General features: G+C 45.9%; 2 protein-coding genes and 1 pseudogene across 3 annotated transcripts; 2 read left to right on the top strand and 1 right to left on the bottom strand.

The window, feature by feature from the left end:
• Positions 1-22,917: 22,917 nt before the first annotated feature.
• LOC149324406 (protein roadkill pseudogene) lies at positions 22,918-24,045 on the top strand (annotated as a pseudogene).
• An 18,604-nt stretch (positions 24,046-42,649) lies between these two features.
• Positions 42,650-71,080, top strand: LOC149324405 (epoxide hydrolase 4-like). 2 transcript variants are annotated; one of them, XM_089565553.1, is made up of 7 exons: positions 42,650-42,874; positions 53,699-54,366; positions 58,900-59,024; positions 61,277-61,389; positions 66,512-66,680; positions 69,419-69,555; positions 70,675-71,080. In XM_089565553.1, exons 2-7 carry the CDS (start codon positions 54,160-54,162, stop codon positions 70,941-70,943), a joined length of 1,020 nt encoding a protein of 339 aa, XP_089421679.1. In that variant the 5' UTR covers positions 42,650-42,874; positions 53,699-54,159; the 3' UTR covers positions 70,944-71,080. The 2 variants fall into 2 exon arrangements, with proteins under 2 accessions (XP_089421679.1, XP_089421680.1); XM_089565554.1 differs by lacking the exon at positions 42,650-42,874 and adding an exon at positions 53,542-53,635.
• Positions 71,081-91,090: 20,010 nt separating this feature from the next.
• On the bottom strand, positions 91,091-107,142 carry LOC149324404 (epoxide hydrolase 4-like). The gene is made up of 6 exons (XM_089565551.1): positions 106,936-107,142; positions 100,970-101,094; positions 99,935-100,047; positions 99,160-99,328; positions 94,627-94,763; positions 91,091-91,419 (listed from the first exon to the last, which is right to left on the bottom strand). Exons 1-6 carry the CDS (start codon positions 107,140-107,142, stop codon positions 91,091-91,093), a joined length of 1,080 nt encoding a protein of 359 aa, XP_089421677.1.
• Positions 107,143-144,179: the final 37,037 nt, after the last annotated feature.

Below are 144,179 nucleotides of genomic sequence, written 5' to 3'. Positions count from 1 at the left end.
CAATATTTAAACTGCTGTAGCAAGTAGTTTTTGAGGTGTCCGGTATAAGAGGCACTACCAATATATTTTATAGGGAGTAGGCCAGGCGCCATAGCCAAGGGTAGCCTTCGTTAACCTCTCTTTAAACTTACGGCTTCTGTCTTTATGCCTCTATGCTGCCTTTAAGCCAACAATCCTCCGGCTGTTCCTCGGTAACGTTAGCGGGGTAAGTTGGTCTACTAGCGCAGTTTGTATATATAAAAACCGTCAGCCACTACGCCTTTCAGCCCCTTTAGTCGGTGCGTTACGTGCAGATATAAATCGAACTGATATCGATATATATTTCGTCCACTCGTTTAGCGATTCGTGGCGTCAATCGCGTCCCATGTGCACATTATCGAAGATGTGCTGGTTGGCTCCATTGGACTGACAAGTCGAGGAAGGCGGCAAAAAACAGCCAAGGCGACGTCTTAAAATTCGCAGTTATTTTTAGCAAGGAGACAAGTAATGGCGTTATTCGAATGAACCACTTTTTTGTTTGTGAGTTGGCGCTTGGAAATGCCGCTGTCAGTCGTAAACATTGCTGACCGTGGGCTGTTCGATAGCACTGTGGCCTGCTGACTAGGTTTTAGTGGTTTAACCCTACCCGTGGCGAGGCCGAAACGCTCATCGTCTAGAACCTCGGAGACGTCAGATGATTCTCTACCGCCACTTTACTCCACTTACAAGGGTTAGGTGCCAAATGCGCATAACTAGGAGTATGTACTGTGCTCGCTAGAATAAAAGTGCTATATTTTGCAAGGTTATAAATTAAGTTGCATTTCAGGTTTGTGATTTACGTTATAATTTAAGCTTAGTTCCCTTAGTCTTGATCCGCATCATCCTGAAAAGGTGTATTTTTCGTTTTACCTTGTATTAATATTTGTGATTATGTTCTTGTAGAATTGAATTGCGACCTGTTTGCGCAGTGCGTTTGTATTTGTGGTGCAAGCCATCGCTGAATGAATATCTGCGATTCCCGTTTTATTCAGCTGTTTTCAACCTTGCGTTCTGGAAATATTCCATAGATTGAAAGCCATTGTTTTTCTTTGGACATATACTAGCGTGCAGAGCCCCCTGGTTCTCCTACGGTGGAAATTTTGCGACGCCTAATAGGATAACAACACCGTGCATCTTTTACCGCCGTTGTGCCCTCAGCGGGAAGATGCCCCTTAACTCCTTCCCTACATTTGATATGAAACTGACGCACCTGGGAGAGAGACCTTGAGGGTGACCTTGGACAAACCTAGCATAGCAACCACCTCTGCAGAAATAAAATAAATATTGCCTCGACTGGGTTTCGAAACCGGGGCGGCGTGAACAGAACAGCTTCGCTGGCCATTCCACGAGATTACTATTCTACCGCCGCAGCCGATCACAACTGGGGTTAAACTGCAACGTAACACTGTCTCGCGCTTTGCACCAACGTTGCTGTGCGCTGCACATTGTCGTCTTCTTCAACTTCCATCTGCAGCGCGAACAAACGAGATCAGATGAGCTTAAACCAGATCAAAGCTTAACCTGAGTGTAATATCGCTGCCAGACGTGTTGACGACCCAGCAAAGCAAAGCCATTAGCCAATCAAGCTAAAAACATGCCTTCGCACGTATACTCGTTTATCTAGGTGAAAGCTCTAGTACTTTTTTTTTCTGTTAAGCTTTTTTTTAAGCCTTTTCCACTCCCTCTTTGCCCTCCCTGGATGGGTGCCGAGGCATTTCCTCTGAACAATGAACGAGCGAGAGACGCTATCAGCTGTACGACCGCAACATGCATGTGAGTGGGTGCACCCTTTCATACATGTATATCTGTTTGCTTCCGCCACTTTGATCCCTAGTCAGCTAGCGTCCTTTTTGTGCCTATATTATTGTTTCCGTGCCGCCTCACCACGGACAGCCGCCGCGGTGGCTCAGTGGTTATGGTGCTCGGCTGCTGACCCGAAAGACGCGGGTTCGATCCCGGCCGCGGCGTTCGAATTTCTATGGAGGCGAAATTCCAGAGGCCCGTGTACTGTGCGATGTCAGTGCACGTTAAAGAACCCCAGGTGGTCGAAATTTCCGGAGCCCTCCACTACGGCGTCTCTCATAGCCTTAGTCGCTTTGGGACGTTGAACCCCATAAACCAAACCAAACCAAACCAAACCAAGCCTCACCACCGTTTTACGTGTAGGGGTGCGTTTATTAGGCGTCCTCAAGAGACCGAACCGCCGTGCAGGATCTGGCAGCGTAGACGGGCGTAACCAGCACCAAGAGAGCGGGGCAACTTCGTCGTCGTCAGGCGCAGCGTAGTGTCGGCGCATAACTTCGTCGTCGTCAGGCGCAGCGCAGTGTCGGCGCATGGCGGTAGCGGAACCTGTCACAGTTGGCACACTACATACGATAGGAAAGGCGGGAGTTCCTTTTGTTCGAAACGCACTGCGAAACGCGGACCCTGGAACCATGCGGAATTTATCGGAGTGCAAGCCTCTGCTTTTTCTTCTCTCTGTGTGTTTCTTGTGCGATATTTTCTTTTCTCTCTTTCAAAGTTTGCGACTTTCAACAGAGCCGAGAAAAGAAGGACTGTGGCAGCGCAGACGAAATGGCCGACCAAGAAGCAGCCTTTGTTAGAGCGGGAAGGTTGTACGGCAACGCACTGCACGCAGAACACGCTGAAGCACACATGAACTGGGACAGGAAATTAAAAGCCTTGTTTTTATTGGCTTGTATGCGTGTGCGAAAACGAAAGGCGCAAAGGAAAAGAGGGCACCCAAAGAAGCAGACGACGCGACGCTTCGGCTGCCCTCGCCCTTCATCCGTCAGTCAGAATGACGGATCAATAGAATGCTTTCCGCAGATATTTGGAATATGACATTACTTTCAAGGCTCGGAATGCCAGCGTAGAGAATGAAAAGGTTGGCTTGCCGAAAAGGAGAGTGAAAGGGCTTTGATTTGTATTTTTACTGCCTTTCGGGCGCGCGTGGCTCTGGTAATTTGCAGAAGTTATCTTCGACGCCACATCTGTGCACTGCACTTCTTGGTTTAAAATGCACAGAGCGTAATCATCGGCCCTTTAATGAAACATGCGTGCGCAATGGGAAGGCACGCAGAATCCGATGGGGCAGGCTGTAATTAAAAGTAATGAACTGGGTTACTTAAAAAATTCTTCAACACGAATGAGGTTCACCAGCCCCCCGGGGCTGTACACGCCACGCTTGGTTGCAGAGAAAAACCCAGAAACAAATTTCTATTACGAAGCGTTTTCCCGCTTTTCTTGCTCGTGCCGTGCTTCAGCAGAGAATTCCTATTGCAATGTGACGACTTGCTGAGAAGCCCGTGATTTTATAATCAGACTTTGGCGCGCCATGAAAACCGTGCTTTGTCTTCGCTATCAACCATTCCTTAGCGCTGCAATTTTATTAGGGTATGGTATATTTTTATTGTTGTCATTTAAACGTGTCTTTCCCTGCTGAGCTATTCACCTGGATAAGAAGAAAATACAAGACGTTTATCGCCGGGCTAACGTTCGTTGAATCGAGAGTTTGGGCGGTGGTAAATGCTGACGCTAGTCGGAGTGTTTTTAATACCCGTGCCACACGGACAGATTTAATGCCGTTAAGGGCTTACTGCCTTAAGTTTTAATGGCATTCGGGCGCTGCCACACGCATAAATTTAATTGCATTAGCCTTACTGCCAATCGAGATCTACTGAGTTCGCCACAACTCATTCGCCCGTGCAATTGCTTACTCTCGTTCCCATTCCACACGCTGAAAAACATACAGTTTTGTTAGTTTGTTAGTATGTTAGTAACAACTTCCTAGCCAGTAGGAAATGGTTAATTATTAACTTTCAGTCACGTGAGGCATCTATACCGCATTTTCGATGCGAAGAGCGCCATTTTAACCAGCCTTATTGACAGGCACTCTCAACTTATGTGCTGAAATGCGAGTTTATGGCTGCTTTTTCGACTTCTAAAGCAGGAACAGCCGTATTTTCTGGAAAATCGTATTTACATTACATTTGAACAACATTCCCCATATATTGTGCTCATTAGGAATGTTTATATTCAGACGAAACTTTTGACTACCTTGCAAGCGTTATCGTCGTCGTCACTTTCGATAATGGCATTAAATGTGGACGTGTAGCACCAACTCCGAAAATAATGGCATTAACAAACTTAATGCCTTAAGCATTTACTGCCATTTGTTGTGCGCGTGTGGCACGGGTATAACTCGCTGTAGGGGTTGGCGGGGGGGGGTATAGGAGTGTCGGATAGGCATGCGCACCGCATGCGCACCGCATGTGGCAGTTCGTCAGGCACGGTCACGCCGGATAGTATATAAATCAGGCGTCCGGTGTCACAACACATGTAACAAGTGAAGACGGGCTAGTTGGTGGTTGACAATGGAGTGCATATTGCAACCGCGCAAAACTTTAATTGAAGTTCCGCGTCTTGTCCTGTGCTTTCCTCTCATCGTCCTGCGTCGTTTTTGCGCGGTTGCAATATGCACTCCATTGTCACAACCACAGTGGGGGGAAATGACCGAAGGGGAAATGGAAGGAAGAGGGCGAAAAGGGTCGTGTGGGGATGAGTTATTGGGAGATGCCAAGAGTACGGACGACGCTCCGACGTCGACATGATACCCCAGCACGTGCGCACGTAACTGTCAGTGTAAAAAAATGGATAAAAATAAATCCAGTCTGTCTTTGCTAAGAGAGTGGCAGTTCGGTCGCAGAATGCTTCATGCGGCAACAGAAAACAACAGGACATACCTAGCGGTCAGAACTCCCCATGTTTATTTTAACCAGCGAGCAGCTGTGAACAAGGGTCTGGTGAAGGTCTTGAAAAGAATATATTTAAGTCGGTTATTTTTTTCGCAGATTTCTACAGATTGTTGTTTTAAAAAGTGCGAGCGATACGTCAGTGCAGTCGGAATGCACAGTGGGGCGCACTTTATGCAGCTAATATGAATTAATAGTTAGAGGATTCATTAAATTAACGAATCAAATTTTTATTTTCCAAATTAACGAGTCAAGGGGAATCCCTGCCATTAACGACGAAGGTGAGCCCTATTTTTAAATTTTCTTAATCGGGAATATTAAGGTGCCAAGCAGCCGCACAAATCCCAACCACGATAATTAATGTAAAACAGCGACCACACAGTGCTGTAGCGCACGTCAATCGTGTCATTTTTTTATACGCCTCAGATAACTTGAACTTGTCGGCAACCTTATGGGCACCTTCGAAGGGTGAGGGTTCGGGATAGTGTGCAGTTCACATGAGGTTGCATAGCATGAAACAACGAGGCGAAAAACATTGGTGTCTTGTTTTTTCTTTGCTTTGCGGTTTGGAAACTCCTGTGGACACGTTTGTCGGTTGAAAGAGAAACAGGGATATTCTAAAGAAAAAACTGAATTCATTTAATTAACAGGCGAACGTGAATTACACGATGTGTTCTATGCTTACCAAAATGTTACCAGGCACCAGTTTGCTGGTTTGCTCCGTCATAGGGAGCTCTTCAACGAAAGGTCGACTCTGGTGCGATATTCTAAGAAAAAAAAATAGCAAGGCGAATTATTTCACTGCTTTCAGTTTGTGGCAGAAGAAAAGTTAGACACAAGACAAAAGCTAGCAAAAGATTAGAAGGAAGGAGGACAAAAAGGCGCAGAAGGAAATAAATAAAATTGAGGGAACATACAGTGCGAAATGATGTGGACAAGCGCAGGTCCCGTCTGGTGTGTTCCTTCTTGTCCGTGCTCTTTCGCTGTGTGCGTTCCGTCAGTTAGCAATGCATCAACTAGCCGAGACAAAAGTTCTGATTCGAAATAAAGGAAAATGGCAAAACCGAGGACCTTTGACAAAAGAAGCGGTTCTCGGCAGAGAAGCACTCAAATTCATACTGCTGTGGCACCACGAGCACAGGGACGGAGACAGAGTGGCGACAACATAAGTGCTCACTAAGAAGTGACAAAATTTATTAACAGCTCAAAATATATAGGTTGATTATCTTCAAAGAGCGCTAAACTGTGATAACAGGTAGATTCGTCGTGATGTAACGTGTGTTATTGCCTGGCACCTTTGTGACTGTCTTATGACTATTCATGCAACCATTGGTTTTGTCTATATATATTGTGCTGTTACTAAATTTTGTCAGTTGCTAGTGAGCACTTGTGTTGTCGTCACTCTGTCTCCGTCCCTGTCATCGTGGTGCCACAGCAGTATGAATTCGTACCAACTCGCCCAATTCTCAACCCTTTTGAACCGCTCAAAGCTTTACATCGCAAATTCTGAGAACAGTTAAGCACACGTCTTCGTTGTTGACCTCCGGCACTTTGCTCACTGGATTCGATTTACACAGTGCCTAGGGAGGTCACATCATTCTTATGGTAAGTAGTGACTTTAGTGCGTAGTCTTCGCTTACTGAAATGGACTTTGTATGCGTATTCGGGAGTAGGTTTTTGTGTTTTTGTTCCGCAGACTTTCTGTTGAATGTTCAGATTTACTCTGTGTACAATATATTTCGTGCTCTTAGTTTTGGAAACAGGAAATGAGGGGCGCCATAATTGAATAACTCAGGTGTGGTTTATTGAATCAAGTTGTGAATGCAGGTTGAGAGCGTTGTGAACGCTATGCAGAACAGGTCTGATGTAGGTCGCCAAAAGCGGCCACGGTTTTTGTCGGCGTGTACTTAGCGGAGTGGCAGAGGTTCATGTAGGAATAGGACACGCCGAGTAGATGGTGGGAGGTTAATGGAGAAGTCGAGCAGTCACTCCGTTCTGCTGACCCGGGACAAATATGCAGGCTCATTTCCGGGTGCACACTACTTCGCTAGAAGCGTGGGTTTCTCGTACGGTTTTGTTTTTGGTTTCTGAGTGTTTAACGTCCCGAAGCGACTTAGGCTATGAGGTAGGCATTAGTGAAAGGCCCCGTAAATTTCGACCACCGAAGGTTCTTTAACGTGCACTGACATCGCACAGCACACGGGCCTCTAGAATTTTGCCTCCATAGAAATTCCACCGCTTCGGCCGGGATCGAACCCGCGTCTTCCAGGTCAGCAGCCGATAGCCATAGCCACTCAACCACCGCAGCGGCGCGTACGGTTTTGTATACTGGCGCTGTATATGATTACAGAAACTCACGAACGGCTAGAATGTGCTTGCCGACAATTAGGGGCTCATCTAGATTTCTTTTATTGTTGATTTTTCAGCCTTCGACCTTATCTGCTGACTATAGCTTAGAAAACGAGAAATATACCCGGCTTAATCACACTTAATAACTACGACAGCTCTGTTCTGGATTCCTGCCATGAAAAGCAACTGATCTTACCACAAACCGTATAGTGTAGTGTGACAAAAAGCTGTTTTTTTTTCTGCATTATGATAACTGGCCTAGACAAAGCGCACTGTGTGCGGTTATGAGCAAGGTGATAACTTAAGCTTCATCAACGTGGCCTCTTTATTGGCTTACGATTGGCGTGTCCTGCTCGTACGGCGACACCATTAGGAGCCACTATTGGTCTTTGCATTTGTTTTATATATCTAGGCCGTTTCCTCAAAGTTAATTTTATAAATAGTATTTTTCATTGCCTGACTACCCTCCTGCACACATTTGTGGAGCTCTGGTCCTTACTTTTGTGTTCTGTAATTCTATTTTTAAGCTTTTGTTGCGGCCTTGTAACGTCGTGCAGCCGGTGCAAAGAATTTTACACTACCTTGGGTTCAAAGCGCCACCTACATCATTTCCAGTAGCCTATAAATGTTTTCGAGTTGCCCACAATCGTACGTAATATTTTACGCATTCCCTACTTCTACTCATAGTGTCTAATCAAACAAAAATATACCACATGGCTTCTTCTACAAAGTTTATCGTGCCAGTTGCAAGATGACTTAAACTGGCAAGACGTAAGACCTCAGAAATTAAGGAAACAGCGATAACATTTCGGCGATAACAGCTATAACATGAAGAAATAATACGTCTTTTCGGCGAGCCTTCGCACGGAGAGCTAGCGCTTTGAAATAAAAGGTTGGCGCCTGAGTATGAGCGGCAACAGATGATATTAGAAGCGCCAACAAAGTTGGCGAGCTGCTCATACTCGTCATGCCAGGACAATGGACGTAGGCGCGCGAGCACCCAAGAACGAACACAGTGTTACGCCACCTGTGCACTCTTAAATGAGTTTCCGCGCTGTTCGCCTTTCAGCTGCTTTCTTTCCAGTGCTTCAGAATACTGTGCGGGCCATAACACTTTGGCATTTTCGCGCTTGGCTTGCTGAGCTCTCAGTCATGTAAATTTTTATTTCGCGCCTACGCTAGTGAAAGAATCATGCTTTCATCCTCGATATAGGTGTCGGTTTATCTTTCCTTCTTTTTTAGCTACTCGTCGACGTTCTTCAAAAAAGGAGAAAGTAATTGGATTAGGTTTGCAATTTGTTCACTGCACATGGTTGGATGGCCGGCACAGGGGAAACGTTACCGCTTTTTCAAAGCGTGATGTAAAACTGAGAACGTAATTGTATTCTGTTCAGCTTAAACGCTTCAGAGTTGCATCACTGGCTTCTTGGACGCCCGAGGAAAAAGAGGCAGGTTTACTAAAAAACAAAAGCAGAAAGGTCATGACCTGAAGGACGATCCACTGGCCTGTTACTTTGCTCTGGAGAGGGGGAGAGGGAAGAAAGCGGGGATGAAGAGGGGAATGAATGATTCACTGGGCACTGTGACAACCCCATGATCCGAGGAAAGCCAGAGGGGTCCTCACGGAGATGATTGCTTGTGCAGTGGTGTGCGTTCCTACCGCACGGTGGGGGATTCAGTGCGTTGATCGGCTGGAGTGTTGACCGGGAATCGTGCGGTAGCGTTTTATTCAAAGTATCGATTCACTGGCGAGCCGCGTCTGTTCGTTGTTTTGTCCAGTTGAGCTGCCGGGTTATTGCACAGGGGCTCATCGCGTGAGCACACCGAAGCCGGTAGCCGTATTTTTCTTGTTTTCTGCATGTTTGCTTTTTTTTCGGGGCTCCGCCATTGCACCTTGCCGAAATGAGTTCGTTGTAAACAAAATTGCGAGGACACTTTGGCAACTAAAGTGTTGAGGGGCGAAAACCGAGGACACTATGCCGTGACGACTTCCGGTGGATGTGGCGTCCCAGCGTTCCCGAGGCTATATGTACCGTCGTTGTCAAAAGTAACCAGGCTGCACGGTTTACTTCTAGCTTGTATAGTGGAGCCCTTCTGACTTTCCTAAACATCAAAAGTTGTTGGAAGGTAAGAAGACCCCCAGTCCTTACCTTTAACAACGATTTCAGCTTCAGGAAAGCTGTAAGAGCTCCACTGTACGAGCTAGAAGCAAAACATGCAGCCTGGTTACTTTTGACAAAGACTGTACGTCCGCGTTATTTTGACGCAATTTCGACATTATTGCTCATAATTAATTAATCAATCTACAGTCATCAAACATGGCTTATATGTTCATTTTTTCCTGCTCTGTCTGAAGCAACCATTGGTTTTCTTCTATCGTTTTTAGTTCCCGAGTTGAAAGCGTGTGACACGCTTTCTTAACGGACGACAGTGTGAGCCGTTAAAAGCTTTCGCCTTAAAACGCAGCAGATAGCAACGAGGGTTGACAGGCAGCGAAAGGGCCAGGCCTTGCAAGGTCGCCTTTTGCCCACAAGACGCAGCCGACTCGCGGAACCATAGGGATTCGAGGGGTGGACGGCTTATAAATTTATTGGTTTTTACGGCACACCACACGACGGACGAGCAGCGAAGGGTGGGAGCGCGACTAGGGCAGTGCGTGTGGTTCGGACAGTGTGTTCGCCTCCCCTGTGTTTTCGCGTGCGTTTTTGCGCGTTTGTGCCTCTGCGCCGTAACTTCAAACAAAAATACGCAACGTCTTCACAATATTCACGCGGTGCTCGCGAGTCAACAGTCCCAAGAGCACCGGCGTGCCATTGGCTCCGTGAGTTTGAACAAAATTCTTATTGGCTCTGACAAGCGGATTTTCTTTTGGTTACAAAAAGGGTCCCCAGATTGCGGGGAAAGAAATTAAGGGCAGCTTTTAGCGCGAAGGAGGGATTGGAGGACAGACCGCTGATGAGCAGCCGCGCAATAAACTACACTGTATGCCGTAAAACTCGTCCAGCCTGTTCCGCCACGTGTCGCCGGATTAACTAACCACCAGGCGGCGTCAAGATCAACACCATCGACCTTCGATCACCAACATCGATCGCAAACCTTTAAATTAACTAGTCCTATGCTTGTGCATACACAAACACATCCTTGATCATGTACACGTTCTCGCATCCTGCGGCCGCTGAGCGGGCCGTGACTGGTAACGGGAGAGGGACAGTTTGAAAAATCAATGAGAACTTGCTTCAACTCAGACTGCTCGTGCGGGGGCGAGTTACCCTTCGCAGGTCCGCCTTCTCCTGTAACCTTTGTGTACCAGTTTCGTGAGAGCTGTAAAGTGTTTAGGCCCATCTTGAAAGCCATGAACCTGACCTATATAAAATAGATGCAATGGACGTGAATTTTTTCAAGAATGTTCTTCCAGCTTCTCGACAAGCTTATAGTTTTCTGGCATAAAATTCAATTCTCTGTGGCACTTCTGTGCATGGTATGATAAGAGATGACGCTCATTCAAAAATTAATTTGCGTTTATTTCAGTTTTGAAATAGTCACTTTTTTTTAGGCAGCTCACATTAAACTACCTATGCCACGCACGTGAGCTCCAGCTTTTGCGTCTACTTGCAGGCTGTTGGCAGATTAACTAGAATAAAGGTTATGACCGAACATTTAGCATCCCTTCAAACCCGGAAGTCAAAAGGCATGAAGTCAGTTGTCACTGAAACTGTGAGAGGCGCCCTACAAGGGTCCAGGGTGGTCATCGCACCCCGTAAGCGTATAGCTTCTTTTGAGACCCTGTGAAAGCACCTAGAGGGATTATTTTAAGACCATGGAGCATATGGTGGCAGCCGCGTCAGCTGGATGAGTTTGAGCAGATTTCGCGGGATATAATTCTGATGAGTACGAAAGCCAAAATGAAATGAAGCTACAGCACAAGCTCATGAGGCTGAAAATTTAGTTCGCTCTGGCCACTATCTGCAGAACTCTGAAACACTGAATTTATAAATGAACATGCGCGAATTCGATGTAAGGAGCACTTCTTGAGAAAACCAAACAGGCCTGGTAAAGCAACCGATGTTAGTAGCTTTGAGAGTTTTTCGCTATCGAAGTTTCTACATGAATTATATTTCTAGACACTCCAAAGGGTTCCGTCTTGAGTTACAGAGCAACGTTTCTAAGCAAAGAATCATTTTCGAGCGAGAGAGTTCAGAGTGAAAGTCTTTGTTCAGTGTTAGGAGTCTTCTGCTGAAACGTGCCCTGTGAGCAGCTGAAGATCGGAAAAAAGCTCTGTGCAGCGCAGGGAGAGGGCCTGCGGGCGCTTTCCGAGAGGAGTGCCTGATAATAATGACTGACTGGGCCTTAAGGCCATTACACGCATCGGTCCGTCAGGAGCCGTCTTCGACAGCGGACAGCCCGCCGTTGTTTTGAGTTAGGCCCCGCGGCGTAACACCTGCCCCTGGCGCTTTTGGGGAGAGCAATCTGCGTGCACCAGTGTGGCCTGCACTACAGTAGTGAGAAGCGGAGTTCTGATGGCTGCTCGACGTTCCCACGGTGGTACACTAGGCAAAAAGCGACGCGGCATACTGGAAAGTTGCTGTCAGTCCTTTTGCAATACTCCTACTTTGTTTGATTGGACAAAGTAATAGAGGGCGCTGAGCTGTGTTTGTTTGTATAGTGTGCTAAGGGAATATTTACACTTTGGCTGTTTCAAATGAGGTGCTGGCGAGAAAGGTCGCTTTGGGCCTTGGGAAAACGGCTCATCTAGTCGCTCATTGCATATGAACTCCTTGCAAGAGTTGTTGTCGGGTGTGTTAATTACTGTTTTTTAAAGCCATAAGCAATTGCTCTAAAACACGACATAAAGAAAGGCACATAGACAGGACGAGAGCAGGTTCTTTGCTTTCGCTCTTGAAATTATTCATCATTTAAAGAAGTTTTCTTGGCAGTGCAATCCAGCTTTGTTGTTTTCGTCGTTTTCCCAGTTTAAAAGCTTCAGTATTTTCTGAACCAGTAGATTCTCAATCAGAAGCAGCTAACATCCTGCTCGCAGTAGATTTTAAGTGAATGTTGTGCGCTCTATTCTGTCTTTAGTACAAGTTAGTGCAGGGGCCTAACAACTTTATTTGTCAAAATGCATGAAATTTAGGGAAAGCAGTTTTGCAGTTCCTCCGAGCAACCACAGCTGCGTACTTTTTACATGCTATGAATATACATCGCAGTATTTTTAATGTACTTCAGTCCGTGCAGAGAACCTCCTTTTTTGTCTTGTGTTCATCTGTACCCTCGGACGCTCCTTGGATCGAAATTTTGTTAAAAATCTGAATAAGTTTTTATAATGACAAGTTTCATTCAAAATTTTAACCAATTGTCTACTTTCTGCGTAAGGTGCGCTACATTTGCTAAAATACAGTTCCCCTGAAAAACAAAGTGACCTGGAAATAAACAGCCGAGAAGGCAACTACTCGTTCTTTTGGAGCTGCGATCTCTCATCGCTTGTATAAAGCTACTTAAATTCAAGAACAGTTTTCGTGCAAGCCAAAAGACGAAAACAATGAACACAACCACCCCATTTGCGATTCAAGATGTGTAATGCTATGGACATGAGCTTTGATAAAGAAAAATTCAGCGTACAGAAATGTATTGAAGTCAAGAACAGCTTTGAGATTCTTGCGCATATTTATCTATTTGTTTCTTCACTTATTTATTTGTATCCTCAAAGGTGTTAATCTGTGACAATAAATGAAGGGTCGCTATTCTGTGGTGTCCAGAGGGCGACCTATATTAGGGGAGAATATTATGAATGACACTTTGTTTTCGTTTGAAAGAGGAGTTGCCTTTCATATTTACTGCTTGGTTCTCTGCTGCCTATGTATCATTCCTTTAAAGATATGAGCAACTTTTTGTTCTAAATTCTAAACTCTCTGGTGCTTATACTTTTAGAAAATGCCCACACACTAAAACCCGATCCGTTCGTAATGTTGTTACCTGCAAAACAGAGGCTCTTACCTACAGCGCGTGGCCTTTCAGTTCCTAAATTAGTTTTCCCAAAATCGAAAGCGAAGTATTTTTGTTGAAGGCTTTTGTAGACAAGAGGAAATTGAAAAATCCTTTTTCTTTGTTTGTTGCAATACCACCAACAACAATGCAGGCTTCTTGAGTGCAGCTTCTGTCCGCAAAGCCCTGATGCAGAACTAATGTAAATTCACAAAATTACTTTGCAAGAGGCAGCTGGAAAGTTTGGTGAGAAATTGGGCTTAAGCGATAGTCTCTGACAAATAATTTAACTGAAACCCTTTGGATGGCTGACGTTTCTAGTAGGTATTGCGTCATTAGTTGGCTCTGTTTTAAGAACCAGTTCACAAAAGAACAATGTTTCTTACACGAAAGATGGAACCGCATCCGGAGCATATAAGAAAAATACGTATGTCGACAGCACACCCGTAGAAAAATACCTGAACTTTCTGCCCTTTTCAGGGGAATTATAAAACGAATGCAGTATTCGAAAAGTGTCTCAAAGGTAAATTTCATATTGAAGCATTACTGTCGATATATCCTGCGTAAGCTGGCCTGCAAATATTACATGCAGTGCATCCTTTTACACTATGTTTGGCGTGTGGCCTTGCGCTGTTTGAGTGCAATAAAATGACAATAATTCCTTTCTGATTGATCGGTAAATTTTTCCACTCGAGTGTTTTTAGAGGAAGCCAACGCCTGATTGCTTGCGCTATAAACCGTTTACAGAGACCAGTTCGCGCTGTGCACAACAAGTGACACCCCAAGGACCAACGTCATTTCTGGCCTTCGGAGACACCGTTGACAGCATTGATGCGTTGTGCGAACCGCTGCCCCGAAGGTTGTGTACGAATGTGGAGCTAGAATCGAGTGTATTTTTGAAGATTTTGAAATCGCTACTTTGATGCGGACATCGACTCTATTTTGTTAGTTATGTACAGGGAGGTAGAGGTTATGTTATTGAGCCAGCTGCTTCCCCGAAAAATATATACACCAAGGTTATCACGAATCTCGCGGGACTGTTTATTTCAGCGCCAGCACTCGGTAAATACAGGCATGTGAGAAAGAGCTAGCCGGTGATCCACGCACGCAGTAAGAGGCTATTGCCGCTATGTATTAAAAAAAATCATGTTGCTATTAGCGCAAACACGTTTATAGTGGAGTCACCAGGAAAGACAGGTCCCGACATGCATGCCTGTAGCGTTGCTGAGTTACCACGACACCGGTGCAATAGACTGAATAATTGAAGCCTTTCAATTATTCAGTCTAAGAACTAAGAAGATGCACAGTGCAGACGAAATATCTCATGATATAATTTTTTTATATTGTAGCAGCATACAGCCGGCCACATCTCCGAGACCTGACCTCAGGCATAGTATTCAGCCTAACTTTCTCCACACCAGACTCCAATGCGAGTGAGCGCTTGATCCGGGCTCTGAGTGCTTAGTCTTCCTTTGTCGCGAAAACCTGAACAAATGTAAAATAAAATATATTCAAATTAGAGACCATCAAACCAGCGTGTACGACTGGTTTTACATTCTCTACCGGGCTCAGTGGTGAATATTTCATAAGCGCGTACTGATGTATTCCTCCTGCCGGCAGAAATGGCATTCCCTAGAATGGAAGCCATCCGATAATGCTGTTTCTAACCTGCGTAGTTGACAATGAAGGGCCTAGCGCACAAAGAACATTACACGCTGAAATGAATAAAAAAATTAAACCAGGCTGCAGTGTTTGCAGCGACATTAGGGCCGATGCCCTCGTTCACAAGAATAAATCCTGTGGCTCAAACATTTTGCACATCTATTATATACTATATGTATTGACACAATGTTATACTATATGCATTCACACAACGCAGTGGAGAGCATGGTAGCTAGAGTGCAGATATACCGATTACGACTTTAAGAACCTATAAGCATTCCACGGTTTCATCTAAGGATTTGGCTTTAAGCTGCCCTTCCCGAGCTATGAATATCTGCGGCAGTATTATGACCCTTTTGGTTGTGCTTATCCTAATGTTGTTCTATGCTATCGGTGCATTTGCAATTACTTTGTGAAGTGTGCAAATGCTATGTAAGTACAGGTGCCTGCAGGCACTCTAGAGGAGCAGGACTGCTTTGACTCTCTGTTGGAACGATGTTAATATTGTGCAGAGTTAAGAGGAACTATGGCGCTTTTTGTTTTAATTGCGAGAGTTGCTAGCTAATCACCTCCCACGACCGGGGTCTCGTCGTCACTAGCCTATATAATACGGGCCGTCGAAAAAATTCAGTAAAGCAAAAAAAGGAGGGAAGAGACGCACGTCTGCCTTGCATGTGTCTCTTTCCTACGTGCTCTGTAATTTTGAGCTGAAAAAATGCGTTCGAATTACTAAGACTGACCAGCTCGTCTTGTGTATTTAAACAAGCTGGAAGCGTCCCGAGTCGATATTCACATCACCTGTAAATAGTATTATAATATTGTGTGACTCTGCATGTGTCATCATCCTTTTCACCTGTGCATACTCATCATTATTGTTTCGCGCTGTTCTCTTCGGCACGCTACTCGCGCTTCGGGTCGCAATAAGCCTGCTCGGTTGAGTCATACTTTGCAGTTTTATTAACATCCTTTTGAAGAATATGATAGTTACCAGTGCATTTAACTTCAGCGGAAATGAGGCGATCAGGGACAAACAAACGCACACAGATTGTTGTTGCTAGTGGATTTTATTTCAGCGAAAATCATACGATCATCGACAAACAAAGACATACAGATTGATATTTTAGTTTGGCGATCATTAATACGCGTAAGGGACAATAAAGGACCGACAACACTGCCTTGTTGAACGCTTGATATGAAGAAAGGATGGCGATGTGTAATTACCGAATGTCAACTGTTCACGGAGTGAAAGAGAGTTTAGAAAACTTTTTTAATGTTAGGCTCAAGACGAAAGGATGACAATTCGGAGATCTGAAAGCAATTGGGTATTAAATTAAACTCCCTAAAAAAAATTTAATTGCAGTCACACTTCCTGAATTTTCTGCATGTTAATATTCTGATCAGATGTTACCTCGAGCAGTTGGGCTTCAAAGGAATAAACTTTCCTGTAGCCGTGCTGGTTACGAGCGAACAAGTTAGCAAGCTAGAGATTACCGCGAATTTTAGGCGAAATAACGCGATTAAGTAATTTATAACATATTGTTACGCGTTGGCTTTAAGCAGCAGAGGTAATCTGCTGGGCAGAGGATTGACAGCTTGGTGCAGTCGCTCTGCACAGAAGCGCGAACCACCACGTCGTCTTCGTTCCAAACATTTCGTCGTCCTCCCAGCGTACGTAGCGGGGACGGTAGACGTAGCGAGGGGATTTCGTACGTGACCGCGGTCGCTGGACGTACGACACGGTGACGGCCGGTATATCACGGCAGCAGTTTTTCGTACAGGCCCACACTGAGGCACGGAACCCAGAGCAACGCAAGGGAGTCAGGAGAGTAGGTGACCTCGCGACTGCGACAGTCATGACGGCGTTTCTGAGTTGTGATGTCGTCAACCGCTGGTGGGTGACAAGACGGGAAGCTTCGGCGCGGGTGATGGCGTACTGAGCATAAGTACTCGTGGAGGCGGTGGCGAGGAATACACTGTCGAAAGACAGCAATGGATCGCGGTCAAACAGAAGATAAAAAAGAGAAGACCAGCTGTATCGTGAAGCGTTGAATTGTAGGCGAATGTCACAAATGGCAGGCTAATATCCAAGTCCCATTGATGGTCTGAGACGTACATGGAAATTATGGCGGTGAGGGTATGGTTCAGACGTTCGGTGAGGCCGTTCGTCGGTGCATGGGTGGCATGCCGTGGCGAATTGATGAAAGACGGAGCAGGAGCAGAGAAGTTAGGTGACCCCTTAAGAAAGAAAGCAGCGGCCGCGATCGGTGAGCAGGTGACGAGCAGCATCGTGGTGGAGTATGACGTCGTGCAGGAGAAAGTCAGCTACATCAGTGGTAGAGCTGGTTGGGATGGCTCATGTGATAGCGTAGCGCGTCGAGTAGTCCATCGCGATAGCGATCCATTTTTTTCCCATGGCAGACACCGGAAAAGGGCCGAGCAGGTCGAGGCCGACTCGGGAAAACAGGTCTACCGGGGTGGGAATCGACTGACAGTGTCCGGAAGGGAAAAAGGACGTCTTCCAGCGTCGGACAGAACGCTAGAGACCTGGCCAAAAGAAGCGGCAGCGCACGCTGTCGTGTGTGCGGGATACGCCAAGATGACCTGCCGTCGGAACATCATGGAGCTTTTCAAGGACGCTGCAGCGCTGGTGTTGAGGGCTCACGAGCAAGAGCTTAGAGCCACCAGGCCGCATACTGTATTGCGCCTGTAGAGGATGTTCTCGTGGAGCGCGATCGGGGCGAGGGAAGCATCAGAATGGTTGGCGGTGAGGCGGTCGGTGAGGGAGCGTAGCGAGAAATCCAAGCGCTGTTCTTGCGCAATATTTCGGGTGTCCTAGATGGATAAAAGGCAGGCGTCAGCCTCGCATCCGTTGGAGGAAGGCGGATCGATAGGGTGACGGGCCAAGCAATCCGAGTCCTGGTGCAAGCGGCCGGACATACAACGACAGAAAATGCATATTCCTGAAGGCGAAGACCCAGCGCCCCAGCTGGCCAGTAGGGTCTTTGAGCGAAGAAAGTCAGCATAATCGTGATAATCTGTTATAACATATAGAAAGGGTGCCCATAAAAGTAAAGGGCGGAATTTGGCAATTCATTCCCGCTCGGGGATAAAATAGTTGCGCTCTGACACAGAAAGGAGACAGCTGGCGTGCGCAATGACGTGAGGCTGGTGGCGTTCCCGCTGAGCAGGTAGGGCATCAGTAACATGGCCGCTCACGTCGGTACGAAGTTTCGTAGGGGCTGAAGTATCCAAGTGAGCCACGACAGGTAGAGCGGTGAGGGCACTGATAAGGGCTCTGAAGGCGGCAGCTTTCAGCGGGCCCCCTAGAGAACGGGACGTCCTTCTTGAGAAGCGTGGTAAAAGGGCGGGCTCCTTCCGCAATGTTCTCGATGAATCGGTGGAAATATGAGCACAGCCCGAGGAAGCTGTGCACATCACAAGGGGAACGCGGAGTAGGAAAGGAACGCACGGCGCAGACTTTATCGTGGTCGGGTTGGTTCCAGCAGAATAGATCAAGTGGCCAAGAACCTTGAGCTGACGGCGGCCGAAGGTATATTTCTTCGAGCTCAGCTGAAGACTGCCGCGGCGGAAGACGGCAAGGATGACTGAAAGGCGGTGTGGGTGACTTTGGAATATGAACGAAAAGCCTATCATGTGATCCAAGTAGCAGAGAGACGTCGTCCATTTGAAGCCTCGCAATCATGCTCCATCATGCCATCATGCGCTCCAAGGTCGCAGGGTCATTGCAGAGGCTGAAAGGCATGACTTTAAATTGATACAGGCCGTCCAGGATGACAGCACACCTCCACAAATTGTTACGTGATGGCTATAAGTAGGAAAGGCAATATGCTAGGCATAGGATTGACGGCTTGGGACGGTTCGTTGGCCTCAAATAAAATGGCACATACCCACTACGGGGGAGTGGGCAAGACACAGGCGGAGAACTGCTGGAAAAGGAAGCATTTTTAGTGCAAAAGGAGTAGTAATAGGATATAGGCTGACAGACTGGACGACGCAACGAAAGGGGTCCTGTTAGCTGGGACATCGAAGACTGGACGATATATCTGCATGTGCGAATTAGAATGCAACACATGGAACGGTTCAATTTTGCACTGACTGAAAGAGAGAAAAATAAAATAATAGAAAATAAATGTTTGAAAATCAGAAAAATGCACAGCCCACAAGCTCGCACCACAGCGTCGTCTTCGTTCAAAACACTTCGTCGTCCTCCCAGTGTACGAAGCAATATTGACGGGAGCTAGATGAGTCTAACTTTCCCAAGAGCTTCGGCACCACGTTTAGAAACTGAATTTTTTTTTGTCAGTGCCCACTCTGCAGGAATTACAGCGGTCTGTAATAATTGCCGTAATGTACCACACAGTATTTTGAAAGATATGACCTTAGTATTCTTAAGTACTAGAAAAGGGATGGTAAAAGCAGCTTCTGAAGAAGTCCATTTTAAAGTATTTAAAAGGCAGTTCTTTTCCTTTAGACGCAGCTCTGCTCATTGCAGTTCCTAATGAAAAAAACGAAAAGCTATCTGATACCCTCTGCAGCAGGGTCCTGTACCTCCGTATTTATCTCTCGAGATTCTAAAAATTTTGCTGGCTCATTTGGGCTCGACAAACCACCACAAGGTGGCTTACGGTAGTGTGCGCTTTCCGATTTAATAATTTGAAATAAGAATATCCCTAGATTGTTCGGAATCCGCCAAAAACTGCAGTCCACTGCAACGGAACTTTCTTCGCTTCGAACCTAGCGGTCGATTTGAGAGGCTGCACGATCTGGGGTACCGTGAGACCCACCCCAGCTCCGAGCTTGGCTCCGAGCAGGGACACTGGTCTTCGCATTTCGCCACATGGCGTAGCCTCTCAAATCGACTGCTCAGCTCACTGCGACGACAATGTTCTGCTGTAGCCGACTGCAGTTTGTCTGATTCCAAACAATCCAAGGAAGTTACGGTATTAAATTATTTATAAAAAAAAAACGCCTACCACCATAAGCCAATTCGAGGTAGATGGTTGAGGCGAAATAGCCAGTGGTTCGCGGAGCAGAATTTTTAACCCAGACACTTAAACAGGCTGTTTAATACGGAGAGGAACATTTTTCGAGAGCAGGGGCAAAACGCTATGTCAGCGCCCCAGTATGTGAGGACACAACGCATAAAAAATAGGTGAAGTCTTTGCTTTGTTGTCTGTTTATTTTGAGTCAGCTTCAGTCCTTTTGTTTGCCGGAGGTGTCCTACATAATCATTTCCTGCCTGAGTTCACGCACGCAGTTACCGACTTTTGCTCCCGCCACATAGAATTGCAGTTTGATCGCAAATAGCAGCACCGGCAGCTAGAAGCTTCAAGGAAGGCATGCAGGCATGGCTGTCTTGAAGTATACGTACAGCCTTTGTGAAAACTTTGGAGCCCGGGGGGTTTGGTTCTGAGCCGCACTGTATGGTTTGTAATGCATCTCCACGGCTCCAAATTTCCTGAAGGTAAAAAGATTTCTGGTCCTGTCTTCTCCAATGGGTAGGGCTGCCACGAATGCTTCAGGAGTCCCACTAGAAGGCTTAGAAGCAAAGCCCCTGGGCCCTAAACTTCTGACAAAGACTGTACATGCCATAGCCATGCTTCTTCATGACACGCTGTTATGTGATAGCACACAAGCCTCGCCAGAGGAAAAAGGCGGCGGCGACCGCCAGGCGTCGCCTCGAAACATCCTGCTTGTCTGGCTGGCAGTGACATAATCAACGACGTCTCCAGAGCGGAGAATGCCCACCGGCTGGTGAGAAATGACGTGTCCAGTGCCTTCACCAGGCCCACAGTAACGTCACTAGACCGGATTCGTCTGTGAGCACCCTCCACCTGCCGACCGCGGCATGTGGCAAGTAATGGACGGGAAGAAGTTCGGAAGAGCAATGTGGGTCTCACAAGCTGACAACAGTCACTTCCAGCCTCAAAAGCTTAGAATGTTATCGCAATGCCGAAACATAAAAAATTGGATTTCCCTTTCTTTTTTATACCCTAACGAACTCTAAATATGAGCTTTATTTAGCTAATTGAACTAGCTGGTTGATAACTGCGAACATACTCCTGTGATGGTGAAAAGCACGTATCCGAGGAAGTTAGTCTCTGCAGCAAAACTCACACCCTGAGCTCTACAGCACGACGGCCGTTGTCTTCCATTGCACCTGGTGTTCGCGGATGGTTTGGTTTGGTTTGGTTTATTGGGGTTTAACGTCCCAAAGCGACTAAGGCTATGAGAGACGCCGTAGTGGAGGGGTCCGGAAATTTCGACCACCTGGTGTTCTTTAACGTGCACTGACATCGCACAGTACACGGGCCTCTAGAATTTCTCCTCCAAAGAAATTCTAGCCGCCGCGGCCGGGATCGAACCCGCGTCTTTCGGGTCAGCAGCCGAGCGCTATAACCACTTAGTCACCGCGGCTAAGCTCTGCACAGGGCCAATTTGTGCAAGAATTTCAGATGTTTTCAAATCAGATGTTGTTGGTGCACCCACGGAAAATGGCGCATACCCATGGCCGTGATAATAATCACTTAGAGGCGGATTCTTCACAGTATCCGCAGTTTTCCTATTCACAGTCTTCACCCAACTGACCTTATTCGACCGCTCGCTTCTTTGACGGAAGTTTTGAATGGAATTATTGCTTTGGTGTGGGACAGTTTTATCATTCTTTAAAATACATACTTGTACAGATAAGGCAGGACGAACGAAGAACTCATCCGTGTGCAGTGTGCAGCTACGGATTGCTTTATTTCTCACAGAGGATCCAGAATTTGCGCAGGAGAGAGTGTGGAGTTTAGCCTAAAGAACAACAGATTATGTGTACTTGCAAGCTGTATTCCTGGTTCTTAACCACTTTGGGGCCAAATTTGACGCTTCCGCATGTGTATATTTTGATTGCTGTCTGAAGAAATTGGAGGACACAATTAAGGTCCGCCTTAATGGTATGACGTGATACCGTTAATTGGTCAAGGGCTACACATGAGGAATTGGTAATTCTCTACTTTACACTCACATTTGCCTGCGAGTCCTCATACCACTGCTGCTGCAGTGGTGCAGCGCTTAAGCGTTGCGCCACTGCCCTGCGACAACAGGTGGTGCCGTCGGTCGGAAACATATGCTGCTCTGCCAGAACTCTCTTTACGACCAGTCATTAACTGGACATGCCCCTGCTCCAGGAATGGCATGAAGACTTCCAGGCATCTAAGAAATTAAAGGTGAGAATGACCGATCCCACATATATGGGCGTTAACCCATGATGCGTCAGGCATTATTATACATGATTTACCAGTTCGTGTGTTCGTACGATGCCTAAATAACTTAGAATCGGATTCCTTTTTCGTGCTGTTTCGGTTTCGGTTTCATTAGCCGACCTAGGACTGCGGCGTCCCACTGTGCTTATAACTCACACAAGACATGTAAAAAGAGCGATATAATCGCTGCTTCGTCGTTTTAATTCACTAGAGTTCTGAAGCCAGCCTGCCTCGAGGGCTGGAATTGCAACGAATGCAGAAGCAGGGATTATACAGCATTTTTTTCCCGCCTGACGTGGCCCTTAAGCACACTTTGAGATGATGGTCATATTTCGGTTTTTGAACCGAGCCTTAAACAGCGTCACAGAAAAAATTTATTATACATAATTTAGCGGTCGTAGGCGGTTTCCACATGGTGACTGATGCATATTGGTGCCTTCCGCAATATTGTAGAGGAGAAAACATGCCACCAGAATTAGATATGGAGAAAGAGTGACTTCAAAATAAAACGGGGTCGTGGAATAAGGGTCTTCCCAGCCATTCTATGCATTTAACTTGTTTCTTTCTCTCTCTATACTCTGTGAAAATCAACAAGATGGAAGTCGCGCATTATATATGCATCTTTCACTTGCCTGTTCTTGTTTTTTTTTTGCGTACGTACGTGTTTAAGTGAAGCATGGGTTTTAAACTCAGTGTGGTTTTCTTGAAAATTTCCCAACACCACCAATCGCACTTAGAGTGAAGGAAGAAGAGGCTAGCACGATGGCCACCATGGTTCCGTGAAGAAGGGCGCCGGCTCCGAGCTGCTATTGCGGGTGGTCACACCGATGAGAGCCGCCATTTGTTTGTAGGCTGCACACCATCTAGGCCTCGTTCCAGCGGACATGGAGCCGGGCGACGAAGCGCAACCACTGCCGATCCGGGAAGGCGTTGTAGCCGCACCAGCTGAAGAGGGCGCCTGTTTCACGGACCAGAGGACCGTCAAGATATCTTTCCTGTGGACCATCACGAATTTCAGCCTCTGCCGTGAGAACACCTCGCAAGCACTGCTGAGCTCCACGTTCGCCGCAGGGGAGAGGAAACGTGTCGCCTGGCGCCTCAAGTTGTTTCCTCGAGGCGGCAACGAAAGCTGCAAGGACTTCGTTTCAATCTTTCTTATGTCCTGCAACTGCAGGCGGGTGTGCGCGGAAGCGACGTTTTCCATTATCGACGGCCAAAAGGAGGCGGTAAACTCGAAACAGACCAGGACACGCATTTTCTCCAGGAAGAACGCCGGATGGGGCTTTCCAAAATTCATTAGCAGAAGATCCCTCCAGCTGGACACCGGCAGGCTAATGCCTGGCGACACCCTGACCCTCAAGTGTGAACTGACCGCCTTGGAGAGTTCCACCATCGTACCTGTGCAGAAGAACGGCGCGGCAGCGATTCCAGAAAGCCGCCTCTCGGAAGACCTGGGCTGGCTTCTGGACAGCAAATGCAACAGTGACGTCACTCTGCGGGTGGACGGAGGCAGCTTCAGCGCACACAGAAACATTCTGGCCGCCCGGTCGCCCGTGTTTCGGGCCATGTTCGAGCACCCGATGCAAGAGCGAGCCCTCGGAGAGGTGTTCGTGGCGGACGTCGAGTACGACGTGTTCGCAGCTCTGCTCCGGTTCATCTACACAGGACACGTGCCTGAGAGCATCGATAAGCCTTGGCCGCTCCTGGCGGCTGCCGACAAGTACCAACTGGAGCGGCTTAAGGTCGCCTGCGAGATGGCGCTCCTTTCTCGCCTCACGGTCGACACAGCCGCGGAAACGCTGCTGCTGGCCGACTCGCACAGCGTCCTCGAGCTACGGAGGCACGCCCTCGAGTTTGTCGGCGCGCACATCGGCCACGTGTTGGAGACGGACGGTTGGAAGATCATCCGCCAGCATCGCTCGGACCTTGTGGAAGAGGCGCTCCGGACACAGGCCAGCGAGCACGCCGAACCACCGGCCAAGCGAAGCAGGGACTCCTTAGAGCATCTGTGACTGACGACCCGCAAGCCACGAACACTACCTGGGCGCGTGCGCTCTCCTTCGAAGGGGTAAATAATTCGGTCGCTTGGGAAAATTTCAATACTATGACGGAGCCCGTCGGATCAATACAGAGACTGTGAGCCCAGTGGTCGGCCATGTAAGGATTCTGGTAACCGAGATTAGGTTAAGGGCTAAATCACGCTTCACATATTCTGTTTCTTTGAGGAGCTTTATATAGTTCGTTGAACTAGTGCACAATAAGTCTCAAAAATAAAAGTGCACGTGCTCTTTATGACGCGTTGGGTAAGCTGCTTCCCGCCTCCATATACCTGCTCTCAAGAGATTTGTCATACGAGCCTATCATCTTGGGCAATATTCATTTCAATTCTTTTTGAGCGATCGCCCTAATTTACTTCCTTTCTCTTTTTGTGAATCGTGTTTTGTGCTCAAAATGATGGTTCCCTGCCAACTTTCCCAAATATACGCTGTAATCTCCGTTTGCCTTTGGCGCGTTGTTTCTGACCATGAATTGCTTTTTACCACCCTTTCTTAGCTATCTGACATTAACATCGTCCTTAAGTCGCGGCAAAACGTAACGCCGAATTGAACGTCGGAAGTGAGCCCGAGCCGAAATCTGAACTGGAAGTGAACTTCTGTTTGAAACGTATTCGTATAAGTGAAAAAAAAAAATAAAACGTAACTATATTTATGAAAACCTCTTCAGCTGCGCCGGAAATTATCGTCGGAAGTAATAGTAAATGACTTCTTACGCCGATAGCACCTTCTGGAACGCGTTCTTCAGGCCGGATGTTCGCAACTCCACAAAACGTTACGAGCCTGACAACTGAACAACAAAAAGAATGGAAGTCCTATATGGGTTCTCGGCTGCAATTTCGCTTAGTGCCGGGCTTCGATTTCAAGGTTGCGGTGCGCAACCACGGTGCCTTGTTGAATGGTAGCAGACTATAGCAGCCGACCAGGTCATCCTATTAGAAGCGAACTACACCTATGACCACGCCGGAATCGCCTCCATGTTCCTGAAAACAGTTGTGTGAAGCAAATATTCACCGAAGCAGCCAAGCAACCTAGCGGATTTCACCAAACTCATCATTGCACAGTATATGTTCACTCCGGCTTTCGACAGCTGGTTGGTTGGTGAAACGCTGCATTTTTCTGTAGCGGGCTGAGATTAACTTATCAGACTGGCATGAAGTTATGCCCATTTTCTTGCTTTAAAGCTTTATCAGGTTTTTCCGCCGATATTTCCAATATGCCTTCTGAGGCTGCGCAGCCGCGGCAGAACTGAACCACACGATATTCCGTGAAACAAATAGTACTTCTTTTAGAGAGGACAGCTTTTTGAGAGGAGTCTGTGACAGCATTCCGAAGCCACCTTTTGATGCCTCCTGTGAGTTCCCAGCCGAGTCAGCACTGAATGGCACGGAAATTCGTGGAACAGTTCTTGTTGGACGAGGTGGTAGCCTTCATTGTAAATAATTAAAAGTGCCAAGAACACGCGCACACACCCACGAACGCGCAGACGCACGCAACCACAGACGCACGCACGCACACACACACACTAGAGAAGACAACGACACAGAGCGCCGTGGAACAAGTGGTCCTCATATAACGGCGTTTTTTAGCAGAACCAGTGCCATGCTCGATACGTCAAAACAGGGTTAAAAACTGCTTATCGAAGGGAACGTATGCAGTTGTTTGGACTATTGCAGATCAGCGGGAAGAGCTTTTTTCCTTCAGTGGAGGCCGTTACAGAGATTACAATATGGACGTACCGAATAAAAGGGTAAATAGTTGGAGTGCAACGCACCTGCGTCTTCTTGCACGCAGCGTTTTGGTTGAAACATCTCGAAGTCGAAGTCGAAACATCTTGTTTTTGCTTTGTTCTTGGTCGCCGTATAGAATTTCACGTGACGATAGTTTAAGTCGACCAGGCGAGTTTTCGTCCAAATCTCGCGACTTCACTAGCGTACTCTATGGCTCCAAAGATGAGTGCCCTATTTGATCATACTCAGTATCCTGGAATGACCAGATGTTGGCGCCCGATGGCTGAGGTACCGGACCTTTAGTCGCGCAGCAGACTAACTGCTCCCTCTCTAATAGGCGCGCAGAAAAGTGGTGACTCAAAACTCAGAAGTGCGCGTATTGTAAGGAGCCAGGCATGCTGACAATTTTTTTTCGCGTACTGTCTGCTTTTTTTTTTTGGGGGGGGGGGGGGGGGGGGTGGTCAGGGAGGTGGGAGGGGGGGTTAGAAATGTTTCTTTCCACCCAACTGCTATCGAAGCAACATAGGGGTTGGGGGCTTCGTCAAGCCGCAATAGCTGTTTTTTTTTCTCTCCTGGACCATGTATTCGACTGAAAAAATAAACCGTGTACAGTGAAAATCATGACTGCCACCTTCCCACCCCCTCACACTAACGTGTGGGAGAAGGGAAGTCCTCTCGGCTGCAGATTCTCCAATGTTCCCAATAACAGCTTTCCGCAAGTTCTGATGCTGCAGACATGTAACGCAGCGCCTCTAAAAATTGTAATGTTCTTTCTTTGATACGCAAGTAGAGAACTGCGATGCGGGGGCCTCTAACACGGTATCACTAGGAGTGTTCATATGGCCAGTTGTAAATAACTTCCGTATTCGTAACATGGTTTGCCAGGGGCGCTGCAGGAAACCGGCTCCATCTTGAAAACTGCATACATGGGACATAAAAGATGGGCACGAATACAATCTGCGAGTTGGCACCAAAACAATAAGAGAAAAAAGACCGGCTGGCGTCTCATGCGCACACTGCTTTGTAAGAAGGATCTTGTTCATAAAACCAGCACGAATGCTTCAAAGAGCCGGCCCGTCATAGCCAATATGATGCCATTTGAGATTAAAATGGCGGGATCCATTGAATTGTGAATATATTAATGATGTTTGGGACTTTGGCCAGCATTGGATGAAGAAAAAAATAATTTGAGGAGAGTATTTCGTACCGTGGCACAAAGATGATCGGGAAAAGGGTCTGCAGTGGCTGCAAGCATTGGCACATCCTTTTGTTGCAAGGATTTATTATACTCCACAAGTGCTTGCTGTTTCTTCCAAATGGTTCCATGTGGTTTATTTTTATAGGTTTTGTGGCGATTAACATCTAAAAGTAGCGCATTCAGGCTATGAGGGACTCTGTACTGGAGGTCTCCGAATAATCTCAACCACCTAGAGTTCTTGCATGCACTGACATTGCAAAATATATGGACCTGTAGCATGCTGCCTCCATTGAAATGCAATTGCAGTTGCAGGGGTCGAACCTGCGTCTTTCGGGTCAGTAGCCGAGCGCCACAACCACTGAGCCACCACAGTGTATAGTCTACAAAATCAGCGAGAGGGTTCCAGTGAAAAATAGAGGCTGCTGTAGACTTCAGTGCAGATGAACATGCGGAAGCAACTGTTCTGCATACAGCCTAGGCTTGTTTGAATTGCGTGATTGATTGATAGCCCGCTTAAATATCCCTTAAACCATAGAGTGAGATTACTAGAGTAGACGCGCCGAAGATGAATATGATGGGTAAAAAAAACTGCAGAGAATGTTTACTATATTCTAATCAGTCCAAAAGCACGGATTATTGCTGTGTAGAAGACGGCGGTGAGCGGGCAGTGCCGCGGAACGAAGCGCTCGCGCGAAGCCAGCGGCGTACACACAAAATACGACTTTGCTCGAGTCAGAACCACCGGATTAGTGTCAGGTAGAGCATGACGAAGAGCGGGCAGTGCCACAGGACGGAGCGCTCGCGCTAGGCAAAAATACAACGCAACAAAGGACGATTTTCCTCTCCCGGTTGGTACCCATTGATAAGTGCTTGCGCCCTAATAAATCCGGGCACCTTATTTTCCTTAAGAAGACGTCTGGAAAGGTGGTGTCATTTATTAATAGCTAGAAAATTACCGGTATTATAATCTATAATGCTCTAAAGCGTCTTGATGGCGGTGCATGCGACATTCCCACGTGAAACCTCAGACATCCACGTCATTCAGGTCTGGCATGTATATAAAGGTATAAAAAGGGATGTAGTATCTTAACATTAAAGAAACAAAAATAACGCGCTTCACTAGCATTCATGTTGTGGCACATATCTTCTCAATCAGCAGCATTGAAATGAACCGTGTAGAATCTTGGAAGTACTTACGAGTGTATGTAACGCCTAATTTTTCCTTAAGGGCACATACAAGTACCGTCTGAGTTGGTTCGTCTGAGGTTCCAAAGTTAACAATGATATATGACCAATTGCTTATGCTACACTGGTGAGGCCAAAGCTTGAATACGGCCGCATTGGTGGCTGAGTGGTTAAGAGCTCGGCTGCTGACCCGAAAGACGCGGTTTTAACCACAGCCGCGGCGATCGCATTTCGATGGAGTTGTAATGATAGAGACTCGTGTACTGTGCAGTGTCAGTGCGCGTTAAAGAGTCCTAGGTGGTAGAAATTACCGAAGCCCTCCACTACGGTGTTCCCCATAGCCTGAGACGCTTTGGGACGCTAAGTCTTGAAACGAAACTAAAAGTAAACCGAAGCTTGGATATGGGCAGTTAATTTGGAACACTCGTCAAATGCATCGTATTAACAGATCAGAGAGCTTGCGAAGCATAGCCAGTCAGTTCATCGCACAACATAATTCCCATCGCTGAAATTCCTGTGCTGTAAACCAGACGTAAGCTATCACATCCTGCCTTTTTTACATAAATTAGAGTCCAAACTCACATCCTATTCCGCTTTGATTATTAGGCCTTACATTTACTCGTCGTGACTTCAATAAGAACGCTGAACACCCATTTGCGCGCACTAATGCCGTGGTTTTCTGCTCTTCAGACATGATAACAAAATAAATCCATGTCATCCTTGGCCATGTTAATAACACAATCTATCCAGGTAAATTTCCCTCTGCAATGAAAGTCCTAACAGTCTATGTGTGCAAATTTCTTGTTTTATTTTCAATCCTTTATATTTTCTTAGGTTTTCACTTAACCTTTGCACGTGATTCCTTGCTTGTTTCAATGCAGTTATACTATTGTGTTCATAATGGTCGAAATGTTAATTGTTTAAACTAGTTTTTATGATGCGTTCGTATCAAGCTCATTTAAAGGCCGTTATACTACTGCTGTATTTTGTTCATAATTTACTCACGTGATGTTTCCCTTCTGTTTAATGCTCACATAGGTTTATTGTAGAGAAATGAGAAAAAAATTTAAAATACAAAACTGCGATTGCGATCAAGTAGCGCTGTTTTTCCTCGCTTATCCCTATTGGTTTTTAGCCAGGAGTACGCGACCGGAACGTATTGCCAGATGGAGGGTACGTGTGAATTCACGATGGTATCCGAGCATCCGATCTCAAAACCAACATCATCACCTTTATTAAAACCGTATGATTTGCTATCAATATGAATTTTTTGTGTGGAAGCTACGGCTTATGCAGGTGTTTAGTGTATTCTTAGCTTTTTTCGAATGTTTTTCGTGGTGGAAGTCCTCGCAGAGAGGAAAGTCCTGTTTTTTAACAAGGAAGACTCAAAAAAAAAGATTCTTTGTGCTTATGTGTAATAAATTTGATAACAACAGGCCCACATTTTCTCTTCGATAAAGTGAAGGACCCTCTGTGCGTGTAAAATGGTGTCATTAGTTGAGTCTTAATTTATTGGCTGTCGCGTATAATGTTTCGCTTCAAAACCGGAATACGCTTACCCTTCTCCATCATTTAATCTATAGAAAACTACACTGTCGCATCGAGAACGGACCTCTGCACAATCTAGACGATGAAGCAGTGCGCAGATTTCAGCTCAAGGCGGCTAACTTTATTAATCATCCCTCTGAAAGCGGCCTGCATTTGCGGAAGTAATAAGGAGCGGAACGGTACGGATTCGAGCTGTGCCTTTATATGCGAGAGAACTTGAAAAAGCGGTTTTTGCTAGCGTTTGCGTTCTAGGAACCGTTCCAGGAACTGATTTTTACACTGTTCTCATCGTTCCTTATTGTTTGTTTACATATTTTAGTGTCTTAAGAAATATCGAAGATGTTTCACCCGATGATTCTTTAGGAGTGGGTATACACTTAACATCTCACTCTTTTAAGTAGCAGCGGAGCACAAAAATGCTCAAAACAAGGCGCCCGGAACTGGAATCCTTGCAGCTTCGTCGCAGGTTCATAATAATAGTAAATTAACTTCGGCTGGTAACTGGCTGGCATGATGAAGAAGACTGTGCATGAGTGTCTCACTCTGCGTGCTTCCATTCCAACTAAAAAGCAGCTGCGAAATACTCTTTTTTAAATATTACGCTGTTGGAGCTGTCGATGTTCCCGCAGTTTCGACATGATTGGGCAGGCACTAATGAGGGACAAGCGCTAAGCTAGTTATAACGGTAGGTTATTGACCGTGCGCATGCAGTTGGATAGGCGTGACCAGATACCCCGAGAACTTTATACTTGGATGGCGAGCATGCTGACAGGATACTATTGCACTGAGTGCTCCCATATGGTAGCTGGAAAGAAGAAGAGACGAACTGCACGACGAAGAACGAGTCTGCGTGGGCCTTTCATTATTTCGGTGCTTGTTTTGGGCTCAAAACCATGCCATAAAAAGAGTGCGATCGACCGAGGCTCAAGCCCAACGTACTGCAACGTCGATAAAAAATTCAGTTGCAGGAATTGACGTAGTTATTCTGCCACTTTCTGATATCTTGTGCCCAGAAGGGAAATCGCCACCTCTACCGTTTTTGACTCAAAGCAAAGGGCGCATAACATCTTGGAAGGTATCCACTGTTGGAGCCCCCCCCCCCCCCCCCCCCCCCCTGCTGAGAAAAAAACAATATAACGGCGAAATAACGAAGCGAATGCTCTAACGGACGCCATGTTCTCGGGCACGTGTCTGTCGGAATTATATTAAACGAATAAATAACAAGAAAACAATGCCTTCACTCTAAATCGGGTCGGCACGTGCTCACACGGGATAGTTGTGTTTTTGACAGCCCGTGAGTAAATAGTTTCCAATCTTCAATTATGAAGGAGCACTGGGATCTTAGGTCGGTATACTCAAACCCGCATCTGCATATTTACCCTGGAGCTGACCCCTCTCAGCGTAATATTTGTTCGGCGCGCGTAATTCGCGGAGCGCATGTTTGTTTTTCTTAAAGCAGCCCAAGCATTGCATAAGCACTCTGGGCGTCTTGATTTAACGAGATAACGGATGATATCAAGCTGGTAAAAGCAGTAGAGAGCGGAGACTCGCAAGGAGAAAGCACTGGTCTCATCAGCGTCAGCTTAATGTTTTTCTGCGTACAGATATATGCAAACGTTGGGTGAAAAGTTTTAAGCTCACTGCCACGTGGCTGTCCTAGAGTGGTGAAAGTCAAAGATCACCTTCAAACGAAATTCTTTAGTGAGATCTGTGTTTGTTAAATCTTATAAGAGTAATGCTCTTTGAAAGCAATCATTTAGCTACAGCAGCCATGCCTTTCCAGTTTATCTGGAAACTGCTGCTTTTATTATTTCGGCTGCTGTACTTGTTAGCGATGAAGTGCACTTTCTTTTTAACCTGTTATATTTTTGAGCCTCATAACATTCTATCCTATAAACGTCTGCGAGTTTAGGAAGGAAATTACAACAAGCACACAGTCTCTGTTCCGACTTGACCTCAAATGTTTCATATTTTCTTAAGAAATTCCAAAATTTGTCTGAAGAAAAAACGACTACAAAGTTTATATTTTTTAAAACCTTCCTTTGTTTCAAAAACGCATAAGTTAGAAGCATGTCATAATTCTGCATGAAATATTTATAGCAGGTAGGCAAAGTAGACGTTCAGCGGGCGAAAATTTCGCAGCCGTAGATATTACACAGCAAGCACAGCCTTCGTCAAAAGTTTAGAGCCCAGGTGGTTTGCTTCTGACTAGTGTGGTTTCTATGGCATTCGTAGATGTCTTACCTGTTGGAAGGCTAGTGCCAGGTATCTTCTTACCTTCAAGAGATTTCGCGTTGTCATGTTGTGAAACAAAGTCGTTAAATTGATTTATTGACTCACTAACTGAATGACTGAATTTAATGATAGGCATGGCAGGCAAGCGTAGCATGGGGCGGCAGAAAGTTAGGTGGCGGATGAGATGAAGAAATTTGCGGGAATACGGTGGCCACAACTGGTGAAGCAGAGGGTTAATTGGAGAGACATGGGAGAGGCCTTTGCCCCGCAGTGGGTGTAGTCAGGCTGATGATGATGCTGACGATGATGATGAAGGCAGGCAAGGCAGGCAAGGCAGGCAAGGCAGGCAAGGCAGGCAAGGCAGGCAAGGCAGGCAAGGCAGGCAAGACAGGGCAAGGCAGGCAGGGCAGGGCAGGGCAGGGCAGGGCAGGGCAGGGCAGGCCAGTTTGTGTATCAGATAAAGAAGAGCAAAAAATTTAATAAATTTCAAATAAAAGGGAAAGCAAATTAAAATCTGGTTTTGATTTCAAAGGACGTAAGTTTATATTATTTGTTGAATTTGTCGCTTACAGCCCAGGAGGTGCAGGCAAAATCACTGCAAAAAAAAAAATAACATTTCAAGCGTCTTAAGAGGCAAGTGGTCTTAAGTGCCCTTTGTAACTTTTCTATGTAGGCAACCTAGGTATTTACGCGCCTTCTTAGGACCAGATTGGGCACAGTACACGCAGGCGGCAAATCTAGTGCAGGTGCTTGCTTTCAAATTAATTCAAATGAATTACTGGTTTCGAGAGGCTGCTCGGGAAGAGCAACTTAGGTAGCACAAGCACCACCCATGCCAGCAACTACCATCGCAGGGCAGTGGCGCATCGCTTGGCCGCTGCACCACTGTGTCAGCAGTGGTAAGAAGACTTCCAGCGATCTATGGATGTGAAGTAGAGAAGTGCCTATTCCGCATTTATCGACATTAACCCATTGACGCTATGGCGTCATACCGCTAAGGCAGAGCTTAAGTTTCAGTGCACTCGCATTAGGGCCCCCACTCAATCATTTCGCCGAACTCTGTTGAGGCCCGCCTTGAACTGGAAAACAGAGGCTCAAACCAGAACTGAAAGCGCTAGCCCGCAGAATTTCACATTTTGCCCGGCCGCAGTAAACCATCCATCACTTTTTACTTGTAGGGTTTTGATCATTCATAAACTCTCATCGCGGCTTCGTTCACACACTAAGTGCATTTTTAATATATCAGAATGTGAAAGAACCTAACCGACGGCTAGCTGATCTTAGCACTGCAGTTTGCATCTACGCAGTCTTCGTGCGAATTTGGCTGGTAACACAATCAATCGTGACACATTTTTATTGTTAACTTCGCAATCACTTTTTCAAAAAAAGCAATATCAAATAATTTCGTATCACCTGGAAACGAACCTACTGGCTATCACTCATTTTATAACGGTTCACAATCGGTTCAGGAGCTTTCAGGAGCTTTCAGGTGAGAAGACACAAAACAAGCTGTCATTCCCAGCATTCAATAGCGCTTTTCTAGATTTGAAGGAGGCTAATTTCCAAATCTTTGGAAAAATTGCCTTGTTGAAATTTAGCAGCCCACTATAGTGAACGCCGCGGGTGTGAGCTCTTTCTTGACCAAACCACAATTTTGTTTCCGCATCCTAACCAATTTACTAGGCAGGTGTCAGAGGCCTATAATATCTGTAACAACAAGCTCACATATGTTAGTTTCCCATCAGTGGTCCTTTATAAAAGGGAGTTCTCATATCTGGCCAGGCCTCATTGATTTATTCTGTTATGTTGTTTTATGTATGCCATTTTTTCCAGAGTATGTACATACCCTGCGTTTTTTCAAACATTGGAGGCGACACTTAAGCTCCGCTTTTAGGGCATGATGCCATAGCGTAATCGATTAATGCGAATACATGTATAGATGGTCATTCTCTACTTGACATTCATAGATCCCAGGGAGCCCTCGCGCCACATCTGGAGGAGTGGTGCACTGGTTAAGCGATAATCCACTGCCATGAAATTGCAGGTGTTCCCACCGGTGGACCTTGTGCGGCCCAGATTGCTCTTCCCAAGAGACCAATCATAATATAAATGCCACCTGCCATGGTGGGAAGATTGCTCACTATCCAATGGTCAAGTTGTGATGACGCTGCCAGGTCAGCTGGCCCATCTGCCTCCTGGTCGTGTCTGTGGTGTTTTTTAGTGGACTTATCGCTCACGACCAACGACTACGACGATGGCGACGGCGACGCCGGATTTTCTGCGACATGACCTTTTCAACGCTATCGCTTTAATAAGCTCTAAGTTTTGAGTCAGCTCTTGCAATGTCTGATCTTTCTAAACTCTTCGTCTTTCCGCTCTCGGTTTCAAAGAAGGCATACTCGAAATGTTCTACGCCGCTGTTTGAGTAGCTTAGCCTTCGGTGAACACACCGTGCGCTTTTGTCGGCAAGCCAACCGAACTGCAGTAGATCGGAAAACACTGTGACGACTCTAGCCGCTTACCCTTTAGATAGCATTATTCGCCATACTTGTTTCCGACAAGAACACTGCATGGAACGTGCCCTCAGGCCGGAGCCGAACAAGCCTGGGCCAGGGTCGTGCGGCTTGAAGCCCGGGCCCGGCCTGCCAAGGCAAGCGTGATCCCGAGGCCGGGCCCGGATCGGGCCCATACCCTCTGCTGCGCGAGAGGTAAACTTCTCACTGTGTGCAAGTAGACTGTTACTGCAGAAGCAGAGAAACGGTCAGGAAAGGCGCTGAAATTGCAGTAACGCTCGGAGAAAATGGAGTGCTCAACATAAAATGAGGATATGATGAGGCTAGTTCGCCTACACAGATTTTCTAATAGTGATCTCGTCTTTGAGGAGTTCTGAATTTCTGAGTGCCGTATGAAAAGGGTTTAATGGGCGCAAAATGAACAATTATAATTTAACTCTACATTTTTCACCCGACTTCTTTTTTTTCTGCCCGTGATGTCCAAACTAAAACCTGTTTGCTTGCGCAAAAATAACATTCCTTTTTTTATTGAACACGATTTCGCAGGTTGAATTGAGGGCTGCACTGGCCGTCTTTAAATGAGAACCGAAACGAAAAGAGCCTGCTTACTGCGTAGTAAGCTTTTAAACACCCGATGTTGCTTAGACCAATATGCTATTCCCCAATGGCGCTTCTCATTGTGTAGAGATGTTCAATACATGGTAACTAGCATAAAAAGACACCGACAGTGGAGATGCGACAGGAGACACGCTAGAACTGCAAGTGAATTCGATTACTGTATGTGACATTAATACATTCATTTTTCCTTCCTTTTCTTGCGATGCTGGTGCCAACTATCGGCTGCAGTCGCGTGAAGCCATGACAATGAAAAATAATGAGAGCAAAATAAAAAACGCAAGTGGATGACGCGAACAGCGTAACACTCGATTATGAGTAGACTTGACAAAAGCCGACCGAGGAAATGTGGCGACCCCCCTTGTGCTGGATGTATAGGCCTCGTTCCAAAAAAAGAAATTTTTCCGTATCATTTAGTCCATTGCAAATCAGTAAAAAAAAGTATAAGACTGAACTGCACGCGTCGTGCCCTCATTATGTCGTGCTCTCACAAGATTCAGGACAGCGCCAATGAGCCGGGGGCATAGCTGAGGAGATCTAGCTACCCGACGTGTGTGAAAGCCGCCGAAGCCGAGGGCTTCCTAAACGAGGTCTACAACGGCAATCGGCCTAAGGACAACGGAGGGACTAAGCCAAGCAAACGGTGGGCAGCGTTTTCTTAGTTGCACGTATTGCCGCACCGCCTTAAAAAAATGTAGAAAGGAACCAGTATCTCGGTTGTGCTGAAGGCGCCTGACAAGCGGGGAAGGCTCTGCCGCGTAGTCAACAACGGCAAGAAAGACAGCCGTGCGGACACTAAACCACATCGAACCAAAACCGTCAGCTGTCGGAAGGGAGTCGTTTATAAGATCCCCCTGCCCTGTGGCAAGCACTATCTGGAGACAAACTGGCCGTTGTCTCAACGAAAGACTGCACAAGAACAAAGTGAAAGTTTCAGCCGTTAGGATAGACAGCCATCTGGGCGAACATCGCAGTCTGTGTCCTTACAAACCAGCATGCATGTCCGAGCTGGAAGTAACGGTACCAGTGGAAGGCCTGAACACAAAAGAAGGGAAGGGAATTCTTCAAGCCCTTCACATAAACGAGGCCGGAGGGAAATGCATGAGCACGCAATCTGTCACACTTGTAAAGAATGACATTGCCTTAAGCAGTTCGTGGCTCACTCGATCAACTGAGTGCGCTGGTTTTATTATTAAACCGCACTGCATTAGCTATTCTGTCTGTTTTGTGTATTATTTTCTCTGGCTATAAGCTTCTTTCGAGTCCTTCACCATTTCTCTCAACACTTCTGCCTTAGGCACCTTAGGGTACATCTTTTGCAAACGTGAACTAATTAAACATTGCATTTCCTTCTCGCTGCCTTTTTAATGCGTCATTTTCTTTGCGCCCTGTCTTTTAGTTGTGCGAGTAGAAGCGTTCCATCAAGCCCTCTTCTAGTTACCGCGAAATTTTTACTATTCCAGCTTTTTACGTGTTTCTTTAAAATGCACCTTTTAGTAACACTATCGCATAAGAAATTTAAGGTGTTTCAGTGTTCTCGCGGTTTTCTCCTGTTTATTTTTTTCTTATGGACCTCTTTCACTTTCTAGACGTTACGTGCAGCAGGCTAAAAAAATGCACCGTTTTCTTGCCTGAGGAAAATTCAGCTGTAGCAGACAGCAGAAAAGAAGGAAATAATGGTATAGAAATCTTTTTTTCTTGGACCATATGATGGCACAGTCTCATTACTGCCACTACTGGAGCGGCCCACCTGTACTCAGTCCTGAAATAATCAATCCACAGACGGACAAATGCCCTCTATGTTCGGGTCCGGGCCCACAAATTCAATCAGGCTTGTCCCAGGGCAGGCGCATCAGCTCATCTTCCCTCCCGGCGTAGCCCGCGCCCGTGCAGGGCTGTACTTACGACATCCTTTAAAAGTATTCCCATAATGGACAATAAGTGCGAAAATATCTTGTTCAGGGAGCGGTCAAATGGTATGGTATGGTATGGTATGGTATGTTATGGTATGGTTTGGTATGGTATGGTATGTATCATATGGTGAATTGGTATGTATGGTATGGTAGTTGCTGCTGCTCGGTTTCGATCCGTGGTCTTACACTTAAAAAAAGATACTAAAAAGGTAGTAAGTGCAGCATTTACTTACTCTGACTTCGTTTTACTACATTTTATCAGCTATTTACTACCCTCTTCCACGTGTAGCTAGTAAAAGTAGCCCTTGCTACCTTTTTACTACCTATGGACGCTAGTTACCACCTAGTTAGTAAACGTTCTTTTAACCCTAAAATAAAGTAAAAGAATATAAACTGGCAAAGATTGGCGTGCTAATAAATTGGTTTTTTAATTAAACATTTCGGCAGGGGCATATGATTAGGTAGACTAAGCTGGTTCTACAATCTCAACTTCATAATTAACGCTGGTATCTTAGCTGAACCGCTGAGAGCCACTAACCCGTAATTGAGAGTCTGATTTACAGAGTACATTAAACTGAAAAGATTTCCCTCCATGTGCACGTGCAATGCGCGACTGTGACTCTTTCTGATTTGTGCTTTTCCTGCATTCTGAACCTTTGAGTGCGCACGGTAAGGTTTTTGATGCCATCCCCTTGCGTAATTTCTATATGTAATGAGCGATAAGCTTAAACCTAAGTGTGTGATTTACGGCCAGCCCGTTCTGATAGCTCTGTCTGGGTTCCAGGATTAGTCAAATTTAGTGTTAAGCTTTTTTTATTTTTCGAGTACGCGTAAATTTGAGAAGCCGCGCCAGCACACCGCACGATGAATCTAGCAACGTATGCGAGTTTCTATTCATTTTCTTAGTAAATACTACAAGCTTCCCGTTAGTAACTGCAGGTAGCAGCCGTTACTACCTTCTCGTTACTACCTGCAGTTACTAACAGAGTAGCAACATATGTGACAACCAGTTACTACACCAAAAGTTAGTACGTAATACTACCTTTTTTCTAAGAGTAGACTCAGCCGCTGAACGCCATAGCCATTGAGTCAAGGTGGCCTGCACTGCCAAGTGACTCGGAGGTGACTGTGGCGGTTTTATCAACCTAGATAGCGCAGGAAATGCCATCTTTATCTACTGTACGGCGACAGTACGCAGTACCAACGTAGATTAAACGTCGCACCAGTCAAGGGGGAATGCCAAACATGTGAGCCTCTCAGCGTCCGGCAAGACACACCCCCTCCAGGACGACGCTCGCAACGCAACCACAAAGAAGGAGGAGGGGTGTTCTCACGGATGCAGGAAGATATGGTAAATATTCTCATCGGTACGACACGCCAATGGCCATAATCGATGAAGCGCAGGACTGTGGCGACCATCGCCCAAGGTCTACAGAACGGTAATTTACTAGATATGTATTTACAGCCACCGAAGGTCGGAAGGGAGCACGCTAAGATCTAAAAAAACAACTGCTGCTGGACGCAGAAGCAACCGTATTGGATGTTTAATGATTGCTACTCTAGGATTTAGAAATTGGGGCTCTGGCAGCTGCTAGTCATTGCGATGAAGAACGCCGAAAACATGAAAGAAACCGATGATACGACTTGGGCGGCCAGGGTGGCACTGCATCGTGGCTGAGATCAGCACGTGCAGACAAAAACACCGGCAGCTCTTGTGCACCTACCCAGAAACGAAGATCTAAATCGGTTGTGGCAACGAGAAGACACGAGAAACTGCACTTCACTGGACTACACGTAAGGACGACACACATACACACGGGTGAAGCTCTAACTTGCAACTTAAAGCTTATTATGCGGTGACTTGCCTTTAGACATTCTGCGTTTGTACCGCTGACTAGAACGAGGAAGCAGGAGAGACGGATCTAGGAGCATTGCTTTTATGCCGAGAAAATATTAAGCAACACCCAAAGCCGTGCCACAACGGCCGCTTCCGCAGCCAAGCTCCGATATACGCACTTGGTGTATAGTGTGCTCGTGTGCCACGCGTTTCGAAGTAATCGAGACAAAACCTGTTCCTAAATTTTTATGGGGTCTCCAAGAACACCTAGGGCTTATTAAAAACGCGCAGAATTACCGCCTCCTCAATACCGCCTCCCTTCGGAGGGCGCTTGCCAGTGGATCAGCTTCCTTCAATGGGCAGAATGAACTGAGCTCTCAGGACTGGCCTTAGCTCAGTAAGCTATTGGAATATGCGTTATGACTATAGTACCTGTTTGCAGCCGTATTGAAATGTATGCCGGCCCACACGCACACAAATACCAACAAACAAAGAAACACACACCCACGCACACGCATGTGGCAGCACAGTGAGCTCACCGGGACTCCAGCGCTGGAGAAGATTGCACTGAAACTTTGGCAAGCTGATAAATTCAAGCTACAGATCACTCTAGTAAAAGTTCCGTTCCTGGAGATGGAACACCAAATGGTTCCTCAATGTGTAATGCATAGGACAAAAGTCTCTAGGACGCTTGGAAAGGAAGTTGGGCTCATGGGTGCTATATTTTTCAGCGGTCACGTGATTTAAGTACCACTGATTAAACAACGTGAGCATGACATTCACATCCACATGTGCGGGTCTTCATTCGGCGGCTAATAATAGCATTATGCGCTTCTTTCCCTGCTTAGGCGTCTTAGACTTCTTTCCACAACAGTACGTGTTTTGTAACTACGCCAAAATGGCTCTCCCTCATATATCAGCGGCACTTGAATGCACAACTGCCCTATAAATTCAAAACTTCTAATCCTGAGTTGCGGAAAAGTGAACAACCGTTACTTTTTGTCCTTCCGTTTTTCAACACTTTGTACCACTGTATTGAACTAACCCGAAAATTTGTGAATTTGATGTTTTGCTTAGCGGTCTTTGAACGGGGATCACTCCAGGCCGCAAAAGCAACCACCGCCGATTCCACTGAAAAAAATTGGGGAGTTGGCGATTATATGAGCGCCGTTTCAGGGAAGTACATTACTCGAAAAACTATTTTGCTCACGTGAGCGCTGTATGAAGTTTCCGCGAAGAGGCAAAAGTTAATTGCAGGGAAAATTTTTGTAATGCAATGTAGTCCAGGGCAGTGACAAATTTTATTTTAAAATATTTCACCTGCTTTGTTCTTTCAACTGACTTTATTATTGAAGCTATGTAGGAATTTTCCGCGTTTTCTTCATTCAGTGAAAAAAAAATGTTGCGATTAAAGATTTTTTTTTACGTGACCGTCGTTAACGTTTGAGCCAAAATAATTTCCTTTTCCTTTCAGCAGTTGCTGTAGCCTTTACTAAAAATAAATCAAAATTGTCCAACAGAGCAATTTGTAGGAATATTATTTTTCAAAGTTCGTAAAAAGTGCCTTTTTCCTGAGATTCAGGCAAAATTAATGATCAAGGCCCTCCGGATAAAAATACGTGAGATGGTTCCCAATAGGCACCAACTTCGTTGCTTATCTCGAAATGTTAAATGGAGTAAATTTTCTTTGAGGCGAGAAAAAAAATTTTTAATCCACAATTATCCGGCTCGGTAGATTCTGTCGAACTGTATCTTCACTGCAGAACACGCACTATTGGGCTCCGTATTAACTGAAACGCACAAGATGTGATAGTAGCTCAGTTATCGAAGTAGTTCGAACAAAACTGATGGAAATCGTTGAAGTTAGCTGCCGATGCAAACAAAGTACACTGAATATTTGTGTTAGTAAGTTGCTCTTTGACATGGGGAACTGATTTAGCATAAAGCAGAAATCACAGTTGGTTCCCATCGGGCGCGTTGAAAGCTATAATGAGGGCAATAGCACCTGTCGCCACCTATTTTTATGCCACTAATTAGCACTGTGGCGCTCTGTCAAATGAAAAAGTTCTGCCACATCTTGTGTGTGGCAGTTCGTATTGAGCATAGTTGTACGCGTTTTGCAGTCAATCCACAGTTCGGCAGTACCTACCGAGAAGGCTGATTGCAAGCTTCAAAAAATTTGTTTCTCACCTGAAACAAAATTCACTCGAAATAAAATCTTAAAATTACATGCAACGAAGTTGATGTGTGTTATGAGTCATCTCACGTATTTTTATCCGGAGAGCCTTGATCCTTAACTTGGGCCTGAATTAAAAAAAAAGTCGCTTTTCGCGAGCTTTGGAAGTAATTTTTCTAAAGGGTTATCGGTTTAAGAATTTCAATTTATTTTTAGCATAAAGTACAGGAACCAGTCAAAGCAGAAGAAAATTATTTTGGCTGAAACGTTAGCGACATTTATGCAAAGAATTTCTTAAAACGCCGTTTTTTTTTCTTTTTCACTGACCAAAGAAAAGAGGAAAAATTCTTACATCGATTCATTAATGCGGTCTGTAAAACGAAAAAAGCAAGTGAAATTATTTGCAAAAATTTTTCATGGTACCCTGCTCCACGCTTGATAAAATTTTTTTAGTCCCACCAACTTTTGTTTCTTCGCGGAGAGTTCCAGCAGCGCTCATGCAGGGAATTGTTTTTTTTTATTTTTTTTTCGAGAAAAGCGCTTAGCTGAAACTCCACTCTCTTTATCGCCAACTACAAACTTTTTTTTTTAAAAAAATCGGTGGTGGTCGCTTTCGCGGTCTGGGACGTTCGGCGTGGAATGACCGTTAGGAAAAACCAAATCTTAAATTTTTCGGCGTGCGTAACTGCTACGTCAATTTAGTTAATGCAATAAAAGCACGTTACTGCAATACCAGCGCGACAGGGAAGGGAATATAAAATGTGTTTAGAACGCAAGTATGGTACGTCGCAACGCTAAGTATGAGATCCTGTACGCGTGAAAAAACTGTAAAGAGGCTAAAGCTCCATAATGCTTAAATACTATCATTAGTTTGTACGCCAGGAACCTTCGGGAATTTTTCCGCTTGATATATTTATATTATTTCATGGTTCTAGGATCTGTTCGAATCCGCTCCACGGCTTACAATTTTTAGGTAAACCATCTTGAACCAAATTCGATTGAGGGTGGAGGGGCGGGAGGAGGTTGGAGGGGGACTACCTGTCGAGTACAACCATTTCTTCGTTCACATGGTGTACAAACGTTGCAAACGGACGCTTTACTCGATCCCGGCCGCGGCGGCTGAACTTCGATGGAGGCGAAATTCTGGAGGCCCGCGTATTGTGCGATGTCAGTGCACTTTAAAGAAACCCAGGTGATCGAAATTTTCGGAGCCCTTCGCTACGGTGTCCCTCATAGTCCGAGTTAAATGAGTTAAACTCAAATAAATCAAATCAAATCAATATCCCACAAAGCCTATAAATATATTTTGAAAGGGGTACGTACTTGCGCGAAAGACAGGACGAAAACAGATGAAACGTTACCCGGCGACCCCGTGTGCTCCTCCCAAACTGCCCAGAGCAATATCCAGTTCAGGAAAAGCCTTCCTGCAAAAACGACCTTGTTTTCGTCCCTCTCGGTTTGTTTTCATTTCCTTCTATCGATAACGACGTGAGCGAGTGAGCGGACTCGGGTACGCCTTTGGGAACCGGTTCGTCCGTATAAAGTGATTCACAGCGACGAAAGCGCGCGTGTGTGCGCTGGTCGCTTCGCTCCACTGCTCGAAAATGTCCACGCGCGCTCGGCACAGCTTGATTCCGCGCCAAATGCGCGCGTCCGACAGCCCCCGCTGTCCCTCTCTCCAGCTGGCAGCGTCAGGAGGCGCTGAACGAAAACAAATCCAGCGCAGGGGTTCGCCGACGCACGTGTGAGAGCGGCGCATTCCGCCGATGTGCACATTACGGACCGCCGCGGTTGACGCGGTTCGCCTGTTCGGAATAGAACGGATTCACCGGACGTAGTGAGTACACGTTCTGTTACGCAATTCGTTTCTGAGCTAATCGGAGTTAAGTTTTTTTTTTGCATTGACGCTTACGCTAGCCTCACGCCTATTTTTAAGTGCGAAGAGCACGGGCTGCATAATCGGGATCAAGAGCATTAATTCTCGCCTATACTCCGGCCTTTCGAGCGAGAAAGTTTTTCGTTCTTAATGACCTTTAATCGAACCATGCGGAATACCGAAAGAGCAGTGCTAGCCTTTTCAGCGCACGCTATGAGTTGGTTTTAAATTTGATGAGAGACTCTTTGCCTGACGAGATCACGTGTGTACAGATAAAAAGCTAGCTTGCGGATATAGTTTGCACTATCGGCAGAAAACGTTTACGTAATGAGGGTGCGCGAAAAAAAAAACTGTTCTGATGGAGTTACGGGAGACAGTACCCTGAATTGCCTGAATATATGGGGGACGTACTTTTGATTTGCTCGTAATACTGCAAGGCGTCTGGGTCGCGTGGTAGCGACAGAATAGTTCTTTTTTTTTAGAGAAGACGCATCCCGTAAACCTTCGCTTCGAATAATACGTTTCCTCACCATTTTCGGAGTTAAAAGGTGTTGTTCCGTCAGTAATGTTACCGTTACTGGAGATTTTTAATTCCACTGCCGCTGGTAAATTTGCAGAAGTAGAAAATGAAGAGGTATGAGAGAAACAAATGTAACATAACTTCGGTACCTCGTGACGGTATATTTTAAATTCAAACTAAAGCAAGCATTATGTGCATAGGGGACCAAACAAACCATCTCAGTTGAATGATATCCCGTCCAACATAACCAAACCCAACAAAAATTGACGAAAGAATTTTTGAGCCGGAAACCCTTCATGAATGCAATTATTTCAGATAATGTAAGATTTCATTACAACCATCAATAGACCCGTAGGTGACCCGACAGCAGTCTTGAATTTTTTTTTCATTAACGTTTTTGCTAGCCTCAAAAGCGTTTCCTATCGGTTTTTTATGGGAGTTTTAGCTGTTCGATGCGATTGATGGAAAGACTTTAAAAGAAAGATTATGGTACATATCAGAACAATGTACGATTAAGTTCAATATTTAAGTAAAAGTATCTTACACTTTTTCATTTTCAAAAGATTTGTCCCAAAGTGTTTGAGATGCAAACGCGAACCAAACTGCTGTTTGCCTCCTGTCATTTTGGAACATGAACGCACAGAGCGGCTCTGGCTGAGTGGTTACGATGCTCGGCTGCTGACTCGAGAGACGTGGGTTCGATCCCGGCCGTGGCGGTCGCATTTCTATGGGGAAGAAATGCTAGAGGCTCGTGTACTGTGCGATGCCAGAGGACGTTAACGAACCTTAGATGGTCGAAAGTACTCTGAGCCATGCGCTATGGCGTCCAGCATAGCCCGAGTCGCTTTGGAACATTGTCTCGTAAAACCAAACGATTCTAACATGTAGGTTTTCACGTAAAAAAGAGCTTTATTGCCGAAGATAACGTGATGCATATATGTACTACATATAATACCTTGCATCGACAACTGGCTTTATTCTTCTCGTTGATGTTATTATTGTACAGACTGATGGTGGTGCAGAAAGCCTCTATTAAACACTGAGTACTGAAGGTGGTTCGATGTAGGAGTCAGCAGCTTCGTGGAAATAGCAATCACTCTAGCAGTAAAACAAAAGTATATTTCTTGAGTGAACTTGCCTTTAGTGTTCATGCCATTCGTACACAAACAGCGTGCCTAATTTGCGCACAAAATCATTCTTCATTTGCTAAGAATGCAAGGAATATGGTACCGACATCCGGTACTTACATGAGCGCGTCCCTGTATGCTCCTAAAGCATGCAATCAGGCATTTCTTTACCATTTCACTGTGAGAAAGATGATTTCATTGTACAGAGTAGATAAATGGTTACCTTAAAAGCTTATGTAGCGGGAAAATTTTTATAAGTTATTCACGCACTTGTTGTTGAGCAATATACTCTATTAAAATATAGTTTTGAAACCTAGACGATTTCGGCAGAATAACCCCAGATTTCTTATTTTAAGGACGTTCTCATGCTAGTGAGTGGCAATTTTCTATTGACTTATAGTATTTTATTTCAAAGGCACTGTATCGGACCATTATAGCATTTAACAGATAGGAGTTTTGAAAACCTAAAAAATAGTGCGTGCTCCGAATATTTCAAAATTGTGCGTAAAATGATGCGTTCAAACTAAGGTACCGAATCTTAAGACCTTGAATGTTTAGATTGTCTCAGACTGAAGGAAATCGCTTCGAAAGTTAAAACACAACACCTGTTGTGCTGAGCGCCACGTGTATGGGTTTTTCATCCTGCTTGCGCTATTCTTACCGGGTTATGGCAGCCATAAAGTAGCATTTATGCCAGTACGTGCACACGGATAACGACACCGGACGTAGCGCTTCCTGTTCTCGGTTTATCGTGCGCGGGATAGAAACGAACAAAACCAGACAAAAGAAGAATCACATGCCGCCTTTCCTGATCGCGGGCAGCAATACACCTTCGGCAGAGAAGCTTCCGTGCGTGCTTTTCTACCCGAGTACATCGCGGAAATTCCCCGAGCAAAATTAGTGGTCGCCGGAACCCTTCCGAGCGAAAGCAGCCATTTAATGTCCTCAGACTCGCAAGGCCATTTGGGGTCGCATTCGATGAGGAAAGAAACATGTCGATATCCTTAAGGAGCCACAAACACGGCTGTGAAGCTTCAGAAGGTTTTGTGAGGCCGCTTATAGGACAGAGAAACTAGACAGTCGGCGTCAACAACTTAGGTGAGATGTCGTATTTTGATAAAAGAATAATTCAGCGCACTGCTCGCTAGCTTTCCGTTAACCTTGGTTGAAAACGCCGATAAGGAGCGTCCAGGCGATCGTATCCGGAATTGTAGAGAAAACACTGCAAACCCCGAACCTCGTATTCGACAAGTGTGCGGAATGTTTTTCTTGACATGGTTAGCTTTTCAATAACAGGATGAAGCCAACATTCATTACCTGTGATTATTTGCTTTTGCTTTAGAGGACATTAACTGACATATGCCTAAGCCAAAGAAAACGAAAATACACTAATGCATTTTGTGATACAAAAAGTTTGTTGCAACTCAGAGTTCATAATCATTTTTTTATTGATGGATATATTTTTCTGAGTACCTACATTTGAGCCGTACTACAATCTAGTTCACTAGGCAAATGCACTAACTGTTGCGGGTGGTAAAGTTTAAAAAATTAGACTTTTAGTCTGAGGTCATAGTTCTCCTGGAGCATGCTGGTTTCTCTATCACAATGCGCAAATATTGCTTGCGAAATTCTAGAGTGTTCTAGGCGGTTTTGTCCTTTTCGAGCATAGCTGCTAGGCGCCCGTTCCTGCGTTCAGCGTCGTCGTCGGCTTCGGTAGTCGGCGTAACACGCCACCTGACAGGTGGCGCCAGCTGACAGGTGCCATGTTGGCAGGTAGTAGCCGAGTGAAACAACACCTGCCAAGGCGAGAGGGGATGAATGGACAACCAGAAGATGGCTGCCACGGGGAGATTCCGCAGGCTGGCTAGAAGCGTCACACGACACCTGCAAGCCATTGTAGGTAGTAGCTGCCACGGCTGAAGAGCTGCGCTTCAAGTTCGCGTTAGCCACTATCGTAATTGTCTCTCAATTTTAATTTAAGTTCGAAGACTTGCCATGTGACTTAGAAAGAAGCTGTCAATAAGCTGAGCTACAGTAGCTCATGGAGGCTGCTCTCTTCCAAAAACCTCAGCAAAATCCCGTCGTTATAGTTGTCTGTTATCCACAAGGAAAGGTGCTGTTTCCTGGTAGCTGTAAGTCCATCTTCCAGTAATCCCGGAATACAGTCCAGTAATCGTCTTGTTCTTGCGTCCTGCGTTCGTGAACACCTCTACGAAAGGAGGCGGAGATCCACCTTAGCGGCTAGTGTGAAACATCTGGGACATTATGCTCGGCACTGCATCTTTCCGAGAGCCCCATTGGCGCCAAGTCACTGACTCCAGCCCTTATCCTTCTAAGGGCTACCTCCTCCAATCTCGTTAATGCATTTAATTGGGGGAGTTGTAATGGCTTCCTAAATTACCTTTTCTTATAAACTTGCAGACACCACACTACGCATGCAGGCACATCTACTACACATATCAAGAAAGGACATTCGCTAGACTTCGCCTAAAGTTTACTTACACTCACATGACATAAATAATTTCATTCTGCACTCGAAGGCGCCTCGTCATTGGCAGCAGGTCTCACATTTGTCCCCCCCCCCCCTACTCCCCCCACCTCCCCCGGTGCAGGTGTCATTCGCTTGCGCTGATAATATATCTCTTTCACTGCCAACATAAATCCAGTGGGTCAATACTGGCGATGAAACAGAAATGAAAGAGAGTTGCGCATGTATTGTTGGGAAATTGATGTTTATACATTTTTCCGCCATTCTATCAAGAGCATGATGGGTGCACCGAAGACTTTTCAACTGAAAGATGATGTATCCTAGCCTCTGAGATCCCCGAAAAAAAACTATGTCGGCTCACCGCAGTTTAAGTGCAAAATCGGCCCTTTCTGTATCTCTCAAATCGGCCCGTGGTGGTGACAACTCTGTTCCAATTTGTTCTTTTTCTAGCTTGTGAAAGCCACGTTATTGGTGAAACTAACTTACTCGTATTTGTCGTCAGACTGCGATATAATCTGTCGATAAAGGCCAACTTCAATTCATCCTCTGTGGTCCTATGATTTTCTACGTGGAAGCTCGTAATTGCGTGTCGTTGGAGCGCAGATTGTATTCAGGACTGATTATGAAAGATAAAGGACGACACGTACTATCACGATGGAAAGAAACGCGAACAGATCGAAGCCTAGGCGCTCTGCTAACCGCACTTCTTTGAAACACGCTTTTGCTTCGGTGGCAGCAAAAACATTCTAGAGTTGTCAGTGATGTATTCTAGGATGACTCTAATGTCTTTTTTTTTTAACACTGGGTTAAAAGCGCCATTAAAAGGAATTCGAAAAGCGGAGCGCGTAGGCGCCGCGTTGTTCGCGTTTATTTCCATCGTTATAGTACTCTATACATAAATTTAAGAATTTCATAAAGCTCTAGAGTGCGCTGGTCTAAAAGAAGTCCGTTTTGTTGCTAAAGCTGTCCTCATTTTTGAGCGCTGTGGCATGGTTCTGATGGGTTCAGGGATAGCACGCATCCGCTTGCACACAGAGATGTGATTTTTCTGCCGCCGTTATTGCGTTTTCACACTGAAATCTTTACTGCCTCAGCGGTGACTCGGCTCGAACGGATGTGATATAATAGTAGAAAGTGCAGCCTCGTTGAGTGAATGAACTGGATGAGGTGGATTTTGACAAGTACATTAGAACAGGTGACATGTGGATAGGGACAAATGTTTCCCTCTTTACGTCCAGTTGGTGCTGCCATCGAAATAAAGCGGCCCGCTCGACGTTATGGTCTATAAACGCGCCCGTCGAGCGACTGCATCCGGCTGAAACAACTCCCATGGGAGCGGCATCTTCATCAACTGGCGTCACAAAGGGCACCGAATTGAAAAGCTTTGTGTGCGAATATTCCCCTATTATTTAAAAATCTCCAGGTTCCGCAAAGACACTACTTATGTAGCTTTTATTCTTAGGGGGTCGCAAATAACCGCCGGTTGGAATTTGCCCGTCTGGTACTGGGGAATTGCTCATTGCGCTTCTATGTCCCTCTCACCATAAAAAGGCCTATAAGGTTAAAAGGAAATTAACAGCGTGCAATGAATGTACCACTTGTAAAGTAAATTCAGGAAACCATTTCTCACGAGATCACACAGATTTCATGCATAAGCTTACCTCGGCGCAAACAAAGCTGTCTCAAAAACAAAAATTGACTTCGCAAATACGCGTGGCTGCTATCACTTAAAACAGGCGAAAAATTGCGTCACATCTGAGTGGCAGGTGGCCTGCCGAACTCAAACAAATGTCGCATTTTTTGGATGTCTGAAATATATGACAGTTACCTTGAACGCTTTCCCCAATAACTCGCACCTCCTAATATGACGAAGACGCTTGCACTGAAGTGCGGCGAGGTGTCGGTGTTGGTTGCGAAATCCTAGTCAACTCTGAAGTATGAATGAATTGTTACACTTCGTAACGTTAATCTCAAAAGCCCTGCCTTTATTTGTTTCTGTATTTTGTATAATGGATTTACAACAAAGAAATTCCACCAGTTCATGACCTACGAGTATATTTCCTCTTAAGCCACTGTACTTCTCTTTTATGAGCCTTTTGCTTACTGCCGGAACGGCAAGAAAGTGACGTCACCACCAAGTGGTAAAAGGAATAGCCGGTCGTGGTGAAATACGCAGGCAATCATAGCAGATAGCCCGCAATGCCACGTGTATTTTAAAGAAGAAAAACTGAATCGGTTATTTATGTAAAGAGGCTCAGGTTTGCCATAACCAGCTCCTTGTAGTACACGAGAAAAGGAGAACGAGGTTTATGTGCTTCCCTTCACCAGTGTGAAGAAAGCGGCACCCTGGGTAAGACCTTTCCAACACGGGGTCCATGATCGTGCATGTGACATTATAATATGCTTTTACGAATTGTCTAGCTCTATCTTCGCGAAGGTAATGATGCCGATTACATAGAAAGTTCCTACTGGAGAGAATGGCAAGGTCACTTCGAGGCCGGAAAAAACAAAATAATTTCGAAATCATGAATTAAAAATGAACATCGCAAACTTCTACGGTGGGCCTCGGAAGTAATGCCTCTTGCGGTCATTTCTATCTCCCCTGACGGAGTGTATTATTTCATTAAGGGACCGTGCAAACTATCTTTTGTTGAAGAATTAGCTTCGCCTGGAGAAGACAATAAATAAACTTGCATAAAGGTCTCTTATAGAAGATGAGGCTGCTGTTCTGTGACCGTGGAAGTGTGTGGCGTGAGCTCAATGTAAAAGTTTAAAGGGGCGTTTGTTAAATAGATTTCTTATATACGGACAAAAACAGCTTGAACATTTCGCTCAACAAATCATGAACATTTACGGAGAAAAGAATGTTTTCTAAGAACAACGTACACCATCCTGTCTCTCTCTTTCCCTACTTCACTCTTCTTTTTCCACTAGCCTACTCAGGCCTTTCCTGCTCTCACGCAGGTGTAATGCGGTATTAACTGAGGACTGTAGCAATTATTCCGGCGCAGATATCTCCTTTTGTTGAAATCTTGATTATCGCGCTTAGGCTGCCCCTCTCGTATCTTCGAAGCTCTCGTGACCATCAGCTGTTACGCGAGTGACCACGACAACTTTAGCTAGGTTTCCTCCGTGTTTAAGAAAAGGACCAGTTGCAGAACATAGCAGCGATGATGCAGCAGAATATAGCGGCAGGAACAAACGGCAGACTGAGTTGTTTACCAGGTGCGGTAGAAAAGAATACGTGAAATTTCTAGGACGTTCAATTACCACTAGCCCTGGCATTGTAAAACACTGAAGAAGGATGGATAGCTGGACGAGTTTGTAAAAATTCACCGAGGAGGGTACAGCGCGAACAATACGAAGGACGTCTGTGTAGTCTTCTTGCTTCGTCTTTCGTCTTGTTCGCGCTGTACCCCCCCCCCCCCCCCCCCCCGCCCTTCCGATGAAACATTGTAATACCTTGGGGGCTTCCCCTAAAACATTTTACCAACATTTTACCTACTCGGGACATTGCGCCAGCATTAGATATTTTATCTTACTTTCGCCGCTTCTAAACTCCCACTGTTTCGTGTGTCTTGTTGCGTGCTCGTTTGATGGCGGTTTAACACGCAGGATATTCACTGTGATAATGGCGTATCGGTCTGAAGCACCAGTCAGCGGAACTTATCTGCTCGCTTCGCCGCGGGTTCGAATCCCTATCCCTCGACTGGTTCTTTCCACATGTCTGGCACCGTTCACCAGACGACACTGGCTTTCCGCTGCAATGAGGCTTCTACGCTCTCGCATAAACACATTTCATTGTAAACTAAAGGATGCAAGCGGCCACTACTACGCCGCTTACTACTACGGCCACGTGCCATCAGCGTGAAATGAAATGCGAACAAAGCAACTGAAACGCGAGAACAAGGATTAAAAAATATTTGTAGCTAGTGTACATATTGAAGTTGAGCAGGTCACGTTTAAATTTATTTGTTCGCCTTTCAGTTGACGCTGATGATACAATATTGTCGCGATGGCTGTAATCTGCACGTTTGTCTAAGCGATAACAATTGTTTGTAGTATCATACAGTATTTATTTATTTATTTATTTATAAATAAATGTGTTTAAAAACTGTCTTTAAAAATGTATAAATGTCTTTAAAAACTCATTTTTCCCCAGAACAGTGCATCACTGGAAGAAATTGCCGGAAGATGCTGTCTTAGCCCCGCAATCTTCTTTTGAAAATGCTCGGTCGCGACTTTTGTTGAATTAACTTTTCTTGCGTCTTTCTTGCTTTCATGGTTCTTTTGTTACAAGTTTGCTCAGTATTGGAATGCGTTGTATTTTTATTGTTTTTTTTTTATACGCTGTGCCATCCGCATGAAAATGTGTACTTTGCAATTGTATCCCCCCTACAAAAATGCCCTCAACGGGCACTGTAGGTACCTGAATAAATAAATAAATACAGTATTAGGAACGAAAGCCTGATAATTTGCATTTCAGACAACACTGACTAATTGCCCAATATGGAGCAATAATCCATTGTCTCGAATTTCTAACGTACCGATTTCTCAAATTTAAGCGGCGCAACTATACTTATTTTTTTTTAAAATACACATTGAATTTTTGGACATGAGCTTGCGTTGCGCGTTTATAATGTTTTTCTTCGGTTTCTCTATAATTATGATGTCATAACGTTTAGAAAGCTACAGGTTTTATCATGCTGCCCAGCCGCTTTTAAAACATTTTCAGAATGCTTTTTTTTTCTTCCGGAGTGTCGTATAGTACACACGTCAAAATCAGCTCCAGCAAGGCTAGCAGAGCCCTTATAAGGTAGTAAATGGCCCCAAAAAACAATAATAGAAATAAGGTAAACATCAAACTAAGTTCGAACATCGTACAAAACTTAGATTTAAGGACATGAAACAAAATAATAAGAGTCAAACGGGCGTATTTTCGCAAGCTCCTAGTACGCCTAAAAAAATGCCGCTGCAATGACAGCGGGAATAGACAGCAATCTGAGAGTGATCGACCCCCTAGTCGGCATTTGCAACAGGTGTTCCTCGACTGTGCAGCTGTCGCGATAGCTTTACTGCTGTCAATGAAGCAACGCTAGTGGGTGGTGCCTGCAATAGGACGGAGAATTCATGCTTTACAACCGATGCGTCTCTTCGGGGCACCGTTTCCCCACAGTTTGCCTTTCGGTTTGTTGGAAGCCAAATAAAACGGCAATCCTGTCTCTCTAATTTTGCTGCTTGTGAATCTATACTGGTATGCGTACAGTGATTTAAGCGATACTTACAAAAATAATTTGCTTATTAAGTACATTTAAACCAAGCAACTTGTTTATGGAAATCCCCCGTGTCAAGTAGTATTTCGAAATAAGGCAGTAATTATTCCACATGAGCGCAGCCCTTTCCTAGAAGGTTGGCATTTTAAGGATTTGTCCTGGTCCGGAGACATTTCCTTCCTCTTTAGCTTTCTTTTGTAGCGGTGTGGCCGCGCATAAGTGAATGTTGATATTGAAGGGAAGTCATTGACGTAAAGTGAAAAATGTAACTGACTAAGAGTAGGCGTACTCCTGTAGGCATATACTGCATGGATTATGTTAGACGTACGCATTGTGCAAATTATTTGTGTAACCGAGGATCCCAGAGGTTTGGCTATAACGCAGTTGATTTAAAAGATAAAACGGTGGCAGTCTCCTTTTCGGGGCAGTCGTGAGCAGTTTGAATCGTGAGACGGAAATTTCTGAAATCTGATTTTGGAAGCTGTGAATGCGTCTTCTCCTGCCGGATAGACAAGATGCCCAGAAAGAAGCGTGGTATCAATCTTTACTAAGAACAAAAATAACAGTCGTATTGTGCCTAACCTTGAAGCTTTTGTAGTTCTTCGCATTGGCCTTTACTTGCGGCCACTTACCTGTAAGTAGAGCAAGGTGGTGAATAACACGCATTCGCGATAGTTGCGCGCTTTTACTGCGCGACAGTAAGATCAACCCTGGACGCTTTAGGCGCAGGGTGTTAAGGCTGGGTTTAAAGGAGTCCTGTTCTCTCGTGTCTTCGCATTATTTTTATTACGCACGCTTCGACGGTCTTATAAGATAAACAAAAATCTTATCTTGTTTTCGGGACTTCTTCGTTGCATAATGTTTATAAATAGGACAGAGCATTTTTGACACACTTCTGCCCTTCATGTTTAACGGTTTACCTTAACTTCGGCGACGCACTGCCTTCTGCTGCCGCTGAGCTCTCCATTTACTTTTCATGTCGGGCAGCCCTGCGGTACCTGCCGAAGCGTGTGCAGCTGACAATGGCAGTAGATAAAGGTCACATCTTATCGCCCGCGTGCATTTGCTAGCTACTTTCAATTGCAGTGACCTAGGAGAGATTAGAAGGTACCGAAGGAGATAGGCTGCCAGCACTGAAGAAGCGCCCTCTGGAGGTGGGGGAGCGCCCCGAACGCAATAACAGCTCCCTTATCTGCTGTTATCAAGACACAAAACCAATGATTACACTCGAACCTCCCGTCGACAAAACGGCGAGGAGGACGCCAAAGCGGCCTTGGGGCCGAACGCGACCACTGCACGTCGAGCAACCCCTGTGTAATACAAGCGCACCGTACGGGCTGGGCTGCCGTCTAATCACATCGTTTTTCTTTGTTCCAGGGCAGTAACTCAAGCCCCCACGTTGCATGGCGTAATCAAAGAGATTGTCGCTGCGTTGGACTACGTTCGAGTGGCGTCGACAGAATCGCAAGAGGACAAAAAACGAAGATAGTGCAACGTGTGCGCTCGTACCTATCTGTGAGGGACAGTGCGTGTGATTCACTACGTGCAGGCGTACACCAGTGCCCTACAACCGGATTCTATTCACAATCCTGCACATAAGAGAAACAGAGTTTGACGTAGACAGCAGCAAAGGACTACGCCGAACTATTTTTGCAGTTGCACAAGGACTCTGGACAAACTGTAAATTTGAAACCTTGAAATCGTTGTGCGGATCACAGTTGTCACATCTGATCGCCATCAACTTCTACAGTCGTTAGCCTAGTGTGTTATTTCTGCACGTAGTTCCAGTTTCAGCCACCTAGACAGATTGGAGTGTTGGTGGAAAACAGTGGACAGTGATGGCGTCGGCTGGGACGTTACGTCGCATCGGTAGTGCCTTTCTTTTCCTCTCCATCGGAGCCATTCGCACCGTGCTTCTGTTTGTGAGCCTGGCCTTTGAAATCCTGATGAGCGGAAAGGACATCCTGAAACCAATGGAACGCAACGAAGAACCCGAGTGTCTGCGAGACCCTGCTTTGGGCACTCATGAGTTTGTCACCCTTGAGGTGAGTCCGCTTGCATGGTGTTCTATTCACCAACTCCCGGCAGTTGTTTTAAATATTTTGAACGCGGTTATCTGAAATAAGCTTATGCATTTCGGAAGCTCCTCTATCCTCCTTTATGCAGTGTCTGCAAAGTTCTTGCAGCGAAAAAAACCCACCGCTTATTCGACAATGTAGGATCCAGGCAGACGTAAAATAAACGAAAAACAATTGGCGGGGACCCTTAAACTGCACCTTAAAGGTATTACGCTGTTGCGCAAAATGGTTAATCAATGCCTATATATGCAGAATTGGTAGTTCTCGAATTTACACTCGTAGACCCCTGGCAGTCATCATACCATTCCTCGCGCAGTGGTGGAAGGCTTGGAAAAATGGTAAACACTAATTCCCTCGGAAGAAATAACACAGTTTACAGGTAAAAGTGCCCATGCGCGTGACCTTAGGCGGTACAGCTAGAACATCGCGCTTATGTGTCAGTGTGTCTTAGGGATTCTATTTTTCGCCTCCACACTTGTTTCTAGTATTATATACAGTAGACGCAAGCACAGTTTTGTGTTCCCTTCAAATGAAATCAAATTTATTTCAACATCACATCGTACATTGCAACGCTGCGGGTCCAGACAAAAATCCCTCAGGAGGCTTGACGAGACCTACTCCCTACTTATAAACACTTGGCAGAAACAGCTGTAGTGATCACTATATTAGGAATGAGAACAAAGCAATAGGAAAAATTCGGAAGAACACAAAAGAAACAAAAGAGAAAACGAATGACGTGCAATCTTCTTTCAGAGTGAGGAGATACATTCCGAGTTAAGAGTAGTTGGCAAGCAATATTTTCACATTTGACGCCCGTAATTTGTTCTGGTGCGAGGAACTGTCTAGCGGTCAGTGCTACGTGTGTTGTACACATTGGTTCGCAATGTTAATGAAGCAAGATCTTTGAGGTATGTGTCATTTTTGGATATGCCGCGGTGGTAGCGTCAACTAAGCACTGAATTTTGCAATGCGGGGACGGGTAGAAGCTGCAATTCATCAAAGAGTTGGTGTGGGTGTTAAAGTTGGCATTTTAATGATACGTATTGCTTTTTTCTGTAACCTAAAACGAATGTTAATATTGCTTGATGTGGCAGCGCCCCAGATTAGAAAACAGTAGCTCAGCGTGGAAAAAAAGATTGAATTCTGGAGGAGAAATTTAATGTTTTGGGGCAAAAGAAGCTGTAGCCGCGACAACAAGCCGACTGTGCGAGCAAGTTTAGAACAAATATGGATGACCTGCGAGTTCCAACACATATTCTCGTGGAAAATGACGCCCAGGCTTTTTGCTTGTTACGTTATCTCTATGTTATTACAGCCAATATACACATTGATATTAGTATCTATTTTCTTGTTGCGAGGACGAAATAATACGGCTTTTCTCTCGAAGGTGTTAAGAATCAGTGAATTTGAAATGCTGCAGTTGTTTATCACCTCGAGTACCTTATTAGCTTTGACTTGCAGTTCGCATGGAATGACTATGTACTAAAAACGTCAGTGGCAGCAGGTTATTATTGTAATATTAACTTCTTTTATTTCGATCAGTAATGGAGGAGATTGCAGGTAAAAGTCGCTCTAGAGGTAAGCGACTTGACTAGATCCTAGAGCCTCCTTTACAAATAGATATACATAGTAATTGACTTCGTATGAAATTTGCACAAAAATAAAGATAAAAAACTCAAATTACTTGACAAATTTTCTTCAATATAATTCAAGAAGGAATAAATGACAAAAATTTCACGCAATGCTCGAACATGAGATCTATAAAAATTAAGTCCTGATTTTTGAAAAATATTTAAAAGTGTTGGTTGTGTGTATTATATTTATTGTGAAGAATAATTGGTTCGTGGAAAGACTACCTTGCACTGTTCGTGTATCTTGTGACGTAAGATTTTGTGTTCCTGGTAAGATTAGATAATTCAGGAAAAAACTTTAAATTTTCTTTTACCTCCCGCTTGAAAGCTTGACTTAACTAGTAATTATAAAGATTAAACACGGGTATTGTATTTGCATTCGAAAATAAGTCTCATGTGTGGGCATTCTAAATTAAGTAAAATAGTTCTCGAATAAATGTTTTCTGTTGATGATGATGTCCTCGGGCTGAATGGCACATACCCACGGCGGGGGATTGGCCAGGGTGCATAGCGGATACAAACGCACTCATGTGCAGGGAATGGAGTATAATTAAATCTAAAAATTTGGGACGCAGAGCTAGAATTCGTACAATACAAAAATACGGAGAAAGAAAAGTTGTGAATTCACATTCTAGCAGAAGAATCTACCAGATGAAATTATATAATCGTGAATAGAATCAAACACTGGTTTCAGGGAATATCCCTTGGCGCTTGCCCCGAAGGATAAGATAATCGGAATAGATAGAGGAAGCCCAAGCCGAGCGAGGGGGATCTCCAAGCAAATTCTACGGAGAGCAGCGAGCCGCCGGCAGGAGAGGAAAAAATGTTCTTTAGACTCAATTTCGCCACAAGACTCACAAAGGTTGGATATCGAAAGCCCCGATCGGCATAAATAAAGATTTAGCCGCGGTATCCTGCAGCGCAAAAGGGTCATGGACACCTCACATTGCCTCGAACTGCACATCCGCACACTCCAAGGAAATGCCAGGTGTTGAAAATCCGCTGCAGCGAGGAGAGGCTCATGGCTCAAGGTGTGGAAACGCTGGAATCGCTGAAAGCGTGCTAGAGTCAAGTAAACAGTATTTGGGACGAAAGGGACAATAGGACCATCAAGGGCAGACTTTGCTAAAAAAACTGTTTTCTGCCTTGTCCATCAGAGCTTCTTCCTCTTTTCGACTGTGGAAAAGCGTTGTTCCCTCTTGCCGTTGTTTGTCGGAACTGTACATTTCTGCTTTAATAAAGCAGACAGATAAAGAAGGCAGGGGAGGGTGATAAGGGGCCGGTTATGAAATTGGCATGCAAGGAGCCAATAGTCAACGAAACCAAGGAAAGTATAGGCTAACTTTACTATTTTCTTATTCATTTGTCGTTTCGATAAATGGCAACTACAGCGAAACGTCTGCAATGTAACATTCGCGATAGTGCGACCTAGTTGTAGGTATTGAACGAGTCTCTGAAAAAAATCAAGCGAATAAGATTGAAAGCTGAAGAGAAAGACCATACAAAGCAAGAACGCCATCAAGAAAAAAAACGACATCATGCTTTCTGCAATTCTTTTCATTTTCGGATTTGAAACTCGGAGGAGGATAGTTTTGTCAACTACTCCTCTCCCATTCCACTAGCAGCCTCACCAGCCTGACGTGCTACGTACTTCCTGAATGAGATCCTCGCACCACGGGAGCCTTCAGTATGGACATACGCCGGTGACCAGCGTTGACATTCACCCTGTGGAAGGCACTCGCAAAGCTGCCCTTGCAAAAGCAAAATATTGCAGGATGTCGCGAACATTACAAGCAGTCGGTAACCTGCAATTTCTGCTGTGCAAGACCGTACACATCGCATAAAACATGCACAAATTCGGCTTTTTTGCACCTTTGCAGCTCTTCCGGTTTAACGGGGGTCTCCTGGGACAAACCAAACTTGATTGAAGACACAGAAATCAGTACAGAACAAGAAGGGGGGAGCGCTCGCTCGCGAGAGCTTTCAAGAGCCGCGCTTACATGAAAAGGACTTTGGCGCATCGTATTTCCTAGCGCGTCTCACCGAGCCAACACCTCAATGTTTACATGTACCGCATGAAGCCAAGTATGATGGCACCACGCCCAGCGCACGCGGCGGAGGGGGCCAGCCGCTCCCTCCCGTATTGAGCGTGGTTTACCACGGGGAGAACGAGGGGAGCCTTCAAACTTGCTTCCGTTCACCGCTGAAGTCGACTTCCCGTCCTTGATTTACCCTTGCCTGGCGGATTAGCGCGATGTGCTCTTCTATCGCATTTTCCCTGTTTACATGAGCGGTGCGATACACCAGAATGTCATTACGATGCATTGCTGTCGCATTCATGTAAACGCGGCTAGGGCGTTTGAAGCCTTCGGGGTAAATTGTTTATTGCTTCAGCTGTGCCCCCCTTCTGCACATATGTCCACGTTCCACTGGCAGCGTGGCCGCCAGAGCATTTCGGAACGCGCCTTCTTGCCCATCCACCGCCTCCGGGCCGTGCTGATGGCCGGAGAGCCGGGAAATGCCACCGGCCTTGTCGGTTGGGAAGCTGCGGTCTCATAGCGCTTGGACTCCGTCGACCGAGCTCGCAACCCGTGCCACATGGGCAGCTGTAGCGCGCCGCGGGCACGCGTGGCTTCACGGGGTGTGTTGCGTTGTTTCCGTGAGCGCTTGTCCCCGAATACGACATGCGGGAAAGAGAAAAAAGTCTGTCTGCGTTGCCGGCCTAGCTGCGGACAACGAAGATGTTTCCGCACCCGGCCCTGCTACCACTCTAGACCTTTCAACCGCTAATGCTAATCAGCTCACGCTGATTAATCTGCTAAACTGCTAAGCTACGCTCCACCAAAAAATGCATTTATTTGCATCCCAGGATGTGACGCTGCACTACGTGTCGGCGGGAAGGCGGGACAAGCCCTTGGTCCTTCTGCTGCATGGTTTTCCGGACTGCTGGTTCTCATGGAAGCACCAGATACTCGGCCTCAAGAACGACTTCTGGTAAGGCCTACGTCTATTCCCTTGCCCTACCTCCATCCGATATTTCCCCAGCCAGCAGTGTAGGTTAGCGACGTTCCGGTCGTGAGCAATGGGTTCGTTTATTGTTACTGTACGAACGAGAACTTAAAGCACTCTTTGCTGCTGTCCGTCCTCCCTTAGCTGGACTAAATTTCAATATACTGCCCGTGGGCTGTACGTGACAAACCATAAAAGATTTCTCGCGTTGCGAATATCTGTGAGTGCGAAGTGTACAGTGTTTTACTTTCAGTATCACCTAGTGTAGCATGAAATGCTCAAAGTGATTATGCATACCAGGGGCCGTATTGCACAAGCTATCCATTTTCCGTGGCCCACTTCGCCTCTTTACGGTCTCCTGTCAATTGTCACTCAGATTTACGCACGCCTTTCAAGCTTCTGTAGAAAGTGACTCGGACTTTGGGGGGTTGGCGACCGCACCTTACCACTGGCTGAAATTGGATGCACTATGCAGCCAATGGAGAGGTGCATCGAAGCGCCATTTCAAAAGCAGGCGACCGTACCTAGTCACTGGCTGGTTTTGGCTGCGATATGCTGCCAATGATGAGATTTGATCGCCAACCACCTAATGACCGGGTTGCTTGCCATAGACCCTTCAAAGCCGCTCATATATCTGGGTGACCATTTAACAGGAGACCGAATGCACTCGAAATGGGCAGCGAAAAATGGGCGGCTTAAAGAATACTGCCCCTGGTGCAAAGTGTGCACTGCATGGGCAGCAAATAGTGAAAAAAAGGGGTTTCAGCTAAAAGTAAGCCCCGGTGGACTGCACATAGGGTGTGAGTTGTATACTGGAAATGGCGTTACGTTGCGCATTCACAGTTCACACGGGCAGCTTTTATGCGCATCAAAGCTGACGCACCAGTTTAGAGTAGAGGTAATGCTTGAGGCGGGGAACGAGATGAACTTTTCAATGGCTGCTGGGAATCTCAGCCGTGTGTTCAAACTGTCAAGCTATCCGATGCTAGCATAGCAAAGATGAAGGAAGACAGATGCAAAAAGCACTCGCTCGTCCGTACACAAGCTGGATTTTCGCAACCTATGAAACTGGCCTGGGCTTCCGTTGCACGTAACGCTCAGACAGCGTAACAAGAAGCAAGCTTCAAGGGCCTCAAGCATGCATGGTCAGGGTACTGTGAGTGCAATGAAGGCTGCAATGCTGAACAGATGGGATGTTTTCTTCGGTACTGCATCGTAGGAAGTTGTGGCTTCCGAAACACACTTATTTGATGAGAACACACTGTCCCTGCCATTCACTTTAGGCAAAGGTATGAGCAGCTTTTAATGCTATGTCATGGCCAAAATATAATGGAAATATGTCACACGATGTTCTCTTTATGGCCTGCGATTTTGTATCAATTGACATATGGGAAGTGAATATATCTCAGTGTAAACATTCCACGACCAAGAAAGTGGGCCGATAAGACATCCAAGCAAGAAGAAAATTCCTCCGTCTTAAATTTTTATTTCTTTTACTTAATCACAAACTCGCACTTGATCCTAGCCCTTACGTTTGCCCTCTTACCACTAGGCAGACACGCCACTCTCATGCCCTCTCTTTAACGCATCACTTTGCAAGGACTAACCTATACAAATTCTCCTTTTTCCCTAATACAATTGCAGATTGGAATAGTTTGCCTGCTTCTTCCCTCCAATCTTTAGATATGCTGGAATTAAGTATTCAATAGCTATGAAATGTTGCCTCCTGTCAGTTCCTTGGTGCCGGTTTTCACTGTGTAAGTTTTTTTTGTGCTTATATTTTATGTGCAGCGTTTCAACTGGACTACGCAATGTGTTGATGTGTTTTGTAACTTGTGCTGTCATGCTTTTTTATTTTTTTTTAAATTTTATGGAAACATATGCCACTCCTGCTTGGGCGCTCAGCCTGCAGTATGTTCAAAATAAAATAAATAAGTGTTATGCAGGTGAAGAGGTCGTAGTACAAAAACTAAAAGAACAAATATCTGTCTAATGCCCATGGACTCCTCACATCAGCGGATTAGAGTGAACAGGCGACGATGTGAGTGTGAGACGTCGCCATAAAGTCGAAGTCAGGATAATGCGCACAGCTTGGAGGAAAGTGGTGCAAACGTAGACATGCAGAGCGATCAAGCCCTGCACCATGGTCGGCGTTCAGGAAGGAAACCAGAATTACTTGCATCTGCTTGCGTGTTTGAGTGTGGCATACTTCGAGCGTTTCGCCTTCCTACTTGCAGGCTCGTGGTTCCCGACCTGCGCGGATATGGGCAGTCCTCGAAGCCGACACGCGTCGAGGACTACCGCGTCTCCAAGCTCATCGAAGACGTTCATGGACTCATTAAGTCCCTAGGTGAGACATGAACATCTTCGAGACTAGAACTGTCTCTTCACCTCAACTTAAACTACTGACTACCACGACTTTAAATTGAGCGAGTTCGCTGCGAATGAGCGCCGCGGTAAGCTTCCCGAAAATACCTACTGTTGGTATGCAACTTTCAATGGTCGCGAAGCTTTGTAAAGTTTGTTTGTTTATGCTCGCAGCCATCGCCACTCGTCGTTATCACTTTTTATCACCTTTTTATCACGGCACTATTTCACAGAAAGTGAGGCAGTTATACTATACGCCTTTCTTTTATTAAAACCAGTGGAGGGTTTCGACAGCGAATACTCGCCAGGATGGCTCAATGGTTAGCACGCTCGGTTACTGTGCCTGAGTACCTGGGTTCGAACCTGACCGTGGAGGTCACGTTTTTTTGAAGGCGGAACGCAAAAGGCTCCCTTATGCTGTGCGATGTCAGTGCACTTTAAAAGATCCCCAGGTGGTTGAAATTATTCCGGAGCCCTCCAATACGGCACCTCCTTCTGTCTTAATTCTTTCACTCCCACCTTCTTCCGTTACCTCGCGGCGCGGTTGAGGTGTCCATCGAGATATGAGACTTACCGTGGCTTTCATTTTCTGATAACCAGCCAATAAAAAAAACACGCGTAATGCGTTATATGGCTGCCGTTGTACCGCTTAAATTCCTTCTGCTGAATTGCTTGCAGTCAGCTATTACAGCTCTCGCTGCAAAAACCGCAAGTGATACTTTCGTGTTGACGAAATGAATAATAATCTCACAGGTATCATTAGAGGGTGCGCAATACAAGTAGGCGGTAGAGTAAATACACATTATACTCGTCGGCTTTCTCAGAAGACGAAAGATTTGATTGAGCAACACCAAAGCATGAAAGCCACTAACCCCGCAGATACAAAAGAACTGGCAGAGCTGTGTAATCACTATGCGCAAGGTAACCGGTGTAAGAAACAATGTACAGAGAACCTAGTTTCTTTAAAAAACGGAGAGAAAAATTGAAAAGAAATTCGTTATCGGCAAAAGTTTTACCTGCGCCTTAACAAACAAAGAGGTCTGTGTCATGATCAACATGGCTGAGTTACAATTTTTGAATAGTTTTACATAGGTCTATCCAGTAACAGAAGTAATCGGAGCCGTAATTGGAGCAGTCGTAGCGCGCATAGGGGCCGTTGTCCCGAAGCTGTCCGTCACAGTGCAATGCTGCGCTCGGCGGAGAAAGGAGGCGATTGATTGATTGATTAAAAATATCTTTATTTGTTCAGTATTCTCACAACTGTGGGTGGGCCGCCTAGTCCAGGCCTCCATCTCCTCGCGACGGCGGGGAAAGAAAACCCGTTATATTTTGCTCCCTCATGTATATTTAACAGACATAGCAATTACAAAGTCACGTGACTTGTGCGGCTTCTGCGTATTGCAACGCATCGTGCGTTTGATCGGATTCTGAGCACATCCGCCCCTGTCTAGCATCCATGACTACAACGCTTCGAACTGCAAGCGATAATTTCTTCTGCGAGAAAACAGCACCAGCATTTCGTGACACAATTCAGTCGACCAGAGAATAACAGGAATAATTCAGGTTTCTGTAATTGATGCCAAGCCTCTCTGTTATCCTCTTTAGTAGTCTACACTTTGCGCTGCTTTGGTACCGAGGCATCAGCCTTTCTGTATTCCCTTGTTATCCGGCCGGATCAGATACTATCCAGCTGAAGAAAAAATTACTTGAACCGATGTCGAGATCTTTCCCACGCAGGCGGCTCAGCATCCTTCGATGCGTCCGGAAGATGACCCCATCAGCTGTTTCTGTTAAGTGTGATATGGGATTTGGTGCAGCTATGACGACTGTATCCTTGAGGATAAGGTCTGATAGCCAAACTAGATTGCCAGGCTTCAACTTTGAAAGAGCACTAGCTAGGTGGCGTTTGATGAAGTGACACGTCTGTGTTTTCGTTTAGAGCGGCTCTTTTACAGCTGCGCATGTCCGTAATTTCGAACTTTAGGCGCAGCATGGGAGTCGTTTCTCGAGGTGCCTCCCCATAACGCTTTCAGCTTGACTGTCCGGGAATTCCAGGCGTTTGCTCTCTAGAACAAAAGAGTGAGGTGCGGGTCTTCAGATTCCTGCTCAGTTGGTTTACCCGTATGTGCCATAGTTAAGAACTCTCCGTTGCCTTGAGGGTGCCGCCAACTCACTGTGACATGGAGCAAGCCAAAGATTTTGTAATGAAATCTCATATCAAATGCGTGCAAAATGTGGACCATTATCTGATGCCATACACCCAGGGATACCACCCCTACTAAAAGTTTCCATATGACGAGTTACATGATCCTATAGAAATTTATGGAGTCAGTAGGAGCATATGGAGTCGGTGTGGACTATATGGAAGCAATTATGGAAGCTTACGGACTGCGTATGACATTATATACTATCGGGGACAAAAGTGGTATACTCCACGCGGCGGAAGCCGGAGCAACGCAAAACTGCGTTCCAACGCCATCTACAGGCGGCATCTGGAATCGAGACAGCCAATGTGGGACCTTTACTATCAGGAGGGATGTCGCTTGGCTCGTTTCAATGTTTCGTGCTTTAGTTCGCCGAAATGCCGCAGTTTTCCGTTGCTCCGGCTCTCGCCGCGTGGAGTATACCACTTCTGTCCCCGAGAGTACATTGTATGGAAACCGCATAGAAGTTATGTGGATTGCTTATAAACTCCATACCCAGATAAGATATGGATTTCCATATACATTTTCATACCCTATGGACACATATTCCCATAATTCTATACGAGCGGCTCATATAGAAAGTTTCAATACGAATGGCGCGCAAAAAGGCGTTTTAGTCTTTCATTCAGAGCACTCGCTTTTGCGGACAATAGGCGTATTACTGACACCATGTCGTAGTCATGGCGGCCCTCGGGCACCGTTCACCTGACGCCGCCCGACACCGTGCATCAACACGCACGGCGTATGTACACGAGACCAAATGTTTGCTTATATCAGCGAGGAAGATTTTCTTCATATTTTTCTCCGCAGGGTCATATGACACACACAGACAGTACAAGATAATGTGACTCCTGCGGTCGTCGATCGGCTCTGTCTATCGCGGTAGGGCGCGCGTATGAAGGCGTTTCCAGCAGAATAATTACCGAGCCAGCAGCGCACAGAAATTCGACATCCAATCGATAATGAAACAGGAAGTAAAAAAAAGCGTTAGCAGCAATGCAAAAGGGAAAGTAGCGGTTGAGAGTCAGGAAACTACAGATATATTGACTAGAGATACGGTAGGTTGGCAGTTCGATCCTCACTGCCTCCGGGTACTCACCTGTGATACAATGTGCAGAAGCTTTCTTCTGGCTTGGTGTTCTCCTGGTCTCGTGCGAAATGCTTAGAAAATTGGTCTCTGAACCACCTTGCGGAACCGAAAAATAACAAGTGGCATAGCACTATTTGGATAAAGCTGCCTTATTCCTTCAGTAAAATTCAATATCATCATTTAAGGAGAGTGTGGAGATTGTGTCCAAAAACTGTCAGCACTGCATAAGCATTGCTTGGTGAAATCATGTGTTCAGGAGTCTTAGAAGAACGCCACGGTTATATTAAGACATTTACTGAAGTAAGCAACAATAGAATCTGGGCAGCCTTAGAGTCAATGAACCGAAGCACCCGGCTGACTTTCGCAAAGGCTATTCGACAATAGTCCATATTCACTCAGGCCTTACGGAAAGAGGATGTAGGTGATGAATGTGTAAAAATGACAGAAACGATCCATAGCGGCTGCAGAGCCACTGTATACCTCCCTAAATAAAGCAATAAACACCTTATAAGGAAGAGCCTCTGGTAGAGAGACATGATCTCTCCAGTACTAGTCTCCTAGTGCTTAATGGCGGTAATACCAGATCTCAATTGGGAAGAGCGGGGATGCATGAAGAATGCCTTTGAAATCTGCGATTCGATGATGACCAGTGCCTTGTTAGTAAGTCAGCCAACAAAACTACTAAGCATGAACAACGATCTGCATAGACAATTGGCTAAAAATAATATGGAGAGAACTAAATTAGATTCAACACTCTGGAGAGGGAATAAAAGTTTAGATAGGTAGGCAAGCTTTGGGAGTGCTAAGAAAATACGAGTACATCTACTTTGGACAGGTAGTGACCTCAGATCCGGACCACGAGAATGAAATAAATGGGGGAATGAGATAGAGTGTATTTGGCAGGTACTCTCGGATCCTGAATGGCAGTATTCGTAAAGAGCCAAGTATAACAGCTTTATAATACACCGGCATTTGATTATGGGGCAGAAACGTAGATCCTAACGAATACAGGTGAACTTAAAATGAGGACAACGCAGTGAGCTACTAAAAAAATTTAATATGTGGACCATTTAGACAGAGGAAGAAAGGAAAGTGAGTTAAAGATATCATCGGCCACACAGAGAAGAAGAAATGGGCATGGGCAGGACATGTATGCGAAGGCGAGGTAATCGATGTTTTGTAAGGGTAACACAAGGTATTTCAAGGAACGGCAAGCTTAGCAGGGTGGGCGGGATAGTCAGGTGAGCGCATGAGACAAGAAAGTTGGCGGGGGTAACGTAGCCACAGCTGGCGCAGGACCTTGTTAATTCGACAGATATAGGAGACGCTTTCGTACTGCAGTGGGCGTAGTTATGCTGATGGTAATGTCGATTACATTTTACAGTCAGATTATGTTCTTGATTCAACCAAGAAGTTATAGATGACAAGCCCTGTGCACCTCCCTCGCCTTGCTAAGTGAAGGGAGGTGCAATCCTACTTGAGTGTAGTCATATCATACCTGCGTTACAACACTGATGGGTGCTCTATACCCATAGTCAGGATTAAAGAACACTGCACATTACCAGTTTAACTAAGTCATATCATGATGAAAGGGAACGAACACAACAACACAACACTGTCAACGCGATCAACACGGTACCGCTGCTCTGGGGCTGTGCGACTCTTTGTGAGATGTTACTGCCGTTAAGTTAGCAAGGGGGTTTACTGGGATATGTTTGGTTGTTAACACCGAATCATTAAGCCACAAGAGTGGCGTTGGAAGCAGTATGACGCAAAGACTAATTCCTGATGGCTGTTTGATATCTTCACAGGACGAGACAAAGTTATGATCGTCGGCCACGACTGGGGCGCTGTGATAGCCTGGACCTTCGCTAACAAGCACGGGGAAATGGTGGACAAGCTCGTTGTAATCAACGGACCCCATCCTTTGGCCATGCAGCATCAGCTTCAGCACAGTCTTGACCAGATTAGGAAGTCATGGTGAGTGCGTCTGGCGTATCGCTTAGATTGTTGCCTGCTGCTAAACATGCCCGGGCAGTCAACTACCCGTGGACCACAGCATTGTGCCTGCATGGTTCCAAGAACTGTTCGTGTAACTTTCTTGCCGACTTTTCGCAAACAAGGACATATGCGAGAAGGGATTCCACGGAATGATTCATGGTGTGGCGTTGTCAACTCTGCGGTAGCGGACAAAAGGGTAGCAACGGGCCAATTCAGACACTAGGCTGCAGGTACTCGAATATCGGGAGGCTGTCGCGGAGGCAGAGACGGGCCTAGTTGAAGAGAGAGCTGACAAGTGCTTGATATGCGTGGTTACAAGAGTGAAGAAGGCACCAAAATTTAGCACTCTGGTTCTTTTCAAGGGGTGATCGGTCGTCATGTTACTAGCTGAGGAATATAGTTATTTTAATACGGTCCAATCACTTCGGTTTGGTCGCCTGCCCAGTCTCCGGGAACCGCCCAGAAGAGACATTACGAAACAAAAGCGCGAAGAAGACGGGGACAACGGGGAAGACGACAAAACGAGCGCAAAAGAGCGCTTGTTTTATCGTCTTCCCCGCTGTCCCCGTCTTCTTCGCGCTTTTGTTTCGTAATGAACCAGTACGAATTCCCCCACTAGATCTTCCTCGACCTCAAGGGACGTCACAGACATACAGGCCCGGGTGGAGGTGCCGACGTCAACCAAGGTCAGACACCGTGCACTGCCAACGGAGTCATTGTCTTCGCACCGAAGCGCTCCGTGGGAAAGGAATGCGGATGCGGAGCTTCATCCTAGCGGAAAACGATACGCTTTTGCATACGTCTGAATGCGCCGGGGCCATATAGCGTTGCTTATGAACACGACCGCATTCGCTCGTGGCCGCACTAGATAGCACAACTTTGCCTCTCCGAACAAACTGGGCTGTTGCCATCGTCGCCGCAGACGTGCCATACCATGCCACCGCGCCTTGATGGATTCATGCACCGTGAACTAATGTAGATGGTCGCGGAGAATGTTCACAAGCAGACGGGCGACTATCTCGACAATTCTGTATCACTGCAAGAGAATTTGAAACGTAAGAACGCGCCACTGTGCCGCTCTTGGATACCAGTTTGCACATGTCGACGTTTAGTAGATGCGGAGAAAACAGTTTGCTTCGTAATTAAAAATTCCGAAAGAAACACTGACATGAACCGAGTACATTTCTGAATTTACTACCGCACGCATTTGTACCTACAAATAAGGCTCTTTTCCCTTGGTCATGTCCAACATTCTTGGGCAAATGTTTTGAATGTTGGAACATTGCAAGGTACTGCTTTGTTAATACAGTAGAAATTAAAGGTCATTGTTTTGTTAAGTAGCAACATAATTCTTTTGAAGCTTTTTCCTCACTCGCATCGAGCAGTTTAAGACCGCCAGAGAAAATCAATGATGAACATTTCTGTGCATAGCAAAAACGTCAATAGGAAAAAAAATGGAAGCCTGCCGAGCGAGGGGAGATGTGCAGATACAGTAACTGTTATAGTGAAATCACAGAATGTATGAAAAAAATTGCTTTCATAACACTTCCCCGCTGAAAAATGTTCTTGTCAAGAATAGTTGGGTATGGTAGCAACGCAGGGGGCAAACACTAGCGCTTAACAACTCATGGCTGTGTCCAGAAAAGTAGCCGTGATGAAATTTAAGCTTTATCCCTTTATACGTGTAGTTTATTCCACAAAGCCTGGCTAGCTCAACGAATTTATTTCTGCCCAGAGAAAGCTGCAGACGCGTCGCCTGCTTGTAAAGCACATTCAAACAGCGTTAAAAAGCAATTGAAATCTCCGGGTAAGAAGGTTGCAGAGCACTGCGGTGAATGCTGCCGCTATCATGTCATGCATATACATGACACTAGAAGAAAATTAGAGGCAATTTTAGCGGTATGTTTTGCAAGCTATACAGATAGTTCAATCGTCACAGTAAATTGAACGATGGCAGACGTCAAGAAACCGACGAGATACTAAATACAAATTTTTTATGTATCAATGAAAAGCTTTGGAAGTATTTAGCCTCGCATGCTAATAGTAATTATATCTGTGGTTTTCCGTGAGTAACAGCCATATCAGTTTAATAAATTTCATGAACAGGATTTTCCTCACCGCATCATGAGAGGAAGGTGGTTTTCCATGGTACCTTAAAAAGAAATTAGCTTCGTACGATCTAGCGTAGCCCCACCAAGAAGCACTTGCCACTGAGCGGCATACGTATCACCTTCCCGTTTTGTTGCACCCTGGTTGGAGTGGCGGAAATCTAGCACGTGTCACCTCTCTCCTCCTAAGATAACCATGGCGCTGATAATGGCTTTCTGAAGTCGCACCTTTGACTCATCGTGAAAAAAAAAATCTTGATTATTAGAAATTACAAACGTTTCCCGCGCATTTCTCAGCACACAGATGTGTAAACTCGTGTCCTTTCGCAGGTTTTTCAGAATCATTTCAGGGGCCTAATTTGTTATTAAATTTACTGTCAACCTTTGTGCCACCCACATGTTACATTACAGACCTGTCCTTGTGTTCATGTTCCCTGTAGCTGTATGAAGCAATCTAGCGTGACAATGTTGCTCGCCGGGCTATCAACATTAAATAACAGTGCCACATTTTCCGGTGATTGTGCAATGATTAAAGTCATTCTATTAACGTTTTTGGAGTAGAATATCTGCAAATATTTTTGCCATCCCGGAATCTCTTTGCCGGTGCAGGTACTTCGTATTTTTCCAAGTGTCGTGGCTGCCCGAGGCCTTCTTAAGCGCCAACGACCTGCAGGCTCTGGACAGGGTGCACTCGTGCTACGACGAGGAGGAGAGGGAGGCCTTCAAGTACATCTTCGGAAAACCAGGTACGCACTAACTTTAAACAGTGCCGCAGGGGTCAACTGGAAGGCACAGTTTGTGTTGCACACTAGAAAATTGCCTACACTCAGTGGCAGGGTGGAGTCACTCTACGCAGGCCCGTACACGCAATGGGAACAGAGTCGGCACACGACGGGCAGATATATTAGACACCTTTAACATGATACCGTGTACCGTGTTACCGTTATCGAATGCCGGGAGCCTGCGAGCAGCCAATGCGCATGCGCAAATTGCCTTGACGGTGCCAGATGGCGCCACATTCCCGGCAGCTGTGCTCTCGCCCGCAGCGTCTGAACCAATCAGCGTGTACTCACCGCCGGTGGGCGGGCTCCCGGTACTCAGGTAACGGTAGCGGTAACACGGTACACGGTATGCTAAAGGTATCGATTTCTTATCGCTCACAAAAAGGGCTCCACGGAAGCAATGGGCCTTACGCACAATTCGCAACTCATGCCCTTCTCTATGAGTTGCGCAAACAGAATTATTGGAATAAAGAGCACACGAGATGAAGAGAAATATATAGAAATATTCAGAAATCTATTGGTACCCCGCATGGCTTCTATATGCTTTTCTAATTATTTTAGCGTGATGTTTAAGACAGCACTTGGGGTCTGTATGCGTTCAGATTTTTCTTATGAGTTGTCCGTAGAGAACTCATGATTCCATATTCCAGCTTCTATACGCAGGAGCGGGAGCCTAAGAGCTGCGCTCGAGAATGGCATACACGTTAAGCCGCTTAGCGATTATTGGAATAATAAACTAACATAACAGTGCTCATTCTCGCTGTTTAATATTTTAATGAAGAGAGACAACGATAGATCTGCAGCCCTGTTGACTATTTTTAATGTAGCATTTAATAGCGCTTCAGTCTTCGCATGTAAATGCACCAACTTCCCAGCAACCTCAGCTCACTTTATTGCTAGCATGCTCTCTTTTGTTCATCGCTCATTTTGTGTACGGGCGTTTTTAGTCATAATTGGGAAACCAAAGGGATATCGCCTCGATTTATTTACAACCGTTGGACTCCTTTGCAAAGAAAATCATGAGGCAGTGTTCACTTTGTTGAGAAAGATTATGCTATTCCTGCCTTCGAAACCGTCTTGCAGGTGCACTGACCGGTCCTGTCAACTACTACCGTGCCTCCTTCGGGAAGCGGTCGAGTGGTGCCCCTAAGCTGCGCCGACTGGGCGTGCCCGCCCTGGTGGTGTGGGGCCCCCGGGACTTCGCACTGACGGAAGCTCTTGCCGCACTTAGCCTGGACTACGCGAAGGGGGGGAGGGTGGAGTACATTCCCGACGCCGGACATTGGGTGCACCGCGAAAGACCTAAGTATGTTAACCAGCAGATCAAGCATTTCCTGCTTGAGGAGAAATAATACATGTCACCGATCCTCGCCTTTGTTTACTTAATTGCCACTCAGGAAGAAAATGTCACTTTCGGATTTGAGTTATCATTTCCCGCAGCAATGATTGCTGAATAAAGAGCAAAAAGTAATTTATTATATTATCAGTATACCTGCGTCTTCTTTTGTTCGCGGTTTCAACGCCACTACGGCCAATTTTTAGACACACTATTGTCGGCTACAGGAGAACTCAGCAGTGAAGCTCCGGCCACAGAACTGAACGTAACACTGAAATCTATCGGTGAAAAATATTTTCTGACTTTATTGCAGCTTTTTTTTTTACCTAACCAATAAGCTGAATGCAAGAAGAAATTATAACATCAAAAACTGTAATGCCTTCGCCTTGTTTCACGATATCAAATATTAGAACGTTGATTCCGTTACTGTTTTTGCCTGCCAGTGTAGTTGAACAGAACCGAGAGGGCCATGGCGCATTGCTACCAACTGCTCCCTTTCAAGTTGTATCGTACTATATTTGCAGTTCTGTTCGTTTGGGACCTGGAAAACTCTTGCATTTGGTACTCCTGGGTCGTACTGCAAGCAGTCGCGTGGCAATAAGGTTAGAACTAACAGTTCTTTGTTGTTTAGGCAAAAAAAACGTCGAATGTAAATATGAAACGTGTGCGCCTCCAGAGAAGTCTTCGTTACCTCGGGCCCCATGGAATGTGTGGAAAAGAGAGAGCGGGTGGAATGTGACGTTGACACGCATTGAGGATTTCTCCTTTGTTTTTCCTTATCTATAGCTTATAAACTTCTACATACGCAGGAATTTAATACGGAATAAAAGCCGAATGTGGACATGCTTTAAACCCTTGAATACGCACAGGATCCACTTTCACGTAATTACGCTATGCAATGAATAGCTTTCGTTTATTGTGCGCAAACAATTTTACGTTCTAGTAAATATAGTACAGAATGCTTCACAGCTCTAGCTGCTATTAGAGCACCCTTCAGTTTTGCGTCATTGGCGTCCGCTAATCGACCGCCGAGGACACGCCGGCAGAATTGCACGTCCCACTAACGAGCCCAGCGCCCCTATACCAAGCACCACAGCATACGAGGCTGATGTGTGGATAGGCCCAGTGAAATGCGACAGAGAAAAATTCATAAAGGATGTAGTTCACTTTCAGAATGGTTTCTTATTACTAGCCCTATTTAAAGTGTACCTTCTGTGTACCAGAGCGAAGCATTAGTTTTGTATTTCTGCTCTTAAATCGCAGTAAGGGAGTCTTGTTAACAATAAGCCTGCACAGAAAAAGGGGTGGCTTTCATAACCCTCACGATGCTTCCCAGTCTTTTCTCATAGGTATGATGAAGTGTGCCCTGATTGTCGTTCACTGTGTCCGGCGTCGCTGGATGATTAAGGAATTTACACGTAGTCTTGTTACAGTGCTTCGTTTGCCACGAATTCCTCCTCATCGCATCCAATCTCGCGCCCGGTGGTCTGTACTTGTTCTGCAGCCACATTCTTTAAAGCCTACGTCGCCTTGATGATCTTTGATGCGTCGCTGGAAGGTCCCTGCTTCTCCGATATAAACGGAGGCCCAGTCATTGCATGGGATTCCAGAAACCACACCAGGGAACTTGGCTCGTAAAAGAGGGTCGCTTAAGTTGACAACTTCGTCTGGGACGTAAATGAGAAGAAAGGAATTCCTTTCTCGTACGCGTGGCTTTATTTGAAGACAGTACGGCGTCAGGACAATAGGAGTATGTATGTGCTCCCAGAATAATCTATCCGTCGTGTTGGTCGACAACGTGACTTGGGCATCTGCGAAGAATTAAGGCTGAGACAACAATGTCTCAGAGGTCCTTAAAAAAAATGCTTGAGTCGCCAGCATGCGAACCCATTTAGGAATGTGGGGAAAATGACCGCATTTTGTAAAATTACAATGTTATTTTGTTAATATGTTAATATTATAATGCATGTTCGCCCGCATTTAGTTGTTCCCACGCTCATTTATCTCTGTTGCGCGTTTATTCACAGCGACATTGAATATTGTATTCATCTTGGGGAAATATACACCCTTCATCTTTACATTCTCTGCATACCATCCAAAGTCAAGCGGCACATATCATAAAGCATAGGCCCACTGCAGAAAGTTTCTCTGCTCCAGTCAACCCAACATTCTACCTGCTCCCAAATTAATTCAGCACGCTTTTTCGTATCCATATTTTTTCTATACCAGCAGTCACCAAATAACTCCCCGAAACGACAGTCGCTTTTCTTGCAATAAAATCGTCTTACTGCCTAAAGTAAACCCAAATCACGGCATACAGTTAAATTATTTACTACCACTCATTAGAATTTATTACCAGTTACTATTAAATAATCACTAAAAGTTTATACCGCCAAATGCTCTCTCCATTACTTTTTAGAATTGCTCTAATCATCGTTCACATGCATAGTATTTGTCCAGCATTATTCTACACCAGTTGTTTCACATGAGACGTTCAGCATTTTTAGCAAAATACTTTTTCAATTAAAAGAGCGCGTTCCTCGGCAAAGCATTGTCAGCAATGTTGCGCATCAGCATGCAGCTAAGACGTTGTTTAAATAATATTAAGTAATTATCTTTCTAACTTTTACCATTGTTGCCCTTTTTTCATTGAGAAGTCTGTAGCCCATCGTAAGCAATATCCACACCAGTTATATAGCGAAAGCTCTTTTACACGAATCAAAGCTGCAAAAGCAGATTCATCGCTGAAGTCTTTACCTCGACTTTGAGTAAATAAATAAATTTACCATTGCTGCGACTGCCCCGCCGCGGTGGCTCAGTGGTTACGGCGCTCGGCTGCTGACCCAAAAGACGCGGGTTCGATCCCTGCCGCGGCGGCCGAATTTCGATGAAGCCGTAATGCTAGAGGCCTGTGTGCTGTGCGATGTCAGTGCACGTTAAAGAACCCCAGGTGGGTAGAAATTTCCGGAGCCCTCCACTACGACGTCTCTCATAGCCTGAGTTGCTTCGCCCAATAACCCCAATAACCAACCAATAACCCAATAACAAATAACCCAATAACCAACCAACCATTGCAGCGACTGGGCTTAGAACCCACGGTGGCGCGAAGGGATCAGTTTCACTGACCATTCCATGAGAGTACCATGTTATCGCCGCAGCCGATTACGCCTCGTACTAAACTGTAACACACTCTCGCGCTTTGTATTGCACATCGTGGCCTTCATCAACTTGCATATGCAGCGCTAAAAGATAAGACTAACTTAACCTCGCTCAGAGCTTAACCTGAGTCTAATATCGTCGCCAGGCGTGCCGACGACTGAGCAAAGCAGAACCATGAGCCATTCCGGCCAGAAACATGCTTTCGTGCTTCTATTTAGTTTAATTAGTTAAAACCCTACCATTTTTTAGAATTCTGAAAACAGAGTTACCCTCGGCGCTGCAGGCCAACATATTTTTGGCTATTTCTGCGAGTTACGTGCACTGCAGAGGTTGCTTTGCCTTCTTGGAACCGCTATGAATTTGGTGCGACGTATTCAAAATTTGTTGGGCCAGAGCGCCGACGGCAATTACTCCCTCGAAATTCTAAAACTGATATGGATGTATCTTGTATGTAGGCTAGATGGCTCTCAATAAATTACGAGACTAAAACTAGTAGTTACAAAGTTAACTTGATAATATTATCTGGATAGCGGATTAGTTCCCAATGTCAGGCAAAAAAACGGCTCTCCTATAAAAAAAAAGCCTATTTAAAAAAAAAAGAAAACATGTTAGGTTAAGGACCCGGTATATCATTCACAATATCTATATGCTGTTCATTGTGCCACTAGATGTATTTGATTGCTCCTTTGCAATTTAAATTGATTGTAGCGACCCTCGGCGCCGTGGGCGAGCAAATTGTTGCTATTTCGATCAGTTGCTTGCACTGAAGTGGTTGCTTTCCCTTCAAGATTCTCTCGAAAGCGCAAGTATTTTGGCGCGATGTAGCTTAACTTTGTTGGGCCACAGCACGCAGGTTAACTGCGTTTACTAAGTTTTAAAGTCAAACTGGTTGGATATTATTTGCGGGGGGCTAAACGCGTCTTAATAAACAGAGGGACTAACGTGCAGTAATAGATAAAAAGTTAGATTTTTGTTAACTATCCTACTAGTAAACACTCCTTAGCTGTATTCTGATGCACTGCACCGCTTAGCATGCTGACAGCTGAAAAAGACTATTTTTACAAATTGTAGAACATTTTAGGATGAACACTGTTTATCGTTAACAACATTTTGCTGTAGCGTTCATTTTGCGACTAGATGTGCATGATGTTTCTTTTTCAAATTGTGTTCTTGTATGTATTTGATACGTAAACCTCTTCACCGAACCCTACTGATGTTATTTACTGCATAATTTTTCGAAACTGTTAATTACATATTTTTGTTTTTCTATATTTACTATAAGAGGTACCACCGAGACTCATCGACTTTGACCTCCTTCTGCACGCACATGTTATGCAACCTGTACTTAGCTAACTTGCTACAAAAGCGACTTCGATTTATTGACTGATTGGCTGACTGATTGATTGAATGGTTGACTGACTTCTTCATTGGTTGATTGGTTGGTTGACGGCATGCATTAGCTTTACATACATACGCCAACCTGAAACAAGATGGTATTAAAAAAAAAACAACTTACTGCTAACATCCGCGTTTCTGTCTTTTTCAGTGCATTTGAGTAACTTTAATCGATAACGACGTGAGCGCGATATACGTGAGTGAGCGGAACGCATTGGCTTCACCTACGAGATACTGTTCTACCACGCCTTGATGCGCAGACGTGGACCCACGAGACTCCATGCGTCGCTTCACTTCCCTTAGATAGGGGGAACGCGTGCGCGCGCAACTGTTTGATTTTTTGCCATAATTAAGTGGGCAGCAGACAGTCCCAGGTGTCCCTCTAGCGCTAGCAGTGTCGGGTGGCGCTGAACAAAAAGAAAATAGATTTAATACCTCTAAACCGAGTAGACGTGCGAAAGTATACGTTTAGGCTGGTTGGCTAATGGTTTTGTTCTGATGGATCGTCGGGACATCTCACCACGATATTATACACAGATTAAGCTGTGATAGAGGTTAAGCAGATCTAATCTGTTCGCGCCGCAGACGGAAGTTGACGAAGACGACAATGTACAATCCAAAGCTTGAGAGTGTGCTGCAGCTTAACACGAGGCCTGATCGGCTGCAGCGATGGCACAGTGCTCTCGGGCAGTGGCCAGCGAAGAATATCTGCTCGCACCGCCGCGGGTTTGAAACCGAGTCGCGGCGATGTTTATTTTATTTCTGGATGGGCTGTTTCTTTGCTCGGTTTGGTCAGGGACGCACTGAGGGTCATGCAAGCCACAATATTATTGGTTGGGTCAGACTGTGTTAAACAGCGCTTTGGCACAAAAACAATCTTGGCGTAGCTGAAGGTTGCTGCATGTGGAAGCGTAACTTGATGAGGATAGCCTTGTGGAGGACTCCGTAATCGCCATGTTTTGATTAGAGTGGAGTCTGCAGGAGCAGTGAGAGAGTGCACGCCATGCTGTTGGTTCTTACTCAAGCCCTGTCACCGGTTATATAAGTACTTCTTTTCGTTAGGTTTAAGCTGCTCTCGCATGTGTTTCTTAAGGTGAACAGCTGCGGCAGTGTGGCTGGTGGCTGTGCATTATACTAGTATCGTTAGTAGCAAGGAGTGCTAGGTGCGAAAATTCGGTTCCTCGAAGCAGGAGCAGAAAAACATTGCACCTGCAGCAGTGTAAAACAAGTTATCCGCAACCCTGAGGATCAAGTTGGTGGCAGCCTCCAATTGTATGTTTTGGCAACGAGAATTTCCACTTCTTTTGAAAGACGAGGAGGTCCGGCACACACGGACTGCGCAGTTTAAGAGTTCTCTTCTTCCGAACACTGCTTTTTTTTTTGTTTGCACGTTCAGACAACGTGCTGCTGTTTTCGAGGAGCAGCCGCCGGAATTTTCCCTCGCGGATGGAATTTTTCGCATTGTGTGTTCATAATGACAGCTTCCTTGCAGTGTGATGAGGAGTACACAAGCCGCGAATAAACAATAGAAAGTGGTGCCGCGTCCACTGAGTGAATCGGAGCAGCTGGATATTGACAAGGCTATGGAAAACTGGAGACAAGCGGTTACACATATGTACTTCTCCTGCGTGTAACAATCGCGATTCAAAGGCACACGCCGTTGTCGACGAACACGACATAGATAGAATGTAAAACGAGGTTTTACCTAGAAAGGGACAAAGGCTGGTATGTAGAGTAAAATACTTGCACCTAGTTTTTACGGCATGTTTTTGCCGCCTTTATACCATTGTCCCTACCACAGTACAGATCCTGCATCATAAACGATCTTCTCTGAAAACACTGTTGAATCTGTTGAATACTGTACAGCCAACTAGCCCCCCTCATTTCATTTGTAGGAATTAAAAATATATTGAAATCAACCGGTATACGCAAGCAGTGAGATTTACTCAGACGGCAGTCAGCAGGGAGCTCGAGAGGGAAGAAGACAACGCTAGCCGCCATAGCATGGCCATGACATGCAAGTTCCAGGCAATATCATTCTGCCGCGTGACGGCGCCTCTGAAGGGCTTTCAGTGTCTGGGGGGGCGGGGGGGGGGGGGGGAAATGTTGCTGTGTGGCTATACTCCCCTCGTCTTTGTGAACGGAACTGACGCAGTGGCGCCGTTGGAGTCCGAGCGATGGGAAGGAGGACGAGAAAAAATTGCGAGGACACTGTGGCAATTAAAGTGCTGAGAGGCGGTAGCCGAGGACACTATGCCGTGACGACTTCCGGTGGATGTGACGGCACATCGTTCCCGTGGCTTTATCGATACCCGAATTATGCATCTTTTAGGGTTCTTAAGTGTTAATTACGCTTAATTACACATTTTCCATCTAATTTGACAGAAATCTGACGTTTTTCCGAGCACTCTATGTCAATTTTGTCTATGCTGTGGCCACTCCCGGTGGGTGTGACGTCACACCGTTCCCGTCGCTATATCGACGTCCGCGCTCTTTCGACGCTCTTTCGACATTTTTGTCTATAATTAATTAACTAATTATTCTACAGTCATCAAACTTGGCTTCTAGGTTATTTTTTTCCTCCTTTATCTGAAGTAACTATTCGTTTTCTCCTACCGTTTTTACTTCCCGAGTTAACACGAGTTAAATGCTGCCAAAGGCAACGTTACTAGATTACCTGGTCAGTTTGCGAACTCCGCTGCAGTTCGGTGGCCAAACGTGGCCCCATTCGGCTCTCTCTCGCGAGGTGGCGCTTTCGACGCTGTTGGCCGGGTCTCTCCTCACACTAACTATCGCTATGAGACGAGCGCGCCGTGTTTCACGCCACTTTACGCCGGTAATTTCTGTTCAACGCAGATATTTCCAAGACAGTGCACAAATATTATTCTGAATGTGCAACTACAGTGGCATTATAAGGCAGCGCGAACGGTCCTGGGGGGCAGAGATACGATCGGCATGTCTGAATCATTAGCTATTTCGATGAGGCATCTAGATCTTGGTCGGTTATAGTTTGTTGTTTCATTTAATACCCTACAAACTAAATGACTCTTTGCTTACGGCGGGCCACGAAACGGTAGATGAGTAGCATGTTGCCGAAAATGTCGAAACCTAAGGCCATGTACGATCGGTTTGAAGCAAGACAGTCAAAGATGCATACATGCTTTTTAAAGGGAGGTGTAGGACTACCACCGTGAAACTTCGACGTTATTAAGGTCATAAAACGCAAAAAATGACGGTAATAGCAGAGGTCAGATTTAAAGTAGTTTATTCAGTTCATATAGGGAAAAAAAACATATACATCTTAATGGGATCCACTTTTAGTGGGCCAAACAGTTACAAGAGACGTGCTTTTTTGTTTGCAACAGCCACCTTCTCCTTGTTCTCTAAACGGTGATCAACATCTCTGGAGAAAAAGGGCATTCTTGTAGAAATAACAAAGTTCAATATCAGTCAAGCGAATGCCGACACGTCCTCAGCACAACCCAAGCGAGCAAGGCTGCATTTGTCTAGCTCTTGCAGCCCTTTCCAGAAAATGGTTGTAGCCTTGGCGATGGTCAGTGTGAATTGCGGTCGCAGATTACGTAGAACGCTGGTCTTGCCTTGGTTTGGAAGCAGACAGGTCGACAGCTCGGCCGCACCGACTCACGGCCGCGTAGCTCGGGTGCGCCGACGCAGTTGCAACCGGATACAACGCCGCACAAGCTGCGTCGCTCGAAACGCGCTTATATAAGTGTGGAAAGGACAGAGAGGAGCAGCGATCAACTTGCAGCGCAGTTTAACCCAACAAAGAAACGCCTGGCACAAAAACGCTTCGCTGTAGTCTTCGCGGATACTGTATCGAGAAGCCGGTCAAACAGCGACGAGAGCGCCCCCGCTCGTCGGTACAGGCAAGGGCGACATCCGTGGCGTCGGAGTTTGCAAACTGAAAAAGTAATCTAGTAACGTTGGCCAAAGGTGTGACACCTTGTGCTAACGGACGACAGTATGGACCATTAAAGGATTTCGCCTTGAAAGACATTGCAAGTGTCTGGCACCTGGTGTAGACACGCGTGAGGTGCTGGCGGGCGTGGTACGGCTTCATTCTGGCCACATGGACAACTTCAGAGGTCGACCGTCTAGAGGATCGCACTGCGTCTTGGGGGAGAACTTCGTAGTTGAGCTCGCTGAACTTGGGAAGCACATCTTATGGGGCAAAGTATCGGCGAAGAAACTTTTCAGAGCGCCCGCGCTTGTAGATCGGGTTCCACATCCATACTTGTTCGCCGGGCTGGTAACACATCTCTGCGGAGGAGTTATAGCGGCGAGCGTCGTTTGCTTGCTGGTGCCGGATACGCTGACAGGTGAGTTGGCGGGTGGCCTCGGATTCACTAACGAATTCGTCAGCGCAACAGAGGAATGAGCATGACCAGGTGACAGCATTTTATTTATTTATTTATTTCGTTACCCTCAGGGCCAGAAGGCATTACAGAGGGGAGTGGGTTACATACGAAAGTAAAACAAAAATACAGCTGTAAATACACTTAAAATTAGACATAAATGAAGCTCACAAAAAAACGAACACACAGGTTACTCAAAACGTTTAACAAATTAACAGCGCATATCGCAGAATAAAAACAAAAACAAAAAGCAACAACATGCAAGGAAAACAAAAACGACAAGAGAAATCATGTTCAAAAGGCAGTAACATGCGTGCATACAGAACAAGTACAACAACCGTAAAAAAAAATGACAGTGTTAAGGATTCTCGAGTTTATGACAGCAGCAGGTGGGTTAAAGCAGATTTAAACGTAGAATTATAAGAAATTTCGACTATAGATCCGCGAAGGTGATTCCAGCTTACTGATGTACTTGGGATGAATGAATTGTGATAATGGTTGGTTTGGCATGAAGGAATACCAACCTTATGACGATGGTCAATGCGATGTGAAATGTAAAAGGGTGGTAATATCATTTTATTCTTAAGAATGGGATTGTCGTAATAAATCTTATGGAACAGGCAAAGACGGTATATTTTCTTACGTTGTGACAGCAGGGGTAGTGACAAGCTTGTTTTCATAGTCGTGACGCTGGAGTTGAGATGATAATTTGAAAGAATGAAACGAGCCGCCCGGTTCTGGACGGATTCCAGTTGATAGATGAGTGTCTCTTGACTGGGGTCCCAAACAGATGCAGCATATTCAAGTTTAGTACGAACTAACGATTTATAAAGAAGTAATTTTACAGAACTAGAAGCAAGATAAAAATTGCGGCGTAAGTAGCCAAGCATGCGATTAACGTTGTTAGTTATATAATCTACATGCGTGTTCCAAGAGAAATTAGAAGAAATAAATACGCCTGGATATGTGTAACAAACACAGATTCGATGCTACTAATATTAAGATGATATGAGAGCAGTGAAGTACTACAACGAGAAACACGCATGTGCTTGCATTTCTTAGGGTTTAGTTCCATGTTCCAGGTGTTAGCCCAGTCAAGAACATGATCAATATCGGACTGAAGAAGAGTTACATCAGCGTCACTGTTAATTTCTCGGTATATGACGCAGTCATCTGAAAAAAGGTTAATTGATGAACATAAGCTAATAGGCAAGTCGTTGATATATATTAGGAAAAGCAAAGGCCCCAGCACAGAGCCTTGTGGTACGCCTGATTCGACTGGCGAAGTGAAGGAGCAAGTGTTATTCACTGTGACAAATTGTGAACGATCAGTAAGAAAAGAATGAAACCATGCAAGAACGTTAGTATCAAGATTAAGTTTGCTTAGTTTTAAAAAAAAGCAGTTGATGTGAAACTTTGTCAACCGCTTTTGAAAAATCTAGGAATATACAATCGACAATGGAACCCGAGTCAAGGATGGAATTCAGATCATGCGTAAACGATAAGAGTTGTGTTTCACAGGAAAATGACTTACGAAATCCATGCTGATAATCTGTAAAAAAGGCATTTGACTGTAGGAATGATGCAAGGTGAGAGTAAATGACATGCTCCATGATTTTGCATGGAATGCTCTTTAGAGAAATGGGTCTGTAATTAAGCGGTGAATGTTTATCTCCAGACTTGTACAAGAGAATCACCTTCCAGTCGCCAGGAATGCAGGCTGTGTCAAGAGATTGCTGGAAAAGATGAGAAAGTATTATAGCGCTGTATACTTTAGTCCTGATCAGAAACTTGGAATTGATGTTATCAACCCCACATGAGGAAGAATTTTTTGTTTTTCTATTACTTTTTCCACATCAGCAATATCAAAGATAAGAGGGTCCATTGGCAAAAAGTCAGCATCGGGATAGGTATGTGGTAAAGAACACACATTTTTTGAAAAAGCAGAGACAAATACAGAGTTCAGAACATTCGCGCACTCCTCAGGCCGGATAAGTGCGTCGGTTGAGTCCTTAAGGGCGATAGCAGTATCGTCTCTTTTGTTAACAATGTTCCAGAATTGCCTAGGGTTGCTAATTTAAAGAGATGGTAATGTAGTATTGAAAAATGAATCCTTGGCGAGCTTGAGTACTTTTTTTGTATTCGGTAGCTGCGGCCTGATAAGCATTCCGGCGATCTTCAGAACCGGTTAGTTTTGCAGTTCGAAAGATGCGTTTTTTCTTGTTACTGACCCTTTTCAACGTTTGACTGAACCATGGTGATTGCCGGTTAGATGCGATGACTATGCGCGGAACATATTTATCGGTGAGCGATGAAACTTTTTCTGTAAACAAATTCCAGGTGGCGTTCACGGAGCGGTCATGAAAGCTGGGTAAGTAATCGTCTAAAAAAACAGACAGTTCGCGGTTAACGGCATCAAAATCAGTATTTTTATAGTCCCGGACATATTTCTTCGTTACGTTCAGCATAGACGCCTTTCGTCGAGACCTGCGCGCACTGCTTTGCTTGTGGCTGTGATTGTGACCTTGACTGTGTTGTGAATCTGCTTTTGTTTTCTTTTCATTGTTTTTACTTCCCTGAAAGCACTCTGTGCTTTGTCTGTGATTGTTACTCACCATGACTATACTCTGACTTTGTCTTTGTTATTTTTTTTTCGTAGTGGACTGATCTCTCTGCTTTGTCGGTCCGCCTGTCACTGTGATCTTCACTGTGATGTGCCTTTTGTTTCCTCTTCTTTTGAGTTTTATTTTTGTTTTTTACTGCTGTGATTTTAAATTTAAATCGTTTTTTTTTTGTTTGGAGCATGTAGCTCCTTTTATTTTTTTTAATTGGCTTTAAGCCTGGAAAAGCATTGCTGGTCCGGGCTCTCTCTTTCTTTTGTGTTGTTTGTTTACATTTTCTTAGGCGAACAATGAAAGGGTGAAAAAGTAAAAGGGTCGTGGCTTCGCGGTCATAGACTAAGCGAACGGAGTGAAGCCCGTCGTTTCTTGGATCGCAGTGTTATATGCAAAGGTGACGTAAGGAAGTATTGCGTCCCGGTTCCGATAGGTCCATTCAATGTTCATTGAAATCGTGTTGAGGATCGTCTTGTTGAGCCGTTCGGTGAGTCCGTTAGTTTGAGGGTTGTAAGCGGGTGTATCGCAGCGACCTAATTGTGCCGCCCAGACGCATCACCTACTGCGTTAGTGACGAGATAAACTCTGTTCATGTGTCAGTTAAAACGATCGTGATTGCACCTTGACGAAGGACAATGTGTTCATCAAGAGCCTTGGTCTGATGATATCAGCTGAGGTAGTCGGTGGCGACCACAATGTAACCGTTACCCATAGAGGACGCCGGAAATGGACCGAGTGAATGCACCTTGACGAAGGACAATGTGTTCATCAAGAGCCTTGGTCTGATGATATCAGCTGAGGTAGTCGGTGGCGACCACAATGTAACCGTTACCCATAGAGGACGCCGGAAATGGACCGAGTAAGTCCATACCGACTTGGTGGAACGGGACTTGCGGCGAATCAATAGACTGCAGTAGTCCGGCTGGCTTAGTCGGCGGCATCTCACGGCGTTGGCACTCGCGGCAAGATCAAGACGCGTCCCGAGGGTTCCTAGAGATTTGCCAGCATCAAAGCGAGTTGTGGTCACTGATGATTCGGAAAAGGCGGCCATACCATTACGGGCGAAATTTCGTCACTGCCCACGCAACTGCAAGGCATTCTTTTTCGGTGTTAGAATAGTTCGCCTCGATCTGGACAACATGCGGCTTGCGTAAGCGATGGCGCGTTCGAGATCATCCTTCCGCTGTACAAGGACCGCATCGAGGCCACCGTCGCAGAGTGCAGTTCAGTGCTGAGGTTAGTGTCCGAGTGCAGTTCGGTTGCGCCTGACTCGTCGAAGGGTTCAAGTATGGCCCTACTTGGGAGAAGATCTCGCAGGTCTTCAAAGGCCTGTTGTTGCTCCTGACCCCAGAAGAAGGGTTCTGCATCTTTCGTGAGGCGGGTTAGGGGATCAGCTACCTGGGAGAAGTTCTGCACTAAACCCCTATAGTAGGCGCAGAGACCCAGAAAGCGGCGCAAACTTCGCTTATCGGTGGGGGTGGGAAGATCAGCGACGGTGGCTGTCTTATTGGGGGTCTGGGCTAACTCCCTCAGGGCTCACAATGTGACCCCAAAACTTCATCTCTTAGAAAGGGAAGCGATATTTCGTGCTTGAGGGAAAGACAAGGCGAAAAAACTGCTTCGAAAATAGCGCGTAGGCACCACAGCTGCTCTTCGAACTTGTAGGAGAAATTGACAACGCCATCGTAGTGCATGAGTCGGAACTGCCCTCTCAGATCGACAAGGACGTTTTCCGTCATACGCTGGAAGGATGCAAAAGTTGAGCACAGGCCGAAATAAAGCACCGGAAATTCGTACAAACCATCCGGGGTATATAAAGGCGGTCTTCTCCCGATCGCGTTTGTTCACCTTAATTTGCAATAGCCACAGTGTAAATATAGTGATGAGAAGTGTGGCGTGGAGCAGCCGGTCCAGACAATCATCTATACGCAGTCATCTATAAACGTCTTTCTTGGTGACTTCGTTTAAACGACGGTACTCAACACAGAACCGTAGGGTTCCGTCTTTATTTGCCACTAGAACAACAGGCGATACCCACGGCCACGTCGACGGCTGCATAACATCATCCTGGAGCGGTTCTTGGACTTGTCGGTGAATGGCCCCACGTTCCTTCTGAGAGACCTGGTAAGGTGGCTGTTATAACGGTCGCTGGCTTTCGTCGACTATAATTCGGTGCTTTGTCAGCGATGTCTGTCTGCCCTGCGACGTCGAGGGAAAACGGTCGCGGAAATAGTTGAAAATGCTCTCCAGGCAGCGTTTCTGTTTAGTCGGGAGGTTCGGGTTGAAGTCGGTTTTGATGGGAGTGGTCGGTCCCTTCAGTGATGTCGTTCCGTTCCACGTGCTTTTCCGCGTGCTGTTCCGCGTATGCGCTATACGCAGTGGGTTCAGTATACGGAATATCTTTTTGCTAATCAGATACTGAGATTCAGTACCAAAGTTCGTCCCCAAAAGTTCGGTTCGTTCAATGTTCAGTTCAACAAGTACGCGAGCTACACCGACTTGCCTACCCAGGAGCAGTAACATGTTCGCTTCGGCGATGCAAGAGTGCCAAAGTCACCTCAGTGGACGGTAAGAAACACGCTGGATCTAAACGTGGTCGTCACAGACGCGCAGCTTTGTCCTTCGTGGCTCGGTGTCGACGTCAGCTGCGCGTTGGGTGGAAAACGACACGATTAGCTCCTGAAGGTTGATGACGGAACTGTACTGCCTGAGGAAATCCAAACCAAGAGTTAGGTCTTTAGAGCACTCGGGTAGCACAGCAAAGCAACCGCGAAAAGTAACACCACGGATCTATATACGCGAGGTACAGCCGGCAATAAGCGTTACCACATGACCACCGGCTGTGCGGATCTGCGGTGCAGACCATGGGGTCAGAACTTTTCTGGGGATTTTCGCGAACTGACTGTCATCACAAAAATTTCAGCGTCGATATCCACGAGTGCGGTCACGTCGTGGTTGTTTGCGGTTGCCGGAATTTCGGCGGAAACAGTGGATCACAGCGCGTCGTTGAGGTTGAAGAATCAGGTCGTCGTCGGTAGGACCTTCGCGGCGAATGGTCAGGTGAAGGTTCTTTATTAGGTCCAGTAGCGGCGGACTTACCGCTATAGGACGACGTCTTCAGTTTCCCGATGTGGGAACGAGCCTCAGAACTTGCCAGAGAACAATGGGTGGCCTGGTGAAAACAGCCTTAGGAATGGCGACCAGTACTGGCGTCGCTGCAAGGTCGATGGCTGCACGTTAGCGGCCAGGTACTGATTGATATCCTGCGGCAATTTGCCGTAGCGTGGACGAGGTGTATTGGGTGGAAACCCCATTAATTCCATTCTGTGGTATGGACAGTGACGAAGGACGCGGCCGGGTTTTCCGCAGAATGGCCGATTGTTTGGCGTACGCCACACATGCTCTTTGCTGATGTCGGCCCAGGACTCCTGCGGCACGGTGTTTACAGCTGCGGCAGGGTACGGTAGAATAGGCGCAGGAGCGACCGGCGATAAGGCTCGAGTCACTGGCACAAGATTTTTTAGTGCTTCGCATTAGGTATTGACGTAGGGCGCCGGCTATGGAACTGGGGACGGCTGCACAACTCGCCGGATTTCATCACGGACCACTTCCGCTACGGCAGCGACGCTAGCCTGTGGAGCTAGCTTCGAAGCGAAGTTTCTATAGTTCTTCACTCACAACGCCCCTCACAATTACCTGAAGCTCCTCGGCGAGCAGCGGCGTGAGCGTGTAGTGGTCAGGGGCTGCTACATTAGCCTGACGGCCTTAGTGCGCCCTCCATGCAGAGAATGTTCCATAAACTCATTGCCTCCTTGATAAAATCGGCCAGAGTTCTTGGTGGGTCACGGTCGAGTCCGACAAAAAGCAAAAAAGTGGGTGTCCGTTTCTCTAATGTTTCTATACGGCGCGCGCGGGGAAGATTCCTTCCGCGCCGCTCTGGCTTTTCAAATATGCGTCCATTTCTGTAAGAGCTGCATACAACTCATTTTCAGAATTCCTCCTAGGTGGTGGCGGTGCAAAAAGGTATTGGGAAACAGAGATACGTTGCCGAAGACGGGAGAGGCCCTTAGTCCATAGCATCAGTGCCAAGGGCCGCACGGTGTAGGACAGTGCCCGGCCGTAAATGAGAAACTGCAGCGCTTCAAGAAGCCACAATGCAAAAACCTACCAGGATTGCTTTGTGCAAACTACAAGTGTCACATTTGCTTCAAAAACAACTGTTTTAGATGTTTCCGCAGAATATAAGCTGCAAGTCCTCGAAGTAAAAGGATACACTGCAGTAACCGAAAGTCGCTGAACGGGTGTATTGTTTATTGAAGCGTTTGACCGCTTTTTCTCGATAAACCTACAAAATGCACACTATGGCTGCCAATAGTCTTAAACTTGTTTTCCATATTCGCTAACACAAAGAGTTCGAGATTTGAATCAATGCTTTTTTTCTTGAAAGTAAAAATTCAGCTTATAAGAGGTTAAATTCAACGCTGCCAAAAGCAGTGGGGCTTCTGTTCTTTGGCGACCACCGTGCACGCTTGTCGCTAACGCAGCCGCTGATTGGTTCACATTTTTTGCGGGCGCAACTAAGCCTAATAAAGAGTTCCTTTTGGAAGCCTTCAGGTGCCGGACTGATAGTCGGACTGCCGTCACCAATACGTGATCATTAGAAAGCTAGAGCATTAAGGAACCCATGAGGCGGAAATGCTGGCGTCGTGGTCATCGTCAGCACAGCCTAAGGCTGCCGCTGCTGCCGAGGCTCCGTTGCGCGGTTATCACGGAAAAAACCTTTCTCAAGCTTTCCATTTGTCGCGGAGGCCACCAGGAGCGCTGTTAGTCAGTGTGACGTCACCGTTCGTCCGCGAGGAAGCAGAGTAGAAAGAAAGTTTCCCTTGCGCGCGGCGGCCTCTAGGAGCACTGCGGAGTGATGACGTCATGTTGATGGTATAAAGAACAGGCCCTATTGAGTTTCACTCTTAAGGCTTAAGCGTCCCCAAAGTTAGAAAAAATAGTCGCTTAATAGTCTTCGTTGTGACAAGCAACGAAACAGTGTGTTGTCAAAGGATAAATATCCAGCTCCCTGTAGAAATGTTGCCTTGACATCCAGTAAGTACGCCAAGCTGTCTGCTTCCCGTACGGATTCCCTTGGTTTCATGCGAATGCCTTTCAGTGGCGCTAAAAATGTACCTTCAAGTATATCGAGTAAACCAGTTGTTAATTAGGGTAATCTTGTTGCTTCATTCGTACAGATGATCGTATCACATCTGTCTATTTTTGAGGCAGGTCTACTCTTTGACCGCACATAAACCTTCCGTTTAGCATTGAACGCTTGAATTAAGCCCGCCGGATGAGTGGTGCCATCTTCCCAGAATGAGAGGAACATCTACTACCTCCGAATAGCTCCGGCAGGTGGCAAAAGCAGTCCTACGTCTCGTTCGTTCTCCGCCTACTTTATATCAGGGGTGATTGATTTTATGATGTCACGAAATACGCTCGGGGGGGGGGGGGGGGGGGTCAAATTTAAATGCGAAATTGCGCAGTTATTCTGGTCGACACATAAATGTAGAATAATTACAGGAAAAAAACGGCATTAAAGCCATTATTGTGTCAGTGTAGGTGCCCCATAAATTTAGATATGCTTGAAGTAGTACCTGATAGGTTATATTTATATGTCTACAAACACAGGTTTGGCAATGTCCTTCAAAACCAAAGTATGTAAGCAACGTATGTGTCTAGTGCTCACCTATTTGACCAGAACATTTCGCAGAAAGCAAATAAAAATTGGGAATAATCATTGCGTCGACAGAGCCGGCAGAGAAAATGGCAAGCGTAGCGTTCCAAGATCGCTTTAGACTCGAAAATAAACCAAAGTTGGCAGTCATATAGAGCTGGCATAGATGGGGAACGAACAAAACCAACGTCCTTGCACACAAGATATTGCAATTTATGAAGTGCCACTTTGTACCAAAGTTTGCAGGCGCTTATAAAAAAAAGTCGTGTTTTGGGTTCGAGGCGTAATTAGCTTTTTCTCAGCCATACATATACATTTAAGACCCAAAAAAGTTTCGTAAACAGAAATGGGCCAAGCGGCCCTTGAAAACATTTAGCTCGGGAATTGGCGATTGTTCAAAGCTTCCTAGAAAATTCGGAAAGGCGCAGCAGGCGAAATCAGCTTCGTTATCGACGTGGTAGCGTGTCTGGATGGGAAAGCATTATTAGCAAGAGAATTCGAGGCCCGCAAGCCTTCTGCGTCTGCGCACGACCCCACTCACGGTCGAAAGGTTCGTGTGTTGTCGGCCCATGGCGTATGTGTGGCTTCCAGCTGAATAATGGGTCAGGCACTTAAATAGTCACAGGTGGTAGCTTGGACGCTCTAGGAATGTGTGAGGGTTAACAGGGTAACCACTAAGACATTTTAAGCATTTTGTAAAGGAGCGGAATTTGCAACATTTGGTAACTTTTCACCGATAAGATGAGCGCAATATGATGCAGGTTAAATTTTGTTAGAATGCTGAAAAATGCCTACTTCAGTTCGTTTGTGAAAGTAACTTTGCCGCGTTTGCGCAGTGCCCGAACCGCAACGACTAATCATGGCGCGGCGATAGTTTTCTATTGAAGGGGGGACCCATTGCTCTTTTCGCGATAAAACCAATGTGAAATAGATTTCGATGTTTTGATCCTGCAACAAAGAATAATTTGGTCGTGGTCCTGCTGCATCGTCATGACTGGAAGATAACGATACGCCCGCACTTCTGTAAACGCCAATTTAGCTTTTTCAATTATTACTTATGTTCAGGACTTAATATAAAGTACATATAAACAGCGCTAAACGACAGGACTAGAAGAGGAGTAGACAAACACGGCGCTGAACTTACAACTGAATTTAATGGAAGGAAAAATTTTTCCAATATATACATACAAAAACGCGCACACGTGCGCACAGTCACTACATCAAAGTGGAGATACAATCAACAAGCCACGTTGGTCACACGTGTTGTACCTGCCTTCAAGCTACCGTTTGTGCAGCAATGTCATTTCTTTCTTTGACAAAGCTAAAGAAGTATTGCTAACGCAACCTTTTCATTTTGTAGTGATATGAAATGCTTCGGCGACTTTAGCATTTCATATCTCTAGAAAATCAAAAGGTTGCGTTAGCAATACTTCTTTAGCTTTGTCAAAGAAAGAAATGACATTGCTGCACAAAGGGTAGCTTGAAGGCAGGTACAACACGTGTGACCAATGTGGCTTGTTGATTGTATCTCCACTTTGATGTAGTGACTGTGCGCATGTGTGCGCGTTTTTGTATGTATATATTGAAAATTTTTCCTTCCATTAAATTCAGTTGTAAGTTCAGCGCCGTGTTTGTCTACTCCTCTTCTAGTCCTGTCGTTTAGCGCTGTTTATATGTACTTTCGCCATGGAACACCAACTCGCCCAATCTACCGTTCTTCTTAATATAAAGACAGCTGTTCTGTACTTTTCGTTCAACATTGCACTTCGTGTTCGAAAAATAGTGCCTTTCTGTATATTCACGTTCGTTAACCGTATGTCTTCTATCGTGTTTCCACGGCACATGTACAAGATTATCTGCATTAGTGGCCCCCACTGTGGCTCAGTGGTTATGGCGTCCGGCTGCTTACCCGTAAGACGCGGGTTCGGTCCAAGCCGCGGCAGTCGAATTTCGATGGAGACGAAATTCTAGAGGTCCATGCACTGTGTGATGTTAGTGTAAATTAGGGATTCCCAGGTGGTCGACATTTCCGGAGCCCATCACTACGGCGTCCCTCATAACCTGAGTATTTTGGGACGTTAATCTCCATCATAAACAAGCCACTTTTTTTTTATTCTGGGTTATGGGCCCATAAACAAGCCACTTCTTTTAGTCTGGTTTATGTGGGTTTAACATCCCAAAGGAGTCAGGCTATGAGGGACGCGTAGTGATGCGCTCCGGAAATGTCGACCACCTGGGGTTCTTTAACATGTAGTGACATGACACAGTGCACGGACCTCTAGAATTTCGCCATCGAAATTCGATCGCCGCGGCTGGGATCAAACCCGCGTCTTACGGGTAAACAGCTGAGCGCCATAACCACTGAGCCACCGTGGTGGGCCCTAATTCAGACAATCTTATACATGTGGTTCGTCCATATATACTTCCCACTGGCCGATCTCCATGTGGCGCCATTCATATGGTGACATTCGTACCGAAATTGTAACGCCGCCGTTTGTCGTACCGCGTTCCGAGTGATGTCATACGATTTCCGGTTGCTTATAGGTTACATGTGCCAGCCACGTTTGAGGCTAGCTTCCGACAAGGATTCAAACCGTCGACATAACAATGTTCATTTGTATGCCTCCCGAGACTTCGTACAATTATTTCGATGAAACGGTGCGCTTGAGGTGTCCACGAAGAAGTCAAAGAAATTACTGCGCCATTTCCTTTTCTCAAATGATCATAGTTCGTCGTACAGCTTTCTCTGTGGTGCCAGGGGCTTGTGTGTGTGTGTGTGTGTGGAGGGTGGGGGGGGTGCCTTTCAATTACTGGAGGCTAAGAATTTTATTACCTTTAGTGTGTGACGGCCTCACATCACTGGCACATCTGTGGCGAATCGGTGCTGCTTACAGCACTACGTTTGGCATTTGTTTGATGCAGAGCTCCCAAAGAGGAGCGTTCCAGTGGGCGAACCATTTCTTTCGCCGAGCAGAAAGCGCCTAATGTGGTCGTTGACGAGCTTCGGTCGCTCGCGGTGCACCCAGTGGCCAGCGTCGGACACATACTCGACGCGGCCGCTGCCAGCGTACTGCAGCGTCAGCGCCGCGATGTCTTTGGTCAGGACCGCATCGTGGCAGCCCCACACAATCAGAGCAGGGACGGCGAGTCGGCGGTACGGCGGAGGGTCATCCGACTCCAGCCGGAACGACGCCCGGTAGTAGTTTATGGGGCCTGTCAGGGCGCCTGGGACGGGAGTTTGAAAAGAAGGGTAGCGGATCGGGCTAGTTGGTGCAGTTTTGACATTTTTCGAAGCGCAAAAACCACAAGGACGCAGAGGGAACAGACAGGGACGAGCGCTCGTCCCTGTCTGTTCCCTCTGCGTCCTTGTTGTTTTAGCGCTTCGGAAAATTTGAAAAGAAGTGCTGCTGGTATTACAGAAAAAGAAAATGCTGATAAAGAAAGTTCCAACAAGATCCCTGCTCGAACATCCCTTGTCGTAAACTCATACAGGTTTGTGGGAATACGAAATCTGTATATGTGAAAAACCATACGTACTCTATACCCAGTTAAGGTTCCCATATCTTTTCATTGCAGTTCTCATATTGGACGATCTGCGTGACGTGGCGCTGGTGTCGTCGGCGCCATGGGCGAAACTTTCCTGTTGAAGCAGCTTAAATGGCCTATCTAGGTCACGTGCAGGGTTGCCGTTGGGAATTTTTCAAAAAGAGCCAGAACTGAAGCTAAAAGTAGCCAAAAGTAGCCACGCCACCTGATCTTGGCGCCAAATTTGTAGCCAAGTAGAAAAGAACCATTATTATAAGCCACTTTTATTAATGAACAATAAATAATATCATTTTGAATCAACACAAAAACACAGAGTAAATAAAGAGCACGAAATTTTGGGCCTCTTGCTCGGCCCAAAATGCCAAAATAGAAGTTCTTGCTTGCGCCAAAATAGAAGTTCAAAGTAGCCAGAAAGTAGCCAAGGAGCCAGCGTGAAATTTTCATCGCCAGACGGGGTCGAAAAGTAGCCAATTTGGCGCAAAGTAGCCACCAACGGCAACCCTGGTCACGTTACCGTTTGGCTCCATCTCAACTTGCGCACCGGAGTTTGAGGAAACGGACCACATTGGCAGGTGGCGGTTAAGTAATGATTGGTACCAAGAGTCTAAGCAACCTGAGGTCGCTTACGGATCTGTGAATGCAAAGTCGAGAATGTCCGAATCCGCGTATATGGAGATTAATCCAATAACGCTATCGTGTCTTATCCTTAAGGAGGAGATTAAGTGTCTCTTCCAATTTCACACTGTTCTGATGTGTATGCGTGATTACAGCGTACTTAGATTTCAGCTGTTTCATGTGATTTCCACATAGAATATGAAAAGAAAATGTAAACGTGGTGGCCACCATATGGAACGTTTCACCAGGCATCAGAAAAGGAAACGTGGTGCTTGAGGCAAATACTATTAAAATAAATGCAGAGATTCAAACAGGGAAGTTATGTAAGAAATATTTATCTGTATGACGAGTGCTTTTCTTGACAATGTAGCACATTGCCCATGAGATAGGCAAACGAGAAAGAATGGTGAAGCAGTTGTAACGACTTGATTAAAAGAAGAATTTGCCGCAGCTTCCATGGGAGCAACTGATGCGCAGAAATGGCTTTCTGCTAATGAACATTGTGCCGAGAAGTGGAAATTTCACCTTTATTATAACTCTCTTATGCAACAATAGGACATATGGTTATGAACGTTATAAAAAGTGATGTCCACGTATGTTTGTCAAAGGACGCAAACACTCCTGAAAGAACTTACCCGTTTTTTACTGGAAGCTAACCAAAAGTCATTTACAACAGGCATTTTCGTCTGATGTCTCTTCCAGGAAAAGGAAAAAATAATTTCATTGTGTTGCGTGACACACAGAGAAACTTTTGGGACCATGAGGTGACAGAACCAATCAAGTAGGTTGGCGGTGTATGAAAACATAAGAGGACGCAGTTATTTTATAGCATGTCTGGAAAACTTAAGCCACGCGTAACAATACATGAGCCGGACAGGGTACAGGTTATATAGCGCTCGTTCGTGACTTCACGCGAACAAGTTTCCTCTTGGCCATAAGGGCAGTGCCAAAGATTTTACTTATCACGTACGAGAACATTACCACTTACGGAGTGCAATGATCGCCGCGCAGCTGCTGTGCTAAACGCATAATATTTGAACTAAAGGAATGAATATGGTGAATGCGGAGTAATATTAAATCAGTATTAAGTCCCACAGAGGACGTCGATCAAGTTTGTAAGACACAGATGGCTAGCTCTTGCGGTGCGGTTACTACGAACTTCCAAATATTGCTTTGTTCGAAAAGTTAGGGCAAATGGAATAATCCTATTTCAAGCTTTGTGGACCGTACGAAAAATAGATTCAGTACAGTTAACGGTACGCAATGGGCAGGCGATGTCCATTCTCCCAGTCGAGTTCGTCAATAGATTACATACAGGTATATTGGGCACATTTATTTACAATACTTCAGAGTATTGTCCCTCGGTGCGATCCCATTTATGGAACGACACTGGAAATATGACACATAGAAAAGAAGCTCATGTGACACAATAAAAATTAAACTACAGCGGTACTGTTAATGTATTGATTGAAAGCCAGAACTTGGCTCGATGTGATATCCCTTGCCGCGAACTTCTCTAGCTTTGTCAGCCACGTGGCGGTATGTCGTGTAAGCACGTTGCTCGCTTTATAATCGGAAAGTCCTCTCCCCGCTCTATGGAGTTTTTTTTTGCTCTTTCTGGATTGCAAATGATAAAAAAACCATGAAATTGCAGAACTTTGCTACATATGCATCTGTCCTTTTGATTAATCGTTAAGAAAAACGAAAATACGGACACGAAAGCGCTCCTTTCGATCGATAATAGAATGTCTTGGTAAAATATTTCCAGGCAGAAGCATAGTTGTTCAAACTAAAATTGGAGAAATTTGTATTTTTTCTTCTTTTTGGTTGCCTATTGCTGCCAGGAATTGAATTAATTAATCATTACCAAGAGCAAACCTGACACTACTGCTTATTCTATTCGGAACCATTTCTTTCTTGTATTTCAACTATCAACACTTTTTGTTCGGAATTTACTTGCTGTGTTTATCGCGCTTTTCACAGGTGTGTTGCACTAGATGATGTTCGATATTTACGATAAGACAGAGAAGTATAGAAAAAAGACCTAATGAATACAGCGCGGCATCTAGAATAAGAAATTAGGTTTGGAGCGAAGGCTTGCATATATTAAATGCTGGCTTCAGTGGCTGTGCGGTGCTTCACTGATTTATCCGCTTAAGCACTTTAGTCAAGCTGTTGACTTCAGGAAGAAAGCTACATATTTGACGTCTGGGCACCCGTTAAGGGTTAACGTCGTGGTCTTCCGCGAAGAAACAAATTTTCGGTCCGTACCTGGCTTGCTAAAAGCGTATTTTATTGCTTCCCTCTCTTCTTCGTTGTAGGCGCCGAGGAGCGTGTCGAGCAGTTTCATGTCGTTCACGCAGAAGTAAGTCTCGGGGAGCCAGGGCAGCTGGAATGTCACGAAGTACCTGCAAAGCTCGCAAATTAAATCGAAAGAGGTGATCTGTTAGTCTTGCAGCGCAAGCCAGAAACGCGGGTGGTATGAATGAAATCCAGGAAGGACTAATCATGCCGGCGATTTTCGTTCGTACTTCTAAAATTGCTCTTATCTTGAAAAAAAAAAAGATCCACTTATGTCATTATTAGTGCGGTTATTTTCACCTCGGTAGATCCAGCGAAAATGACTGAGACAGCTGTAATATTTAGGCTGCACATTTATTTCATTCCAGCAAAAAGAGCAGGCCTTGCTTTGACAAACATCAGCTCAGCAAAAGAGCACAGTGGTGCACGCAAAAAAAATAAAGCACGTTTGCGGCATGACCTCTCGAAGGAGACTTACTGTTTGATGATCAGAAATATATCTGAAATAATATTACTGTGTTCATAAACAAACTGTCTTTACAAAAGTGAAGGGATATTCGAGGATGATAGTTGTATGGAATAAATGTAGAATAAACTGATAGAAAATGGTAGTGCCGATGGTGCTGCTGTCTTTCTACATATGGTTGATTTGATGTGAAATTTTGTATAACGTGAAAGGAAGGCCCTTATCCTCAAAGAGCGGTTGTCGTCTCCAAATGGCATCTTAAAAACAATTTGTTTTTTATTGCAATTTTTCTGAGCGCACCCAACAACTTACGGAACAAATATTTATAGCTATGGTAGAAACTACACACGCAGATAAATAATACAAATGTAATGACATATGAGACCTTTGCTTTGAACCGGCTAGGCTTTGCAAATAACTATAGTGCCGGTGGCCCTTAGGGTTTTTGAAAATTCGGAGTACCCTGCAACACGCCTTTGTATTGTCATTTGCAGATTCTAGAACAAGTGTACGTGACGCTGCTAGGTTCAATAAGGTTTTTAATTACATTCTTTTTTGCAATATAATGCGATAAGCTGCTTATTCACAATAAGCCGATCAGCTGCGCAAGAACCAAAATTAACTCCTATTCAATTCAATTCAATTAATTTATTCCACGAAATATATACATGGTTGGAGCTCTCGACCAAAAAGCTGCTCGGGGCAGCTTGACGAGGCCCAAAACACCATAACAAGGTACAGCAATGCCGATACATGATTGCAATATGACAAAATAAAACACAATATTATGTGCAGTGTTATACACAAGAAAAACACGGCTAGTGTTTCAATACAAAAACTGACTCTCTTCTCTTCTGACGCTCTTCTCTGTAAGGTACTAGCTCTCCTCCGTAGGCAAAATGGGCCCATTTTTCGTGAGTAGAGTGTTCGAATGTGGACATCGTTAAGGTATCAATGCACAGTAATTAGATGAACGTAAGCGATGCAAAAACAAGAAAATGCAGAGACGATTCCACAATGTCATCACGTGTAGGGTGTAGGTGGATTGGTTGGGTGAACCTTGTAGCGGGTGCAGGTGGGTTGTTTGGAGGTCGGGGAAGGGTATTGGAGGTTAGAGATGGGTGGACTGAAAGGTGGGTCGGTAATGGGCAGACGTCTCCTGAAGGATGGTGTCAGCGTCACACAACACCAGGCGGACAAACTCGTGGATATAATGCTAATAAAACACATGCAGAATGTAAAAATGCGTACTTGAAAAAAAAAATCCCGAGAATTACGTAACTTTCTAATGCGAAATTTGAGCGCAGCAGATCAGCTGTTTCAGCTTTTCGATAGATTGAGGCAAAGAATTCGAACAAGGCATGTATGTAGACATACAGATAACTTGTTATTTTTCACACATACTCCTTCCTCCAGAAACACTCCGCTAACAGTTCCTGATAGTCATGAAGGAGGCTTTGTGGTCGGAGAAACAAACATATGCTCGACTTGCTGCACCAATGCCTGGTTCTCAAAGAAAAGGTCTATGCAAGTATTTCACGAGGTTGCCACAGAAACATAAGTTGGAGACGTTACGAGCGAGAAGAACGGACTGTTCTTCCACATGAGTGGAAAGGAACTCCTGTTTGTCTTTGTATCTGCATTAAAGTCCCCACCCACACTGCCACCCTGGCAGGTGGCATTTAATGGTTGATCGTGAGAGTTCGCTCACTGTTGTCAGCACTAACGCATACAGCCCACATCTCTCTCTCATTAGCCCACGTACCTATAAGCGCGATTCAGGCGTCCACTGACCCAGGGAGAGAGTTATGCGCACTTCCTTCCCTCAAAATGATCAGAGTGTAAAATGTTATCGACGCCAACGCCAAAGAATACAAATGGACGCCAATGGCCTATGGCGTCAGCGCCGCGTTTCTGGCACAACGCTGTCAATGCCTGCAGCCCACATCTCTCTCTCATTACCCCACGTACCTACAAGCATGATTCAGGCGTCCGCTGTCCCAGGGAGCCAGTTATGCGCATTTTATTTCCTTAAAATGATCATAGTGCAAAACCCTGTCCGCCAACGGCAATGAACACAAGAAACGCCGAAGGCTTCAGCGCCGCGTTTCTGGCACAACGTTGTCAATGCCTGCAGCCCACATCTCTCTCTCATTACCCCACGTACCTACAAGCGTGATTCAGGCGTCCGCTGTCCCAGGGAGCCAGTTATGCGCATTTCATTTCCTTAAAATGACCATAGTGTAAAACCTTGTCAACGCCAACGGCAATGAACACAAGAAACGCCGAAGGCTGCAGCGCCGCGTTTCTGGCATAACGTTGTCAATGCCAACGTATGCAGCCCACATCTGTCACTACCGACACGTAGATTAAAGCACGACTGAGGTGTCCACTGTTCCAAGAGGGCAGTTATGCGCATTCCCTCTGGTTCAGGTGTCCACCCAGATATGTCAGACAGATAGTGGGCCATTCACCAATTTTGCCATCTCCTTTCCAAGCTCCCGCTCCATTGGTTTCGCCGCTTAAAGCACCATTAAGGTGCCCACTGCTGGTTACAACGGACAACGGCGACGGCGATGCCTCGAAACGCAGAAACGGGTGCCACGCAGCTGCGCTCTAAAATGAAGCAACCTGGGTAGTGACACTAAAAGAAGAATATTAGACTGAGTATGTCAATCGACGTCGTGGCTAGAGCAATACATCGCGTTTTAGTGTTCCCTTTACCGTGTCCACCAACATCGTTTCTTATCCACTTTGCTGCAGTCAAGCTTCTTAATGTTTTGAGTGCGGATATTGTTTCGCGAATGCCACGGAATTCGATGTATTACTGTTCTGTCAAAAGGGACGCCCAGCGTCACTTCTGTGCCACTTTGACATCGTCATGCGTGTTAGCATTTCGATGCTAGCCTTGATATGACAGTGCAATGACATTTGATCTATTGACTTTGCTCGATTAAAAGTGACGATGACCTTTTTTTCTGAGCCTCTTGGATAACGTCAAGCGTCTTAGCGCTTCAGTGTGAGCCTTGTTCTGAGAATACAATGGCATTTGTTTTATTGCTTTTGTTCTCTTCGTAAAAGTGAACAAGAGCGTCACTTCCTAGCAACTTTGACATCGTCAGGCGTCATATTGTATCAATTCGAACCTTGTTATCCCAGTGCCACGGCATTTGGTATATCGCTTTGTTCTTTTAAAAGGAACGATTTACGTCACTTTTGAGCCTCTTGCATACCATGCATGCCATATGTTAGCGTTTAAGTCCGAACTTTCTTATAAGAATCAACGGCATTTGATTTTGCATTATTCACGTTGATTTGTGCAGTCGCGCGAGCGGCCTAATATGCCATCCTTCTCGCCAATAGCGACTGAGATATTCTCTACAAAACCCTAGCCATGACGGCACTGAACCACCGGCATCTCATGAAATCTAGCTTTAAAGCTTAGTCCTGTGTCAAGGCGAATTTCAAGTAAGCTGCTAGTGGAAACATTAAAAAAGGGGTGCATTCTTATTTTCATCGTACCTATGTATTGAGATCTGCGCTTTTAGTTAGCATTAAGCACCAGCATGCCGAAACCCTTATATGCTAATCAATTTATTAGCTCTCTGCGGTTCAGCAGTTACTACGACGCGGAGAAATGCCTTGCTTATCAAAATGCCACTAAACCTAACGCCGCTTCTCTGAAATGCGTGGATTGTTCGGAACGAAAAACCTTCGTGTCGACGCAAAAACCCTGTTTTGGTAAGTGCTTATGGTTTGTGGGTGCTTAACATCCCAACGCGACTCAGGTTATGAGGGATGCCGTAGTGGAGGTCTCCGGAAATTTCGATCACCTGGGGTTCCTTAACGTGCACTGACACCGAACTGTACACGAGCCTCTAGCATTACGCCTCCATCGAAATTCGACCGTCGCGGCCGGGATGGAACCCGCGTCTTTCGGGTCAGTAGCCAAGCGCCATAACCACTGAGCCAACCCGGCGGCTTGCTTTAATAAGTGTGACTAATGAAACAAGAAAGCTGCTCACGGGTTTACTCACCATGATCGGAGTATCTGGCTAAGGCTGTGTTCCAGCTGGTACTTCATGGCCAAAGGATGGGGCCCGTTGATGATGACCAGCTTGTCTACCAAATTCTCGTACTTTGTGGCAAACCACCAAGCGATGACTGCCCCCCAGTCATGGGCGACGACGTTGGCTTTTCTTTTACCTGAAATCGTAGCAAGCGCTCATTTTTGCCGCGCAGAATGGGACGTGATTTCTCATGCAAAAATGAAGGTTGAAACAAAGAACGTCACTATGAACATTGATAAATATGGTCCCATGTCACTCTTTAAGATTCCCCTGTAGAGTGGGAATGAAAAGACACAAAATGAGCGCGTATCATTAGATTATCACTGTAGCGCGCTTGATGTGCGTAGCTCGACGTTTGCCTGCTTAAAAATTGTTGCTAGCACATGGAAGTTTTACGGCTGTCACCTTGACTCCAACGTGCGAAAAAGATAGACATTGCTGCATCACGGAGCGGAGAACGTAATAAAAATTCAAGCTTGTTTGCTTTAGTTTTAAATAAATATTGATAATACTCCTTGTTTTAACTTTATTTTCTTGTTTCCATCAATGCAGTGAGGAGTTTGTGGTTATCAGTCATGGTTACACCGACAAGCTCTGTGTAGCACACGACAATAAACTTCCTTGACAAACAGGCGTTCTGTTAATTCTTTTAACTGAACAGGAGAGCGGAATCCCCTCGCAAAGCAATGACAAAAGTTGCATGTCAATAAGCGTTCGAAATACGACATGCAAGTGGTCTCACCCAGGGATATAATTAGCTGATGAACGTCCTCGACGAGGCGAGAGCCGCGGTAGTCCACCACTCGATCGGACTTGGAAGAGCGGCCGTAACCACGGAGGTCAAGGGTCACCACCCTGCAGATAGCCCATGAGCGATGCTTTGTAACTGTGCAGACACATTACAGATGTTCTGAAAAGAGCTTCCAAAGCTGTCCAACCATTATCGAACCTAATGCACGTGAAGTCATAAGCCGTTCAGTAATTTTTGGATGTGTATTGCATCGCAAGCGTTTGTTTCCTCTGGTGTCGCTCAAGTTAGATTAAGAGAGACAACGACGGTTTTCCCTGGGGGCCGTATATGCAATATTGAACTAGTGGTCATATATATATAGCCCCTTTCTAGACACGCTTTGTCAGGCACGGCGTTTAAAGGTGCACTGAAGTGGATTCTGAGCTCGTGTGTTTACCACGGGAGCTCGATGTACACGCTCTGAACATTATTGAAAACTTCCTATTCCTATGCGAGGTTCAGAATTCATGAAAATGTTTTCGTTATCACTTTGTCTAAGAGAAGGTAGCCATCTACAAGGGTAATTCCTTTGCAAAAGCACTCCTTGGCACGAGTATCCCTGCTCATTTCAGGCTCGAGAGAGAAGCTGCTCGAATACGTGAGCTAAATTCCTGAAAGTGGAAGAAAATACTAAATAAATAATATCAACACTTCAGATTAATAGGCAAGGTGGCGCAAGCTACAGCGCCGATGCACAGCTGATGGCAACACAGTCTGTGCTCCCAGTCCAGCTGGTACATGACTTACAAAGGTTGATTGGTTTGTGAGGTTTAATGTCTCAGGGCGACTCAGGCTATGAGGGACGGCATAGTGGAGGGTTTCGGTAATTTCTTCCACCTGGGGTTCTTTTACTTGCACTGACATCGCACAGTACACGGGCTCCAGCATTTCGCCCCCATCAAAATGCGACCGCTGCGGCAGTCGACCACGAAAACCACTGAACCACCGCAGTGGCTTCAGAAAGGGCTTCTTCATTGAAACGTGTACCAGAAGTCGTTCTTGAGACCGAGTATCTGGTGCTTCCAAGAGAACCAAAAGTCGGGGAAGCCGTGCAGTAGAAGGACCAGGGGCTTCTCTCTCTTTCCAGCCGAGACGTAGTGCAGCGTTGCATCCTGCGATGTTTAAACAAACAAACAAAAAAGCTTGCGAAGACTGCTTGATGCCGGCAGCACAGAAAAATACTGTCAAAGAACAAAGCAAACTATTAATTTATTTAACATACTTTAGAGGCTCCGGTACGGAGAATTCAGTACGGGGAGTTATAAAGAAAAAAGGCCGAATGACAACACATATATAGGAACGACAAGGAACTGAGTAGGCCAAAAAATTTGGAGGCGACAATCAAGCTCCGCCTTAAGGATGGAAGGCGTCAGCGTTAATGAGTTAATGCCCATATATGAAGAATCCTCAACTTTACAGTCATATGTCCGTGGGAGTCCTCATTGCAGTTCTTGCGCAATGGGGGGGGGGGGGGGGGGGGCTGCCTGGGCCACCCTACGCGACGATATTTATCGCTCCCAACGCCGACAACGCCGACGCCGGATTTCCTGCGTAAGAGGTCATTTATCGCTGTCGGGTTAAAAAGTAGCCTTATGAAGCAAATTTTGTCTACAGGCGCTTACACAAGACCTCACGATCTGTGATGAGGTTAGTGGTATCGGCAAAGTCAATGGAAAGTGAAATGGCATTATACGATGAAAATACACTGAAAGCCCGTCTCTTGCCGAAAACACGCTTGAAGCTCGGATGGCTACGAAGCCATTTGAACGTACGTGCGGTGTAGGCTTTGAAGGGAGTTGCCCGAGTTGAGGTTTTTATGCAGACAATGAAACTTAGTAGAGCAGAACGTTGGGCCAGTTGGTGTAGTGACATATTCAAGAAAACTTTGCGCAGATTAACACAAGACGGAGCGGGAAACACGCATGCACACACGAGCGCTCGTGTATGTGTTCGTGTTTCTCCCTTCCGTCTTGTGTTAATCTGCGCAAAGTTTTCATGAATAAGGAGACGAATTCTCTCATTGCGACTGATCTCAAGCGAATAAAGTGAAAGGTTTTGCCTGTTTTTTGTGCTGCTTGCATTTTGACTGTAGTCACGGGATATAAAGCGGAGTCCAAGTTTGAATTGATTCCAGCCTTTTAACTGCAATGGTGAGCTAGATTACTCCAGATTCAGAGTCGCTCGATGCTCAGTAATGACCTAGGCGCACAAAATAAAATCATAGGTTGATTATTTTTGCACTGAATACGGTGCTCAAATGCGGTTCTGGAATATGCCGAGAAGCTACAGCTTGGAGGTGAAAGAAATACAGAAGAAAACATGTGGGGGTGAGGCTGTCCTCGTCTGTCAGTGATATTCGTAGCTTTAGCGCGATAGCGCTACAGGCCCCGTTACCTAGAAACTCCGGTGTCGGTGTTGTCGCGTTGTGGGCGACAAATAGGGTGACCCTGTTTACTCACCACCGTGGCAGGTGGCTGTTAAATTAATGATCGACTGCGGCAGGTTGCTTGTGAAGAGCAAGCTCGGTCGCACAAAACGCAATGGTAGCAGCACCTGCCATCTCAGGCCGGTGGTGCATCCCTTAACTGCTGCACCAGTGCAGTACGAGTGGTGTGAGGACTCCCATGGAAGTATGAATTTAAAGTTGGGAATGACCGATTTCGCATATTTGGGCAGTAATTCATTAACGTTGTTGCGTCATATACTTAATAAGTGCCCCCTTTAATTTTTGTCTATGCCTTTTTCACAGAACTTTCTCTACCGAGTCCCATTGCCCGCGCCCGTTCTAATCATGAGCTGTGCCAGCTAACTTGAGGGGACAATGAGTTTAGTTTAGTTTAGTTTAGTTTATTGGGGGTTAACGTCCGAAAGCGACTAAGGCTATGAAGGACGCCGTAGTGAAGGGCTCCGGAAATTTCGACCATCTGGGGTTCCTTAACGTGCACTGACATCGCACAGTACACGGGCCTCTAGAATTTCGCCTACATCGAAATTCAGCCTCCGCGGCCGGGATCGAACCCGTGTCTTTCGGGTCAGCCCCGAGCACCACAACCACTGAGCCACCGCGGCGGGACTGAGGGGACAATGAGGAGAAACTCAAATTTACTTGCATGCCTAGAACATCCTGTGTGAATGACTGAGGCTGCATCGTTTGAAAAGTAAGCTTACATGTCTGTTTTGATTGGCGCATGATGGCCTTATTGCCTATGTGCCCTAAAACTGAGCACAAAACAAGTAAAGTTTTTAAGAAATAAAAATGGTTAGCGACTGATGTATACTCTGCGCCACTACAGCTCATTTTCTTCCAGAGAACTGCGAATTGTGGGTGAAAAAATTTACGTAGGGGATCTTTAAGGCCAGGCTACACGCGCATTCATCTCTTAAAGGGACCATGAAATCGTATACATAATGTGGTTAGGAAAAGCGCATGAGCGATCGGTATTCCATCACTCGTCATCGCATCGTGAAAATATTTAAGCTAGGTTAGTTAATAGCGAAGATATCGGCGACTAAAATTTAAGCTCCATCTCGCCCGCCTCAAGTCATACACACCGACGGGCCAGAAAAAGAAAGCAAAATAAATTGCGAGGACACTTTGGCAACTGAAGTGTCGAGAGGCGAAAGCCGAGGACACTATGTCATGACAACTTCCGGTGGATGTGACGTCACACCGTCCCGTGGCTATATCGGCACCCAAATTATACGTCGTTCTGGGATCTTAAGGGTTAATTACGCGTAATTACACATTTTTTCATCTAATTTGACCCAAATCAGGCGTTTTTCCGACCATTCTGTGGCAATTTTCACTATGCCGTGACGATTTTCGGTGGATGTGACGTCACACCATTCTGGTGGCTATATGGTTTATGGGGTTTAACGTCCCAAAGCGACTGAGGCTATGAGAGACGCCGTAGTGAAGGCTGCGGAAATTTCGACCACCTGGGGTTCTTTAACGTGCACTGACATCGCACAGTACACGGGCCTCTAGAATTTCTCCTCCAAAGAAATTCCAGCCGCCGCGGCCGGGATCGAACCCGCGTCTTTTGGGACAGCAGCCGAGCACCATAGCCACTGAGCCACCGCGGCGGCGGTGGCTATATGATCGTCCGCGCTATTTTGAAGCAGTTTTGACACTTTTGACTACAATGAATCAGCTAATTAATCTACAGTCATCAAACTTGTCTTCTAGGTTCATTTTTCATCCTCTGTCTGAAGCTACCATGGGTTTTCTCCTGCCTTTTTAGTTCCCGAGTTAACACGAGTTAAAAGCTGCCAAAAGTGTGACACCCTCTGCTAACGGATGACAGATTGAGCCATTAAAGGCTTTCGCCTTAAAAGGACAAGCCGCGCTTCCACCACTCCGCGCCCCATCCCACCCCGCTCCCTGGGCGCGGCCGATGTCACCACTGGGCTCGCCCGGACTGCCCACTGATGTCATCGGGGTGGGGGGCGCTCGGTGGGGTGTCGCACTAATCGCTTTGCGAGCTACTGCGAGCAGAGACTTTTAAAAATTATTTGTAAATATAGGGTCCACGCAGAGCTTCTAAGTTTGACTGGAATGCCCATAAGGACCAGCTCTACAAATCTGTTGACTAGAACACTACTATGGAAATCGTTTGAAGGTCCCTTTAAAGGTGATCATGGGGGCAATTCAATCAATTTCTAAGAAATTCTGGAATAGGCTGTAGTTGGGCGGGCCAGATCTCCCGACAATTTTTCTTCAAAGAGGGGGGGGGGAGGAGTCAATTGGATTTTACTAGGAATATACATTTTCAAGATGTAAATGGGACATGCAACGCAAAAGAGCTCCCACTCACCCCCCTCCCTCTCCCTAGTTCCCAAGTGCCGCCTGCAGCAACAAATGGCTTTTTTTGCGACCAGCTTATACAAATATCATAATTACCAGCAGGAACCATAAAGTCTATGTTTGCTAAGAACCGAAATTCGATGTCTTTATCTCAGTGTTTATTTACCAAAGCGAGAGCTGCAATGCCCCCCCCCCCCGCGACAAACGAAACCATGACTGACTGGGGTGGGAGATATTGGGAGTTGGCGGAGGGATAGGTTTAGCCTGCTTCTCCTGTGGTCGCAAATCGCAACAATTGTGCTAATCCGTCAGTGCATCCCGGTAAGAAATAAACGCAGCCGGATAGCAAAGAAAACGTCCTCTTCCTCGCTGCGGGGACTGGCCTGCTAACATAGCAGCTTTCTTGAAAAAAAAATAGCGCGAAATTTATGCTCTTTATTTTTAGTATTCTCCAAAAAATCTTGCATATTTGAGCGTCGATCTCGGCAACACAAAAACCATCCTCTTATCTTGGAAGTTACGTGAAGAACAGCCGGGCGAGGAAAAATAGACAAGAAGATTGCAGGAGTCCAAGTAAAGGGCATCCAGGCAATAATGGAAGATCATTTGCTTTATTGTGCTTTTTTGCTTGTTTGTCGGATATTTCGTTTATTGTTACTGTCAACCCGATTGAAGGGTCATCGATTGAAACTCAGCATGATATCGTCCTCGTCTCTCGCCTCAAGCCCTACCTTTTGCCATCCCCTGCAATGCCCTAATTTACACCGAGACGGTTTATTTGCGACCAGGGGCCGAGCAACGAGTATCGTGGATGAACGAAGTGTCTCGGTGGTGTGCCTGCTCTGGGCTTGCGCGCCGTGTGCCCTGCGTTCTCTGTTTGCGGGCCCTGTGCCCTCGGCCTGTGATCTGTGCCCGGGAAGTTCTAGCGTCGTTCTCACCTTGGGGCACGTAACAATATTGCGATGCAACCGCTCGTCGTAAAGCGTTCCGGGTGGTGGCATACGCACGCGCAGTGCGGGCGCCCCCAAAAAACAAAACGTTTACGGCTTGTGCCCACGGCATTAAAACTCGGCGAACCTCACCGCCGTGCAACGCGTGGGTCCAAACGTTGTCTGCCTGGTGCGCAACTAATACGCAAACACATAAACTCGTTGAAAAGAACTTTACTGCATGCACCAACATTACGCGTTAAACATACAGCCGCCCACAGACTTAACACGAATGACGGAATGCGTGGCCTGGACTGCCGTCAGCGCCACGAAGCGTTAGTCATCGGGTGCGAGATAATGCTCTCGGAATGTTTGCGGTGTCTGACGATAGAAGGTGCGAACCGCGGCAGCTTACCGGGCAGCTTACCGGGCAGGGCTGCCGCGATAAGAAAACTGCAAAGAGTGTTGCCGGGGCTGTGGAGGCCAAATCGGCGAGCAAAAAGCTCTGAAACGCCCCCGTGACGAGCGCGCTGTCCACGCGGCGATCAGTCACAAACGGATAAGTAGTAAAAGCGAGCTGCGCGCCAGCTATCGTCAGCCACCTCAAACATACCGAGAGCATTGTCTCGTACCAATGACTATCAGTTGGTGGCGCTGACGGCAGTCCAAGACACGCTTTCCATCATTCGTGTTAAGTCTGCGGGCGGCTGTACACCTAGGGACGGTAGAGCTATCGCATTCCCAAACGTAAGCCTCCTTAAGTGCCTCTGCTGATTTTTTTTTTCCCCAGCTTCCAGAAAGTGCTCCTTCATAACCTCCACTTTCACACCAGCCACTCTTTTTTTTTTCAGGTCGTGTTATATTTTATCAAAAACGCACGTAAATTTTCGGCTCCCGCATGTGCCCGTTTTTGAAGTTCTTCCTGTTGTGAAAAATAAAACAGGTGCTACGTCATGCTGTGGTACAATTATATTTCATATTTGTCACCGCTAGTTGCGCTAGCTTCATTTCACAAAACTAATCTGCATGGTTCCTCACAAGACAAGGCCCTCGCTGGAAACGATCTCACCTTCAGGAAATTACGTGCGAACTCCTTCAGTGACAGTACCGCAATGGGTAAGAGGAAGTCCGCGAAGACGAGGAATATACCACGCAGTTAAATTATTCATTAAAGCTACAATGACCTGACAACGACCTACCATGACAAAGAAGCTCACCTCCATCGTGATGAAGTCATGACCACCGAGCGCCGGATCTTGAAGGCACTCTGGTTCCTCAGCCCGTTCCCTGGGCTTCAAGACACGCCTACCTTTGAGCAGCACCAGCAGCGCGATATGCACCAGCAGGATTCCAGAACGGGTCGCTCCGATGATCACCAGCAGAAGAGTCGTGAACGCCCGGCGCAGAGTTGCAAGGAGAGGCATTCCTTTCCACACGTGTTCCACCAGGTGCTGGTAACCCAGTACTCAATTACCACAGCTCGCTGTGCTCACCATGATATATGATTTACAACCGTTCGAGTCCAAACTGGCACATTTCTTGGTATCGGGTGCACGTTAGCGAGGTGTTTTTGTTTGAATTTCGGCGCGCCAGGCGGAGCGTACTGCTGGAGACTGCTTCCTAATGCATGTGCTTGCCTCCTAAGATCTTGCTCAGCTGGCACGGTGCAGTATGGTCCTCAAGAGCTCGGAAATGTCCGCAAATGCAGCTATCTTGAGCTGGAATTGTAGACAACTTAATCAACGGCAAGAATGCTGTTCACCAACGTTTCTTGCAGGCGAATGTGCCTTGACGTTGCCTTGCGAATCTGCATCTGCCGTGACGATGGCTCTGGAGGAACAAAGAGGGATTTTAGGCCACACGCACCATGTATGTCATAGTGTAGAAGAACTTCTATTTGGGCTAGATGTTTCATTGTACTCGAGAAAGGAAAAACAGTGGCGCCGAAAAAGCACACACACAGCAGAAGAACGACGTAGGACAAGCGCTCACTTCATCTGACTTTAATCTCTGAAAAGCAAGAAAATGTACAGAAACGTTGGCATGCGCAGAAAGTAACCTCATGTGCAATCAACAGAACCGTTCAAGATATGAAATCTCAGCTTCAAAAAGGCTCACAGATGTATCGCTGACACAACTTTTTCCTGTTTTTCTTATGTGATACGCCTCCAAAACCTCCCGTGCCTTACTATCACCGCTCCTCCCCAGAATCTTTATCCCATCAAGTCGTGGTTCACACTTTTTGCACCTTGCACTCTGCACAGTACGAGGGTCGTTCAATAAAGATTTCCGCTGACCCACTTCCTTTGAACGGAGAGCAGCGAAACTTTGCAGATTTATTAGTCCTTCTGTACATAGTTGCCACCCAGGGACACACACTTCTCCCATTTTTTATGCATCTGTAAACACCTTGCTTGTAGAAGTCAACACGTAGCTCCAAAAGCCATGTTGTGACTTCGGAAATCAGAGTCTCATCATCTGGAAAATGCTTTCCCTTCAAATATGACTTCATTGTTCGAAAGAGGAGGCAGTCCGATGGTGCGAGGTCGGGTGAATAAGGGGGATGCGGTAGAATTTCAAAGCCGCAGCAGCGTGCTTCCATCTGGGCAACATGAGAGTTGTGAACTGAGGCATTGTCTTTCAGAAGGCGGACACCTTTGGTGAGCATGCCACGTCTCTTGCTTTTGATGGACTCCCGCAATTTTCGCCGCAGTGAAGCATAGTATGCCCCAGTAATCGTGGCACCATTTGCTAGGAAATCCATCAAGACTACTCCGTGCTGGTCCCAAAAGACTTTGAGCATGACCTTGCCCGCCGAGGGCAGGGCGCGTGCCTTCTTTGTAGGCGGTGAGTCCAAGTGCTTCGATTGCACCGACTGGACACTAGTCTCCGGATCATAGTAATGGACTCAGCTTTCATACTGTGCAATCAGTCTGTTGAAAAAGTCCTCCTGGTTTCCATGGCACATGGTCAAAAGAGCCTGGGAGCATTCGACTCGTTCCTGCTTTCGGAAAGGTGTGAGCAGCCGGGGAACCCAGCGAGAGGATACCTTACGCATGCGAAGATGGTTCTGAATGATTTTTTCCACGGACCCCACACTAATCTTGATATTTTGGGCTAGGTCTCGAACAGTTACGCGGCGAATTTCTAAAATGGCGGCCTCTACTTGACGGATGGTGTGTTCATCGATAATGGACTGAGATCGCCCTGCAATCGGAGCTGTTTCCACCGAAGTCCGACCACATTTGAACTGACGATGCCAGTTCTTTACTAGGGACTGAAGTCATTACACATGCGCAGTTTCAGCATCCTGCAATAAGTAGAAGTGAGTCAGGGGAAATCTTTATTGAACGCCCCTCGTATTTGGGTAGATGCGCACCTCCTACTTCTTTGAGCGGGTGCGCGTGCTCCGCTGCACGGTCATTGATGCACCTGCCTGTTTGGCCCACATAGGCCTCCCCGCAGGTCAGCGGTATTTCACAGACCACGCCGGTGCAGCACTTCACATAGTGCTTCCCATGTTTTTTTCCGCAGCCGTTCCCCTTCCTATCGCTCGCTACGCGTGCACAGATCTGTGCAAGCTTCCGTGGAGCCGAAAAGACGACAGGCACGCCATGTCTGTTTGGCAGCTTTTTACGTTTTGCGCAACCCTGTGCACATACGGAACAACTTCAGGTTTCGCGTCTTGCTTCCTTCGCTCTGTTGGCCGCTGAAACATGGCGCCCTTGACTTCATGTAGGAGGGCTTCAGCAACACCTGTGATTACCGAGCTCGCGAACCCGGCCCCCACCAATCGATCCACTTGCGTATCGAAGCTTCCTTGCATTCCATGCTGACACGACTTCACGAGTGCAGATTCGAGGCAACGATTAGCAATAGCGCGCCATCCATCATTTGCCTACGCGGGGCCAACGACAGTGCCTATGAAAAATATTTAGCGCGGGTTCCCACTGCACGATACCAGCAACAAGCGCCAACATATCGTGAAAAGGTTTCCTGATTGATGTCAGGCACTTTGACGATCAAAATGATGACAGGTTGGAATGGTTGGAAGTGACGTTTCCGCTGTACTTTGAACAACTGAAGAAAGATGCCACTTATGCACGTGTCTTTTTCACAGCCGAAACGTACGAGGCCCTTCTGCTCACAGCTTACTTGAGTGCTGCTTACGATCGGTATCTCTTAGCTGAGGAGAAGCAGTGCTTTGGACTGAGTAAATTCAGCCGTGATTCAATTTAGGGGCTGTTTTGGAACTTTGAAGCGATCACTGGGGCGCAATGACCAGCTTGATGTGCGGTTAGCGCTATCAGGGGTAGAAAAAGTCTTGAACGCTGGAATTGCCGCGACGTCCAAACACAGCAACGTGCTTCATCACGAGATTCAACACAGCACTGCACTTAGGACTGCAGGGCACAGCACCTAGCAGCAATGATGAGCTAGCTGCCAGTGGCTGCTTTGGAAATTTTGGGGCGCTTCAGTGTGCAGCATGCCTTTGCTGCTCTCCCCACCTTGCAGTTATCGGCTACTGTTTATGTATGTTGCCACATAGCTCGTTTAATAAGTGAGCACATGGAGTGTCAGCAGTGCCGTTTGCTTGCAACAAAGCCACCTACTAGTGAGCCACTCCAGCAGTTCGCACGGCAGGCGAACAGAGGTGGGCTGCTTTAAACCTCTGATGAGTTGTTTTGCATCGTATATCGTAGAGATGCTGCGGCTTTTGTGGAGGCAAGCTTGAAAGAAAATCCTCGAGTTCAGGCGTCACTGAAGAACCTGACCGATGCAGTAGTCTCAGCCATCTACACATCAAACTTGCCGAAGGGCCCTTCCAGTGACAGCAGTCACCATGAAAGTTTTTCCCAACTTGTGGCGACTAGATTCATCAGACCGCTGCTGGTGAACTACGCCTGTGCAGTAACAGGCAAGAGTGATTTGTATAAGCCGCTGGTGAGAGAAAAGCCACTCTCAAGAAAATCAATGAAGGTATGAATTAGGTGCTGTTGTGGTGCATCTGCTGTTTTGGAAACTGCAAGTAAATGCTGGGGCATTTGTCCCTAAATTTGGCTTTATCTCAGGGTATATCTTTTTAAGAATATCTTTACTCGTTGCCACTGACGCGAGCGGAGCAAAAATGAGACCGAGTAGTTGTGTTTCGAGCCATGCGCGCATCGCATAAAACTGCGCCAACTGTCATAGCGTTGGTGTCTAGCGTGTGTCGTGATCACTTGCTATACATAGGGCGAGTCACCCTTACAAGTAGAATATACTGAATGCGTGCGATTCATGTTTAGTTGCAGTTATACCGTGAGTGTTTCTCAACAGCGCTGCGGGTAAACGGCGCACGTCGCCCCGACGTTCGCGCCTGGGCGCCCCGACACTAACGTCAGTGGCGCCCTCAGCAACGGGAACAGTGGCGCCGTGGAACATTCACCGACGGCGCCGCTGTATTATCGCGGCGCGTTGACAGGCACAGAAGTATAAAGGAGGCTATGGTTTTACTTGTTCTACCATCTATTCATCGCTGAAACACGTGCTCTGAGTTACTGACTGGACGGCGTCAATTCTGGCCATGAAGCTATATGAACAGATAAAAAAACTTACAGGACGGTTGAGTGCATAACGCGAATGTTTGAGCATTAGATCTAGTGTGACAGCTAAGAATTCTTCTCGAACGTGTTCTGGTTTGATTGTATTGTGTTTAACGTCCCAAAACGACTGATGATATGAGGGACACCGTAATGGAGGGCTCGGATGATTACGGCCACCTTGTGTTCTTGAATGTGCATTGACATCGCAAAGCACGCGGGCTTCTAGCATTTCGCCTCCATCGAAATGCGACTGCCACAGTCGGGATCGAACCTGCGTCTGCCTGGTCAAGAGCCGAGTCCCATAATCTCTGAGCCACGACGACTACTGCGTAAACGTGTCCAGTTTTTATTTTTTTGTCTAGCGAAGTAAGACAGCTGGAAGTGTATTTAACTTTCCCTGGTCTGGAGTGGTACTCTGCAATGAATTTCAAAGCATTTCAATGCTTCCCTCACCCTCCTCTAACATAAACGCAAAAACGAGGACTTCCTCTCTCCACTTTGCCGCCTGCCAACCGAGGCTGTAAACAGCACCTGTGGAGAGAGAATCTTCTACTTTTAGTAAGCCACTTATGCTTTGAGCACGGCTTCTCAGGCTGAGATACTTGCAATCGCACTTTGACGCATCTAATTTGAGGAAGATATCCTGAATAGAAAGATACGCGACTGCTGAAGGCTAATTCAAGCTCTGGTAAACGTACTAAAACAAGGTAGGCACGGCGCCTAGAAGCAGTGCACAAATGACGGAACAAGAAACTCGGCATGCTCAGGGCTTAAAAATTATATCTATTAATGTCCGACAAACTCCAAAAATCACCGAATGCGCCAGAAGCTTGTGTAGCCATGACACCGAGAGATTAATGCATAGAAGCTCTATTGAGACAGCCAAAGCTAGAGCTCAACCGAGGTGACAACATCTAGAGCTAAAAAAAAAAATGCAAGTACCTTGCCTGTTATGCTGAGCTCGATGCATCCACAAATTCTGCCAGCCGGAGCCATCTGTTCGGAACACCTTGAGGCACCGATTTAGATGTGGGAATGTCACCCGGCAGGACCACGACTGGTGTGGTTGAGATGTGAGGCCGCCATGACAATGTTGTAGAGGTGCCGATGGCGATAGGAAAGCTGAAAATAATAGAGGGCATTTATGCAGAACTGGAGTTGGGCTCAGCGATGAAGAAGACGATGTCCGTAGGAAGCGGTACATCGTTATTTCATTGACATCCAATGTGGTTAAATTAATTGAAAGCGTCTTGCTCCTACGCGTTTCGGAATTTGTGGATAGTGAAAATATCCTCAGTCACTGGCAAATCGGTTTCCGTCGAAAATGTTCAGTATGGAATGCTCATGTTGACGTCGAGAGTCGAATTCTGCTTGCGTGGCGTCAAAAAATGCTTTCTTCATTGGTTACATTAGATGTAGCCAAAGCTTGCGACAGTGTGGGACACACCATATTATTGCAAAGACTGCAGACTCTGCAGTTTCCACACTACTTAATTGCTTGGATCTCGGCGTTCCTAGGTAACAGGCAGTTTTGTTGTACACACTCCATGATGTCAACTCTGGATGGCATAAACAAGCTAGAGGTGTTCCTCAGGGGGCAATCATTTCGCCCATACTCTTCAACATTCTACTGAGCTTTATTCCCAGTCATCACGAAATTCGCACGTACGTCTATGCGGACGACATTGCGTTTTTCTCGGCTGCTCCTGACATTCAATCTCTTTACGTGCGTCTGCAATCGTACCTGAACTTGCTTGAGAGTTGGTTGGGTGACCTACGACACACTTTAAATGTTAACAAATGCGCTAACCTTGTTTTTCGACTCCAAGATCCTGTTGCTCTGTCTCTAACTTACAAGCGACAAATTATTCCCCAAGTTCAGTCTTTAAAATATCTTGGTGTCATTTATGACGACAAGCTCACATGGCGCTCTCACATTGACCATGTTGCAGCGAAAGGCACTCGTGCTGTGGGCATGTTGCGTAGATTAAGCAATCCCCGGTCTGGAATGCGGAGAGATGCACTTTTAATGATTTATGTTATGTACGTACGACCAATGTTAGAATTTGGATCAGTGCTATTTTCTGGTTCAGCTGCTTACAAAATTCGCCTGCTTGTTCTTTTAGAGCGGGAAGCTCTACGGTTGTGCCTTGGCCTCCCTAAATTTGTAGCTAACGACGTGCTTTACCTTGAAGCTCGAATTCCATCTTTAGTATCTAGATTTAATTTTCTCACTGTTCAGACGTACCTCACGATATATGACTCAAGTTTCCACCGTTCCTCGTCTGTGTTTTGTTGCCAGCCGACCTTCTTTTTTGGAATCCACTGGCCTCGATTTCATACACCGCAGGTAGTACTGGCACAAACTTTACTTCACCCGTTAAATGTACTCCTGTCTGACATACTTCCGACACAAAACAGTGGGCCTTCCGTGAAAATGGTCTATGATGACATTTTCCCGAAGAATGCAAAGCATTTACCATCAAGCATTTTAAATGGATTATTAGAAGACCATTTATAAAGCCTACCTGTTTCCATCATGATTGCTACTGACGCCTCCCAATGTGATGAAAAGGAAGGAGTGGGAATATATTGCCCGCTTCTGGATTGGTCTTTTTCTGTGCGTCTTCCGGATTTCACCCTAATTTTCCAAGTGGTGTTTCTGGCGGTGGTGCTTGCTCTTCGCAAACTAGACCCTTCTTTCTCCGCAGTGGCTGTCATTACAGACTCCTTTTCTTTGTGCTCGTCCCTTGCCTCAGCTACGGATTCTCCAATCCTCAACACCTTAAATTCTTATCATTACTTCCTCGCCATATGAGCCTTTTACATATGACATGGGCACCAGGTCATAGCAGTGTGACAGTCAATGAAGTGGCTGATAGCCTGGCAAAAGCGTCCCTCAATGGCCCCGTGCTACCTATCCTTCCGGATACTGCGTATATCACAGCAGCGAGGTTTTGAGAAGCATTTTGTTAGGCATGACAACTGGGTCAATTTTAAGATCTGATGATTTCCTGCATCTTCAGTATCCGTGGAGCAGGAAATCAAGCCACTCGCGACAGCTTGAAGCCTCTCTAACTAGGCTGCGCTGCCGGATCCCCCTCTTAAGTTTTTATTTGCACTGGTCTGGTTTGGTGCTTTCTCCCGTCTGCGCATTCTGTGGTGAACAAGAATCACTAGACAATTTTTTGTTGTTTTGTCGACGCTTCACCATGATGAGAGGTCGATATTTAGAGCAACCACTGCAACAGCTTAGCCTTAGTTCGAGCAGCCCGATCATATTGTCATTTGGGGCCACCATTCTTGGTTACAGTCACAGGTCTGTTTTTACCGCCATTCAAAATTTTTTACTGAAATCTAAACGGTTACCTTGCTAATATTTTATTATTTATTTATTTTCTTACGCATCATTACATTTTTTTTCTATCCCCCGTTACTATTATTATTATTTTCATTGATTTATTTCTTTATCAACTCCCTCTGCTAGAGATCTTGCAGAGTCCAGCTCCTGCGTGCGTTATGCTTGCCCGTTTCTTTTTGGTCTTTCTGCTTTCTCTTGAAGATTCTCTTCCCCAGAATTCTGTTATATCCACTTATTACTTAATTTATCTATTTATTTTTCCCCAGAAAACAAAACCAAACAAACAAACAAACAAACAAAAAAATCTCAAAACTCTCTATGCACCCCTCTTCTTGGCCGATCCCCCTCTGTGGGTATGCGCCATTCTATGAGGTGAACAACAACAGCAGCAACATCGTTATTAGGAAATGGGTGCAGAACCAGCATTTATGAGCATGTTGCAGGTGCTTTTTGCCGATGATGTGGAAGGGTCCCATGCTTGTAAGGATTGGTGTGAACAGAATCCATATTCAGGGTTTCGTCGGTTTTCAAAAAGTGGTTTGCAGCCTCGCTAGATTGGTCGAAACACCGGAAGCGGAGGGGGGTGGCAGAATATTAATGCGTTCCAGTTGCAGCAGGCAAACGTCCAGCAAAACTGTTGTTCTTGCGATAAACGGAATACGAGAAAAGATAGGTTCAGCTATATTTTTAGTTGGCCGTACCCAACAATTCTGGACGAAAGCATTTTTGAGCGGGAACCGTTCAGGAACGCAATTTTTTCACATATTGTAAGAGTTCATGAGAACAATCAATATATACCGCAGATCAGCCAACGGCAGTCTTGCGTCTGTATTGCGAAAGCAGTACTACTCGCACTTTCAAGCCTTCGCGTGACCCGGACGCAGTTACGTTTGACCTTTAGCGGAGTGAATATGGGCGACCAACTCGCTCCTTCAGATAGCCCGGCTGCAGTTACGGTATGTGTCTGACGCGCTGTGCACCTGTGGCGCTACTGCCGCTGTGACGTCATACCAGCTGTAGATTATGTTTTCTTTCTCTCAGTCGCAACAACGTCAAAACAAAATATATAAAAAAATTACCGAAGACGCTTTGAGTCATCGCGCAGCGGCGGCCGGTAGGCACGCGTGACCTGTAGGATAGGATAGGATAGGAAAACTTTTATTGTCCAACAGAAAGAGGGTAGCCAGAGGGCTACCCGCCTAGACGACGGCCGAAAGGTCTTGACTCTCGGCGGCGGCTTCGGCCAGTCGGACGAGTTGTAACTGAGTCGCCGGGTCGGAGCTCAGTAGCAAGGTCTCCCATTGATCTTTTGTGTTTATACCTCGTCCCTCCCGGGGAGCATGAGGCCATTCCCATAGTATGTGGTCCAAGGTGGCTCTAAGTTCGCAGTTTGCGCATGTTTCTGAAAATTGCCCTGTAGACGCGACGCACTGCGTTCCGTCAGTTGGAGGCGCTACGCTTTTCTTTCGCAACCTACCAGGCTTAACCAAAGCTAAGCCCCCGCCAGTTTTGTTTTTGTCAATGAACATTCTAACTGAAAAGCGTTCCCAATTGGTTTCCTAAGGCAGTCTGAACTGTTCGATGCGATGGATGGAAACACTTTGAAAGAACGTTTTTGTTCATTATATCGGCAACAGTGTCTTGCAATTCTTCCATCTTCAAAACTTTTTTCTGCGAATATTGGACCTGATAGTTAAGAGGTAATCAAAAATTGCCTCATTCACCCAGTGGACTTCACTAACTACAAAAAAGATATCAAAATTTATGTTCTGCTACTTAACGGCCGAGGTGTATTTAGAAAAGAAAATAGCATACGCCACTTCTCATGGCTTTGCATTGACAGATGGCGGCCGCCGAAGCCACTGAACGCCCACGGTAAACAACATGGAACTTTATGGTACGCACACAACGGAGTTGTGCATCTGGCTGGAGGGCAAAGAGAAGCAAAAGCGGTTTGTGGCATGCATTTACTCGATACACAGTGCACAATTGCTGCCGTGGTGAACAACCAAGTCGTCGTGACGGCTTGGTGTATACAACATCGCTAAATGTAAGTTGCTCCGATGATCGGACCACCTCTGTGCAGGCGGTAGCTTACGTATTGCATTTCCTTATATGCAGGAAATGCAAGAACCGGGAGATGCCGCTGCTGAGATTTTTTTTTTTGCTGCAAAAATAAATTGAAATCATAGATTAGATAAAAGTTTCTTGCTATGTTCCTCTCAAGGCAAAAAGGGCACGCATGCCCAAAGACGCCTGAAGATTAACTTGCGAACTAACCCGCGAGTTCCAAGCAGAACCACAGCACCGCGGCTATCGAGAACCGTAAGTGACGCTGAAAATTAACCTGTGACATGTAAAACGCGCGGGTTAAGTGGCGCGTTCCTGGCGACTGATTATGCACATGATGAGCGGGGACGTACAGCTAGATATTGCACAGGAATAGGATGCAGGACGCTCCGGCAACGAATAGTGAGCTCGAGATTAAAGAATGCTCGTTGGCGTATAGTAAACACAAGCATTTTAAAGGAAATTATGCTTTGTACTATATCATTCAGCGTATGCGAAGGTAGAAGCGACGATAACTCCGGTAATAGAGGCGCCAACTGGTTTGCATGAATTAAGCCATTCCTGCAACGAGCCAATGTCTCTCGTTAGGTCTAGGAGCTGCCTAATTGTCATGCGAAATTAAAAAAGAAAGCAGACCATATTTATTGCACATCGAATTTGATACAGGCAAGATACTACGAAGCAAAATCCCTGCACCCAGTTCATAGCTAGTTGACGTGCATAGAAACGCAATAACACTGATGGGTTCACTCCGAAGTGAGAAGCTTCGTGTCAGACCGCGTCGCCAAGCGAGTTATCTTATTGGAGTCATTATGCATCTGCTACGGGAGAGCACTCTATGTGCGTGATGTCACCGTCCGGTTCCTTCGACACTTTTCGCTGCACGCGAGCTGCCACATCATCTTCCGGCGGGTCGACCAATCGGGTACGGCGGAAAACGACGAAACTCAGAATACGGGGCCTAGACAGCACTCTAAAACGGCAAAGAATATCGGATGTTATAAACCCTTTCTCCGGAATGATATTTTTAAACTATGAGAGATAGAGAATAAACATTTTTTTAATTAATGTTCGCCGTCATGGGCAGGCTACAGATAGCAAAAGCCCAGCGCTAGTATAAGCTATTAGCACAGGAGTCGGAGGGGAAGCGAGTAGTTTCATAGGGTCTTGTGGGGTAGTGAACGTGCGCTTGGGGTGTGCGCGCACATTCCCAGACCATGCAGTGTAGTGTTCGGTTGTCGGCGGAAAAACTGCATGTTGACTGTGTGCTGGTGTACTCAAAGGAATGTCAATTTTTCGAGCCAGGGGAAGGCGTCTGCCCTTAGCTGCTGATACAGGGCACCTTTCTCTCGATGTAGTTTGCGGGGGGAGAGAGGTACGAATGCCGGTACTCCCGGCACCCTAGTAAGCCCTAGGGCGATGTGAGAAGATGAAAGAGAGAAAGAGGTGACGTAGTTGAAGCCCGCAGAATAATTTGAAGCACCTGGAATTGTTAATGAGCTCTGACATCGCACAGCACACGGACAGTGGCGAGGAGCAGTAGAGAGTCAGCGGTCTCCAACGCCGCTGTGGTCGTCCACTGTGTCTTAGCAGTGGCTATGTGTGTGTGCATAGCTTGTATTTGGGCTCGTCTAGTCTGCACATTCGCGGTATAGGTGAAAACTTGAGCCAAGCGTCCTCGCATTAGGTAAGTCACATTGTATAGCTAAGGATAGTTTCGTGCGTCGCGTAGGCGAGGCACACGAGGACATCGTAGCCCTTCGGGGTTTCATGCAGGAGCTGTCGTTGACTTGCTGTCTCTACGTGTAACAGTATTTCGAGCGTGTTATGTACTCCAAAGAAAGCTGTGTGGGCAGGTGGGTGTGAATTGGTAGCTCTAGCACGGACCTCGATATTCTGAGAATAGCTGCTTCCGCTTTGCAGGGCTCTTCCTGGGAGAGGTTTCTGTGCAAGAGGTGGTTGATGAGGCGCGACTGTGTAGCGCTTGCGTCAGTTGGATGATGTCTGTCTCTCCCAGTCCGAGATGCCTTTCGGAACAACATCGCGCCATTTTCCTGGCCTTGTGGATTTGGTGCTCCAGGATCTGTATACGCTGAACTCCGCTGTGGCGTTTAGGTGCATTTATAGCCAGAGGACGCCGATCGGCTTGAGCGGGATAGGGTGTCTGTTGCGGGTACATTGAGGCGTGATGGGTCGCGCGGGCGGGAATGTAACGGGAGCAGTTCCGACTCCACCCTCGTGTGTGTGCAGCCTAGTCGCTGCTTGCTGCGGTTTGGTGTGGTTTGGTTTGCTTTTTCTACCATATATGTAGTACATGCGGACAAAATACGAAATGCAGAAAACCTTGTACAAAAATGACTGCGGGCTAACGGTGGAACGGAAGGCGAGAAGAAAGCCAAGACGTTGTGGTTTTCAAGCCCCATCGTCCATGGCACACGACTGCAAGAAACGGAAACATTAGTGACAGAGAATTATACAGTAGCAACCAGAACCGCATAACTTCCATAAATCTCACACTTTTAAATGTCAGTCGCTGCCCAATGAAATAATGACACTGATCAAAAGTTCTATGTAACACGCATATACCTAGTACGGTGAGCCGTACTTTATTTAGTGTTTGTGAGAGCGAGAAATGAATCACTTGGATGCTGTAATTAGTGCGTGGTCTGGGTACAAACAAAAGTTCTGGGTGAGTGGGATAAGACGACCTGCTTCATTCTTTAATGGCTTCCATGTTTCTTAGTCTTTTGCGCCTTCTGTGTGTTTCAGACATCAAGATTGAGAGAAGCATTCACAGATAAAGGTTATTTACTTGAACAACTCGGTACTTTGTACAAAGATGACGAGTATGGGCTCAATTACCATGCCTGATCTGTGCCTGCACGTAGGGCGTCTTCCTGCGTGATGACCAACATTTGGAGAGCTGCTTTTGGGTTGTTTCTCCAGACTAAATCGTAATAACGCAACTACGAATAAAGAATTGGTTACAGAGTAAGTGATTTTGACGTGTAGGAAGCAGGTGTCGATGGGTTCTTAGCACTCCTAGATCCCGAGAATTATTAGTGCATTACCTAAACTAGTGCAAGGAAATACCAAGTTTCTCAGAGCAGAAAAAAATTAAATTACATAGTCATTCCCACGTATCGGGGCAGATATTACATGGTGTTTATTCAGAGTGGAAGAGGGGACCTTTGGATTTAGTGTAATATATTTAAAACAAATTTTCACTCGACACCCAGTATCGAGTGTAATCAGTGCTTGGTTAACATATTTCACGAGGTTGATTACATTCGTTCCAATCCAAAGGGTGCTCTTGTCATTGGCATAATCAACATACGAGGGGGTACCCAAAAGAAACCGGACTAATTTTTTAATCGGCACATCTTCTGTGGTACCGCGTTTTGCCGCTAGGAGCGCATAGAACGAACATTCCAGAGTCAGTAAGCCGAGTGCCGTCGTCGAAGGAGGTCAGACTAGTTTAGGCAGAGTTTTAGAGGGACGGCTGTTTTGTGTGAGTGTCGTTTTTGCAATGGCTGATTTTCGTGAACAGCGTGCGCCGGTGAAATTCTGATTTTTTCTCGGAAAAAGTGGAACGGAAACTCTTGAAATATTCAGAAAGACGTTCAAGGACGATGCTATGGGGACAACTCAAGTGTTCCTGAATTAAATCCTGAATCAAGCAACAGTCATGCCAATGGAAAACTTCAAATTCACCTCGCCTCAAGAAAGCTCGTCAGGTGAAACCAAACCTCAAAACAATGCTGATTTGTTTTTTCGACTTGAGAGGAGTCGTCCATTCAGAATTTGTTCCACAGGGTCAGACAGTTACCTGGCTTTCTGTTTGGATGTTTTGAAAAGATTGGGCAACAGTGTTTGGTGGAAGCGGCCCGATTTGTGGCAGACGGGTGACTGGTTTTTCCACCATGGCAATGCCCCTGCTCACACAGCCCTGTCTCTACGAGAAATTCGGACCAAAAATGGCATGACCTCTGTTCCTCAACCTTCATACTCACCCGACCTTGCCACGTGCTACTTTCTTTGTTTCGTAGAATGAAAAGACAGGTGAATGGAAAGCGTTTCTCTGATGTTGCTGAGGTGAAGAAAAAAACGACGGAGGGACTGTCAAGCGTCACAAAAGATGAATTTAAAAAATGTTTTGAAAAATGGAATGAAAGATTCGACAAACGTATCATTGTAAGTGGAGAGTACTTTGAAGGATATTGAAGATCTGTGCTGAAAATGTGAACAAATAAGTTCAAACAAAAATAAGTCCGGTTTCTTTTGGGTACCCCCTCGTAGCTTGTAGCACATCAGTAGTTACAATTGCAAATATTGTAGCTAAAAAATAACAGAGGTCGTAAAATACAGCCTTGAGGTACCCACCACTTACTCCTTGTTGTGCGGTGAGCGTAGTGCATTACATCCTAGACCATTCTCTCCTCCTCGGGGCCGCTTGTGATGAAATGGAAGGATCATCCGCGCGTATGCAGCACGCCTTATGCGGCCGATGCTGTTTAGAGTGGAAGGGAGACCCGCCGTTGCTAATTTGAAGAGAACAGTTAGAGGGCAGCGCCAATGGAACTGGATCGCATGAATCGCTGGGGTGCTGTTGTGCATTAAAGAGCCCACTTAGTGGTACACTGACTCCCCGAAGTTTCCTGTCAAAAGGCCGCCGTGAGTCGAGCCGTGCGCTACGCCGTCGAATTCCTGGAGAGTGGATAGCGCGTGCATGCGCAGGCTGAGATCGTTTGACTCCTCGTACTTGGGTAGTAGGAAATGGTTTTCGGTAGAGCGTCTCTCCCTGAATCAGTGTTACGTGTGGTGTAGAACGTACGTCTTGCTACTGCAAGAATTCCATCACACATTTCCTGAGCGCGCATTCCATGCCTTGAACGTGCGCAGTTTAATGGGTATGAGACGCTGGCTTTGAGGGTGAGCGGCTTGCCTGGATTTTATGTAAACTTGATGGTTCCGTGTCTGCAGTCCGACTGGGCTTTTCATAGTTTTACGCGATCTGAAGGTAATCGTTACAGGCTTGACCTGGTCGGATTAAAGGGCCATGGCAGGTTCATCTTACCAAAACATACTTAAAGAAAAGCGTGACATTAGTTAGCATTCAAAATGCCTCATAAGGTTACCGACTTCTAGTATTTAATCAAAAACGTCTCTTCATTGCAGAAGTGTCAATAAAGTGGAAATTCACCAAGAATAAGAAGCACAGCATAATGAATGTAACTAATTTCTGTGATTTAGGGACACTTACATATGACAAAAGCGGGCCTAAATACACAGGCATACACATTAAATCAAGTATGAAAACCACATCTCCTCCGTCATCACTCGATAAATAATTATGGCGTCAGACATTTTAGGATGTTTAGCCATTAGCGTAACTTTTTCCATTAATACATATCTCATCAGTCGCCCTGCTTCTATGGCAGATAACTCTGTCTTTCTTTGGCCCATATTATGGAAAAGACCCGGCACTTCGCCTGGCATGCCAACTCCTATTCCCTCTTACGCAGGTCAGCCGAACCTGGAACTCGATGCCGACGTACGTAACGGAGGCAGAGGACAGAGCAGCACTCTCGACTCTTCGCACCAATTCCGCATCCGGTCCGCTCAGGACACCAGCACAGCACTCCATAATCTAGGTGTTAGACCTCCCGCATTACGGAGTACTTCAACCAATTTCTACGAATGTGCTGAGAATGTAAGCGGTTATGGAGAAAAAAATTTGTTCTCGGCCTAGTTGGTGTTAAGCTCACGCGTAAACGATTGGCGCCATAATAAAACGTTCACGACAGGACATACGCTACCCACACTGCGATCAACCACTGAAAGATGCTTCTTCTAATACCGGTGCTAGGCACCAACCCATGCAATACCCTTCTTTTAAGGCGGAAGCCTTTAATGCCTCATCGTTGTAAGCAGGAGCTGTCGACAGAAATGTCACGCTTTTCAATTGGTCGAAACGGTCGTGACGTCACGGTGCGCGAATTTCAAACGGAGACAATTGTACTTTGGCTACTAACCATGCAACCAATTAAAGCGATCGTATAGTGATGCTGCAGGTAAGTTTGACTGAGTTTAGTTAATTGCTTACTTAACCAATTAGTCTAATTAACCTTTCTTGTCAGACCAGATAAATAAACAAAATCGAGTAAGAAATTGGCCGACCTCGGGAATCGAACCCCGGTCTCCGGAGTGCGAGTCGAGCACGCTACCACTCCGCCATGCCAGCTCGATGGTTTGGAATGAACAAAGGTGCGTCTAGTGAATACGGTGTCTTCATACACTCACATCTTCCTCCCTTCCCTTACGGTGAGGTTTAGGTGTCCACCGAAATATGTGAGACAGTTACAGCGCAACTTCCTTTCCTCAGACGCAATTTTCGACTAGTGTCTACTGACATATGTGAGACAATTAATGCGTAATTTCCTTTCCTCAAATGAAATTTTCATTTTCTTCATTACGGCCCCTCTTTCTTCTTTCACTCACACTTCCTCCCTTCCTGTACGGAGCGGCTCAGGTGTCCACCGAGATGACAGAGAATTACAGCCCCATTTCCTTTAATCAAAAAGCGTTGCGTTCAAAGGGCAACGCATCGCGCTGAACGGGGGGTGGCGTTCCTTGGAGTCCGTGGCAGCGCTACAACACGCTGTCGCGTTCCACTCCTAAAGGCGAAACGTAAGCGTCATTAATTGGCAGTTAATTAATGCATCAACAAAATGTACAGTGAAAAATCGCGTAGCAGAATGAGCACTCAGGCTTTCGCCTTTCACCACTTTGGGCGCTAAAGTTCCTCGTAATTTTTTGGATGTACAACTCAGTTTAAAACCATCCAACTGTCGCGCTCGAAACGAATTCTAAAAACGACATGAAATTCTTTTCTGAAATACCAGCTGTATTCTAATGGATCACCGCTCCGTCCGCTCCAGCTAACAACAATATTCTACGGGAAGGAATAGAAAAGAACTTTGACATCTACGCAGAAGCCACTACTCATCGGCCCACGCTCTGGTGATTGCTTGTTTTCACCCGAACAAAAGCTTTTTCCGGCCCTGCAGCGGAACAACAGACAGAACTGCACCAATGGCGGCAGGGCATGAAACTGTATTTGCTTTCGTTTTTGGCCATTTAGCTCTTCGTGTCAGAATAGAGGTATGTATGCGATGGAAGCTGCGACTACAACCACCGACTTCTTCGAGGCTGGTATAAGCATTCACGGTTTTTTGTCGCCCTGGTTGTGACAGTCTCTGCGTAAAAACTACGGGAATCTTTAGCTGAACACCCACAGCGCAAATTCTGCGAAAGCATTCCACAGAGAACGCGTCTTTTTTTTTCTAGAAAGATCAACTCGCATAGTTGCTGCTCCGGCAATGTTTTTTTTTTCTTGAAATTTAAACAGCGTTGCCTATCTACACGGACACCTACAAAGACATGACAGGACAGGCGCTGACTGCAATAAGTTTATTGACACGTATGTTTGCTAAAAATATAAAAAAACGACAGTGAACGCATGCGCATCTATGCGTCAAGCGTCAGCGAAAAGGTCAAGAAAATGGAAGGAAGTAAGGTCGCAATTTTTTGTTCTTTGTTCAAGATGTCGTGTACACTTCTAGCAAAACCGATGCATAGTCGTGATTAGGGCTAGTGGTTCATCACTGCATGGAACGACCAACGTTTTTAGATCCCTTTCAGTTTGCAAGCTCCCCCGCGCCGCGCCGGAGAAAGCGGCCCCCGTCCGCTTCCACTCACCACGCGGCGCTGCTGTCGCTGTCGGCCCGGAGGCGCCGGAGCGCTCGCGCTTGGCAGTTGCTGTGACAGCCTGTTCTCATCCGCGATAACATCGGGAGCGAACACGTCGAACTCAAATTTGCTGCACTTTTGGAGCTGTCACGTTGAAACTTCAGCCTCATGGTTAAAGAAATGTTTCACCTGGCTAGTAAGGGTGAGATAAAGAGCAGGCTGATGACAGTTCGCTGATGCCAGTTCGCAAAAAAACCAATCGTTTGCATTGCGCTTTATCGCATCACGTTTGCGACGTTTAGCGCTGATGATATGCGTATGTTGGAGTAGAGCTATCAATATTTCTTCGGGAGAATGCACGAAACATTAATGAAAGGATAGAACTAGCGATGTTCCGCTTCTAGATCAGTCACGAAATTCCGCGCTATATTATCAACGAAGCACCGCACATGCGAGCAGCATTTTGCACGTTCTTTAGAATTCCAATTTCAGAGAACACAAGTATAAATGCAGACACACTTAGCTGGATGCAGGGAGGGAATAACTATAGAAGAGCTTTTTATTTGCAATGATAGCACAGACAGGAGCAGCGTACTGCACTTTCATTTTTAGAATGTTAATTTCATTGAACACAGACAAGCATTAAATGCAGACACACTAAGTCGGAAGCACGGAGGGAATGGCTACTTGAAGGCGAGCTTTTTTATTTGCAATGACAATATTTCTCTGTTCTCTAGCCGACGGTTCGTCTCTCGCCTAGAATTGGATGCGTGTCACTATGACAAAATGCAGCACTTGGCATGTAAAAGTGGCCATATGCTCTGCACATCCAAGCCGAACAAGGTTTTGCAATTCAAGCTCGTCTAGCAGCTCCCAAAAAACGTCCCTTTCAAAAACGGGACCTTCCTTCAAAGAAATCGGGATTGCTTTGTTTACAATGTTGGTAAACTCTAGCATCTTTTTGGTGGGATGCTTTCAGCACCTTTGCTTGAAGCTTTTTTATACTGTAAGATACGAGGGGGTACCCAAAAGAAACCGGACTTATTTTTGTTTGAACTTATTTCTTCACATTTTAAGCACAGACCTTCAATCTCCTTCAAAGTATTCCCCACTTGCAATGATACGCTTGTCGAATCTTTCATTCTATTTTTCACAACATTGTTTAAATTCATTTTTTGTGATGCTTCACAGTGCCTCCGTCGTTTTTTTCTTCACCTCAGCAACATCAGCGAAACGCTTTCCATTCACCTATTTTTTCATTCTAGGAAACAAAGGAAGTAGCACGGGGCAAGGTCTGGAGAGTATGAGGGTTGAGGAATAGGGGTCATGCCATTTTTGGTCCAAAATTGTCGTAGAGACAGGGCGGTGTGAGCAGGGGCATTGCCATGATGGAAAAACCAGTCACCCGACCGCCACAAATCTGGCCACTTCCACCGCACACCGTTGCCCAATCTTTTCAAAACATCCAAGTAGAAAGCCTGGCTAACTGTCTGACCCTGCGGAACAAATTCTCAATGGACGACTCCTCTCACGTCGAAAAAACAAATCAGCATTGTTTTGAGGTTTGGTTTAACCTGACGAGCTTTCTTGAGGCGAGGTGAATTTGAAGTTTTCCATTGCAATGATTGTTGCTTTGATTCAGGATTCGATTCAGGAACACTTGAGTTGTCCCCATAGCATCGTCCTTGTACGTCTTTCTTAATATTTCAGGAGTTTCCATTCAACTTTTTCCGAGCAAAAATCGTAATTTCACCGGCGCACGCTGTTCACGAAAATCAGCCATTGCAAAAACGACGTTCACACAAAACAGTCGTCACTCTAAAACTCTGCCTAAACTAGTCTGACCTCCTTCAACGACGGCACTCGGCTTACTGACTCTGGAATGTTCGTTCTATGCGCTCCTAGTGGCAAAACGCGGTACCACAGAAGCGTTTCCGAGCAAAAAATTTAGTCCGGTTTCTTTTGGGTACCCCCTCGTAAGCGTCACTGCCAACAACTGGCACAGGACAGCTGATATCTTCCATGCTGATATCTGCTGGCTGCTCCAAATCAGGCGGCGGTGACCATGGCGTAGACGCGAAGGGCCACGCTGGTCGGGCAAACAGCGTGGCGAGCGCCACCGCACGGAAGGAAACGGAAAGGCGACAATCCGCGCACCGCAGCTTTCAAACTGAAAGGGTTTGGTTTATGGTTTATGGGGTTTAACGTCCCAAAGCGACTAAGGCTATGAGAGACGCCGTAGTGGAGGGCTCCGGAAATTTCGACCACCTGGGGTTCTTTAACGTGCACTGACATCGCACAGTACACGGGCCTCTAGAATTTCTCCTCCAAAGAAATTCCAGCCGCCGCGGCCGGGATCGAACCCGCGTCTTTTGGGTCAGCAGCCGAGCGCCATAGCCACTGAGCCACCGCGGCGGCATAAACTGAAAGGGATCTAAAAACGTTGTGGAACGACGGCAGCGCATCGAAAAAAAAAAGTGAACAAACACCAGCGCTTACTGCCAACAAGAACGGTTTATTGGCACGCTCTGTATATACCGTCCAGCCCAATATATACCATAATATATACCGTTGCTATCAACAGCTGCTATGGCCACTGTGTGAACACAGGAACTTCAGCCTCCTGCATATGTCGGGGACACTAGCGTACCTCGAATAATTATCCTAAAACATTCCTGTCAGACTTGAAGAGGGCCGTAGGCGTGAAAATAATATAACTTAATTTTATATCGAGCCTGCTTGAAAAATGTACGGAAGTGTACGGCACTGAGAGAGGCTAGGTGGTGTACATCGCTGCTGTACACTGGTTTGGCCAGTCTTAAAGGCTCACGAATTTCCGTTCCACCCCCATTTGAACCCAAGGGGAGAAACTGTTTCTTTTCTTTAACTGGTGAATTAATGCAGTCTTGTATTACCATAAAATACACTTTCGTATTGAACCGGACCTAACTCCCTTTCAGCAGATGAGAAAATTACTGTTGTGGGTCGAAACACATTTTTGGTGTCGGGTAGAGTTTTCTAACCAAGCCGTTTGTGACCCTTTCGTCTAGTTGCGAATCTGAGCCCGATGGATGTGGTACAATCGATTGCACACAGTTATAGTTAATGAAAATAACCGAATTGAAGTATGGTGCTTTCAAAACAACCTGTATTTGAAGCTGCAGGAACGACTACACGCATCTTTCACACACACACACACACACACACACACACACACACACACACACACACACACACACACACACACACACACACACACACACACACACACACACACACACACACACACACGCACACGCACACGCACACGCACACACACACACCCACACACACACACACGCACACACACGCACACACACGCACGCACACACACACACACGCACACGCACACACGCACACGCACACACATGCACACACACACGCACACACACACGCACACGCACGCACACACGCACACACACACACGCACACGCACGCACACACGCACACACACGCACGCGCACACGCACACACGCACACGCACACACATACACCTACACACAACACACACACACACACGCACGCTCACGCACGCAAGCACACACACAAGCACACACACACACACGCACACACACACACACGCACACACACACACAAACGCACACACACGCACACACATACACACACACAAAAGTTAACTTTGCAATATTCACGGTGCTGAGATGCCCTAAGAAGAGAATTATTCTACATTTAGGAGGGCTTTTTCAGAAAACTGTGCATGGAGAGCTCGTGATAATAATATAGATAATAGGATAGAGCGATCACATAGCTTCTTTGAACGTAATATAAAGAACATTAGCAAAAAGATGAAAAGCCGCATATTGTGATAAAGTTAAGCGTATTCTTGAGTATGCCTAGGTTCACCATGATGCACATGAGAAAATAAAATCTCTTAGTGTCTGGTTCGTCCTGGAGAGGTACAATCCGTATCTAAGTTCATGGGCGTTAAAGTACATGGCTGGAAAATCTACGGCCACCGAATATCGACGACAGTAAATCATACAGCTAAAATTTTTGTTGTGTCCGCTACAATGATATAGGAAGCTCGGCGTGTTGCTACATTCATTCGCCACCTGTGCGTGTCTTCGAAAGAATCACAGCTGTGAAGTTCGACCGTGCGTCTCCAGGAAAAAAATTTTTAAAAATATTTCATTTGTTTGGAGCATTACCGTTGCTATACCGTTGGAAATGTTATGCCAAAAAAAGCGTACTCAAAAAGCCTTCCGTTCCCCAAATGGCCCGCGCATTTCTTTTTTCGAGCATTTTTTCTCACGCTCCACTTTCTAGGAACATGAACCAGACGAACTGCTGTGAAACTATTCACCTAATTCGCTTGAGCTTAATTAACATGCCTAGGCCTTCATTGCCTGCGCATCGTGTGCTTCCCTAAGCTTCTTGAGTTACGCAACCCGCCGTCCCGGCGATGCGGGAGCGCTGACCCCATGATATAATTTTTCGCTCCCGCTTTGCTGTTGTGCGTTCGTCCACCTAGCGGATACACTGCACTCTGCTCTGGTGGCGGGCAATGCCCCCCCACCCCCCATCGCCTTTCGTCCATATTGAATTAGAAATATTATAGCGCAAACAAAGACACGGACAAAAAAGGGAGGAAACACACACACAAGCGCTAACCCGCTAACACACACATAGCGCTTGTGTGTGTGTTTCCTCCCCTTTTTTGTCCGTGTCTTTGTTTGCGCTATAATATTTCTAATTCAATATGAACTACCAACTCGCCCAACAGGAAGTTTTAATTTCGTCCATATATTACTAAAAATGTGCTGGAAGGCGCAGTCAGCACCAGGCAAGTCGTGTGAAAAAAAAGAAAACTGGTGGGGACACTTAAGCTCCGCCTTAATGGTATTACGCAATAGCCTAATGGGTTAATGCCCACATATGCAGAATCGGTCATTCTCTACATTACATTCGTAGACCCCTGGGCGTCTTCCTACCCTTCCTGGGGCAGTGGTGCAGCGGTTAAGCGATGCGCCACGGTCCCGGAGATGCAAGATGGGGCATTGTGAGACTCAGGTTGCTCTTCACGAGTGACCAATCATTAATTTTAACTGCCACCTGCCACAGTGAGGAGTTTGTACTGCACACAATCGGATAGGCCGGATAGGCACATTTGTGCGGCCAAAATCAGAGTATGCATCATCCATCTGGCACCCATGGCAATCGTATCTCACCATCGAATTGGAATCGATCCAAAATCGTGCAGTTCGGTTCATCACTTCATGTTACTCAAGAAAAGCCAGTGTCACCGCCCTCAAGCAGTCCCTCCGTCTCTCAACACTACAATCCCGCCGCGTCGTTTCCCGCCTGTGCTTACTTCATACATTTTATCACAACACAAGATCTCGGCACGCTCTATTAACCGCCCCACTAAGAACGTTCTCCTGGCTCAGTCACGGTAACCCGATAGCACGCATCAGTGGCTACACGTCTGATTACAACAACTCATTTTTTGCCAACGCAGTAGCACTCTGGAATTCACTGCCTAACGACCTCGCTGCATGCACTGGTCACAAAACATTCCGCGAGAAAATAAAAATTCACCTCACATAGATCTTGATCACTTCTGCGCTCTTTGTAGCGAATATTGTCTGATATATCTTTAATGAATGATGTATCACCTGCTGGGGAACCCGGATATGACTACAACCCCTTTTATGTTAGTTTGTGTGTCTGTTCTTTTTATTGTTATGCATGTTGCCATCATCGCCGTTGTAAACCAATATGTCACTCCCTTATGTAATGCCTTCGGGCCTTTAAGGAAACAATAAATGAAATGAAATGAAATGTGATGCCGCTGCAAGGTAGCGTGGCCTAAATGGTTCACCTGCCTCCGAGGTTGCTTCTCGGGAGATTTTTCGGGGATTTTTCGCTCACGGTAAGCAACGCCGACGCGGGCGACGACGCAGGATTTTCTGCGACATGGGCTTCTTAGCGACGTAGCGTTAATACGCTCTCATTGTGTCTCCGCCAGTTGGCGACCCGAATCTCCGGCTGGCCAGCGCGACTCATTCAGCGTTGTGCCATCAGTGCGAGCTTTGCAGTATGGATGTCAGGTTGTTATGCTCGCGCCAAGTGCGCTTCTCAGAAGTTCCTCCGCTTACACAGAAAGAAGATGGCATGAAATTTGTGTAAAAATACAGCCAGCAGTGTCTGACTAAAAACTTTTATAAACATGAGCTGCAAGGGGTGAAAGCACCAGTTAAATTTAAAAAAAAGCTTGTAATATGTGAGGTTACTCTATGCTCAAGTATTTTATGTGTAATTCTTTAAAAAAACAATGACGAACACTCTCCTTTCAAGGTGGGGGGTGGAGGAGGGTGGTTTGAGAGCCACGGTATCGCCCGACAAGTGACACACCACAAGCAGAGACAACACTGTTTATTGCGGGCTAGAGAAACAACACAAAAATAAACAAGAAAACAAATGCGCTCGCACGGCGGCGAAAGCAAATGGGCATCGGTTACACAAGTGGAACAACTCAGCACTGTGCGAGCTCTGCAACGGAGGGGCCGTTTTGAAATCCACGCTCGGATTAACAACTTGGAGAGCAGTGCAGTCTGCCACACTGTAGAAATGCGAAAGACATTTCGTTTAAACGTTAAGAACTGTTTTGCAGGTCATCGTGGTCACGTGACACTTCAACTTGACCCTTGGATAACGTCGGCACCCTTTTTGTTTTGCAAGTAATCGTTGCCTAACATCATAACACACCCCAAACACACATTACCGCCATCAACACCACAACGCGTTCACTTCGTGCTCTTCGAACACGCTTGAACGACGACCCTATCTGGCATATGCGCTGAATGCCCGCCTGGAACGCAGAGGGCCTCGGTTCGAACTCCAATCCCAGCGAAATTGTCTCTTTGAATGTGGTCACGTGAGAGGTACCACTTCCTGTGGGCACATTGTGCGGCCAACTTCCGGTGACAGATTTTCCTTCGCATGAGGCATATAATGCTTTCGCATTAGTGACCACACGCTCCAACAAACTACGCGACGACATTCGAGCCCCCACGCTACAGAAATGACACGGCCACCGGTGTCGCAGCCACTCACTCCAAGTGCTGCTGTCATGGTGCCGGTAGCCCGTAGTGAAGGGTAGGGAAGGTTGCCGCTTCTACCGAACGCGAGTGTGACCGCAGCGGCCGCAATCGAACCCGCGTTTTTCGGGTCATCCAAAACTATCGATAGTAATATCGATACTATCGATAGTTCCGTCGCTGTCGAATTATCGATGGTAAAAAAAATTGGAGGAGGCTTAGCTTTGATTAAGCCTGGTAGGTTGCGAAAGCAGGTGCTTTATACTGCATATGCATGCGCCTCTAGAGGGAAGAGCGCGGCGCGCCGTGCCAAGCGGCCACCGTTGCCCGACGAGCCGAGTTGGTAGCCAGTCTCTCGCTCCAGATATAATGTCACGCTGTGACGTCACTAGGCATAGTATGACGTCAGGGGTCATTCTAAAGGTCAAACGGGCCAAGTGGCCGCCGCTACGCGAAAGGCTGTTCTTGGGAGTAGTATTGCTTTCGTAATGAAAGACTATCGATAGTACTATCGATACTATCGATAGTTCAGTCACTATCTAAGTATCAATGGCAAAAAAGACTACCGATCGTACTATCGGCAGTACTTTCGATAGCTTATTGATAGTACTATCGATAGCCGTATCGGTACAACTTGTTATGTGTAGTACTATCGATTCTATAAAATCAACCACGCATACCCAAAGAATCCTAAACATTGTTTCCCGAGTGCGTGGTATGGATGTGATGGTATGAGTAACTGACATGATTCGCCCGTTCTCGCGGCCTACGCGTCACCGAGCTCTGCAGTCGTTCCCTACTTAAAGTTGCTGGATGAAATCTTAGCGTGCGAATGTCCTAGTTGCGAAGCGTGTGTCAGAAAAGAATTTCTGCAGCGGTTAAGGCTGCAAGGCGACGTCTGCAGTGCGCGATAGTGTCGTGTAAGCCTGCACAACTTGTGCTGTTCTTTCTTTCATTGGATGCAGTTCCAGGAATTCTTCCGAGCTGTCCCAGTGCACGTTAAAGAACCAATTATGGTCAAAATTTACCCGCAGACCTCCACTACGGCATCCCTCATAGCTTGAGACTCTTTGGGACGTTAAGCCTCATGACACTGTGAAACAAATCAGGTATCGGAAATGTTTTTGTTATGTCGCTGGCCAACAAACGCATAATATCAATCAATATTGTTACTACCAATATTCTTACCATCGACAGTTTCATTGTCGATAGTCTTGCTATCGATAGCGGTACTATCGCTAGTAATACTATCGATAGCAACACTATCGATAGTAATACTGTCGGCTCTACTATCGATAGTAATACTATCGATAGTCTATCGATAGTAGCACTATCGATGGTTTTATACTATTGATAGTTTCAAAATAACTATCGATGCTATCGATAGTGAATTTTCGATAGTTTTGCATCACTAGTCAGCAGCCGAGAGCTGTAATCACTGAGCTACTGCGGCGGCGCACACACAATGGAAGTACTGTGAGGTCTTATGTGGGCCAGGAATCAGCGACCTCCTCTCTTAATGCTCCTGCCCTATATACCCTTGAAGGAACTAAACTAACTTTTTTTCGCACCGTTTCTTAAATAAATAAGTGGTTTTCGATAACACTTCTCGGGATATCGGAAATCCAAATGAAGCAGGCATTACAAGAAATTCGCTTGAGACGCCAAAAAATGAGACTTGTACGACAGCACAGCGGTTGAATTCATGGGGTCGCAATGGAATAAGGCAATTCTCTAAATTTAAAGAAAGAATAGCGCAGAACTATACCGCTAGAGTAACGCCATAAATACCCTGAATGCCGTAAATTCCCTGAAACAGTACTCGCCAAATGTCAAGAGTTGCTTGAAGTCTGAGCATTGTAATGAGGAATTTGCGTTTGTTGCCAAGTCTGCTGTACAGTGCCTATGTTCAGTGTGTTGCAATCACTAGCATTCGTTCGGGCAGTGAAATCGCTCAGTAGAAGTATCCAGAGACTTGGGGGCTCCATCATCCGGGTAACGGTGGTTTTTTTTCTTGTCATCAGCCATGTTCATGTTGCTGAGTTCACAGATGCTGAGAAAAGGATTCAGCGCCGAGATCTGAAAGAGTTTTGCTTTAAGGTCGGGCTTAAAAATGACATTTTCGCAGCGGCCAGCTCCTGGAACGAAGTTTTCGATGTGAAAAAATAAAAAATACGCGAAGAAATGTTATTTTAGATTTCGCCAACAGTACCGAGCGTGCACCTTTAAGGAACAAAGTATGAGGCGCAGCAAAATTTTATTCCAAATGCAAAACAGATCTAAAGATGCGATTTCGCGAAATCGCAAAAGCGACCTTTCCATCATCTTGTGGTGTACGATTTTTTTCCAAGAAGACAACAGCGTTTCCTGGAAAACTAGGCTTCAGTACTTTCTGTCGACACCTTTCTCCATCACATACAAAAATGTATTCAAAACAAAAATGGTCTTGGGACCTTGATTATCGCTCTTATCTTAACTTGCCTAATATATAATATTGCTCATTATGGATGATGAAAATTATTTTCGTACGGGGAGCATTGCGCTACCTATCAGAGCATGAAGTGTTTCTCTCACCATAATAACCTACAACGCGACTGGACTGCTTACAGCTCTGGTGTGTTAGGTGAGGACTATCTGAACCACTCTAATTATCAATTTGTCTCCTTTACACGTAAACGTGATCCATGCCTGCTTGATTACACATCAGATACTGTAAAACTAACGCTAGTGAAAATGAATACCGCAGGGCTTATATTTAACCTAAACTTCGACAAAGAGGGTTTTGTACGTATCAGCAAGATACAGGAAAAGGTAGACTTTTGAAAACGTAAATGGAGGTCACCATGTTCGAAAATTAGAGAATTACTTCATTTTTTCTAAATTGTTAAAAATTATTCTGAGATTCTTTCTCATAGGCTTGAACTGGCAAAAAAACCGCGCCGCCCGATTTGTTTCCAATCACTATACTCCTTACTTCTAGCGTTACTTTACTGAAGGTATTGTTTAAATGGGATCTATTGGGCAGGCGCTGAAACCAAACCAGGCTAGAGACGCTGTTTATGTTTTACCTTGTCATAGTTGAAGTTAAAAAAAATACTGTAAAATTACTGTCGTTTGTGGCTAATTTCTTCCATACATCATCGGCTAATGGAAGAAACTGCGCCCGAAAATTATTAAAAGCCGAGCACCACGGTCGTTTATGCCTATGTTGTTGACAAATAGCAGATTGCGTGTTCTAATTTGTTGCCATTCGTTATTTTGCTATTGTTCTCCGATTATATATTTCTTTCTTTTGTTCTTTATGTCGGACTCATGCCAATGTTCTGTATTCTTTCCCCTTGCTTAGATGCCAGTGGACGCTGCAGGTATAGTGAATAAATATCAATTAAAAAAGACGTTATATTCTAGCATCTCAAGCGTGCAGTAGAGCGATGCCTTAATGTCGCCCTTGGACGCTAGGCCACATTGAAAGGTTGATCAACGGAAGAGTCACCAACGGAAGAGGTTTCGCTGGAAGCTCACGTAGGTGCAGTCTCGGTCAAAAGTCTTAAGGCCACAGCGTTCAGCTACAGAGAATTGAATGTTCCCAGAATGCCCCGTGTAGCGGATCATTCGAAACAGAAGCCAAGCAGGAACATTCTCCACCACAAGAAGACTTATGCTAGCTTTTAAAGGTCATTCGGTCTGTAATCGCTCTGTTATGTGGCTGAAGCGAAAAGCCTTTGACTTTTCACCAAGACTGTACATCACTTCGTCTCCGTTGTTGTCAGGCGACGAAAACACTTTCAACACTTTGCTGAACACTTCATAACGATGACGTTGGTGAGAAGACTCTGTGGGCATGCATGACAACAACACACGGTGGAGCACGCATACATTCCTGCCGCGATGTAGTCGAGGCGTAGCATAGATTGGACGGCATTTTTTTTTTGGAACGGAGCATCTGTTGCAATGATTAGACTTAGTTCCTTGATTGATGTCGACTTTTTCTCTGCGGTCTAAGTACTGTACGCACTTGAGCTCAGTGGTGGTCGAGGCAGGCCTTGGAGCTGAGGAAACGGTGTGAAAAATTTAGTGAGTTAAGTTCGCGAATTGAGCTCGTTGGTACAAATTCACGCTCCATACAAGGAACCAGTGCAAAGATATGCGTGAAAAATGCAGTAACCGATGTAAACTATTGCTGCTTGTCTTTTTTCTGCACCGGCAAAAAAGTGCGCTGATCGTCTCTTTTCTTTGTGATTATTTTTTTTTTCGCCTGCTCGGAAAACCCGTATCATGGGTTCACAGCTGAATAAATAACTAAGGCTATGAAAACAGAATTAAAATTACGCGCAACGCAACCACGTCTAGGTTATTTTGCGGCATGCCGTGTCGTTTCGGTGCTTATCCTGCTGACCTTTCCGATACTGCGTCACAGAATCCTCTTTGGTACTGCAACGGAACCAATTGTGTCCCCCCCCCCCCTCCCTCAAGCACGACAGAATTCAAGCAGTGAAACTTAGCAGCCTTTCTATATCATTATTTTGCAGGCATCGTAATAAGAGTCTTTGTAAAATTTATTTTACCGCTAATAATAATAATACCTCAATATGCCTGCGAACAGTTCAGCGAACTGTGGAAACCAAGTGGATTTGCTCATGGCAATTTTTCATGGACTAGTTCGTGGAACAGCTTTGAGTGCCTATCGAAAAATCTCTTATGAATTCATGTGTGTAACGTACGAGCTATATATATCAAAAATGTGTCTCGGATGAACTAGCTTCCAGCCCCTATGATATATGGGTCAAGATATGTGCCCCGAATGAACACATTTATGCTTCATGCGAGTTCGTATATGTCACTAATATGGCTCGATGTGCAGTCGGGGACAAAAGTCTCCAGACCACGTGTTCCTCCAGCGGAGGCGATAGCTCTGCTATTAGTCGGCGGCTGCAGACCACATTTTTTTAGGTAAAATTTAAATTTTTGTTCTTTCATCTCCACAACTGCGGCCTCCAGCCGCTGTCTGAAATTAGAGCTATAAGCTTCGTATGAGGAACACGTGGTCCGGAGACTTTTGTCCCCGACTACACTCATATGGGGAGCGCACAAACTATGCGTGTCGAGAAATGTATCAAACGAGTTCATATATGTTACAAATCTGCCTGGTACGAACTCGTATCGGCTGCATACCTGTTCACGCGCGGCACAAATGTCTCGAACGAACACAATGTGCGCTGCAGATAAGATGACACGCGCCGCAAATACCTCTTCTGAGTACCTATATGTCGCATACCTCCCCTTACACGGGACACTCGTGCACACACAGGAGCTCCGATCTGTACAACCTGCTGTGTAACAGGTAGCAGCTCATGAGTACCTCGTATACAGTCGCGCGTGCTTCATGAAACACATGGAAAACAGCGACGAACAAGCGACCAATAGGTATCGAACCAACGCTTGTAAAAAACGCTTGGCTGGTTTCAGAGAGTGTTCTCCTTGTTTCTTTGTCTGTGGCAGCTATTCACACTGTCTCTCTTTCGGCATTTCCAATGTGCTTGGATAAACATTTAGTTGGAAGGTAAATATGGCCTCCTCTGTTTTGTTGAACCGTTTCAAATCTACGTAACGAGTAACGGCATGTATTATCCTGACATAGCTCCGGGTGTAGTAGAAATACGTGAGCAATGAGTGCACTACGAAGGCGGGTACTGCGTCTGAGAAAAATATGAATATACCAAGATATTTAAATCGTCATCACAGTGCACAAAAATATTTGCGATATCAGTGGAAGTTCAGTCGTCCGCAGTTCTGACCCTTAAACCAGGCAAATCGTCACATGAGCTCACATCTTACCGCCGAATAGCTAACTAGTAGAAAGGATAGGGTGAGTCTTGTAATACAAATATAATGTCGTCGTTCTCTGTGGGAGTCGTGGAGTAGTTGCAGGACGTCTCAAGAGACTTCCTGAAACTACGATTAAAAGAGATCTCCCGCTTGCACCAAGAAGCATACGGTTTCTTGCTGCTAACAAGGAGCTGGTTCTATATATTATGCTGTCCCTTCTTGGCTTGCATGCGGTCTGGGGGTCTCAAATGGTAGTCAGAAATTGTGATCCCAGTTTCCGCAATGTGTGCAGTTATTTTGTTAAGAAGGTATGCAACCTGCCTGATATCCCCAGGATCCAAGGTTTCTGGATGATGTGATGAAAGTGATGGTATTCTCGTTAAAATAGAAGGCCATAAATTTTATGCCCCACCAACCGACATGGTTTGCGTGTTTCTTTATTTGCCGGAACACAAGAAAAAAGAAAAGAGAAGCAGTCGTGGTTTAGTGAAGTAAGCTAGGGACGTCCCGTATTTAGTTTGAATCTATGTAGGGCATGCCTTTTTTTTGCGCTGTTAGTTTTTTTTTCGCTTTTTTATCCTCCTGACTTGTATGGCAGCTATTTTATTGTTGCCTCCTTTTAAATTTCACCCTAACTTCTCCTTTCCCAATTTTCTTATATACAAAACACGTTCGACACGTACGACATACGTGCGCAAGTATGGAATATGTGGAGACATAAGACACGCATTCCATTATGTCGATAGTACGAGGTCTGTTAGAAAAGTATCCGACTTTATTTTTTTTTGCGAACACCTGATGGATTTGAAACAAGCACGCTTGCACCAGCCTACCTTGAACCTTCGTGCGCATGCACGAATTTTTTCCCGCCTGCCGATAGCGTCAGTCACTGGGACGCAGCGTTTGAGTGAGGCAGTGCGCAGTGCTCTCGTCGGTTTTTTATTGCAAGGAAAATGACGGAGCGACAGGAGCAGCGCTACTGCATAAAATTTTGCCAGAAACTAGGCGACAGCCAAGTGGAAACCATTCGGAATATTCGGACGGCTTTCGGTGACAATGCTATGAGCAGCACACAGATTAAGCAGTGGTACAATTGGTTTAAAGACGGCCGCACATCGGTGCAGAGAGCCACGCTCCGGTCGGCCATCAACATGCCGAAATGACGAGGTCATTGCCAAAGTGAACGCTGTGGTGATGCGGGACCGTCGTGTTAGACTATCCGAGAAATTGTGGAAGAGGTGGACATCAGCAATTTTTCTGCACATTCCATTATTCCCGAAGATTTGGTCATGGAGAGAGTTGCGGTGAAATTCGTGCCGAAGCTGCTCACGGCGGAGCGAAAGCAGCTTCGTGTTGAAGTCTCGAAGGACATGCTAGATTCCACTAACAGTGACCCCGACTTCATAAACCCCATAATCACTGGTGACGAGTCTTGGGTGTACGGGTACGACCCGGAAACCAAATCCCAGTCGTCACAGTGGAAGCATTTCATGTCACCGAGACCAAAGAAGGCCCGCCAAGTGCGCAGCAATGTCAAAGTGATGCTGGCACTTTCATTAACTCCCTCTTTGTGGCACACCACGAGTATGCACCCTACAGGGTCAAACAATGACCAAAGAGTACTATAGGGACGTCCTCCGTCACCTACGTGGTGCTGTGCGGCGCAAGAGACCGGAGTTGCGGTCAACAGGAAATTGGCGCATCCATCACGAAAATGCTCCTGCACATTCCTCGCACTTGATTCAGACTTTTTTGGCGAAAAACCAGACCCCTGTAGTTCAACAGACTCCTTACTCTCCTGATATGGCCCCCTGCGACTTCTGGCTGCTTCCCAAAGTCAAGAGGACATTGAAAGGAGCGCGGTTTCAGACAAGAGAGGACATTATGGCTGCAACGACAGCTGAGCTAAACTCCATTCCGAAAGGGGCCTTTTCGGAATACTTCCAACAATGGCAGCACCACTGGGAGAAGTGTGTGGAGCCCCAAGGAGACTACTTTGAAGGTTATTAGGTTTCCAACGCTGCAGTTATGCCAGTTTTTTTTCTTAGGCAAAAGGTCGGATACTTTTCTAACAGACCTCGTATAGACACACATGACCCAAATATACGAGGTTTTTCGATTGGGGTGGAGTCGCTGTCTTGATGATTTTATATACTTCCATCCTCGAATGCGCCATAGATTGAAAACCTGATTACCCTCAAGCTTCACTCCAGAAACATTGCACGCCCAGTCCCAGAGGCGTATAAACGCGCTGTACTTACTGCCCGCCGGCACAAGTTATAGAGTTCCTAGTATCCATTATGCAGCTGCATACGATGCGGCGCCACTAGAGTGAAAAATATGCAGTCTAGTGGAAAATATCTCCTGCCGGCTTCTGTTGCGAATGTTCTTCTTGCAGCTTCTCTAGAGATGCATGTAAAACAGTGTAGTAAAAATAGTCGATCTAAAAGCAAACCATAGTGTGTATACCTTTGTAGGGAGTAGGTAGAAGCACGAAATGTATTGCAAGATAGACGTACCTTCTTGCAAGACGGGTCATAGATGGCGGTAGCGCACTTTGGCACTCGTCTTTGGCTGCTTCAGGACGCCGCGATGACTCACTCGTTATGGTGCTCGGGTGCTGATGCGAAAGACACGGGTACAATCCCTGCCGCGGGTGATCGCATTTCGATGAAGGCGATATGCTAGAGGCGCGTGTACTGTACGATATCAGTCCACGTTAAAGAACCCTAGGCGGTTGAAATTTTCGGAGCCCTTCGCTATGGCATCCCGCATACCCTGAGTAACTTTGGGACATTAAACGCCCCTAAAACAAACCAAATGTTGGGCTGCTTTAGGTGCTGCCACCTTATCTCGCTTCTGTTTGTAACGAATAACACGGCGTTTGGTATTACAGACTGCTTTCGCGCATTTATGAGGTGCCGCTATTTCAGGTGTCGCGGTCGTAGTGCTCGGTCCATCGCCGCTTCTTGCGCTTTACGTGGTGCGCCGTTCACCCATTTTTTATTTTGAGCGCAGGACAGTGAGCTTAGCTTCCATCTCTGATATCACTCTTCGACGCGCCATATCGCCTGCCCATTATTCTCTGACCTTTCTAACGCATTCGGCCACAGTTGCTGCCGTCTCACCTTTACATGCGGCTCAATAAACTGTCGTTACGATTTACACAAGCATTTCCGATTATAGCTTTATCAGGCTTCATTCCAGAGCCACGGCAGCAGCACCACTGAAACGGAACGCAGAAAGAACTCGTCAAACATGACGGTGTAGAGCATCTAGCCATTGGCTGTGGAATATACCATTTACAACGCTCAGCAGTCATGGACACGGGCTGCAATTCATCGGGGACTGAAAGTGTTCTGTTTGCACCAGTGCAAGCTCTATGCTCGCTGCGGGCTATAGTATTGTAACGTAAGCTTCCTTTTTTCTGCCTAATAGAGGTCTGATAGATAATCTTGAAACTTTTCGGAACGGGCCCCGCTTCATGCAGGCAAAGTTTAGTTACAGTTTACGAGCGGTGTTCATCTAAGTTTCCCGAGAATAAGAGGTAAAAGCTGAATAAGAGCTGAAGAATAACAACTGAAACGCCACAAAACACTTGGGTCTTGAAAATTATCCTTTTATTTGCATATCGAATTGATACCACCTGAAAATAATGGGCAGGGTAGCGTTTCTGCTCAAATTGGGACGAAGACGAAGCTGGCAGTGGCGCGGGACGGAGCGCCCGCGCTAGGCCAGCGGCCATTAAATCATCTCCTAGCCGTGGTTCACCACGTCTCATTCTTCGGCTGGCCGCCACGTAACATTTGGTGTGAGATGCTGGGGTCCCTTCATCGCCATCCTGGTTACGGAGCTTCGGCGTCCTGGGCCTGCCGTGGACGTCGGCCGTGAGTACCTGGTCAGCGCCGCACGGCCGTGCCCCAGCCCGCCCGACCTGAACCGACCTCGACGCTCACCCCAGCCCCGTCCCCCGCCCGGACCACACCACACGACGACCCAAGACCCGACGGACCCAAGACTCCACCGACCCAAGACCCCACTGACCCAAACGTGAAGACACCGTCCCCCTGCCTCTGCCGTTCGGTGCGTCCAGAGACCTCGGCCGTCCGCTCCTGGCACCCTACGGCCCGGATGCTTCGTGGACCGGGACTCATTCTCCCATCTTTCTCATCGTGGCGGCCAGCACTGCAGCATCTTCTACATATTGTTCGATCCTTCACTCAAGACCATCGCCATTTCGCCGTCTGTTCGTCACCGATCGGGACGATCGCTCGGAGGCCCCGGGTAGTGTGACGAAGACGAAGCTGGCAGTGGCGCGGGACGGAGCGCTCGCGCTAGGCCAGCGGCCATTAAATCATCTCCTAGCCATGGTTCACCACGTCTCATTCTTCGGCTGGCCGCCACGTAACAATATAATAAAAAAAGCAAAATTAATGATTGACGTTACATAATTTTCCCGTTTTGGTATCGTATCTAGAGAGTACATAACTTTTACCGTGTACAAGTCGGCAGGCAAGGTCGGCTAGTTGGCGCGTATCAATTGTGGAAAAATACAGCACTCCGCTAACATACGCATGAAAATAGGAAGGAAGGAGGCAGGAGGAGCGCACACTCACAAGTGATTTTGCAATGAATGAAGATTGCAAATTTACAGCGAACCGAAAGCAAAGCATAAGCAGAAGTCTTCAACGCTAAAAGTGACGCTACAGTCAGAACTTCACGCCGCACCTAGAAATCATACCACACGAGTGGTATCATACCACAGCACTCCGCTAACATACGCATGAAAATAGGAGGGAAGGAGGCAGGAGGAGCGCACACTCACAAGTGATTTTGCAATGAATGAAGATTGCAAATTTACAGCGAACCGAAAGAAAAACATAAGCAGAAGTCTTCAACGCTAAAAGTGACGCTACAGTCAGAACTTCACGCCGCACCTAGAAATCATACCACACGAGTAAGCGATGACTGGCATAGAGATTCCTCGCTTCTTATCCTGCTGATATAAGATCTTGACACTCGCCTGTTAAACAGACCTTGCGTGATAGAAAATTTTAGTGTTGGTCAAAAGGACAGCAACCCTTTTTTCGCAATGCTTGCTATGCGAAGCAGCTTGGCAGAACGTGATCGTGAAAGAGTTGAAAAACTCTCCCGACAAATGTTAACGAGTGCCGCGTCGAACCCCTATAAACTTAACCCCACGGAAAAGAAAGCTCGCAAACAACAGTGCACAGACTTGACACGCACCGTGCCTTATAATAAGGTTCAATTACTCATTAGCATCCATCGAAGCACAGCATGCGGCTACAATACAAAACTATAGAACTGCCACAGAAACTTCGTACTTGAACACAAATTCTCCTGACCCGTTGTTTGAACACTGGGTCATTTCCTCACTCAGAGTCTCATTTCGCTTTATTTTTGACATTACTTTTCCGATTTTAGCATGGAATGAGACTCTGATTGGGGCAGTAACTCTACAAAATGAGCTAACCGGGACGGCTGGCATGTGGGAGGTCAAGAGCGTATTAAGCGGGAACAGGCTTAATATTTAGAGGCGTACCCCAAAGTGGAGTCGATTTGCAGTAAGGGAGTAATTACTAATTGGCATCTGTCTATCCAAGCGCAGCCTTACGGCTACAAGGGAAAACTTTGCAGCTTGCAGAAAAGCTACATAGAAAAGTTGTACGAAGTGTATGGAATAGCCCTGCCCTCCTCATAATAGCATTATGCGAGCCTGGCAGAGCAGGGGCAGTATTCTGTTAGCTGCTCATTCGGCCCTCTGTCATTGGCCATTCAAATATACCCGTGGCTTTCAATTGTCCCTAGGTAGGAAGCGACCAAGCCATTAGGTGGTTTGCGACGCGACAGCAGTTCTAAAAATCTCTAAAATCTAAAGTTCTAAAAATCTAAAAATCTCAACAGCAGTTCTAAAAATCGATGCGAGCCCGGGTGGTTAAAGAAAAACAGCAATCTGTTTCGAAGACATATTTGACCAGTTTTAGCCCCGCGTTTTTTTCTCAATACATCCTTTTCTAATTTTTTTCCTGAATACTTAACCAAAACAGCTTAAAGGACTGATCCCATCCTAAAAAGCCAAACATGCCTAGGAGACATATACTACACTCGGTTGCCTTCGTGAAAAATAAGAAATGAGTAACCTCTCTGGCCCAATGCTAATCAAGAAATCCTAAAAAATCTTTGCCATATTCTGGTTAATATTTTTTCTTTAATACGTCATTCCCGTCGTTGGCTTCGAGCTGACAATTATTCGATTTATTTTTTGTTTTGGCTCAGAAAGAACAATTAACTCCTACATAAGGTCAGAGAAAGAGCAAATTTTTGTTATCAGTTTTTGGAATCCTTTCTTGGATGCCAGAGGCAAACATCCCACTTGCATGTGTCACAGAGAGAAATGTCACATTCATGATCATTTATTTTGATCTCCCTTTGATCATCGAACTTTTCCATCTACCAAAGTTCGTTGAAACCCACTCGTGATGCTACGACCATCTCGGCAAAGTTCAAGCTGTCGAGAACGACACGGCGGCATGTTCTTGGTGCGTAGCTAAAAGGACCGAAGAATAGCCGTCGCCGCCGCGCCGCGTTTCTCTGGCCGCTAGAGTAAATGCTGTCAGAACGTGGTAAAATCCTGCGTAGAGACAGTCTCTCAGAGCTATGCCTTGTATCAGAGCTGTAAATGCTTTCATTTCGACACAGTTGCTCAATATATAGCAAGTTTTTAGACATGTCTTAGTTGCATTGCT

The sequence above is a fragment of the Amblyomma mixtum genome, unplaced genomic scaffold, assembly GCF_055824585.1.
Source record: "Amblyomma mixtum isolate Tamu unplaced genomic scaffold, ASM5582458v1 scaffold_39, whole genome shotgun sequence".
Taxonomy (NCBI): Eukaryota; Metazoa; Arthropoda; class Arachnida; order Ixodida; family Ixodidae; genus Amblyomma; species Amblyomma mixtum.
This window is presented reverse-complemented; position numbering and strand designations above follow the sequence as displayed.

Bases quoted from the DNA above. Each gene is read 5' to 3' on its own strand.
- LOC149324405 (XM_089565553.1), top strand. From the start codon at position 54,160: ATGGCGTCGGCTGGGACGTTACGTCGCATCGGTAGTGCCTTTCTTTTC. The intron at 61,390-66,511 runs GTGAGACATGAA...ATATCTTCACAG, and splicing joins TGGACTCATTAAGTCCCTAG to GACGAGACAAAGTTATGATC. The intron at 66,681-69,418 runs GTGAGTGCGTCT...TTGCCGGTGCAG, and splicing joins GACCAGATTAGGAAGTCATG to GTACTTCGTATTTTTCCAAG.
- LOC149324404 (XM_089565551.1), bottom strand. From the start codon at position 107,142: ATGCCTCTCCTTGCAACTCTGCGCCGGGCGTTCACGACTCTTCTGCTG. The intron at 101,095-106,935 runs GTGAGCTTCTTT...TAAACATCGCAG, and splicing joins ATGACTTCATCACGATGGAG to GATGCAACGCTGCACTACGT. The intron at 94,764-99,159 runs GTGAGTAAACCC...CGAGCTTTGCAG, and splicing joins AGCCAGATACTCCGATCATG to GTACTTCGTGACATTCCAGC.